Source organism: Neopsephotus bourkii, unplaced genomic scaffold, assembly GCF_033783945.1.
Source record: "Neopsephotus bourkii isolate Nb327-2 ecotype Australia unplaced genomic scaffold, CSIRO-AGI_Nbou_v1 NB_1572, whole genome shotgun sequence".
Classification (NCBI taxonomy): domain Eukaryota; kingdom Metazoa; phylum Chordata; class Aves; order Psittaciformes; family Psittacidae; genus Neopsephotus; species Neopsephotus bourkii.
The window spans coordinates 1,953,496-2,074,812 of record NW_026902048.1 but is presented as its reverse complement, the minus strand read 5'-3'; the positions used below and the strand labels follow the sequence as shown (position 1 = coordinate 2,074,812).

Here is a 121,317-nt window from a genome sequence, read left to right as displayed (position 1 = left end):
AAGCACAACCAAGGCCAGGATCTGCTCCTGCTCCTCCTGGAAAGCAGTGGGAAGCATCCTCACCAAGTGCCACCGCCAGCAGTGCTGTCTGGGCTGCCCTTAACACCTTCATGTGGACTCTCTGGTGTCTACAAAACGTGGAGCTCACTCTGCAGTCATCCCCTTGGTGGTGAGCAGCACCAGAACCTTGTTCCTCTGGCCAGATGCCAGTAAGCTACAGGAAGATAAGTTGGTACCATAGTGACTGCTTCCCTTCTGTGAAAACTGGGTAGAAACTGGTCAGTAGGTTCAAAAGTTACAAGGAAGCAGGGGAAAGAGCACAAGTATACATGCCATCCTATTGCACAAGCCTGGCTTCAGCTGGGTAAAAAATGTGCTTAGCAAACCCTCTATTCCCTTGCTGGGAAGGGGGCTGTTCCTCAAAGCAGGCTCCAAGACAGGTTTAACTTCTAAAAATATGCTATAGAGAAAGGCACTTTCTTCCTCTCACAGTAAGAAAGCAAATCACACATCACATTCTGGCCTGAGACTGGTGTTGGTAAGGAAGTGTCTAGCACTATGTGCAACATGACTTAAAGAAAGGCAAAACATACATAGGATTTCATATTTGCCTGACTGCTTTCAGTTCAATGGCTAGTCATGGGTTACTGGATTAAAGAGACTGTGTTATATGTAATCTGAAATAGAAAATGCAGGTCCTAGGTTCCATCCAGTGATCCCACAGAACTCAGTCTGCAACTGAAAAAGAGCAGAAAGAGCTCTTCCTGTCCCAGGCTGCCAGAAGATTTACAACAGCATTGGCTGCTCTACTCTGATGACTAAGTGTTCTTGCTATTAAAAACGTGTGGTTTATCTTAAATATGAGTCACCATCAGTGAGGCTCTCCAAGATTTCCTCTTTCCAGCTGAAAAGTTAGCAAACTTGCAGGGACAGAAGATACCCACTGTGTTTAGGGGATGGAGATCCCTGTTTGGTTATGCTGTGCAAGTTCACATTACTTTGGAAAGCCAGTGCTTGATTTATTCCAGGAAACTCCATCACCAGGTCCTTCTAGCACCTTACCTCACAGCTAAGCAACCCACAGTATTCCTGTGACAACTGCAAATGGGATGCTACAAGGCATTAGCAATTTCTTTCTCAGCAGCAATCCTGCTGTCTGAGATCAATGTGAGGTGCTTCCAGCCATGTGTTTTCCATCCCCTCCTGGGTGTCACAGGCCCAGTCCCACCAGTTTCACTTCAGAGAGCAGCAGGAGGCTTTAGCCCTTGCATCTGCTGGGCAGTGTTAGTCCCCTCTGCCTGAGCCAGCCCAGCTTGGCAGTTCAGAGGTTGTAAAATACAATAGATGAGGAAAGAGCAAAGGAATCCTACCTTAGTGCAGCTTTACTAAAGATGAGATATAAAGCACATGTATTCACACCTACAGGGGGGAAAAAAAAGAAGAAAACGGTTAAATACTGCAAAATGCCATTTTTGAGAAGTTGTTACAGGAGGGGTGGCTGTCAGCAGCTTAACACATGGAATGGGGAAAGGGAAAAACCAAAGTTGGCTTGATTTGCAGCAAAAAAGGATTAAACCCTTCTATTTAGGAGTCTTCCAGGCCCAGGGGAATGTATTCTAGAACAGGATCTACAGAGGCACCTCCAGCACTGGGATTTCTTAATAGTAGATACATGGGGAAGGCGGGTGTATCTTTCCTTGTATGGGGAGGTGGATGAAACTGTTGCCTGAGATCCTTCTTGACTATACTGTTTCCACAGGGCACTGACAGAAGCCTCAGCAACAAGACTCATTGGTTAATCATAGAATCCCAGACTGGTTTGTGTTGGAAGGGACCTTAAAGCTCATCCTGTTCCAACCCCCTGCCATGGGCAGGGACACCTTCCACTAGAGCAGCTTGCTCCGAGCCCCTCTCCAGGTTTCTTGTAGCCCCTTTAGGCACTGGAGGTGCTCTAAGGTCTCCCTGGATCCTTTTCTTCTCCAGGCTGAACCAGCCCAGCTCCCTCAGCCTGCAAATAAGTAATATAAATGTAATAATAAAGCCCACAGGGTATTTAGGTCTTTAACCCTGTTTTCCCTCTCACTGGGGAGCTGGGAGATGACAAACACGGTACCCTGGAAATCCCCTGCAGACCCTGCTCACAGCTCCTCAGTCTGACCTGCTCTCCCCAGCTTTCTGCTCCAGGTTTCACTTCTCATCTCTCCCCACTTTCCCATCCCATGCCCCTCCTCTGCCAGAACAACCGACTCCTGGAAAGCTTGGCGCTGTGTTGATAGAAGCTGTCCATAAGTTTTAGTTGTGCTGCTGCCAAGAAAACCTCCTTCCTTGTCGCCCCCGTCGGATTCACAAGCCGGTTTCCACATCCCCATGGGGGATGAGTTTATGCTGCAGAACGTGGGCATTTTTCAAAGTCAGGAAATGAATTTTAAAAGTATTTGCTCAAAATAAATGAATGAATGGAATGAAAATGCTGGAAACCCAAGCTGGGCTTAGAACAACCTCAGGTTTTTGACTAAAACCACTATTGGTTCTTCTTTATAGCATCTTTCAGTATGAAGACCTGAAAGTGTTTTGTGGCTATGAATGAATTTTGCCTTGTAGCACAGCCAGGAAAGACAGTGGAGCTTCTCACCCTGCAGAATGAAGGCACAGACACAGAGCATTGAAGAACTGGGCTCCAAACCTATCCTCCTGCAGCAGACACATTCAGTTGGTGCAGTAGTGACATTTCGCAGCAAACATGAGATGACCTGATCATCAGTGACCTAAGGAAGAGCTCCTAAAAACAGTAAAGCAGAAAAAAGCACAGCCAATCCTGAGACTCTGCCCTTTGATGACTGCTAGCAGGGATGGGAATGGACGTCCAAATCCTGCTTTCTTTGGGTGATATGGCAGTGAAAGAACTGTTATCCTTCCTAGCCCATAAATGGGTGAGTCGTACTGTGCAAATCCTACAGATAGCTGTTAAATCTACCACATTGTTCATTTAAAGTAGGAAGTAAGAACCTGAAGTATTTTGAAGATGCTCTGAGGGGAAAGACAAAGCCAGCTGCAGCAGAGAATATAAAGGGGTTTAGTGGAGAAGAAGAGGTCAGAGGTGGGAAGAAGGCAAGACATGGGGAAGCAATGCTAAGTCCTAGCTCCATGCATGGGTAAGGATGTGACACCTATGCAACACAAACAGATCCAAACTCTCCTTCCCCTCAGAACTACACAGCAGAGTTATATCCAGAAAGTGGGATATCTGAAAGCTAGTTACTGGGATATCTGAAATCAATAGTATGCTAGAGTATCTCTAAAGGCCCAACAGAGATGCAAGCCAGCATGACTAACTGGGCGAGGACCTGTGCTAACAAAACAGCAAGTTCCTCTGCTATTTCATTCGCAACAAGAAGTCAATACTGGCAGAAGACTCGGGGTTTGTTTGGAGCACATCACCATGACAGCAAAGCTCTGCCCAGTTCTTCACGCATTGTACGACCGTGGTGAAGGGGAAATGAAGCTCAAATTAAAAACCGCGGCCAGATGTCATACAGGAGATCACACACAGGAGATAGAGATTTGAACCGACGCTCTCTGGTGACAGCTCCCAGCATGTGGATGATCGTCCTGTCCAACAACAGAGCCGGTGACCAGCCCTTTCTCTGGAGCAATGCTGAATTTTCAACAGCACGGGTTGAGTTTCTCAAGCCAGGCAAATGAATTCCACTTGCTTTTGACTGCCAAGAACTAATGAACATCTGAAAGGTCATCAGTTCAGACAATAGTGATGTATTCAAATGACAGGATGGCTCTCAGCTTAGCCACCACATTCAAGCCAGGCGGGTTCAAACCCACCCACCTCCAAGGGTGGAATCAGGACCTTCGGGAATTGCTGCTGAGAAATTCCTGGCACAATGTTTCCAGGCAAACCAGCACCCCCACACTGATAACACAGGCTCCAGATGTGGGGAAGTGTCCTGGTTTACACAAACGTACATAAAAAGCGTTGAGGAGTTTGACATCTCCAAGGGGGACAGTTTTGCTCCGCAACGTGAAAACACGATTTCAGCACTTCAGTTCATTTACAACATTTTAAGTTACCCAAAGAGTTTTTAAAGCATGAAATTACATATTCTGATGGAGTTTATGTGATTGCTTCCTCTCTGCTTACAGAAGTTGGAATTATTCTTTTTTTCCCTTGTTCTTGCTAAAGGAAGAGAAATCAAACCCTTAGGAGAATTCAAACCTCTTTCGGTCTGACCTAGGCAGACAGAGTAGGATTCCTGTGTGTTCCAAAACAGGGCCCAGGGTTCCAGCCTGGCTCCTCTGCTCCTCCAAGGAACTTTGTTCCATTCTCAGATGATCCAGTTTGTGGTCCATTTGTTTTGGCTCACACAGCAGTAGCTGCACAGGTACAGGGCTGGGTTTTAAATGAGTCTTGTCATTGCCCCAAGAGAAAATGCCATTTTCTCTGACAATCACAGTAAACTCTCAGTTATCAAAAGCAGTCCCTAGAACTCCTTTAAGGAGTCTGGTCTCCTTCCTGTGACAAGTTTGGATTCAAAAGTGTCATGTTCTGGTAAGCAGCTCGTTTAGAATGAAGAGTATTTTCAGCACTAAACAGGAGATGTAAATTCAGGGGCCTGCAGCCAAAGGCACCACTCTATAGAACAGAAAGAGCACAGGCTGTTCCCTACAGCTCTGCTCACTGCGACAGAGGCAGAGGGCAACCTCTGCAGCAGCCCCGTTCTGGTTAGACATCACCCCTCTGGACTATGAGCCATGTCAGCAGAATAGAAGGCATTTTTTGGCTTCTGAATCAGGACCCTTGGAGGACCCCTCCCATTCACCACAGTGAATAACAGCAAATTGAAATGCAGGCACTGCCTACCCTAGTTCCCTGGCATTTAGCAAGCACTTGCATCAGCTGATTATCACCAGTCATGCTCTACCCAAAGCTCCCAAATATTGCAACAGCCTTCTGTAGGGAAGAACACAGGATGGGCATACAACACCATTAATACCATGGGAATGAATAGCAACTGTGTTTGAAGATGCAATGTCCATAGACTGGATATGCACAAATGCACTGATGAGGGGAGCTGGTCGTTTGGGGTTTGGCCCCAATTTCTACATGTACAAACAGAGTTTAATGCATATTTCTTTTGCAGAGCAACTGGGCCCTCGCTGGAGTTGCTGTGGCTGTAACTCGCTGTGTTAGGAGCCATCTCCAGCAAGAAGGCACTGGAGCAGGAGGTAATTGAGGGTTGGCTCCCAGAGGGAATTTTCCCTTAAAAGGATAACTCCATTGTCATGATGAAACCAGCTTGCTTCCACTGCCCGCAGAGCTTTCTGCAGACACGGCTGCCAGAGCTGGAGGCGGTGGCGAGTATTAACAGCAGACAGCCAGGAGCAGTGGCTGCTCCTTAAATCCTACAGGAGCGCTGGCCTCTCTGAGCCATGTTCTCCTGGGAAGGGCAGCAGGATGTGCAGGCAGCCCCAGAGGGTCACTTCAGTGCTGTGTAACAAGAAGCCAGCTCCTACCATCTGCTCAAGGTAAAAGGAAACCTAACAAGTGAGGGATTGCACCCAGAGGAACCAGCCTCACATGGAGAGCTTGCACTGAAAATGAGCAGTGTTTTCAGAGGGGCAGGCAGGATGCCAGCTGAAAGCATGCCAAGGCCACGTAGGATTTTTTTCCAGTGAAGTATTTTCTTCACCATAAAATAACCAAACCCCCAATTCTTCATTTGAGAGTCTATGGAGCAATTCTGATCAAAGCTCTTTAGGTGGGATCAAGGAGAATGATGCAGAACCCTAGGGTGGTCTCTAGTCCAGCAGCACACTGCTGAGAAGGGAGAGACAGGTTTGAGGCCAAGTTTCCCTCTGGAAGACTTAAGAGCAGTGACTTGAACCTCAGCTTCCCACAACCCAGAGGAAACTGCCTTGATTCTAACACAGCCCCAAGCCCAAGACACCTCCTTGTCCTCCAGCCAGCCCACCCACCTGGAGCCTTGCACTGCGCTCTCCTGTGCAGTGCTGGAAGGGCTGCACTGTAGTTTTCACATGGAATAAGGCTGCGATGGGAAAGGCTGGGTTTGGCCCAGCTATAGTGCCAGGCACTGGTTTGCACCTCGCAGCTAAAGCCTCCCTGTGCAGATCTTGGGTGAGGTTTTCAAATCTGACTCATGCTCATGTGGTCCCTAACACAGAATAACCTACTCAATGTGCTGCAAAAGAAGGAACCAGGACCCGGTGTTTCCCTGCACCCTGAGGAGCAGACAAAATATGCACCAGTGAGCAACAGCCAGCTCTCAAGAGACTCCTGAGCTGGCAGTGCAACAAAGGCTTACACAAATAACACATCATCCCTTTCCTCTGAGGACTGGCAGCCTGCAGAACCCCAAGCAGCTCTAGTCCTTGTATTACAGTGGGATGGAAGCCCAGAGATGTGGTGGGGCAGATTTCTGGTCACCAACAAGCCATCATCGCTGGAAGCAGGATCTCCTAGCGCTGAGCACTGAACACCTTTAAAACCACCAGCAACTCCCTCCTAGATCTCAGGAGCTGCAGTAACTCTTCAGCCGTTCCCAGCTCTTCCTGGGCGTTGCTCCATCTGGTTCCAGGCCGTTGCTAGGCCTGTGAAGCATCCGCTTCATCCCGTTTTGGGAGCAATGCGAGCAGCCATGGAGACTCAGCACACTTCCCCTTCGCTTTAGGGGTAGAAAACCTTATTTTCTAATCAGTCTTCCTCTGCAGAGAGAAGTATTAAAAGCTGCAGCAGGGTAACTGTGTTAGTGCCGACAAACAGAAACTCATCCAGAGATTAACAGCAGAAAGCTGGAGAATTACAGGTGTCTACAGGCACAGACTGGTTGCCATTTGGCTCTCCTTTTCTATGAGTAACAGCATGAAAATGAGTCAGGCTCCATAACTGAGTCACAGCCAGTGAATATAAACTTCCTCTTCAGACCAGGAGAACCTGGGCAGGTGGAGGAAGAGCTCTGTGTATTCTGCCCTAGATAAACACTGCATGGTGCATCCATGGAGCTGTGCAAGTCCTGCTGCAGGGCCTGGGATCTGCAAGCCTGTCCCAAAGGAAGACGTTCTGGTGGAAGCATATGAGATAGATATATAGATATATATATATATAACACAACATCTGCCTTCTGTTTCCTGTGCTCTGTACAGAGTGTCTCTCTCTACAGATAACCCTGTCCTTAAAGAGAAAGCAGGGGTTGTGCTTTCCAAACGCTGCTGAGACCAGCTACAGTTTGAATCAGCTCATTCTATATCTGTGCTCAGATCATGTGCAATCACCACATCTCAGCATCATCTGCTACATGCTCAAGTGATGTGATGACACATCTGCCTGGGGTTGGTTGTTCCCTCATCCCTCCTTCTACCAGTACATTGCACTGCGGCCAGAAGCAAGCAGGCAAAGTGCTTTCTGCATTTATGTGTGCTCTCTGCACAAACAGAGCAGCGCTGACACGCAGCTGAGCTCCTCACCTCCTCTCCACTGATGTTATGATTTTCCATGTTGCTGCTTGTGCCCAGAAGCGAGGAGGCCCCTGGAACGCAGCAGCCCATTGTGGGAGCTGTTCCTGCGCTGATCACCAGCAGCAGACTTTAAAGGGAAGCCTGGTGGGCTGCAATAAAACAAAGGCCACAAAGCTATTTGACATCAGCACAGCTCCTCGTAGAGCACACGACTGTGGCTGCTGTCCCAGCCCCCTTCTCCTGCCTCTAGTTCCAAGACCATGAAATTACTCATTAGGTTTGGAACAAAACTCTTTCGGTGCACTTGCATGTGGCTGGAGGCAGAGACAGATGTTTTGGGCTCTGGAAGAGAATTGCTGAGAGAGAGAGAAATGAAACGCTTCCAAAGCTGCGCTGCTGCCTCCTAACAGTGTGCTTTCTTACTCCTGTTGCACTCCGTGGTTTCCCATGGGATCAAAGAAGAAGGGAACGATGGCATCACAGCCTGGTGACCCTTTGCTTCTTACTCCTGTTGCACTCCGTGGTTTCCCATGGGATCAAAGAAGAAGGGAGCGATGGCATCACAGCCTGGTGACCCTTTGCTTCCACTTTGCTGCTACTAAACGCTCAAACACAGGATTTTCTGGTCTGGATTTTGCACTGGGTCCTCCAGCACAGCGTAAGAGCAGCGCAGGGCTGTGCCTCTGGCTGCAGGTTTCAGCTTTTCAGGTTTGTGGTTGTAAGATCCTACATTTCAGCTGCACTTTTGTAATAAAAAAGCAGAGAAGGGATTGTCTTTAGGAGCCAGACAGCCCTCAGAGGCTCAGGAAGCAGAAGATCCTCCCTCTTTTTACACATGCAGGAAAGTGAGAATAAAAGCATTGCCTGGAGGCATGTCAGCAAGGGGATTAAGATTTACTGTCCGATTCTTGCTTGGTTTATACAATGCAGCCGTTGCCACTACCCATAAGCAAACACTTGCTCAGCATTCAAGGCAGGGAGGGCTGGGATCCCAGCTCCATCACTCCATTTCTCTTCTCAAATTCAAGAAAGAAGACTTTTCTGCCCTTCAGATCCTTCCCTGCTACACTTGCTTTTGTTCACACAGTGTTTTAAGAGCACACTAATCTTACAGTCCTGGGTTTGAAACACCAGCCTCCACTCTTCCAGTAAGGAATACAATTCAAAGCAAGGCCAGCCTGACCACTGTGAGACAGAGGCTGTCACATCAGCTCCTGGTCAAACCTAGGACTTGTGCATTAAGAGTTTGACCGCGATGGGCTCCTACAGACCTCCTTCAGCAAAGCACCAAAGAAACAACAAATGTGTGTGTCCCCCCACCAGTGACTTCTAAGATACCATTCAGGTACAAATGATACTGGACCTTTTTTTTGCTTCTCACATATTCCTGCAGGAGAGATGTGAGCCCAGCTCTCCAAACCTGGAAGGAGAATACACTGAGTTGGGAGATGTGATGAACTCGTGTCAATAAGCTCTATGCAGAGGCCAGGGATCAAGAGGAGTGACCTAATCATCAGGAACAGCCCTGGCCACAGTGCTAATCGTGTGTAAAGATTCGCTTTCAAAGCCACATAGAAGCTTAAGCCCATTTATCTTTCCAAGGGATTTAAAGGCCTATCAGCTTTGGGATGTGAGAGTGACAGGAGCGAGAATTCAAACGCACCAGCTGTAACTTCCAGTGCTGTTAACATGGATAAACAAGCCCATGCAGCAGCATCTTGTCAGGCAAGGCTCACTCCCTGACCCTCTCTGCCATTTCCTGGCTTCCTTGAGCCTTCTCCTTACAAACAAGCAAACAAACAAACAAACCCCTCAATTTCTCTAACATGTGATTTCCTCCCAATGCCATAATGCTGGATTACTCCTAAAGCAGAGCATCACTCTGTGATACAGGCTGCTTCCTGAGCTAGGAGCAAGAGCTCTGCTGGAATACCTCCTCCTGTGTTGTCTGAAACACTATACAGGATGAGCAGAATCTGGGAAGACAGGAAAAATGGAATTACAGGCTTGTGAAATGGACACTGACAAACCCCTGAAGTCTCCAGCTCCCTCCGCTGCATCTGTGTTTAATCCAGTCATCAGACAGTCTCTGTTTAACCAAATATTTGACTTCAGAATTGGGCCTGAATTGTTATTGGCAAAGCTTCCAAGCTCCACAGGTCCCTCTGACAAGCTGTTCCTTTGTGGAAGCCTTGCGAGGAGATGAATGCAGCCTTTGAGGAAAGTGCTGGATCCCTTCTCAGGCTTCCCGAGTGGGTTTGTGGAGTCCTGTCAGGTGTCCAGAGTTCCTGAAAGCTTCACGTATTGACTGTTAGGAGCTACAGGGCTGATGTTTGTGTGCATTGCTGGGATGTTCCCAGAGGAGTTTTGGCTTCGCAGCATGTCACAGCAACAGAGTTATCAAAGAAAGCCCCAAAAATAACTTAGTCTACAGGACAACTAAAAGCCTAACCCAGACAAAAAATAAATAAGACAGAGCCACACATGAAGCCATGCAGCCAGAGCTGTAACGCGTACTCCATTCTAATGGGACATACCTGGAAGCGTGGTTTGCAAACCGGTACACACCCTTAGTCCCTTCCATACCCACAGGGGGGACATAAAGCCCCTCAAACATACAGTTCCTCATGGCATCAATGGCAGCTCTGTGCCACAGTGCCTGAAGGACCTGGTTTAGGTGCAGAGCCCATGGTGGCTATCTCAGAACATGGTGCTGTTTGATACCCAGTCGTGTAAAAACAGTCCATAGGCACTGAAAGAGGAACGTGGCCATCCCCTTTCCCATGCAGGATTCAAGTGGCAATATTCACTGGCAGCATATGGAAGCCAGTCCTCCAGGGCTGGAGTTCCCTGAGCTTGCCTCCTGCACTGTAGGCAGCTCCAGTGAAGCAGAGCCTTGGCTTCCTGGACTACAGGCAGCTGCAGGCAGGAGGAGTCACCTTCCAGATTTGTTTCCAAAGGAAGATTAGAAATTAAAGTCCAATTTGTTAAACCTTTAGGTAAGCAACTGTTTCTGCATAAACATATGCTGGTTTGTGGGCTGTGTTACATGGCTAGCTGCAAATCTGACTGACTTTAAAATCACAGTGTACCCAACTGAACCAGAAAGCAAACAGAGGCACGTTTTAAGGTGGCATGGATTAAAAGAACCTGGCTCATGATTTTTCAATAGAGATTGGAAACAGTGATTACCCTAAACTAACACATAAAAATCGTGCTTGGAAGGTAAGAGCACAAACGCTACATCAGACAGCTTCACTTCCAAGTGAGAAAGAGCACGTAGCTGCCTTAGCTAAAATTATTCTTCAAGTGAAATAGAGTCAAAGACTTTTAACACTTTCTGAAAGATGGGGTCAATATCTGGAATATATTACAGAAAGAGCTCAAATTACCACCTCCCCCTGTCATTCGTTATGCTACAGTTAGTGGAAAAATCCAAGGTCTCTTTTAGGTCTGTTAGCTAGACAAGTGTTCAGCATCGCTAACAAATCCTTGCAGCACTCCGTGCTTAGTATCAGCAGAAAGTCCTCGTCCCTTCCATCCCTCAACACATACCTACTTAGTAAGGACAGAAGGAACTGCCTACATTGCTTTTTTCCTGCCTGCTGGAAACACTCAAGCCCACGAGCAGATGCAAATGTTCAGTGCATCTGTGCTCCTTCTCTCCTGAGGTCAGCATTAAGCACCAGAAGAGCTGTAAGTGATCAGTCCTGGCTGATTCAAGCTCTGGAGGAGGTGCAGACAATGACATTAACAGTGGCAGGTTAAATCCAGACAGCTTTCCATCCAAGGATCTCTTGCAGCATAACAAAAGCCTACCAAGAGCCCGAGGTCCCACCAAAGGCTGGGATGGATGTTCCATCCATACAAGCAGGGATTATTCTCTGCCCTATTCAGTGCTATTTCCCCACTCCCCAGGCTCTGGGGTACCCAGTGGGAAGGGCTCATCCCTTCTCAGTCATTCCTGCTGGAGCCACTCCAATTTGTCTAAAGGCACTTAAATATTCATTGCGAGAGCAGGGCTCTGTCTGGCCGGGCGCACAGGCTGCTCTCCAGGGAGAGGGGACACCTGCCTTCTCCACTCCCTGCTCCATCAATCCATTAATTATTTAAAATAACAGGAAAGAGCAAGAAAAACTCTCCCCACCAGACATGCTCCCAGCCTGCCATTTACGGTACTCTCTGGGGTCTTGTGGAGACCAGGGAATGCATCTCCCCTCCGGCAGAATCAAGGATGAAACCTAGCTTTCCCCTTCCCTCGGGGAGGATGCTCTACCCGCTGAGCTATTGTGCAAAAAGACGGGCTTCGCCTTTATCCAGACAGAGCTTATGTTTGCTTTTCCTATCGGGTGCGGGTGTCTTTTTTTAACTCAATTTGAATAACAGGAAAACAAAACATCAGATATAAAGCTCTGAAACCAGTAGCTACCCACAGACCCACACACAATCTGTGCAGGCTCAAGAGCTTAGGGTCTACCTCCCCATTTCACAGCCACGACCCTGCAGTGGGTCAGCTGCATCACTACAGTGCTTGGCTAGGGAGATCCTCAATAGAGGGCTTGAATGAGGTGGAACCCCCCAGCTCAGCCATGCTGCTCCCTGCCCTCAGAGCTCTGGTGCAGCAGTGCCCACAGAGAGATGTTTCTATCACATCAAAGCCGCACAGCCCCGAATCGGGGTGCCCGGGACAGGGGTGTCCCCAAAACTGACCTGAGCGCGGGGAACAGCCCCATCTGCACCCTGGGGTTCATGGCTCGCTGCAGCAAACGGTGGCAGATGAACAGCGCTGGCACCCTCATGTGGCCGCCGGGCCCGGAGTGTGCTCGCACTCAAACACCGAGCATGGAGGGTGCGAGACTCGGCCAGGGATCTGCTGAGGAGGAGAGAGGGGGCCATGACAAGGACAACGCCTCTAGGCCAGCACGGCGCAGGGAGGGAATACAGATCGGATGTCCCCTCTCCTACCCGGGGACCGGCAGCATCTGCTCCCATTTGGCTGCTGGAGAAACCAAAGTCCTGATGGAAGCTCATGGCTCCTGGTCCTCCCCATCCTGGCTTTGAGTGATGCGAGGAGTTAACCAATGTACAGGGGGGGGTTAGGGTTAAGCGGCTTGCTTAACAATGTTATTGCTTGTCCATACTCAACAAACATTTATCATGCTCATTATGCCGTGCTAGAACAGGATGGGAGGACAAGGATACTGATACGGGGAAGGAACAGTAACCTGGCTCCTGCTTTCTGGGCCCTGAAACGGGCTAAAACCAGCTTTGTGGTTTGGACAATGACCAAGTCACCAGGGAGCATGCACAACTATTAGAGTTAAAAAGTTTAAGCCGAGGAAGGCTCATTTACTTCATCTTGAGACCCTCACCCACGACCACCAAGAGTTACTGCGCAGGCGCAAAGGCCCTTTTAGCTCATTACACTATGAAGTGGGGATAGGACATGAATATGTATAGGTGCATTTTATAACCTAATGAATATGTATGATTTTAGAGAATGATTTAGGGGAGAGCCGAGGTTGTGGCCGCATGCCTTTGGAGGAGCGATCCCCCCTGCGCCTCAGTGCTGAATAAAGCATACCTGCTTTACAACTGTAACGAGTTGTGGGGCCTACCCGCCCACCGTGAGGAGCAGGTCCTTCCCTTCTCCTCACACCGCCCTCCAACGCGTTTGAGGGCCAAGGAATAGCGTTCACTGCTTCAACCCAAGATGTCGCCCAACGCCTCACCCCGATGCTGAGCGCAAGCACGCACAGGAGAGAAGATGGAAGGAGAACACTTGCGTGCCACACTCACCCTGGCAAACCAGATATGGGGAGAGGGCCCAGACCCACACCAGAGACCTTGCAGCGGCTGAACCGAAATGGCTGGGGCAGAAAACATGGCCTTTGCCTAGCTCCAGGGCTGATTTGCTGCCCGGACAGCCACTACCTGGCCCTTCCTGATAAGGCAGCAGCATCTCTCCAGCCTGAACATGGACGGCACTCACAGGACCAGCACCTGGGTTTGTGTTTTAGGGTTTTTTTTGGCTGTTTTGGACCTTTAATTTTCGTACTTTTTGCAACCTCGCTCATACCCCAGGAGAGGCAGGTACCAAACCAGGTTCTCCCCCCAACCTCAGCTCAGCTGCTGGTTCCTTCCTCCTCATGCTATCAAAATGGTAAAGAAAAGAAAAGACAAAACCAGACCCAGATGCTGAAACAGGAGAATTAACAAGAGAATTGAGCGTAGGGCGCTTTTAACCCTCTCCTGCACCCGCTGATGTGCCTGGGCTATGTGGTACCTGGGAGCATCTCATCCCCTTGAAGCACCCCGGGATGAACTTTGTTTTCAGGGCGAAGAAAGCAACAACCCAGCCCCGTATTTCCCACATAACGGAATTCCCTCTCCTTCTAAATCCGTCTGGAAAGAGAATTAAACCACCCGCAGCCTCCGAGCAGCAGCACTTCGGCGAGCCACGGGCGGCACCGTCGTGCAAGCCCCCTGCCCGAAATGGCGGTCGCTGCATTTCCCCCCTCAACTCCTCCCAAACCAGCCCGAAAACGCCGTGTTCGGGAGGAAAACACCGTGTTTGTGACGGAAAGACCGTGTTTGGGAGGAAAAGGCTGTGTTTTGGGGTTATTTCGCTTTAAATAACAGTTAAAAGGGCGCTGTGCCGTAGCGCTCGGCCCGCCCCGAGGCGGCGGGGCCGCTGCCATCAGCCCGCCCTGAGGCGGCGGGGCCGCGCTATGGGGGACGAGCTGGCGGCGGGGGACGATAGCCGTGAGTGGGGCCTCGGGGGCCGCGCCGGGAGCGGGGTTTGTGCGGGGGCAGAGGGCGGACCCAGCGCCGGCCTCCGTGGGGGCTGTGGGGCAGGGCCGAGGCGCTTTAAAAGCGGGTAAAACCCCATTGAGAAACAAAGCCCATTGCGGGAAAAGGGGTGCTTTAGCTTTAGAGCATCCTGTATCCCTAAGATGCTGCATGGAACGCCGGTAACCCTCGCTTCAACGTTCTGCCCCTCTTCATCGACCGGTGGCTGGCTGTCCTGGGTTGTCTTTCAGCCTCAGCAGGCAGTTCTTGCATGTTTCTTTGCACACCTTTCCTCTCCTTTGATACTTAAACCTCTTGCATAATGAACTGCCTGTGAGTTGGTGCACTGCACTGAGGGTAAATGGTTTAAATTGTTTTCCATGCTGTTTGGGATAACTGAATTCATATTCAGTGCTATGAGGTGTGAAATACCCTGGAATGTGAGCTGGGAAGAGAAGGAAAACTAAATACCTACTAAAACACTGCTGTTGGATGGGTGCATGGCATGATGAGGAGTGCACTTACACCTACAGGGCTGGCTTCACCAGTGTGGACACTAAGTGGGAAATTCAGACCATCAGAATGAGGAAAGAGTATTAAATCAAAGGGATGCTTGGCATCTCTTGGCAATGGTGATTGTAAAATGTAAGAACACATTTTGGTTACCTGGGGAGCAGGGATAGCATCACTGGCTTAACTGAAGCACAGGATTTACTCCACTGAACAGAGAGAAGCATTTGCAAGGATGTCATTTGTGTGTAGCCATTGGTGTTGATAATTAGCGGACAATCCACAGGCTTTTGCCATGTTCTCGTCTCAAGTGAAGGGTCCATGCAGTGTGGAAATGCAGTCCCATTAACATACCCGACCAGAGAGAACAAGTTCTCAATATACAGCACAGAAAATCCGGTTCCTGTAGAAATCAGTGTCCAAGTCCTACTGTTTTAACAGCAGGTCCAGCACTCTTGAATGATCACTATTAAGATTTGTGTTATTTGTGGTTTTTGTGAGCTAAAGGTTTTTGTTTGAAGGCAAGGAACAGAAATTTGAGGGTGAAGTTATACCTCTCTGAGTCTGTAATAGGGGTGCCTTTGTACTGTGCTCTCCAGAGAGAAATGGGGTAGTGCTATTTGAACAGCAAGCGTGTTTATCTCCTCAGTGTGGTGGGATGGGAACACTAGGATGCTTTGGTGCCTCCTGTATGGCATGTGGTTAATGTCTAGCCAATATGTTGATACAAGCTGCAGTTGCATTGAGCCCCTGCTACCCTCAAACTGCAGCCTGAGATATGCAGAAGAGAGCAAAGCCAGCTCTCCAGCGGGATGTGACTGGCTCAGGGTTTGACTCAAGCCCTTCTTGAATGGATTCCCCAATAGTGCAGAGACTGAGTCCAACAAAGACTGACACCAGCCTTGCCAAAATCCTCCTTGTCAGGCTGCGGCAGGCCCAGAGTCGCAGCCTTGCTCTTGTTTCTTGGCAGGAAGGTTTGTTCAATCAAGGAGAAGATTGCTGGGGCAAGGCCCAGCGTGGAGAGCTAACACTTAAATTGTGCCTAACTGCGCACGACAAATGCTGCCAGTCATGCTAAATTAGGTGCAGAACTGCCACGGTCTATTAAGAGATGCAACACTAATCACAGGCCAGGCTAGTGGTTTTGTGCTGCTTGGCTGGTGCAGGTTGCCTGAAGGGGAACAACAGGACCATGTGTAAAGGCCTCCTTGTAGAGCAGTGGGATGTAAGGGGAAGGATGGAGGAAAGGGTCTGTGTCTTTGCACCAGCTCTGGGCCTTGGTGCTTGCCCAGGGGACATGGCCTAATGGGTCAGAAGGTTTTTCAGCTGGAGCAGAGAAAGACACTGAATTAGAATTGAAGCTTGTAGGACTGGAAGAGCACAGGGTACTCAGGAGACAGTTAGAGAGGACAAATCCAGCAAATATGGCAATGTCTGTGGGGCTGGGATTCTTGCTGGAAGACTCTTTCTGCACTTGAAGGCCACTTGAGATAAAGGGGAGGTTTGTTGGGACATGCTTCCCTGTGCTCCTTGCCAGCACTGTTTTAATGCCCACTCTTCTGTCTCTGCTGCAGTGCTTCACTCAGAGAAGGAGTTCCATGATGCAGCGAAGCGTAATGACACGGCCAGGATGGAGGAGCTCATCAGGAGAGGGGTTGACATCAAAGCCAAAAACAACGTAAGTCCTTAGGTTTTCCACCTCTGAGCTGCAGGAAGTGGGGAAGGTGCATTTCAGAACTGCAGCTCCTTAACGGTGCTCTTCTCATTAGCCACTCAGTTGGTCAGAGCTGTAAAATACACCACCCAGTGCTGAATAGGGCCTGTGGCAACTGAGCAGTTTCACACAGCATTGTCATGCTGGCCAGACTGGAAAGTTGCAAGTGCTGAGGGAGGGTAATAATTTATGGTTCCCCATGGAACCTGTGTGCCAAATACACACAGTGAAAGGTTTTCATTTTGCCATCTCTGTTTGTTGAGGCTCTGCAACTAACTCAGTTCCTGGTGCAGGTCTCTCCTTATTGACCAGTAGGCACTTGGAAATAGAGGATTGCACCCATTCCTACTGTTTCAGTCAGTGGTCAGCAATGGTCTTCATTCCTGTGCTGTTGTTACAGTCCAGAACTGTAGTTTCTGGGTAGAAGATGACTAACACTTGTCTGCCTGACAAGAGAGGAAAGAGACACAGGGCTGTGTCCAAAGAAAGCCTTGCACAGTGTGAGAAGTTCTGGCTGCATAGATAGCAAAGGAGATTTTAGCCTTCAGGAAGGCTAGTGGATAAACATACACTCTGCATACCTCAGCCTCCCCTCTCTTCTTCCTTCCCTTACAGGCAGACCGGACTGCCCTGCACTGGGCTGCAGGAGCAGGGAACGTGGATGCTGTGCGACTGCTCCTGGACCACAATGTGCCGGTGGATGATGAAGACAATGTACAAAGGCTCCCTTATATGTCCTGCAGATGCATTCTGTGCTGGGGGAGCACCGGGTGGTGCTGGGCTGAAAGTTACAGACATCACCTTAGCCCTGGGTGGGTGGCACAAGGCACTGCAGTGCTTGGGAAGCTGTGGCAGGTGCAGTGCCTTTCTGGAGCAAGCCTTGTTTTCTGCTCTTTTTGGCCTTCTGCTTGCATGCACAGTGACCAGGAAGTAGGCTGGTAGAATCAGTGAGAATGATGGGGATGGTGGTAGCTGCAGATAGCGGCAGTGTCTCTTTTACTTTGCCCAGTTTGGAATGAATGCACTTCTGCTGTCTGCCTGGTTTGGCCACCTCCGTGTCCTGCAGATCCTTGTCAATGCTGGAGCCAAGATTAACTGTGTCAATAGGGTAAGAGACTCCCTATGTGCGTCCATCACACAGCTCGAGAGACTGATGCAGGGGGGAACAGGCTTATCTGTGAGCTAAGATGGTCATATGTGACAGCATCTGCTATGGGGACTGCCATCTCCACTTCTGCCTTATTCTTAAACCAGGATTAGTATTTGTAGCTTTAGGGGTATACGTGGCTTGTTCACCTCACATATGTGCAGTGGTGATGTGGAAGGTGTCATAGAAATGGGAAACAGGTTTAGTGTATCAGCAGTCTTTGTATTTTTAAGCAGACCTTGGTTGGGAAAAGGAGCATTAATACTTGAGTCATAACCTGCTGTCTGCAGCACAAGCTAGTTCAGCCCTAGAGGTGGAGGGAGGGAGGCATGGAATAGGTCGTTGCTACTGGGAACAGCTTGTTAAGATTGAGACTGTACCTCAGTTCTGGACTTGTTAAATGAATGGTCATTTATTCCTGTTCTCCTCTCCAGAATGGCAGGAACCTGCTCCACTGTGCTGCTCAGAAGGGACACATCCAGGTAATGGAGTTCATCACGGAGGACCTGGAGGATGTGTGTGTGGATAAGACAGACAAGGTAGGAAGGCTTTTCACACAAATGTAAACTAGAATAAAACTTAACAGAAGAATAATTTTTGAAGTGCAGCACTTTTTCCCACTGTGGACTGGATTATTGCCCAAGGAATTATTGTGCTGCTTACAGCAGATGCTCTAATCTTGTGCTTTCTCAGCCTTTCTTGGACTGTATTTCTTTGTTTCCTTGTTTCCAAAGTTGGACAGGACAGCATTTCACCTGGCTGCAGAGAATGGGCACCTGGAGGTGGTGGAGTTCCTAATTCGACTGGGTTGTTCTCGCAATGCCAAAGACAAGGTACGGGGATAAAACCACACACAAGGGAGGTAAATTCCATGGATTAGAGAATGTAAAAGTCAGGGAGCAGAACACCAAATGAGGCTTATGCAGGCAAACTGTCAGCAGTTGTTAACTGTGGTTGTGGTATGCCAGGGCTCTTCTTCCCTATCCACTTGCAAGCCATTTGCACCTCAGTCCACACTGGATTTCTCTCCAGTGCTTTTCAGATGAGATACACAGTAAGCCTGGTGGTCCATGCTCCAGTTGAGGTAGCTGCTGCCCCTAATAGAAGACTGCTTCAGGCTTGTGATACTGGTTACAACCTCCTTTTCAGTCATGCTAGACTGTGCTCTGTGCGAGGTTGTGGCATATGAACACTCAGTCCTGTTATACATATATGTATGAAGTGGTTATACTTTCAGGAAGAAAATACAGCATTGCATTTAGCTGCTAAAAACGGACACCTCTCTGTGCTCCAGAAGATTATAGATGTTGGAGTCGACCTTGACAAAAAGAACATGGTAAGTGTATTTAAATGAAATAAACCCCACAGCAGTTCTACCCTTTCCCTCCCTAGAAATACCCTCCTGCCACAATCAGGCTGAGCACTCAGTATTGACAGGAGAGGTCTAGAGGATAGCTTTTACCTAAAGTGTAGGTGTTCAAATGCAGGTCACAGTTGCACAGCACCAGTGAAAGGCAGCATCTTCCTTGGACCAATATCCAGTTCTAAAGTGTTGCCTTTTCTTCTGTATATGCTGACCTTATCACTCAATTTGATCTCTGTTTTTTTCCCTGACCCTTGTACATTCAAGCACCTAAATAGTCATCAAGTGTGCTTTAAACTAAACTTCACTACACTTTATAGTATTGACTTAGTCACTGAACATATGGACCTTCTGTTTGAGATCTCTTTTTGACAGATCTGCTTTGGAAAATTACATGGGTGGAACACAGTTAATGACTTAGATAGCAAATATTGGCTTAGTAACATTGTTATTTATTCCAGGGCACGCTCCCAATTGAGCTTATCAGCAGTTTTTTTAGTCTTATTTACTGTCTTTGAAAAGTATATTTGATTGTGACTTAGATCTGAAAGAAAGGGGACACCACCTTCTGTGGTAACTCTGGTAGCATTTGTTTTCCCTCAGATGAGCTGCCCTTTGTGCAAAGAGCAATAATCAAAGCAGATTAAACCTTCTGCTTGCTTCTGTTTTCATGTAAAGAAATGAGCTCTAGATCTCGGAAGGGAGAACGAGTGGTTGGGGGCCATGAGTTTCTGGGTCCTCCTGTGGCTGTCTCTGAGCTATTCCAAGAAAAGGGCTTGTCTTCATTGTCCATGTGAAATGCTCTTTTGTTTGCTAATGGGCTGAAAGAGAGAAAAGATGGGAACACGATGTTTGCCTTGTGGCCCATGGGCCAGCTGTCTCCAGTGGCATAAGGGCAGAGCAGTACTTGGCCATATCAGCTGCAGGTAACTGTGCCCTTTATCTTCCTAACAATACACTGGAGATCCGTGGCCCTCAGAACTGGTATTATAACATGTAACAGGTTCAGAAGACAGGGTAGAGACCTCACTCTGCTGCTGTCTGGTCCTTGTCTACAGAAATGCTGCTTGTCTCCTTTTTTGCCTTGTCCAGGAAGGACTTACAGCTCTGCACATGGCTGCTGAGGGGGGTCACAGTGACTGTGTGAAGCTGCTCTTGGAAGCTGGTGCTGATGTCAATGCTAAAACACAGGTTAGCTCCACAGAGGTGGTTCCATTTCCAAACACGAGTGTGTGGATTTTTGCCCAGATCTGTGGCCTTCCAAGTAGGGCACCCATTATTGAATGAGGCCACGTGGAGCCCAGCACTTCACAAACAGTGCAGATGGCTTTATACAAAGAGGGTGATGCTCCCTGGGACTGCTCTGGCTGTGGAGACAGTGTCTGTGAACTTCTTGGTATGGGGGCACGGGGCTCTTGGAGGAGAGAAGCGGAGAGATCTCTGTGGATAGTCTGTAACAACTGCAGCCCTGAGCAGAATCCCTGACTCACACCCATCTCTTTTGATGTGCCTCCCAGAAGAAGATGAACTGCCTTCATTACGCAGCACTGCATGGCTACGAGGAGACAGGCAGGATCCTTCTGGATGCAGGAATCCACACGGATGCTGTTAATCACGTAAGTCTGATTAATGCTCTCATCACTTACAAAAAGTCAAAGCCAACTTGTGGAGCTATTCAAGAGCACAAAGCAACTTCAGAAGGACCAGTGTGTCTGTGCTTACAGAGCAGTGCCCCCAGTCTTACCTCGAATCCAGGCTGGAATCTGTCTTGGAATAAGGCATGCTGGGCACAGCATGATCCTTTCATTGCCTGAGCTAAACTCTTCCTAAGCACAGGGTCTTCTTTCCACAGCAAAACGCATCAGCGACACACATTGCGGTGCTGCAGAACTTCCCAGCCATGGTGAAGCTTTTCATCGATGCGGAGTGTGACCTTGACATTGCAGATAATGTAAGACTGCAGCTCCTGTTCTTTGAAACGTGCACTAGTTCCATGGGGGAGTTGATCACCCTGGGGACAGGATTAAAGAAGAGTGCTTTAAAATGGGGAAAACCTGGAAGCGCAACTTAGGAAACACGAGAGCTGTGAAATGACTGAGTATTGCAGTGAGGTAACCAGTTGATGACATTCAACACCTAGGCTGTGCCATGTCCCTGGGACCTCTGCACAGCTCATTGCACAGTCAGTCATTCCTTAGTCTGAAATAGCATCAGGGAGGCCTCCTAGTGCTGGTGCAGACCAGTTCTGCTCAGCCTGAGGAACTCAACTCCAGTTTGAGGCAGGAGGGTGTTTAGCCCTCAGTTTAAACAGGCATAGAGGGGAAGGGAGGGCAGAGCTGACAGGGTTCTTGCAGCACTTCTTCCTGGTATTGTTCTGTCCTGTCCTTCCAGCCTCATACTTGTCCTCCTCTAAAACGTAGTCCTTTCACCCTCCTGCAGAGGCAGCAGACCCCTCTGCACATCGCTGCGGAGCACGGCAGGCAGGACGTGGCCGAGATGATTCTCATTGCAGGAGTCAATCTGAAGCTAACAGACAAGGTAAATGTCTCCATGGGTCAGATAGATTCCACGGGGTCAATACGGATGGTCTTTGCACTGTTGTAATTACTTTCAAGGGAGGTTAGTAATAATATCAAACTCTGGATATTTCCAGGGAGAAGGCCTTGAAACGCTGCTGAGCAAGTTATTTAGCATTCTAGTTAATTCAACAAAAGCGTTGTCTGAAAAGCAGGTATATGTTATAGCAAAAGGAATTCTAGAGGAATCGGGTAAGTTGTGTGCAGCCTGAAAGCGTGGTATGCATACAGAAAATGCTGAAGCAGGTTTGGGCAGCCTGTGGAACCACAGTGGGACTCAGCACAGGGAACATGTTCCCACTTTGCTGTGTGAAATTCGGTTTCTGCTCACATCTGAGGCTAGAACTGCTCTCCCTAGCATGCCTGAGGGCTGGGCTGGCTCACGTTCCTGTGTGCAGCATTCAAATCTTGTTCCTTTCTGCTATAAGCTTTCAGATACAGACACAAATCATCCCTGTGCGATCCCAAATCATATTCATGTTAAGGAGTGTAATTACAGTTTCATAGTCCCATCAACCTGTGCTTCTCCTAGGAGACTGTTTCTAATCATGTGTATGTGGAGCCTATAAAATTAATGAGTTTGTATAAGTCACTTGAGTTTCATGTGCCAGCAAACCTGCTGTGCGAAAGGCTATAAAACACCTCAGACTGTAGTGCTGAGCTGGTCCTTGGGCAGCTGCACCCATGTTGCTGGGGGCCTAAGAGCACCCTGCCATCCACTGAGGGATGCAGGATGCTTTCCCGACCAACAGAGAAGATGCTGTGGAGCCTGGAAAAAGACTCCTCTTGCCCTGAAGGCAGTAGCTCCAAGCTAGCTCACATCCACAGTGTGTACAGGTGGAGAGTAGGGGTTGTACATCCTCATTGCTCAACAGGCCGTGCTGCCTGCTACTACCGACTATGGCATGGGCATGGAGATTGTACCTCCTAAGCAAGCAAGGTCAAGGTCTTTCTTTTCTAGCTCATTTTCCCCCTTCTCATTTCAGCAAGGGAAGACATCTCTGGATGTTGCTGCTCGGGGCAATCACATCAACCTGGCAGACATGATTATCAAAGCCGATCGGTTTTACAAATGGGAAAAGGTGAGCAGCATACATACCATCTCCTGTGCTTCCCAGGGCAGATGTGGCTTTGTTCTCTCCATGGTACCAGCTGTCAGAAGAAATACAGGACATGCTGGGACAGCCTGACCTCTGCTTTCATCTCTTTACCTAAGAAAAGCATAAGTCCTTAACATGCCCACAACATCTACTTCAGGTTTTCCTTATTTAAAACAGCCCCTGTTGCTAAAAAAATCCAGGCTGTGCTGAAGGGAACAGGGGTTTTCAAAGATTCTTTGGCAGCTGTTCCCAAAGCCCTGCAGAAGGGATTGGAATACCATTAACTCCTTTTGCCCAGGAGGAGAAACTGGGAGGCTGGGAAATGAGAGGTACATCTGCAGTATCCTAGCCAAACCCTCTGTTCTGGCTTTGCAGGACAATCTGAACAGTGACTCTGACTCCTGGGTAGCAAAGCACTTGACCTTTAAGCAAGATCACAGGGTGGAAACACAGCACATCCGCTCAGTAATGTGGAGACTGGCTACCAAGTACCTCAGGCCTGGTGAATGGAAGAAGCTGGCACATTACTGGAAATTCACTGATGCCCACATTAGGGCCATCGAGCAGCAATGGACAGGTATAAAACACCACCCCGATATTTGCCCTCCTTCACTTGGTCTGTGATTCTAGGAGAGAAGTCTGCAATAATAGCAAAGCATGAATTTGTCTAGGAGTAAAGCACATGGGTTACCAGTTCATTACTCGCTCCTGAAGGCACTTGCCAGACCTGCGAGTTCTTCCTACAATTCCTATTCTATAGGACAGAAAAAATTTGGTAGTTTTATTTTTGTCTTTTAAGGAGCTGAACCAAACAGGCAGTGAAGTCCCATAGGATTTAAGAGATACGTTAGTAGAAACAGGTTCTGAGTTTCATAAACAGATCACAGCCGGTTTGGTTACTGTAGTTTGCAAGATGCAAGGATGGGGCTAAGCTATGATCTGCGGTAGAAAGCCTATACTGCCATGAGAGGTTGCCTGACAAGCCCAAGCTCATGCATAGCCACTCCATGAGTTTCACATGAATTAGCAATCACACCACAAGCAGGAATTCAGCTAAACTGTACTTTAGAGCCTTCTAGTAGGCTCCAGAGAGGAGGGGGGGATGAGGGGTGTCCAAACTCACCAGTTCAGAAATCCACTCTGGTCAAGGCCATGCACTGCAAGCACAGGATTTAACCTCTGGTTTCATCTTGCCAGGCACTAAAAGCTACAGGGAGCACGGCCACAGAATGTTGCTCATCTGGCTCCATGGTGTGATCACAGCGGGAGAAAATCCAGTCAAGGGATTATACGAAGGCCTTGTGGGGATTGGAAGAAGAGATTTAGCAGGTGCTATATAATGCTTTTGTCTTCCCTCAAATAATGCACACTGAGCACTACTTAATTCTGTGGTGACACAGCATATGCAGAGGAAAAACTAACACGAATTCACACAAGGTGAAAGCCACCCTGCCCCTTGCTACCCGTTGTTAACTAATGCATCCTGCCACAGCTTTGTATTTTCATAGAATGGTTTGGGTTGAAGGGACCTTAAAGCTCACCCAGCTCCAACCCCTGCCATGGGCAGGGACACCTTCCACTGGAGCAGCTTGCTCCAAGCCCCATCCAACCTGGCCTTGAACACTGCCAGGGGTGGGGCAGCCACAGCCTCTCTGGTCACCCTGTGCCAGCGCCTCAGCACCCTCACAGGGAAGAGCTTCCTAATATGTATTGTAAATCTCCCCTGTGGCACGTTAAAGCCATTCCCCTTGTCCTGTCCCTGCAAGCCCTTACAAAAAGCCCCTCTCCAGGTTTCCATGCAGCAGAACTTCCTCTCTTTTACAGAAAGCATTCGGAAAAAAGCAAACGCCGACTCTGCCTCTCCACGGAAGTGTGTAGCAATGTAGCACCAGGATGGTACCAGTGACTCCTTCGACAACTTGTCCTCAAGCTAGAGGAGAAACCCTTGCTGTGCTGGTGATCTGGAGGCAGCCACAACTTAAGGGCTTCTTGTCATCAACAGCTGGCACCACCATTGCTTCCTTCTCCGGAACAGGGAAGAAGGCATCAGCAAAGCCAATGGCCTGAAACTCCTCTTTACAGAGGAAGGAGAGTTTTGTTGGCTGCTGTAGCAGGAGCTCAGCGAGCCAGCCTCATTTCTCATACTGTGAGCATCAGGAACTGCTGTTCTACTATAACTGGTTTACATCTCATTTTTGTACATAAATTTTACTTGTGTGTTTGTAAGTTATTGAGGGCAAAGCCCTTGCTTTCAGGAGTGTTCTTTACTTACCTTGTTTTGGGAAGTGTCTGTCCCTTGTGTCCTAATATGTTCAGAATGTCCTTGTTAGGGCAGGAATTTAGAAGAGCCAAGGCTCCCACCTGGTCCTTCTGGAACCACGAGGGCTGTGATCTTTAACAGAAAATTTCAGAGATCATTAACATACACTGTTTACAGATGTACATTAACCTATACATACTGTTCATGAATCAACCAGGGAACTTCCTTAATCCATAGGTTACACTTTTCAAGCTGTAAGATAAGAATGATCATTGGTTATCTACACAGCCTCTGACGAGGACATAGTTTTCTTAAAAACTTATTTATCATGTAATACTTTGTATTTGTTTTTTACAGTGTTTCAAGGGTAAAATAATGTCTGTATTTCAATAAATCCAAGTTTTACCCTTATATTTGCAAGTTACATCCTAGTTATTAATTATTAAAACAACACTACATAATTCTTACTTAGAGCTAAACCAGCACAACCTGGTGTTCTTCATCCCTAGAGGTGTTCTTCATCCCTAGAGGTGGCTGTAGAGGCAAACCAGGACCAGGATAAGTTACAGAGCTGTTTCTCTTGTAGTGACAACAAGAGACCCTTACTGAAAGTGAAGTTTTATTGAAAACCATCTTTTAAACAGCAAGAAAGTTAAAAATTCAAGTGCTTTATTTCCAATAGAAACAAACTAACTTACAACACAACATACAAGGCAAATAAGTGATGGCAACCTTGTCACTTAAACCAAATATTCAACAAAAATATATGGTGGCTTCTAAGTACACAATTTGCATGTGGCAATATATACAGCTGAGTGAAGAGTATAAAAAGAAATGCTGCTCTGCTGAAGAACATGACAGTGAGGACTTTGGTAGCAAAAAGTGTCTTTTGTTTTTAAAACTGTAGTCTTCAAAGATGCTTCCTTCAATTCAAAGACTAAAAGTTAAACAGCTCTATCCCATTGGACTGCTGGAGGTTACTGTCCACAGGCAGATCACTGACTGATCCTGCTGGAGTCACACAGTGATAATCGGCTAACGCAGGGGAAAGGGCAGAGTGGGAACAGTTGCTCATACACAGGAAGACCACGGAACCATTTCCTCATTTTTCACCAGTGCTCCAAGACCTACTGCTCTTGTTCATTGCTGGAGTGAAGACTGATCTTCTGGACTTCCAGCTCTTCTGCACTGACCATAGAGGGATCGATGGCTGCGTACCGGGTACCATGGAACTGCAGCAAATGGATCTGTTGAACACAAAGTAATGCTGAAACAAGTGTAGAAGCACAAGGTTTTGGTAAAAACAAACAAACAAAAACATTTCTCCGAGTAATTATTGTGAGGATGAAGGCTTTTGAGTACAAGAGGACAGAGAAAATGGGCAAGAGATGAACCCCAAAGTCAGCCCCCCATGAATGTGACTACTTCCATCCCTGCATTCTGTGTCAGCAATCTGGGAGCAGAGCTCAGGCAAGCCAAGGGGGGAAAAACCAGGACAGAAAAGACATTTCCTATTGCTGTGCACAGCAGCAGATGTGGTTTGAATGCAGACACTCACTTGAATATACAGGTTGACCTCAGCACTCCTGCAGAGATAGGGGAAGTTGCCTCCTGTTTTGAGATGAGCTCTTCTGGCATTAGGATAAAGCTTATACATCTCTTCTTTTGCTTCAGTCGAAAGCGCGCTTTGGTCAAACACCTGCATAACAAGTCACAGCTGTTAGGTCCGAATCCCAGATTTTGATTATCAAGTCACACTGGCTATATGTCAAGTCACACTGCTCCTGGAAGCAATTCTCAGGTTCTCTCTGGAACAGTGTTAATGAAACAGAAAACAAAGGGAACACATCAGAAAGCAAATGCTGTGATACGTGAACGCATGGTTGTGTTATGGCACAGAACAGTTTGTAAGTTGACAAAGAAGAGTCCTGGCATTGCCCAGTCAGTAAAAGACTTGACTAAATATGAAGTTACGTGCTGCCAATACTTACTAAGTTGCTAAGAGAACGTCCAGACCCCACCTGGAGGGGAGGAATTGGTGTTTAAGAAAAACACACAAAAGGATGACACTGAGATTAACTTACGTCCATAATGGTTACAGGGATGTCCCGAATTTTATGAGGTTCTACATAGGAATTCTGGCAGTTGAGGGTAAGTCTTGAGGCGAGCTCGCTCTGGCCCAGGCTCTCCAGCTTGCAGTAAAGAGAAACACTGATTAACACCCTATTTCACTGCAGGAAGTTAATGCAGTATTAACAACAGAACCAAAGAGAAGTTAGTTTTACAGGAAAACAGTTAAAGATCATAGTCCCAACTTAGTATTACTCTGCACGAGACATGCTTAAAGTATGTTCCATTAGTTGCTCCTGCCTCCAGAGCATGGCCTATAGACATAGCCCAGCACCTTCTCCTCTGCCACCCCAGTTTAACTTCCTCTTTTGATCTCCATAAACAGAACCATAAAGGCAGATGGTTGCAGCATCAGGTAAAGTGCTGGGGCCGTGACAGTCATCACCTGCCCAAAATCCATCCCTTCCTCCTCCCTCCTGGGTAAGTAAATGAAGGAAGCAGCAGAAATATCCACAACCTCCTGCTAAGCAAATCTCCTACAGAGATGGACATCACAGCATGAGAGTACACAGGTACCTACCCTGTCCACCATGAAATCGATCCCATCGGCCATCTCAGGATCCAGAGGACCAGATGCAAAATTCCCAAGGACAATTTTTTTCAGCATAAAAGCAGGCATTAGCCAAAAGCTGAAACAGAAACAAGACGTAACAGCCTTCAAGCACTGAGGACCCCAATGGTGACATGCTTTGTTGTCAGTCCCCCCTTTCTTGGCACAGACTTTGCGCTTTAACTTCAAATGAAATCCTGAAGAAGCTTCAAGAACACAGAGAGGGAAAACCTGGCAGTGAGGTGCTTGAACTGCTTTGGGAAGCTGTTGGCCTTCCATTGCAGAAGTGTATTTTAAACATGGTGAATAACACTTCCCTCACTCTAAGTGGTTTTGCTAGAGAAGAGGCAGTTGTTAAATCTGACCACACATCCACAGAGGATCACAGAATGACTTGTCTGTCAGATTCCACGCTCCCAGTTGTGAACATTCCCATTCTCTTTATGCTGTGGCTTCAAAACTCACAAGTATTCCATCCCACACCTCCCTCACCAGGCTGGAGACAGGCTAGACACATGTCCAACCAGAGCAGCAGGACACTTCACCACAGACAGGTTAATGCCATGAATCTGATTGCTTGTCTCAGCCTTGCTTACCTGTTTGCTGTCCAGGTCTGATTGAAGATAGAAGTGTCGCTAAAGGAATTACACAGGATCAGAGACTGAACTCTGGGAGATTTGTGTGTGTATTCAGCAAACTTCTGAGCCAAAAAACCTCCCAGAGATGCTCCAAAAAGGTGAACCTGGTGCAAGGAAAAGAACCAAAATCAAACAGATCACTTGTGAAATATGTGACCTCTAAGCACAAGGTTTCATTGCAGAAATAAGCCACTGTAGTTTTACCCAGTCCTCATGACAATTTTGTTAAAGAATCCCTCTTCTATTCAACTTCTGGGTCTATGCATGATATAAATGTGATCAAGATTGAAAGGAAATGTTTCCAGACCACAGGCCCAATGTCTGTGTGCTAATCAAGCTTAAGAAAGAACGAAAAGGAACATATCACTCTGGCTTCAATAGCTGTTCCCCAGTCCAAGACACTTCGTTGTGGTATCCTGCACCACGTGAGCTTGGAAGGGTAACTTCCACAAGATCACATGGAAACCTAAAGTTACCCAATTCAACTTAACAGGCCTAGAACAGCAGCTGAATTTAGGCCAAGTACAACAATTTTCAAGGGTACTCACCTTCAAAAATAAACTAGTTCCAAATGTAAAGTTCCAACACAGCCTCTTTATTTCTAGGCTACGTTTTTGTGTCACGTGTTATACGCCTGCTCTTAAACGAGACTCTCAAATGTTAGGTTTTATTGCAACTCCACATCCATTTCCCCACCCCTAAGCACTCACTTTATCCAGCTGAAGGTGGTCCAGCAGTTTTCTGAACCCATCACAGAACTCCAGGTGATCCCAGTACACTGGATACTGCAACTAAAGTAACACACAGTTAGAAAAAGCCATCTCGGATCAGTACCTGTCAGCTGTCTCCTTGAAAGCCACACCAAATCTCACAATAAGGGTTTCATAATAGCAACCTTGCCTGTAGCATGAGGCTCAGGCTCTTCAGCAAGGTCCCTCCAGCCCAAGGGTGTGAACACCTCCCCTTTGCTTGAACTACAGTCCATGACAAGGTACCACAGAGCAACTTTGCTGGGGAAAGTGCAGCACTGCTTCATTCTGTAATCAGTGAGGAGAGGCTGGAATGATTCTGCAGTGTTTTTGTGGCATGTGAAGTTGGCAGGCACAGAAACTGTGAACTGCTGTTAGAGTGCTCCTGAAGCTGTTTAGCAGAAATACTGTTGTTCAAATCAATCATCTCAGTCCTGCTCAGGAGCTGACAAGCCACAACAGACCTGTCGGGATTTTAAGGAGCGACTTAGCAAGCTGGCCAAGACCCACCATCCCTAAGGAAAACATGGAAACCCTGAACTAACCCACATCTTTGCCTCGTGGCTAACAAAGATCCAGCTGGAGGCAAAGACGACTGGTGTCCAGGGCAGCAGACAAGGGAAAAACACACTGAAGTTAATAACACGTATGCACAAGGCTTTGGGTAAGTGCTGATGTGGACATACAGCAGATTTCAGCCTGGATCTGCTGCACACTCTGGAGTGCAACTCAACATCGTGTTCTTTGTGGATTCCCTTAATCAAAACTAAGTTCGCCTTCATTATCCAGCCTCTCACACAAGTACATTCACTCTGACACAGCACTGGGAATACTCACAGCGATAACTCTGTAGCCCCAGCCGGTCAGTGCCAAAATCTGCTGGAAAAACACATCTGCAGTTCCACTTACAGGAGGGAGGAATATGAGCGGGCAGCGAATGCTCCGAGGCCCAGCATCATACAGCGACCAGACTTTGCTGTCGTCATCGTCTACTATTATCTGGAAAGAGAGAGGCATGTGGAGGGGAGAAGAAACACACCAGAGACATGAGGCTCTTCAGCCAGCTTCCAGAACTGCTCCTACAAGATCTGTGCCATCCAGTAAATGTTGTAAGCCTCAAGACCCCTTCGAACAAGACCATCTTTTGCTCTTCCAGCTTTCTTCTCCAAGGCTATTTCTTAACTGGCACAACAAGGTTTGTGCAGATATAGCTGGAGCAAAACTGTGGCCATGCACTGCCAGACCACATGCGCATCTTGACATCAGCTGGATAATGAACACAGTGCCTTGGGAAAGGAACAGGAAAGGAGCCACTGTGCCACAGCCCAGGAGAGACCCAGGAGGTCAGTTCAAGGTATGGAGGGCAACAGCCATGGGCAGGCAGAGCCAGCACTGCCTTGGGGGCAGCTTTTTAAGCAACCATTGATGTTTGCATTCACTGGACATTACAGGTCTGGATACACACAAGCCTACTGAATTAAGCAGTAACTATCTATCTGAACTAGCTATCAGATGCAGTTACAGCTGGCTGCCAGACACTGAGATGCTCACAGCTCCCAAAGCAGCACTGCAAAGCTGACCTGGAAAGAAAAATGCTTCCATCATCTGGCAGCACCTTGGGAGCATCTGGAGTGCTCAGGACACACGGCTGGCTGAGGCAGAGTATTCACATGCAAGCTTAATGGATAGTTCCTCACACAGTGCCCATCTCGGGCACAAACTGTATCCTTACAAGTATCAGAATGAGGTAAAAGTCTCCTTTTCCAGCAGTGCTGGAGCCTGACTTGTTTTTATGGGGCCTGTTCCACCAGCAAACTGTTTTGTTTACTTAGGATGCTCTTTCAACACCCCACAACCCAGCCAAAGTGTGCAGCTCAAACCAGACCAACAAGCACAAGCCTCTGGGGAAAGCCTGTGTCACACAGGGGAATTCACCTCCACTGCATCAAGATTTTACAGCTTTTTGAAGAGTAACACACAAGCACAATTTGCTTTTCCATCCCAGCAGTTAAGCTGCTCAGGGAACCAGGGAACAGCGTATCACAAAGCTGATTTGCTTGACTAACAATCTGCTTGTACTGAAGCCGGTATTTCAGGCTCTGGGAGCATGTGAGACATCACATGATTTTGTTTTGTAAAGTCTCTATGGAAAAAAGCAAGATTGCAAGGCTTCCAGACCATTCAAAAATAAACCCTGCACAAAAGCCCTTCCATCCCCAAACAGCCCTTTGCACAGAAGTCCAGAGCTCCAGCTGTCAATCCATCAGTTACGTTGGATCTGGGCACCCGCTGGTGGCTACTGCAACGTTTACCTTTAGGAATACTCCTTGGAATCACAAACCCAAAGTTAGTTCATGTCCAAAGAGCTGAGGCTCAGAGATGTTTCTTTCAAGCCCAGACAATGAATCAATGGGTTTCAACAACGGTTTGATTTGATTTCTGGCCACGTACCGTGTGGTTTCATTCCAGATCCCAAGCCAGGCCAGCACTGTGCAGGCAGACAGCAGCATGGGTAACTGCTGAGCTGGGAGGTCACAGCCTTCTGGTTCTGGTTGATCAACCAGCATCACCCACAGTTTACATGAAGGGTAAAGTGTGCTCTGCATCAAAACAAGGGGCAGAACTTCCTGCTTGAGCTTAGCAGAGCCAGAGTGTCCCTTGCTGAAGGACTAAGACAGGAGCAGTGTATGCAAATAGTGCCTCAAAGGCAAAGCTAAAAACTCAGATTAAAACTGTTATTTTCTGTGTTGCACTTCCTATATCTGAGAAAAGCCGGAAGGGTGATGGAGCTGTGCATTTCCTGCTCCTGTCAGGAGGAACATCTCAGCCTGTTCTCAAACAACCTGCTCCAGCTCTGCTTCCTTAAGTTGATCTGACAGCAGTAACGTGCTTAGCAGCAATAATGATGGTCATCCCTTCCTCTGCTCTGCACATGCTTTGCCTGTATTTTGGGGCAGGGGGGGATAAATATTCCTAAAGACTGCTTTAGAGATCAATTACATCTTTGAGTTGTGCTTTGTTTCCCCTTCTCTCTCAAAAAACTCTCTCTCTCCATCTTCTTCACACCCCGCATGCGTCACTGTGCCATCATTAGACTGAACCACTCAGGAGGGGAGGGTATTCCCATCTGAAGGTCAGCAGCAGCTTCAGTTTACTCATGTCCCCATTTATGAAACCCCAGCAGCAGCTGAAGGCAGCAGCCCCTGGCAGTGAGCTGCGGTGTCACAGTCCCCATGGCAGCAGGAGCACGTTCTGCTGTAACCACAACCTCCAGCACCTTTCATTTACCAGACTGCACCCCAGAAAGCAGTGCCTTAGAGCATCCACATGCCTTTCCAATGGAATACTGTCCCCTGGGTCTGCTGACCCATTGCCTGAAGGGGACAGGATGGCACAAACAGACACAGGAGATCTGGAACTGGGCAGAAACAGAAAGAAGCTGGACAGCCAGAGCCTAGAGAGCATGCACAGTCCCAGCAATGCATCCTTCTCACTTACAGAAAACACAAACTGGCAAAAATGAATGAGAAACCCTGAACAGAAGATCCTACAGCCCCTCCATAAAAGTAGCTTTTTACAGAAAGCTACACACCACTCAGTGGAAATAATGCTGAGCACATGTAAGGATTGTTCCTCAGGTTTGGGACACAGTCCCTTTTGTGTGGCCCAACTGCAACCAACCTACTGTTGAAACAGGTAAAGCTGCTCTTGCCTCTGCTGCCAGCACCATCCTCATGTTCTCACAGCCCACACAGCCATCCAGATTAGGAAACTGAACAAGCTGGAGGTCATCTTAGCCCCAAAAACAAACTATAGAACACCCCCAAGCTACACAGGTCACTGAATCTCAATGACTGTGATGGCAGGAACAGAAGGCTGGTGTGTAAAGGTAAGACTGTCCTTCAGTTTGGCAGGATTCTGGCCTCCTGCTGCACGCTAGTCTGTAACTGCAGCTCCCACAAGCCCTATCTGCAACAGGTACGTGCAAGAGTTAGTCCAGCGCAGGAGCTACATATTAACGCTGGCACTCCATGAGCTCTGCCATTCAGCACATAGAGAGCAGAAGGTGGAGCACTGCTCACCTCAAACACCCTCCTGCGGTTAAGTGAAAGGGAGTGAAGAAATCCAAGTGAGAGGAGAAAGTGGTTGGAAAGTGTGATTAAGCAGAATACATCTAAAGGACACGCAGCGGAAGAAACCACATGGTATTTTCCACCATGGTTCAGGCACATTTCCACTCCCATGAGCAGGAAGAGCAGAGGTGGCTCTGGCAGCATGGCTGTGTCGTGACTGGGTCAGCTGCCCTGCCCTGGTGCTCCATGAGGGGCCTTGCATGTCATTCCCAGCACACCCTAGCTCCTCAGAGTCTCCTCCTTAAGCATGGCTGGAATCAGGATGCTGGGTATTGCTGCTGTGGCTCACAACTATGAGCTGCTGATCCCCACCACCACATGCAGAAGTGACCTCCTAGAAGCATGAGAAAGTGTAGGGCATGCTTTCATGCACTTACATGACACATGGGACAACAGGAGATAAACGAGGTCACCAGCACAGCTACAGCTGTTCTGCATTAACCAGTCTCACCCACCACAGCAAGAGGAGACATTTCACCACAAGACCATGGCAGCTGTACACACCTTCTTAAGAGGAACTGTGCTTCTGAACCAGTTGTAGTCAGGAGAGACCTTAATCTCTCCCATGATGTTTAGGAAACGCTCAGATTAGGTCAGCCTGAAAGGGAGAGACAAAGTTAGAAATTGATAAATCGATCCAACAGCTTTACCAGAGGCAGCACTCAAAAGCTGTGCCACATACATAAAGCATGTGCAGGGCAAGTTTGCTCTGATCTGTACTGCCTCTAACCCACACCAAGTTTATTTATCTTCAGTGCTCATCCCAAACCACGTAATTCTCCCAAGAGGCAGCCACCTGACTGCCCTAATGTACCAGCCTGATTGTGATGATGCTTTTGTAACAGCTGTAGAGGACAACTGTGTTGCAGGATATAAGTGGTTTAAAAACCTAAAACATGTTTTTGGCTTGGTTTTAATTTATGAAGCACTCCAAATGTATGTCTAATAAACATTTATACAGCTCTCACAACAGAATTAAGTTATTTCATGAACCCACTGCCTAAGCATTCAGACCATGTTCTTCCATCTCAATGTAACTGACCCAAGGGGGTCCCAGCTGATCTGAGGCTTAGCTTACAAGCAAGCCCTGAAGCTTTAATTCTAACCACACAGAAGTTGACTCTGGTCAGGAGTTACCAACAAAGATAACTTTGAAGCACACCAGTTAATACAGAACAAACAGATTCAGACACGGGTCCACACAGGAATGCCACCAATGCACTCTCTGAAGTCAGAATGTCCTAGAAGACCTAATGAGTGTCTTATGATACTCCATAAATTAGTAATACACACTTCTAGATTTAACTTCTTTTAAGGCAGTGAGGGGCCATTAGCTTCCATTTATACAAGAGATGGTATCAAACAGTTCCCAAGCCTGCAGACTCAATGGCTTTACCCTGAAAGCCAACTGCCTCAGGAGATTATTTTCATGCTTTCACACACAGCACTGGGCATAATAAAACAAAGAAACTTTTGCTCTTGTTACTTAACAGTTGCCAAGTATAAATTAATAGGTTTTGTTTCCAAATTCTTCATAAAATAAGACCTTGGTATGTTCTGTGAATCATTCCATTGCTCCCTGCAGGAAAGCTGTTGGTGCACAGGCTCAACCAGCGGATTGGGTTAACAGTTACTTACTATTTCCTCATCCTTCAGCCTTCATTTGCCCTTTGCCAAGCACAGAAAACATGAACTTTAAAGTGAAAGCACTTTCTAAATGTCAAGACAACACATACAGAACACGTGATACACCTCTCATGTCCCACAAGGGTTTGAGGTACCCTTGTTTCACTTTTGTGTAGCTTTGCTTTGATGCTTCTATCAACTGTTTTGTTCTTTGCCAATCTGGCAGCAGGTAAAATTACAGCAGAGATAAAAAAATACCTATTCCAACAACCTGCAGAGAAGGCACAAATGTGTTACAGACTAAAGGGGACAGCCTGTTATTACAGAAAGGGAAGTGCAGTCCAGACCAATTCCTTTCCATAACTACACCTCAAGTAGCTCTCAAAAAGCTACTCAGGCAAAATTAGGGCAGAAATAAATTATCATCAAATGCCTTAAAACAACATGTTCTCTTTGACCATCATACTGCAACAGGGCCAAGAAACACAAGTCACAGGCAGGGCCTCACTCTGCCAGGCACCACACAGACATGGAGGCACAGGAAAGGGAGGCCTCCTGCTTGTGATTCTGTTTGCCATAAAGGGTTGGCAAACTTCCTGCAACAATCACCTCTCTTTTTCCACCACCTCAGTCTTTCAGCACTGTTAAGCTAATCCTTGTGGGCTGGCATTTCAATTGAAAGCTGCCTATCACTAGACTAGGTAAGGAAAAGGCATGATGCAGATGGACTCAGGCTATGCTCACACCACAGCAAGAGGCCACCTGCAACATAGATTCCGAGCTTCCCATCTCACCTGTTACTGCTCATGGAAGCAAACCATTGGCTGATTCTTGTCCAGGTACATCTGTGCTCACCACTCTTGAGGACTGCCCCTCTTTTATAGCAAGAGTAAACAGTTTTTTCATTGATTATATAGAACTTTTACTGAACTTGATGTCCTGTTACTGATTCTATTTTCCCTTGGCACAGAAACACAGCATTAAGTTTGCCACAAAATAAATATTCACGCCAACAACAACCATGAGCTTTTCCAGTCACAGAGCTGAACTATGAACTCAAAACAGGGAATCAGCCACTGAAGGCAACTCAAATCAGAAAGACCCTGAGGCTGTTCATGTGCAGCCTCTGAAGACCCAAGTTTCATTTGCAATAAAACCAAGCAATCTGAAGAACTCTAACCTCTTAAAAACAATTCCTCTAAAGGAAGAATCACTGATGGATGCATTGACAGCACTTCATAACATTCTCCTTGTGAGTTATCCCCACTACACTGTGACATGTTCCATTTGTTATCGACTTAGAAAGACTGACTGTGGCACTAGAGACTAGCCCCCTGTTAGGGTGGGTTACATGAGCAAGCACTCGGTCATCTCCCCGTGCTGTGCCTGTGTGCGCCAGGGCCACTGTGCAGCTGCCCCCCCACTGCACTGACTGCGCAGCACCCACTCCTTTGGGCCAAGAGACCTGAATCAGCAACAGCAGCACTGAGAGCTGGCAGGAGCTGCAGGCAAGCACCAGGAGATGAAAGGGAAACACCAGGGCTACGGGCGCTTTACGAACACCAAATGCAGGCAACGGGGAAGAAGAGCTATGGATAACTGGGACATGGCAGCAGGACCTTCCCCTCTCCCTCAGTGCTGTCACCGTTAACAGAGCCCCAGTGTGCCTACCAACCCCAGCCTCGTACCCAGACAAAACGGGCTCACCCGCTTTGCAGGTAGAAAGGGGGCAAACCCTATTCGGTACTCCCAGCCCAGGCACAGTCTGAGGCAGCCCCTTACCTTTAGAGCCACTGCAAGGACATGAGTCTGCAGTGCAGAGCTTTGAGTCTCCTGCTGGGCCGAGTCCCGAATCCTCCCCTCGCTCCAAGCCCAGGGGTCGTGATATTCCCCTCCTCCCCTGCCTGAGACCTCCGCACAGTCCCCCGGCCCCTGGGGCCCAGGCTTGTGCAAGACTAAAGTTGTACCGGAGGGTGAGAGACAACCCCCCCACCCGCCTCCCCGGTCTCCTCAGAGCCCGACAGCCCTCCAGTGCTCCCCACCCCGGGGCTTTCAGTGCCCCCCCAGCCCCCCCTCTCTGGTCCGAGACCCTAGCCAGAAGGACAGGCCTACCCCCACAGCGACAACCCTTCCCCTCTTGCCGCTCGGCCCTCACCGGCTCGGCAGCGTCCGGGGCCGCCGCTCTCCTCCCGCTCCCCGCCGCACCCTAAGCGGGGGCTCACACCGCCGGTGGCCACTTCCGGGTGCTGCTCCCGCGCCGGACACGTGACGATAGGGAGGAGCGCAGGCAGGCGCCATTGCTACCGAGGCGGAAGTAAGCGGTTGCGGCGCCATCGCTACCGCGGCAGGAGTCACGTGCCCCCGCGGAGGGGCGGTGATTGGTCTGTGGGCGGGGAGGGCCGCTGCCGCCATTAGCGCCTGGCGGGTAGGAGCGTCCGAGGGGCGGTTCCTCACAGCGTTGTTTTAATATAGAAATAAAGGTGCGGAGCGCTCTGGTGGTGCTTTACTCTGCTCTGTTCTGCCTCTCTGCTTAGTGCAGCCGCCGCTGCCATCCAGCGGGAGAGAGCGTCATTTTGTTACGTATATATGAGAAATGCGAGTGATTGCAGTGAACTGGCATGTGTTCAAGGCGGGCTCTCACTCTTACAGGCGTTAATTCAGCTCCCTTGATGTCTCTATGCAGAGATATCTTAAAAATGACATTTGCTCTTTCCGCTGGGTGCAGCCGAGCAGCGGTGTGTTATTTGCTGTCAGCACGACCTAATGGTGTTTGCAGTAGGAGGGCTCCGATTAATTAAGGAGAGCAGCAGAAGATCCGTTCTGGTCTCTGAGTCATTCCTGTAAAGACCAGGTGAGATCAATTAGCTTCGATTAAGTGGGACGTGACAATTAGGAGCTGAAAGTGAGAAACAGACCTGTAAATACCTGCCAGTTGTAGGAGTGTTCTCCGTAAGATATAGCTACAAGATAGGCTTGATTAACTAATATGGAGATACATAAAGTACATGCAATAGATAATATATTTAATAATTATGACACTGATAAATTACAGCAATTACACTATTAATGAATACATTTAGTCTCACCTAGTATATGTAGACTATATAACATAGGTAGTGGAGTTCCCTGCCTGAAGATCACCCTGTAGCAAGGTGTCATTTCATCAGTCTCCTGAAACTGCTTCATTTTGCCTCAAGTTGTCAGCTGCTTTCTCAGTTTAATCTTGTTATAAAAAGCCTTTTTAAGGACAATTTCTGCGATCCTAGGGAAATATTTCCTTCGTCTTCGATTTAGGAAGAGGATCAAAAGCCGGCCTCGCCTGAGGTAACTGTCGTGTACTGAGGGAGGAGGGGGGTGCGCTGTTTCCCAGACTGCATTTCCCATGATGCATCGCGACGGAGCGCCCACCCGCCCTTTACTCCCGGACTACATCTCCCATGGTGCCCCGCGCGGCTGCGCAGCTGATATTGGCTAAGCGGCCCGCGCGCTGCCCGCCGGGAGCAGTAGTCCGCGCTGTGTGCGCGGTGACGGCGGGCGGCAGCGCGCTGCCGTCATTGAGGCGGCGCCGCGTGGAGGAGGGGGGTGTTTACGGCGCGGGTGGGGCTCGCAGCACCGCCGCCAGCGAGGCCTAGTCGGCGGCGGGGGGGGAGCGGGCCGGGCCCGCGGCCGCACCATGTCCGCCTGCCACAGCTGCGCCGCCGCCGCCCGCCTGCTGGGCTCCACGCTGCCTTCCGCGCGGAGAGGTAACCGCCGTCCCCCCCCGCCGCGGCCCGGCCTGGCGTTACAGCCGGCGGGGCTGGGCCCTCCGTCCCGGGGCCTCCCGGAGGTGGGCGGGGGGGTGCTTTCCGCTCCCCTGAGGGGCAGCCCCGTTCCCTCCGGCTGTCAGCGCTCCGCTCCCCTCACACCGCTGCTGCCGGGGGGAGCGGAGCCCGCTGAGTCGCTACCGGAGCGGTGTCAGCGGGGAGCGCCGCGCTCCGGAGGCGCTGGTGGGGGACGAGCCCGGCGGGGGAGCTCCGTGCTGCAGCGCGGCGATAAGGGCTTCAGCGGAGCCAGCCCCGGCCTGTTTGGTTTTTGTTTCTTTTCCTGTTAATCTTTCGCTGTTGTCACCCGGGTGGTGCGAGGGGACGGCCGGTGGCGCGTCAGGATGAAGGGCAGCGTTCCACGGTGTGAAGTTCTGGAAAACAATCCCCTGTTGAAACACCTTTTGGGAAATGTAATGCAGTAATAGAGTTTATTTCGACAGAAGCGATTGTCAGCAGCAGTCGCACGGCGTGTGTTACCCTGCAGTGCCAGTAGTGAGCTTAGCTCACTGAGTAAAAGCCTATCTTTTGCAGCCTAAACTTGAAACGTTTCTTACAACGATTTGGGCTCACATAGCAAACAGCAGTTATTTCCAACTCGGTGGAAGGGTGACACTTAACTGGAAGCTGAAGCAGAAGGGTGTTACTTTTCTCCTACTTTTGTCCTTTTTATGGTGTTCTTGTGGGTAGTGAGGGTTGACATGCCCTGTGCTGCTTGGGGAAAGGCAGACCACCCCCAAATTGTGCTGAAAGTCTATGCTGTTGCCACAAGATTCTAATTGTACCCTTAGCAGTAGCCTGACAAGTCAGAGATGATTTATTGCCTTCAAGAGGTGAGTTAACTCATTGCAGTTGAGTTGACATTTACATGTGTGACATCACCTGTGCAGAAAGGTTTAAACCAGTCAGTTCACCTCCAGGCTGTGTGGCCTCACGTAAACCCATTGAAATAATAAACTCCAAAGCAAGTAACATTCTGAATTCACTTATTTTTGAAGTTTGTGGGTTTTTTCCTTGCTAAAACTTAAGATTTAAAAGTGATGTGAAAGAACAAAGGAAACTAAAACAGATACAAAGGAATAACATTATTTATGCGTCAGCTTTCCATGAAAGTCCTTAAAAAATAATCTTATTTTGGTGCATTTTCATTGTAACAGATTATGCGTTCTGCTAGGTACTTTGCTGTTGCTGGTTGGTACAAGCTTGAGAGTATTCAGAGTGCATGGATCAGTAAGGTTGATGAAGTGTCTTGTGGGACAGAGAGACCTCTGTCACAGACTTCCTGTCACTTCCTTGGGCAATAGATTCTTCCAAGGTACTTGCAGCTTGGCCCAAAAGTCAGTATTTATTTCCTCAAGTATCAGTTAAAGGTTAATAAGGTGCAGACGAGCTTCCCATTTCTTAACACACTAATCTGAACACCCTGGATAAGTGCAACTGCTGCTACAACAACATTTAAGTGTCCTCTAAGTTTACTGTTTCAGATAACCACCCGAGACTGCTGGTGGTGTGTGAGCACATACTGTTGTGCTAGTGTCAGCTGTGGCATAGCTGAACGTTTCTCAGTGTCTGGATCATTCAGTGGAAGTTGCCAGGTGTTGGGCTGGAATGTTAATTTCTTCTGAAAAATCTGCCCCTGGCCTTATTTATGCCAGAAAGTCGCTGTGATAACTTCCTTAGTGCTTCATTCTTTAGTTGTACAATGAGATTTTGTCAAGGAAATACCACTCAAACCCTGTGATAACCACAGGGATGGGGTTTTCATGTTTAGCCATAAGCTGATGTAGCAATAACATGATTTCTTTTTCCCTTGTTTAGCCTATCTCCACCCTTTATAGAGCTCAGCACGTGAAGAAGAGTGAGTTTGTTCCCAGAAAGCTAAACTGTGAGAGTGAAGTGAATTTAGCAGCAACAAGAGCCTTGCAGTGTGGGTGTAACACTGCTGCCTGGCCTGGGTTTGCTGCCAGTGTCCTGTCAAGGGCTGGAGGTGAAGGCCCACAGCTGCGGTGTTTCTGATCAATAGACGGGCTCAGGCAGTAACCTGGCAGTTACAACTCGCTGCAGTTTTGTAGTCCATCCAGTACAGTTTTCAGTGCATTTCCTGTATCAGTGGTGCTCTCTGAATTAAAATTGGTGATTGTTAGTCCACGTGCAGTGCTTAGTGGTAAAATATTTGAGTTTCTGTGTTAGTGCTTCATCCTTTCAGCCTAAATCTCCCCGTATTGCAGAAAAGCCGTATGACATGAGGCTTTGCTCAGGGGAGGTGAAGTATTTTGGTTTTTCTATTTAAGGGGTCTTTTCTCAGTTCCCTTTAGAAGTGGTAAAACAAATCTCAATAAAGGAACCATCTATGAGGCCCCAAGAGAAGCAATTTATGCAGAACAGCTATCGCACTGTAAACATACACCACAGCTTATTCTCAGCTGACAAGTGCACTTGGCACATGTAGTCTGCGGATTCAGTTGAAAGAACACAACTGTGTGTGAAAGGGAGCCAATATTTTTAAGTTTACTGTGATATTTCAATAGCTTATCCTACGAAATGTGAAGTGCTTTGCTGTGTGGCAGTGCCACTGAGCAGAGGAATGCAGGATTGGAAAGCACTGTTATTCCTCCCTCATGCGTACAGACAAAAGCAGTGCTAGTACAGATTTTCCAAAGATTCCTTTTTTAGTTGTGTTTAAAATAAATGCAAATCATCTTCGAGGAATCTTAAGCTGTGTGTAAGTTAATAAACCAACACCAAATCTCATTTGACACGGTCCTCTTGGTTGTGACTTTGCAGAAGCCTGTGTGAGTTTTCCTTGCAAATTTATGCTCATCCGTAATGCTTTTCTTCGTTTCCTGTTACAGTAGCCAGGTGAATGTTCTTAAATCTCCTTTCAACTGAAATTCCAGCTCTTAGTTTTCATTGTTAACCTCTTCCAAAGCAAATGAACTGCAGTACGCTTGCCATTCTTAGTGGTTTTATTCTTGTTTTAGAAGAGTTTTTGGAGTTTTCTATAGGATTCTCTCATCTCTCTAACAGAAAATTCATGTATTATCAGCAGGTTTACAATTGTCATTGTTACTCTACAGCTCTTCTGTCAGCAAGTCACAAAGCTCTTGTCAAAACTAGAGAGCAAGGGAGAAATTTGCCACTTTAAATAGGAGAGGTGGGTTCCAGGCTCTTGTTTATCAGGATCATGAGAGATGTTGAAATCTGGAGCATGACATATGTTGATTCACATCATACCTAGTCATGAAATGTAATCCTACCCGCTGTTGCAAGAGGAGGAAGAGGCTGTTTAGTTGCTCAAAGAGTTTGTTGTTCATGTTGGCAAGAAGCTGTCCCAACAAAGTCAAGATTACGCTGAATTTACTTGTGCTGGTCTGTCAGCATGTGCCAAATATGATGCTTCCTTTCAGTTTTCCTCAGGACAGCTTCGTGTTGTCAAGTGGTACCTCAGACTCTTGGAAACTGGTTTTTAGTAGAGTTCACAAGGGAAAGCCAAATCCAGATGTGCAGTCCATGAGGCTGAGATACTTCACTGGTAACTTTTGTGTAATAAGGAGAAACTCGAAGGGGTCTCTTTGTATTTCAGTGGTTGAATGGTTTCACATTAAGTGCTGGTTGTTGGTTGTGTTTATCACTCTGAGGATCAGTTTTGTAACTGGGATGTTCCCTGTGTCATGAGACAATGGGGCTGTCAATTGTGTGACAGAGAAGATGGAATTAATTTGGGACATTTTGGGATCATTTTGGGACAATCCAGGCCAAACATCAGATGAACAGCTTCTAATAAGATGATCGTTAAGGTGGTGAAGAGAGTTTGTACTGAGTAACTGAAATTTGGATGTTCAGAGTTCAGTGCTGTTGCTGAAACCTTTGTGCTCTGTTTCATGTAAATAGATTCTGAGGTTTGATGGTATTGGGATTGGAACTGGAGGATTTTTAATGTTTAATTTTCATGTTTTCCTTTTATTTCAGGTATCACTTGTGGCCGTACACGCATCCCTGTTTTAGGAAAACTTGGGACTTTTGAAACTTGTTCCCTGAGACGAATCCCTCTTAGAAACTTTTCAGAAACACCAGCGTACTTTGCCTCAAAGGATGGTGCAAGCAAGGATGGTTCTGGAGATGGAAACAAGGTAGGCCCCACTCATTAGGTTTTTCAATAGCTTATATAAAATGAGTAAGGTTTTTCCATTCTTCCAGTTAGAATCTTGAAATTTTTCCTAACTCCTGATGTTTCTGGTCCTTCAAATTGCTACAGCTGACAGTGAAAAGAAATGATATTGTGAGTTTGTTAGTAGACAAACCTTATCCCTTCAAGCTTTTCCCAGTTTTATAAATCTCTTTTCCTAGTGTAAAGTGACACTGGAAAGCTTTGTAGTATGTTAGAAATCCACAACAGGTTTCAGGATATCAGGAAAGAGATCAGAATTACTTTCCTTCAAAAGCCTGCTGTTACCCAAGTACGCTTTTCAACGTGAGTACATTGGAAGATGTTGTTTTCAGCACTGATTTGGTAGTTACACAAAGCAAGACAAGTTTGGGAGCTTTATTCTAGTATTTCTTTATAATTAGTTAATAAACGGCTTCTTCAGATAAATGATTACCTGAGAATAAAATTGCTCTTTAGTCAGCAAGAAGATTTTGGAAGTCCACAGGAAATAACTTTGCCTTAGTGTGGCATGTTGTGACATCTCAGGAGCTGTCCAGATGGCACAGGTGTGTCCTGAAGCTTCAGATTAAAGTATTGTAACCAGTGAAGGAGGAAGATAAAGTTTAATAGTCTTTGCTTTTTGGGGAAGAGTTGCAAGGAGAAATGAGTAGGCAAGCAAGGCTTAAGAAAATGGGGAACTGCCTTAGAAAAGGGAAGAGAGATGTTTGCAGTTTCTTAAATACGATAGCTTTTATTATTTATCAAATTATGAAGGCATTCAATGGATATGGACTTAAACAATGTTAACCTTCAACACCATTAGGTATTGTAACAGAGAAAGACAAGTAGGGCTCTGGCAGGGAACTTTGCTTTAGAAGTGAAAAATAAAATATTTCCAAGCAATTTGAGAGGCTTGTTTTATATCTGCCAGTGTAGCTACAGCTGTCAAGGACACGTGAGGAGTTGTGGCTTCAGAAACCCTTAGAATCAACACAGTCGTGATAGTGAAATTACTCTTACCTATAAGTATGATTTATTTTCTTCTCAGGGGTTAGAATAAATTGCATTGAAATATACTGTTAAAACATTCTTAACACAGTTGAGCTTGTTACTATTCTAGTACCCATCAAGGTATGGGGTTCCTCTTCCATGGAGATCCAAAATTGGCATACCTGGGAAATGCAGATGTGTTAATGCTCAAAATGTATATATTGTGTTCTTAGTTTTCAAAGACAGTACCAAATGCTGGCAATAGTTATTTTGTCATCCAGCCGTTGCAGTATTCATATTACTGGATTCTGTAACATGCTGGTAACTGCCTCATGTAACAGCTCCACTGTCGGGGGCTAATTGTCTGGAAATCTGTTTCAGAAGTCTGTCAGTGAGGGCAGTGGTAAAAAGTCCAGCTCTGGAAACTCTGGGAAAGGAGGGAACCAGCTGCGGTGCCCGAAGTGTGGCGACTTGTGCACACACGTGGAGACCTTTGTGTGTAAGTTTTAATCAATACTTTATTAAATAGACACAGATATGAGTGTATTTGTGATCTAACATACTCTGATAGCTAACTGTTAACCTACCTAATTGTACAATGTCAAAACTTCCCTTATACTTTTGCCACATTGGTGTAACCGTATATTGTCTCTGTGGGTACATCTGTGTGATTTCCTGTGGTGTATGATGGACCAGAATGTGGTAGTGGAATTCGGACTGCAACTGAATAGGCAGTTTTAAAGTAGTTCATTATGTTTTATTTCGTGGAAGAGATGCTTACATAAACAGTACTGCTTTAACTACTGATATTTATTTCACACACATTTATAATATGTCTTCAGTTTAATAAATAATAAAACTTTAATCCCGCATGTACTTTAACCAAAGTGCTTATCCAACAGAGGAATTAGTGTATGACAGATGGCTTTGTAGAATGATCGTCCATGACAAAATCAGATCCATAATACATTCCAAATAGGAAGCTAGAAAGTCCAAATAGAAAACCCAAGCTGTGTCAGATTCCTGGTGTCCAGCAGCAGTAGCTACTTTTTCTGAAGTACAGTCCAAATTAATGCCAGTTATGCTTTAGGTTTAATCAGACTTGAAGACATTTTTCCTTATTTCAGTGCTGATGAGACCAGCTTAGAAAACAGTTGTCAAAAAGCAAATACCAAGTTAGTTGATGGGGCTCAAGGAGGAAGCAGCAAGTCATGATCAGACTTGTGCACGAAGAAGCTTAATATAGGGTCAGCAGAAACTTGTTCAATGCCAGTTAATGTGGCAGTGGGTGAAAATAATGAGCGGATGTGCTATTTTTTGCTGTTATTTGTATAAAATGCTATTTAAGAAAAAGGATCAAACATCATGAATCACGAGACAATTCTGTAATAACAGTATATTTATGTTAGATACAAGTATCAGTCCTCAGTCACTATTTTTTTTACCCAGAAACAATAAGCTTTTTTCTGTTTGTTTGAAACTGTAGGCAGTGAGGTTCTGAAAAACCTGGCAATAATTGATGGAGCCAGGAATAGAATCCTGTGTGGTGTTCAGTACGTTGGCCTCTCCCTGGACTAGGTGTGGTTGAGATCAGTGGAAGGATTTCTAACCTTGTTTACCTTCTTATCAGATGATTCATGAGTAGGCAGGAGGCATTTTGAAACTCTCTCACTTCTCTGATGTGTTTGCTCCCCTTGTTACCAGGGTTTGTGCTTTTATCTGGAAATACCATTAAACAGTCACAGTCTATCATTGGAAAGCAGAGATGTGATTTAATATGTTGTCGTTAAGCAAAATTCCTTGGGAAGAGGATTCATCTGTATTAACGTTATGGGAGAAAATGGCCTCTATATGCAGTCTCAAATTCACCAGTCCTGATACTGCAAAACCTGTAAGAACTTGGGACTGGAAACCCGCTTTACACTTGTAAAGAGTGTTGCAGCTGGTCAGATCTGTCAAGAGCTTGGAAGTAAAAATATGGGGAAGCTCCCTTTGAATAGCTGAATGTGTCTCCTCTTCTCCTTGCACGTTTTACTCTGAGGCTTAAAGATTCTACAGCCTTTAAATGAATCTGTTATTAACTAGCTCAAACTAAGCCCAGTGTCACCAGGTAATGGAGCAGAGCAGACTTCTGGTCATCTTAAGAGCAGTCCTCAGTTCTGTTAATTGGTAACTTAAATTAAACCAAAGATTGTAATTGCTCTGGTTTCTCAGAAATCCCTGGGAGTCATGGGTCTGTCTTCTGGTTTAGTCTCTTCATTTGAGCACGCTGCTTCCCTGCCAAACTGTAGAATATTAAAGCACTTGAGAACAGAAGAGCAAAGTTCTAATTATCTTAAAAACAATTAAAAAGAAGAAAGCAAAAACTAATAAGAGCAATGTCTGTCCCATTCTGCCCACAATGAATGGGTTGCAGCTTGTATTAAACATGCTGTAATTTTGATTTTTCAGGTAAGCCTTTGCTTAGTTAGGAAAAACGATGAAGTCTTTCAATTCTGGTTTGAATGACTGAACTGCAGAACCTTAAGTAAATGTCTAAAGCCAAAGGGAAATATTAGTTTGTTTCTCAATAGGGTTTTTCAGACATTTATTAAGAAGCAGGGGAACAAAACACTGACTAAAAGAGCCACATTTATTACTGAATTAATTGCCATTGAGTGGCAGTGGGACAGGCTGGTCAGTGGAGTTGGTTTTCAATGGGGCTTCCCTTTGTATTCACAAATCTTGCAGGAGGATTTGCTTGGTAATGGTTTTCCAGTAATTAACAGCTAAGGAGCAGTATGATGCAGACCAAAAGGAATTTTGCTGGGACACGCTTTCTCAGCAGTTCCTGTGTCGCTTTGTGTTGTGAGGCTCTGTAAAAAGAATTTTGTGATCACTGAAATAAGATGTGAGCCTCAGATGTGGAGTGAAATCCAATAGCTGTAAAGCTGATCAACATAAAAAGCTGTGCCTAAGCACTGATTTTACTGCCTCCACCTGACACCATCAGGTCAGCTCCCATCCTCCACAGCTGGATTTCCTTACTCTCTTTTTCCTGGTGTTTATTATAGAAGTTTAATAGCAGCCCGTTAGCTCAACAAGTGTTTTTAAGATTAATCCCCCAATTGTTTTGGCTTCCTGTATGTACTGTAAAAACTCAGCCTTTCTCTTTGGCAAGGTCAGCTCCTGCCGACTTCACAAATCTCTTTGCAAATGCAGTCTCTGTGTTAATGTTGCCCGAAGCAAAAATAACTCTTGACTTGCATTTTAGCACATGGTAAATATTTGCAGAGGACTTTATAACAGTGAGGTAATTTGACATGGATGCTCTTTGCTGTGCTTTTATGTTTGCTAAGAGAACGTGCCAGTATTTAAGAATAGCAGAGTTGTTTGCAGTTTTGAATGCTTGGTTTTAGGGAGGGAGCAGTACTTAAACTTGGTTTCCTTACACTTAGAGCAAACTTCCTATTTTTTTTCTTTTCCCCTGTTAAAACTCATTGATGCATATCTCCACACTGCTGTGTAGATGACAGAAACTGGCCAGTTACATGACTGTGTTTTGACAACCAAGTCTTATTCCCCAGGCTCTGCATACATCAATGTTTCTGTGTAACCATGGATGCTATGGACCTGGAAAGTCCAGAGGAGGCCATTGGGACGCTCCGAGGGCTGGGGCAGCTCTGCTCTGGAGCCAGGCTGAGAGAGCTGGGCTGGTTCAGCGTGGAGAAGAGAAGGCTGCTCCTGAAGGGGAGACCTCAGAGCAGCTCCAGTGCCTAAAGGGGCTGCAGGAAACCTGGAGAGGGCTTTGGACAAGGGCCTGTAGGGACAGGCCAAGGGGAATGGCTTGAACCTGCCCGAGGGGAGACTGAGCTGAGCTCTTAGGCAGAAGCACTTCCCTGTGAGGGTGCTGAGGCGCTGGCACAGGGTGCCCAGAGAAGCTGTGGCTGCCCCATCCCTGGCAATGCTCAAGGCCAGGCTGGACACAGGGGCTTGGAGCAAGCTGTTCCAGTGGAAGGGGTCCCTGCCCATGACAGGGGTTGGAACTGGGTGAGCTTTAAGGTCCTTTACAGTCCAAACCAATCTGGGATTCTATTGGTCTTGCTGAAAATTAGAAGATCTCTAATATGCTTCATTTGTGTTGTTTGGGGTGATTGATAAAAGTGTACTTAAAACATCATTCACTGAAAAAGTACTGTATAAAAGATGTACAATAGTATTCTTACAGCCTGCTCTTTATTTTGTATTTAGTTAACCATCCTTGTGGATCTTTAAGGGGCAAATTTCTTGTGGCTGTCAGATGACTGTAATACTGTCAGCTGCCTAATAAAGCTGACTTTTAGCATTGCATAAGGAAGGACAACAGCCTAATGGCATTGTGGTCACTAAGAGTATCAGAGGTGTTTTGAGTGACCATTCAGGGAGAGTCTAGGCTTTTTTTCCCCTACAGTACTGTTGCTAAATAACAATTATGTGAGCGGGGTGGGTGCAGGCAGGTGGTTCTGTACCCTGTTCCCATCAGGCAGATGACAGTAATTTGGGAGGATGCCAGAATTTTCCAGCCTTTAGACAGATTTTCTTTGGAGTAGAGTTAATAAAGCTGTGATGGTCATAGTATTATGTGCTATGTTCTTAAAAGAACGTGCTGGTCTTATTTACCCAGTCATAAGGTGTGAGGGGTTGAAAGAAACCCCTGTTTGCTGATGGCAGCTCTATGGGAGGCAACAACAAGTTATAAATAAGCAGTTTATTTATTGCTAGTGGCTGTTATTAAAATCAGCTGCTACTACACTGGTCAGGGCATTTGCTAAGAAGTTTTAATGATTTCAGAAGTGTTGAAGCAAGTTTTTCATGTTTTGTTACATTTACTTTAAGTCAGTCCTGTTGCATGTGATTTGTGTTTAATAGCACAGTAATATGGTCAGAAAAGATCTATTTTAAATGACAGATTTATTCTTCTCTACTGCTTATTTTCCATTATTTCAACTTTGCTTTTCCAAAGGATAACACAAGTAGCACAAGTTCTAGTTTGCAGGCTCTTGAAACCAGTCTCTGCAGGTAACATGTTTTCTTGAGGCAGAGTTCATGAAGTTAGTGGTAGTGGGAGAGTTCGGCTTTTGGGATTCAAAAGAAATTTGTTCTCTTCTTGGCAGTACAAATAAATAAGCAAAAGATCTTGTAAAACATCAAAGTCTGCTCATCTGTTGCATACCACAGCTGCCTCTGCTTGGGACGAGCCCTTTGTGTGGTCCTGCTGCGCTCTGTGTCTTGGGTTTAGATGACTCGAGCGTGCTGTGTTGTGTTCCACAGCCAGTGAGATGCAGAGTCAAGGAGCTGCTATATCTCTCCTTTCTTGAACCTGCTCTCTTTGAGACTGTGGATTGCTTCCCCACACTTTAGTTTACCCCAACCACATTTTTTTGCCTGTTAGTTTGAGAGTTAGGAACAACTCCTCATTAACTTTGCAGTGCTCCGAGTGGCAAAGTTTCCTTTTCCACATGTAGTGCTACTGAATAAGTATGAAATAGATGTTTGCTCTTTAATCCCTTGTTTGGTTGCTGCCCTGCATTGTGACTTTTTGAGCAAATTGTATTCCCTTTGTGTCAGATTTCATAGTCTAATGATTGCTTTTAAAGCTCTGAAGGTGAATGAAGGGGAAGTGTAAAAACACAGAGGTGGCTGTACTGTCTTACAGGTGCTTGTCCCATGTATGCCCAACTCGGGCAGTTTACTGAATGCTGTTTAAACAATTCCTCTTACTACTTTGGTTTACTTTCTCTGCAGCTTCCACCCGCTTTGTGAAGTGTGAAAAGTGTCACCATTTTTTCGTTGTACTGTCAGAGGCGGACACAAAGAAGAGCATCATTAAAGAACCTGAGTCAGCAGCAGAAGCTGTGAAATTGGCATTCCAGCAGAAGCCGCCGCCTCCACCGAAAAAGGTTTGGTTCTTAATGTCACTCCAGCGTTTCCTTGCATTGCTGCATGGTGGAATGTTTTGCTGCTTAATAGACATCAGGTGTATAATGGTTGGAGCAACAAACAATAAAGATGATTAGCTCAGGATTAAACCTTTCGGAGCTATGTGACCCAGCAGAGCACTGATAAAGGAAACAAGTAGATCCAATAGAAGCAGTTGGGCTTGTTTTTCCTCTGCCTTCATTTTGTGATGAAGTCCAGTACCTTCATTTTCTCTTTGTGACTCTGAGGCTAACCTCAACCCTCACCAACTGTAGTATCTTTTATTTGCTGCTCTTGGCATATTCTGTACCCTTATGATAGCAGCTTCCTTCTCTAGCTGTGGAACCTTGGATTTGGTCTGTTTCTGAGTGAGAACTGTGGCTGGTTAGCTTCTGGCCACGGCCCATCTTCAATCATTTGGTTTCCCTCTCCTGAGTAGTGAGGGAGCTTATTGTGTTTCTCACTTCTAGTGGACTGCAGTGGTTGCTGAAGCTGCCCATAGCTCCTGGGTAGGCTGCCCTTTCTGTTGCTCTTACAAATTTGGGTGAAAATGACAATGGCTTTAAGTATTAGTAGGGGAGAACTGAGAGACACAGTGTGATTGTGTAAGCTCCAGGGTTTTAAGTAAACTTAACAACAGGAATATATTTTAATTGTTGACTTTCTTAGTTCTGTGTGATTGGTTTAGGCCAGAGTCCATCTTTGGCACAGCAATACTGTTTTTTTCTGCTGCAAGGTGATGTAAAGTGTTACTAAGATTCAGTTATTTTTCAGATTTACAACTACCTCGACAAATACGTTGTTGGTCAGTGTTTTGCCAAGAAGGTGCTTTCGGTTGCTGTGTACAATCATTACAAGAGGATCTACAATAATATCCCAGCTAACCTGAGACAGCAAGCAGAAGTTGAAAAGCAGACTTCTTTAACACCAAGGGGTTTGTATGATGTTTGATATTTTTTCTGGTCAAATCAGCCTTACCATGTGAGGGCCCTCCCTTAAGAAACCTGAGAAGGGTTTTACTTTGCTGTTAGATATTCGGAAAGTGACATGATCTAAAGGAGCTTCTATTAAATCTAATTTTTACTACATGTGAACTTACGTGATTTATTTAAAGAGTAATCCAGAAGATCTGTGCTGCCATGGGTATTGCCTTCTGTATTAAATGCTTAGCTTTTTTACTGGCACGTGTTATTAGGTATTTAGCTTCATAAAGCAAGCTTCCTAAATTTTACCTTCTAATCTCATTTACTGCTTAACAGTAAATCTGCTGCTTAACCAGCAAGCCACAATGCAGATCATGAAGATACTATTTTGCATAGGTAATTTGATGAATAGCTGGGTTTCCAGCCTCACTTGGCTGCTGTTGGCAGCATCTATTGGTCACCATAGTATTGTTCCATATCTAGTAGATGTAGATGGAGTTACTCTTGGCAGTACTTTTGCTACTGAGTAAGAATGTAGCTATGTCGATCTTAATTTATTTTTAGAAGTAGGCTTAAGTTACTGTCTCTGATTCAAAGTGTACCTTGATCTTTTTAAGGTGTTTTATATTCTCTTACAAAACCCAGTATGCCGAGCAAACTGAAATCTGCTTTGCTTTTGAATTTATATAAAGAAGTGTTTTAACTGAGGAAGGAAGATGAGTAGCACTGTTCTGGTAATGGTAGGAGAGTAGTTGTGTACTTGGCACTGGGAAGTGCCTGACCCTCTACAGGGAAATAAAATGGTGCATAACCAAAGGGACTGGCAGAAAATGTTTGTAACAGTATTTTGAAATATGGGAGGTATTATGTTGTAAGACTCAGATCTGAGTGTGAGAGTTTAGAGAAGCCTTTTTAAGCAAAATTATATTACTGCATTTTTCCCCCTTATGTAAGTGGTTTTGAAACTAAAATCTAATCAGAGGCAGTAGATTGTTACTTGTTTAAGTAACAGAAAACTTGCTGTCATTTTAAAAGCAGGTTGGGGTTTGGGTTCATTTTGGCAGCAATAAAAAGTAATTAATGTGGGGATTTTGTGTTAGAAATGTGTTCATACATAGTGCTGAGATGTATTCAGAAGAGGGCAAGAGGTGGAGAATTTATAAGCTTTTATCAACTTATATTTATTACTGTTTTCATCCTCTCTCTTAGAGTTAGAGATCAGAAGACGGGAGGATGAGTACAGATTTACAAGTAAGTGAACTCTCTCCTCATGTCCTCCTCTGCAATATCTACTCTTTTCATGTTAATGCAGAATAGTCTTTAGTGACTGCTAGCTTGAAATGCTGGCTGGAATCCTGTTTGCTTTTCTTCTGCAAGTAAATGTAGTTGATGGCATTGAATGTGGCTTTAAAAGGGCTGACTGGGATTTGACTCCTTATCTAGTTCTGGGTGGAAAGCAGGTAAATTGTAAAAATGCCTTTTCTGAAGCTGGTTAAATAATTACCTGTTCTTAGAATTATTCTCAGTAGAGCAAAGTTGAGTTGAATTCTCTGAGATGTGATTATATTAGTAATACCACACAGAGTATCATGTAAGATAGATAATAAGGGAAGTTATGCAACTGCAGGGTATTTGCACTCTTAAAAGACACTGTCACCTTGAACCTCAGAATGCCCTCTTTTTTTGTCTGAGTGATGTCACTTGTGTTCATTTTCAGTCCACCAGAACGCTCACTGCCTATTGAACTTCTTAGCCCAGTGTAGATCAGTTTATAATCCCAGTTACACCTCTTCAAACCAGTTTGCTTGATCTTTTCTACCCTGCAAACCAATTGAAACTAGTGCTCTGAAAGAAGAAAACCCAGCTCAGTCTCCATATGCATGGGTAGGGCCAAAACCTTAATAACTGAAGTAAGACAACTCTTTTAAGTCTTGAGACTTGTGCCCTGCTTTTGTACTTGTCACAGTAAACCAGTTCTTGTACTTTTTCATCATAGAGTTCAACACTTTGGGTTCATTTCTTCCCATGTGTTCTAAAAAATACTAAAAACTATAGTTAAAATGAGTTAATTTGTGAGGACTGAAAATTTCTCTTGTTTTTACTGCAAGGCAATATTTTTAGATAATTCTTTTCATATATGCAAATATATTTGTACAGAAATACAGTTGAAACTCGTGTTTTTGTAATAATTGGGCCATGTTTCTGTTGCTGTCCTATCTGTTAACTTCTCTATAGCTAGAATTAGAGATTTGCAGAACTAAACAGAACCACCAAGCTTTTATTTTGCATTAAAGCTTCTGGTGGTGCTCACACAGTTCCCTTATTGTCCTCTTCAGAACTTCTGCAGATTGCTGGAATCAGTCCACACGGTAATGCTTTGGGAGCATCAATGCAGCAACAAATGAACCAGCAGATACCTCAGGAAAAACGGGGAGGAGAAGTCCTAGATTCACCCAATGATGACATAAAACTTGAAAAAAGTAATATTTTGCTGCTTGGACCAACTGGATCAGGTATTTTAGAGCTGTGTGGTTTTATAGGTCTCAATTTTTTTCCTTCAGTTGATTGTTATTGAACGATTTTCCTGTTTCTGTGATTATTCCAATTTGGTGTATAAGAAAGCTAAGCTATGGATTCCAAACTGGGGTTGATTTTGTGCTTTCATGCCATGGTACAAAGCTGAGCTAAATGGCCTTGAAAAGGAAGGAGCTCTATTCCTGTGGTTTTCCTTACTGCCTGGTTAAAAAGTGCAACTTTCACTGAGCTGTAATAAAATGCATTTTAAAGTTTCTGTGTTTAGATGGCAAGCTGAGATGCTGCAGTTAGAAAGTGGTGTTCTCCATCTCTGAGACAGATGAGTTGCAGGGGGGTTAAAAGAGAAGTGATAATTGTATGTTCATAAGAAGTGGGAGTGTTTGTGCTGAGGTGACAGCATTCTTGAGGCTATTTGGGAGAACATTCACTAAATAATACTTCAGTTCTGTTTCTCCCCAACTTTAAAGCAGGAACAGTTGGACTTTGCACTGTACCCTGAGTGTCTGCAAAGGACTACAGATTTATTTAATCTTTAATCTATGCAAGTACTTGTATTCTGGTTTGTTTTGTCTGATGATTTATTTGTGATACTGTGTGTGTTTCAAGCTACCTCAAACTTGTACTATTAGTTTAATTGAGAAATACAGCTTGCCAGTGTAAAAAACACTGTTTATGAAAACTAGCTGCCTTGGGAAATATTCTTGTATGAATATATGAGCATGCTGGCATCATTTAGAGTATCTAATAACAGTAATGATGACTCTATGGTAAATATTGGGGTTCGTGTGCTCTAGAGAAATGAGTAGTAGTTGTAACATAAAGGTCTTACTTATCAGGTAAAACCTTGCTGGCTCAGACTCTAGCTAAATGCCTAGATGTACCCTTTGCCATCTGTGATTGTACTACCTTGACCCAAGCTGGCTACGTTGGTGAAGACATTGAATCTGTCATTGCAAAACTCCTCCAAGATGCCAACTACAATGTAGAGAAAGCTCAGCAAGGTAACCTTTTGCAGTATGTTTTCTGAAGTTCATTCATAGGCTGTGTTAAACTCACTGAAGTGCTCTAATGAGACTGCCCATACTTCTGGAATTGGTGTTCCTGTTGCATGTACCTGAATTTTAAATCAGGAATAACAAACCTGAAGAGAGCGCTACGCATATCATGTAGCTTTTCTTCTTGTCCATAGTTGGACAAGATTGTGTACATTTTGTAGCCTACAATACAGAAGTAGAACAGACTGCTGCTGTCTTAAATCATGTTCTCCCTTCCCTATGTGTAAGTTCTTGCTTCTCTTAAAAAGTGGAGTCTTCCTTAAATCCATTTTCTGTAACTGCAGGAATTGTTTTTCTGGATGAAGTAGATAAGATTGGCAGCGTTCCTGGCATTCATCAGTTACGGGATGTTGGAGGAGAAGGTGTTCAACAAGTGAGTACTTCTGTGGAGTGATTTTCCTTTGTAAAGGAACAGCCCAGCAAGTCTGTATATCATTCTGTTTTATGTCTTATGGCATGGGGGTGTATAGAGTCACAGTTCTACAGTACCCTGATTATTAACCTTTTGAAACCCTCATCTTTACTCTTCATTCAAAATAAAACTCATGACTGCTTCATAGAAACATTTTAATCGAAAAACATCTTTGCGTCATTCAGATGGCAAAGTTGCATAATGTAGGCAAGAACAGAAAGCGTTTTGTTTCAACAAAACCCTTAAAGCAACTTACTGCTACGTACAGCTCAGAATGTGCATGGGAGTCACATTAAAGGAAGATTTTTGTCTATCTTGAGAGGGATCATATAGAAAAATGATTTCATTAGGCACTTGCTGTTACTATAAAGGCTTAAGGGATTAAAGAATGCAAGTACCTCTGTGAGTCAGCACAGGCTGGTGTGCTGCCTTATATGATGCTGCACAGTGGGATTTTTTCATTGCTTATGTCTTCTTTCCTCCTTAGGGCCTGTTAAAGTTACTTGAAGGCACAATAGTAAACGTTCCAGAAAAGAATTCTCGTAAACTACGTGGAGAAACGGTGCAGGTTGACACAACAAACATCCTCTTTGTTGCTTCTGGTGCTTTTAATGGTCTGGACAGAATTATCAGCAGGAGGAAGAATGAAAAAGTGAGTGCATCAGGCTGTATTTGAACTGAAAAGTTCCCATGTTAGTTACTGTTCACAGTAGAGACTCTTAAAGGTTGTGCTGTATTTATAAACCCACTGTGTTTATAGAGCGGGGGGTTTCCATCTGTTGGCTGGGTACCTGAGGTCAAGCCTAAGAAAGGTAGGCTCGAAGAACAAGCCTATTGTTAGTAGGCTTAAGTAGCTTGCAATGATCTCTGCTTCCAGAGAGAGATTTTTAGCATATGCAAATAGGGAGGGTGAAAGGCTGTTGGGGACCCACTTGCTGTCCCTACTTACCTGGTAAACTTATGCTGTTGCAATGTGCAGTGTTTCTTAAAGACAGAGTATGTGAAACAGTTGTAATAGGATTTCTTTCAGTTGGAGTATCCCAAGTAGGAAACTGAGAGAACCTTTGATATCCCTAGAAGAAAACTTTCACTGTTTATACTCATAGTTTGAGCAAATGGTGCTAAAAGCTGGCATCAGCTTAAAACACCTGGTCATGCAGTTCACTGTGTTCTGTATTCATGTCTGGGGACAGTTCTTGTGGCTGCAGCTTTCTGCCAAATGTGCACCCTGTTTCTAACAAGAGAGGTGACTGAAATCCACATTTTATGATAATTCAGGTAGCTTTTCATGCAAGCACTCTTGCATGCATTTGCTTAACGTCTGAAGAGCCCTTTTTAGCATCACTGGGATGCGTAAACTGATGAGGATACACTGATAACCTTGCTGTTAGGCTGGTGTCTTGATACTTTACTGAGGGGATTAAATGTTGTAAGAAACTGATTGTGCAAGGGGTGTAATTTTACTGTAAGTATTTTCTTGAGTCTGTATGTAATGACATAATCAGTCACTCCAGGGTTTTTTAATGCACATAGAAAGTGATTTAGTTACATTAAAAAACTATTATAATTCTATAAGAATAATATGTTTGTGTTGCAGTATCTAGGATTTGGCACGCCAGCTAACATGGGCAAAGGCAGAAGGGCTGCAGCAGCTGCTGATCTTGCTAATATAAGTGGGGAGTCTGATCCCCAGGAAGAAATAGAAGAGAAAGATCGCTTGCTGCGTCACGTGGAAGCCAGGGATCTCATCGAGTTTGGCATGATTCCTGAGTTTGTGGGACGTTTGCCCGTGGTGGTTCCTCTGCACAGCCTGGACGAGAAAACCCTTGTACGGATTCTTACTGAGCCACGAAATGCTGTGGTTCCTCAGTACCAGGCCCTGTTCAGCATGGATAAGGTTAAAAGTTTTTATCTGGGGACTCTTCAGTATTCTTGTTTATAAATACAGTGTTGAAGTGATCTAAAATAGCAGCTGAAATTTGCTTCTTCCTCCCCACTGTGGAAGAAAAAGTAAGCAAACTGGTTAAAACCTGACTGGCTTACAATGGGTAACTGTCCTTGTGGGGTGAGTAACGTGGAAGTAGTTGGAGCTGCACTTGATGTTCATGTTCAAATGAGCATCCGTGACCTTGCCTAGGAGGCATCGAAAGCCACTTCATTTAGTGTAGAGATAAAGGGGCATAGTAAATTCTGGTAACATTAGTCAAAACCAAAGAGCAGCTGAAGCTTAAACGTTGTTGTGGTCTGTAACAAGTAAATCACTGCTGTTATTTTCAGTAACACTTGCACTGTTGCACTCAACCCACTCTTGAGTTATAAATGAAACAAATCTGACATTTTTCTCTATGTAGTGTGAATTAAATGTAACTGAAGATGCATTGAAGGCTATAGCCAGACTGGCCCTGGAAAGAAAAACTGGTGCAAGAGGCCTTCGATCTATAATGGTGAGTAAATTTTCACGTTGAGTAAAGAAGCTACTTACGTTTTTGCACATGGACCTAAACATGACAGTTTTCAATCACAGCTTCACTTAGTTTTGGGTCCATGGGATGCAATAAATCCTGTCTTCCAAGAAAACTCTCTAGCTCTGAAAATCACTTCCTGACCATATTGTTATGTGGAAGAAATATTTGACAGGATATACACTAATGTTTTGCCCCTTCTATTTTCTTGTAGGAGAAGCTGTTACTGGAGCCCATGTTTGAAGTGCCCAATTCTGACATTGTCTGTGTGGAAGTTGACAAAGATGTTGTAGAAGGCAAAAAAGAGCCAGGATACATTAGGTAAAACCATAACAGATGTTTCAGAGCAGACGAGTTATACAGCTAGACAGTTATTCTGCTGTTTGCTGTAGGAACAAGCTTATAAACACACAACCTAAAAGGGATCCAAGTCTCTATATGCTGCACACAGCTGAACTAGTGCCTATTCTGTCTAGGGGCTTTGGGATAATTTGGGGTTGTATTGCATTAGGGTTTAAATAGAAATCTAAAAATAAACTTGCATATGAAGTTACTTTAAGCCTTTTGTGTGTGTGTGTATACCTGTAGAAATAGAAGTGAATTATAAGCATCATGAGTTAACAGTAAAAAGCTGAAGTTTAACTGTGACTCTACTGAAATTCCTGAAATGGAACTTTTTACTTTCACCTACTACTTTCTGTCACTGAGGCTGATTTTTGTGCAGGCTGCTGCAGTTTTCTTCTCCATTGCTTTTGCAATGAAGAAGAACGAAGAGCCACAAAGGCACATCTACTGATTTGCTGAGCTCTTAAAACAATTTAATGTTGTAAAGGCTATGCTCTGGTTAAGGTTGTGGTGGAGTGCTGAAAGCATGGGGAAAAATCTGGATTTAGGAATACAAAACTGTCTTGATTTTAGTGAACAAAGGATGGAGTTGAGAGGGAATGGGTCAGGTTAAAAACATAGGTCTGAAATTGAGGAACTCTGACTTGGTTTTTATCCCTGACCAGTTCTGGGGGGTAACTTCATCCACTGAATTACATGGTTTGTATTCCTCTGTGCTGAAGCTTGTGTCTCGAAGGGGATAGTTGGAGTGGAGAGTACCCTGCTTTTACAGATAATGATTACTTACACTGATGGCTGCTTTATGGGATTTTGTAGAGCACCACCATCATATTTGCTGGAAATACAAAATTTATTGATTAAATTAAATGACTCAACTGAATTCAACAGCTTGTGTGCTCTCAGTAATGAGAGTGTGTACTGGTAGTAATCTGCATAGCATCATTTTCAGCTCAGAAGGTTGTTCAGCAGGTAAATGCTCATCAGGGCAATTTTCACTGGGGTAGCATGTTGACCGTAAGCTACAGAAACTGTAAAGTATCTGATCAGTTCATTTTAATTATAGGGCTCCCACTAAAGATTCATCTGAGGAAGAATATGATTCTGGTGTGGAGGAAGAAGGTTGGCCTCGACAAGCAGATGCTGCAAACCATTAAATACTGTCAGAATGCTCGCCTGCATAAAGCACACTTGGTTATTTCTGGCTTCAGTCTGATACTAAAAGGCATTGGATCTATCTTGGATACGTGATGAGGAACTTTATTAGCTCAAGCAGATCGTGTATTTTATTGCAACATCACATTGATTTACCCGATGGACATTGTGTGGACTTGGATGGCATAATGTTCAAATATGAATTGTATATTACACTTGTTCAATTAAAATGTATAGCAAATCCAGCAGCACCTCGATCCATCGCTCTTCCTAGAAACTAAACCAGCAACGCCGGTGCTGCAGTAGTTAGATTTTACAATAATATTACTCTACAAACGTGGGAATCAAGATGGATAATTGGTGGAGGGTGAATAAACCATTAGCTCCTCACAGGGGCTTGCACTGGGGTCAGTGTTGGGTTGGAGCCGGGTGGGTGCTGGAGTGACTTGTTACAGCGGAAACACTGGGTGGAAAAACTGGGACACGCTTTGTGACGCTGCTGGGAGATCATGTTAAGATGTGACACTAGTTTGTTACAGTAATTGAAATGCAATAGCAAATAATTACCCTTCACCTCTCCATTAGGAGTACGTTTTCATCACCTGGAATACCGTGAAAGGAGGTGAAGTCAGAACTTGGTAATTCATTTTTCCAGAGGATTTCTAGGATGCGGTAAGCCATCTGAATTTGGACGAGAAGTCAACATCAGTTTTTAACTATTAATGTTCTAATATAGTACATTTTGTTTAACGTATTGGAACTATCATGCATCAGTTTTTTGGTGCACTTTGCCCAACCTCTATCTTATAATGTTAAGAGATGAAAGAAGTAAATGTATCATATTTTTGATGTAACCGGTAGTGATCGTTCACACGGCGCTTTTTAAGTTATCTGCTCCAATGCTGGTAGTGCTTCTTGTGGTTTTGTCTTTGATTTCTAGTCTGGTAGCAAAGCGATCCTCCCTCTTCTGTTCTACACCAAAATGAATCCAATCCTTTAGGAGAGTCTTTGTGGAAACACTAAAGGACCTGTATGTTTTGGGTTTGCTTTGGGAATTAGAATCGTTACTTGCATCTTTTTGTTCTTCAATGATACGTGGGCTTAGATTTTACTGCCCCTTTCTTTTAACATTTAAATTCATGCTATTTAAATGAAACTCTCACCATTCTTTTCAATCTAGTTGGATGTTTTAGGGCAGGAGAGGTTACCGTGGATGCATTGACCCTATTTCTGTTGATTTTTGTTATGTAAATTTAATGTGATAACTTGTGTTCTGACCTAGAAGCAGTGTGACATGCAGTTGTAGCCAGGTGCAGCAGATACTTCCCTTAGGATTTCGGGTTTTATTCAGGTAAAACGACCCACTAATGGTTCAGAAAAAGCTGCATTGAGAGTTGAGGATATTTATAGGAGCTTAGAGCCTTCACAATGGGAATCTGGGGTGAACTATCTGTACCTGCATCCTTACTTTCCTCCTTTTAGAGTGGAAAAAGTGCATATAACCGCTTTTAATTCTGACTCCTGTCATTCAGCTCCCTTTTTAAATGGATTAAAACCAAACCCCAGCCTTTTAGGTGAAACTGTTCAACAACTTAGTTTTGAAAGTTGTTTGGAATTATGTAAAACAAAACTTTTTAAGGAAACAAATCGCTCTGTAACTACAGTTTGTACTTCACCTCTGCCGTTTGAATAAAACCGAGCGAATACTCAAGCACCGGAGCGTTGTCATCCCTCACGTCAGCCCCAGAAGGTTTAAAGTTTAAGGGTATTTGGGGGTTTTAAGGCTTTTAAGTGATTCACAGATGAGAAAAAGGCTGTGGAGGGGGGGGACGCGGAGGGACGGGTCCTCCCCGCCGCCAGGCGGCGCTGCGCTGCGGGTGTAGCAGGTGGAGGCGGCAGCATGGCGCAGCCTTCTCCGTTCGGCGGGCGCTTCCCGCCGCCCTTCCGGGCCTTCCCGCCGCCCGTGGGGCCCTTCCCGCCGCCCGCCGCGGCCTTCCCCGGCCCCGCCGCCCGACCGGGGCCCTTCCTGCTGCCACCGCTGCCGCCGCCGGCCGGGCCCGAGGGCGAAGCGAGGCCGCGCTTCCCTCCGGCCGGCAGCCAGTTCTTCCCGGCGGCGCCGCCGTTCCCGCCGCGGCCGGTGGGTGAGGAGGAGGCGGCGCAGCGGCAGCAGGACGAACTATGGCTGTCGCAGTTCCTGGGCCGGCGCCAGGCCGCTCCCCCGCCGCCGCCCGCGGCCGCCAGCCCCAGCAGCGCCCGGGAGCTGGCGGTGGCGGCGCTGGGCCGGGTGGCGCGGCTGGCCGCGCTCTGCAGGGCCCTGCGGCAGCGGGAGGCCGAGGCCGACGAGGCGGGCTGGGCCCAGGTGCGGGAGGAGGCGGAGGCGGCGCGGCAGGAGCTGCGGGAGGTCGTGCGGCCCCTGAGGGAGCCCGGGTACCGGGAGGCGCTGCGGAGGAAGGTTGAGAGGGCGAGGAAGAGGAGGCAGCGGCTGCAGCGGAGGAAGCAGGAGGCCAGGGCGGCCAAGGAGGAGGAGAAGGCCCGGGCCGCAGAGCGGGAGGCCAAGATCGACCAGTGGAGAGCCAAGTGCATCCAGGAGGTGGAGGAGAAGAACCGGGTATGGCTCCGAGGGGGCTCATCCTCCTCCCCCAACTGTCCTCTGGCCTTACGGGGACTGCTGCGAGTCCCTCTGGGCTCCGGGCGCGGTGGTTGGAGCGGGGGGAGACCTGTTGGTCATGGGCTCACCGCAGGGCTGTGTCTGCCGGCCTCTGGATTTAGGTCTGCAGCTGGGTGCTGCATGGGTCCAGCGTGCTGAAGATGTGCGGTTTCCATGGCTTGTAGCCCTGTTTCTTCATTGAAAGCCTTGGGCTTTGCCACACTCTTGTTGTAGGCCTTCATAGTCAGAATTTAACTGGATTCTGAACTCTTGGTTGGGTGTGAAAGTCTGGTCCCAAGCCTGCCCTCACTGCTCACACAGTTTATGGTGGTCCGTACCATCCCTATAACCATAACCCTTGCCTGCTGGCTTCATGCTGCAAAGCTTGTTTGCAAGTGTTTCACTATTACCGGGAAGTAAAATGGCCTCAAAGGATTAAACCCCCCTCACTTTAGGCTTGCTGGGAAGTGCTGTTGGCACCTTTGTTTTGACTGATGGCTAAAGAGCTACCCCTGTGCTGGTGCTGGGTGGCACAGAGCAGCTCTCGGGAAAGGTTTTGTGTTCGGTCTGTGGCACATTAATGGTGTTCAGCTGCCAGGCTGTAGAATGAGGATGGTTTATGTCTATGGTTAGTGTTGTTCCTGACTTTGTGTGCTGAAAGGCTGGTTATCTGGCTTTGAGGATTCAATAGCCGTTTGGCCTGAATTTAGGAGTTGCTCAGTATTCTTTTGTTGTCTCTTAAAGTCTATCATGTTTTAGCTTTTTCATCAAAAGGCAAGGTTGGAGGGGTGATTTCACTTGTTTCACTTGCTATGGCTGCAAAGTCACTGGGATGATACTGTTATATCCAGTGATCTGTTTGAGAGTACCATTTCATTCTTGTCTGTGTGGGATGTTTGGGACATATCACACATCATGTCTGGTTTTCTTCTCTTTCACAGGAGCGAGAGCTTAAGGCTGCTGCAGACAGTGTCTTATCTGAAGTACGGAAGAAACAAGCAGACACCAAGAGGATGGTGGACATCCTGCGCGCATTGGAGAAGCTTCGGAAACTGAGGAAAGAGGCTGCTGCCAGGAAAGGTTAATGATGAGGTTTTTGCTAAGCTTCTAATTGCACACACAGGACATAAGCTGATGTGAGTGTCCTGTGCCAACTGGCAAGGTGCAGCTTGAAAAAGCTGTTCATTAGTGATTTTAGTTATGTTGTTATGCAAGAATAGTTGTGAACTGCTGAAACTTAAACAGGGCAAGTTTATGTATAAGGAAGAAGTTCTTTCCTGTCAGGGTGGTGAGGCACTGGAATGGGTGCCCAGGGAGGTTGTGAATGCTCCATCCCTGGCAGTGTTCAAGGCCAGGTTGGACAAAGCCTTGGGTGAGATGGTTCAGAGTGAGGTGTCCCTGCCCATGGCAGGGGGGTTGGAACTGGATGATCTCAAGGTGCTTTCCAACCCGAACTATTCTATGATTCTGTGAATTCAGTGGTTGTGTTCCTGTGTTTCCAAGCTCTTTCCCAGTAGAAGAATTATGCCAGTAAGATGGTTGTTAGCAAGGTTGGGCTCATGTTCCAGCTTCCTTCTCAAATCTGGTAAGAGAGCCGCTTCTGAATGTGGAAGTTCAAAATGAATTCTCTTTCTGTTCAGGTGTCTGTCCGCCCCCCTCGGCAGATGAAGCCTTTGAAACTCAGGTGGAGAGTCTCAAAACGTTGCTCAAGAATCGCACAGAGCTGTATGAAGCTGAGGAGAGAGCATTGAGAGTTATGCTGGAGGGAGAACAGGAAGAGGAAAGGAAGAGAGAGATGGAAAAGAAACAGAAGAAGGAAAGAGAAAAATTACTACAGCAGAAACTCGAAATGGATTCCAAGCTGTTTGGGGATCCAGGTAAATTCTGTCCAGCATGCTATACTTGACATGTTTTTTTCCCACTGCACCCCCACCCCATAGACACTGGGTTTAAAATGCAGGCAGAAAGGTAGTTAAAAAAGAAAGAAAGAAATCATCCACTGGAATAAAATACGGTCCAAGGAAAGGATGGGATAAACACAGTGTGCTGTTAACACATGTGGTGCTCCTCAGCATAGGCTGTGGTGTATTTCAAGACAATTTCATAATGCTTTGCAAGAAGAGGTTGTAGATTAAGCTAAAGTGAGACTAAACACAAGAGATTGAAGACTTCCAGCACCCAACAGATGCTTCAGTCTGGTGATTTGTTAAAGTGCGATTCCAGTAATCTGTAACGATTCAGTGGCCATATGTTCCCCTTGTTTAGAAGATGGAGACAGGAAAATACTGCTGGTTTACTTGCCTCTGACAGCTCTGGTGAGGAGACATGCAAAACATGTAACTAGTCCTTAACGTATTACACAGGGATTTCATTTAAAGTGGGAGCTGGGGAGTAGCAAATGAGCTGGCAAATCTGGGGCTTCCAGGACTTACTAGAATCAGTCTTTCTGGTTTAGTGAACAGTTCCTCTGTTTGTGTTTTAACAGCTGAATTTCCTCTAGCCCATCTACTGCAGCCCTTCCGAGACTATTACTTACAAGCTGAGCATTCTGTAGCAGCTCTAATCCAGATCAGGTAAAACCAAACCAAAATCTATTTTATTATGAAGGGTGGCAAGTTTTGTTTGTTAAGATTGTAAAATTTATGGTCCCATCCCTCCAGGTTGGAAGGGACTTGAGGATCATCTGGTCCAAGCTTTCTAGGCAAAGCGTGACCTCCACTAGATGTCCCAGCAGCCTGTCCAGCTGAGTCTTAAGTGTCCAACACTGGGGAGTCCACCACTTCCCTGGGGAGATTATTCCAACGGCTGGTTGTTCTCATGGCGCAAAACTTTCTTGTGTCCAGTTGGAATCTCCCCAGGAGTAACTTGTGCCCGTTACCCCATGTCTTTTCCATGTGACTCCATGTGAAAATGGAGTCTCCATCCTCTTTGTAGCCACCCTTTATAAATACTAGAACATGGGGATAAGGTCTCCCCTGAGCCTTCTTTTCTCTAGGCTGAGCACACCCAGCCTTTCCTCACATGGCAGGCTTCCCTGTCATGGAACAGTGTTCCATGTATTGATCCATACTGTGTGGGTATATGATAAATCTTATTACCAACCTCCTACCAGCCCTCCTCTGATCCAGTGCTCTCTCTGTTAAAGGCATGAATGGGATCAGTACTTGGTGCCAGCTGATCACCCTGAAGGAAGCAGCATCCCTCCAGGATGGGTTCTTCCGAGCCTCCCCACAAATGACACTTGGGCCACCGCTGTTCGATGACTCAGTAATAGATGATATTGGAGGAATGTTCCATTGTCATGGCACGTGCAGAGATGAGAGGGTCTGAAGAGGACGTGTCTCATCCTCTGTTTCAGTAGCTGGGTTCTGGAATGTCTTAAAGAATAGGAACTGGTTTTGCCACCTGACTCTGCTGGGAAATACCTGAGCAAGGCCAAAGCTGCTGGGCCTCTCGTGGTGTGGAATTACAATCCTGCTGCCAGTTTTTGCTAACGAATCTCAATAAAGAAACATTGCTGACAGGAGTATTTGTGCCAGTATTAACATCCTATTTTTAGTGGCTTTTATCTTTACAAGCCTAAGTCCAGATGATGGAATCTCCAGAAATAAAGACTTCAGGGGAAAAAAGAAATCATTAGAAAACATGTTTTTCTTCTTAAATAAAGCCTGTCAAGCTTCGCTGTCAAAACAGTTCCTGTATTTTTGTGTGTAGAAACCAACCCATTACAAGCTTAAACAAATGGTGAAGTACAAACAAGACAGGGCTTTTGAAGGTTGATTAAAGCAGTTGTTGACATTTTACTTTTGTGGACTAAAACTGGTACCACAGCATGGAAAGAATTCCTAGTCATGGTGAAATAGGTCAGAGAGCCATGTGAATATAGATGAATTCAGTGAACAAGCCTCCTGGAGAGCAAACAGTGAAATCTGGAGTCTAGCTCACAGTAATTGGTTTTGCCTATATGGCTATTCTTGTATAGGGACAGCTCATGTGTATAATATTTGATTTAAAAGTGCAGCTCTATTTTGTAAGTTGGGTTTTGTACAGAATAAATAGAGGAAAATGGAATTTATGTTTCCTTGTTCAAAGTGTTTTACCTCCAAGGGAGAGATCTGCTTTAGTACTCGGCATCAAATATGACTCCAGTGCTGGCAAATGGTTTGTGTGAAGGAACTTCTCCCTACAACAGGGTGACAGAGGCATCTGATTCCAAAGCCTTCCATGTCCTAGACAATTTGCAGGCTCTATAGGTTTGGGGCTTTGCTGGTCTATGCTTATTGTTGTGGCATTTTTCCAGAGCTGCAGTTGTTATTCTTGCTTAGGTCTAATATGTGGGCATGGATTTAATCTCTCCCTTACCTCTTTACATCACAACATTCATGGAGGAGGCAACATGCAGTTACCTAAATTCAATGCTTGGGCCATATGTATGTTGCTGATAGTTTTTTGGCATTGATTTCTGTTGATACAAGCACACAAACTATTTGGTTTTGATAGAGTTAGAATTAATCTGGGTGCAGAAGTTTGCAGTTCATGCTCTCGTGTATCACCAACCTACAGCACGACAACATCCAGCTGACAAGTCCTCGGGTGGCAGGGGTTCTGATTTGCCTGTCTGTTCATCCTCAAATCCCTAATGTCACCTCCAGCATCTCATTAATCCCAAACCTATGGCTGGGTCAGATCCTGGACCGTGTCACCTGATGGAAAAACAGCAGTTCAAGGAGTGTGAAAACAGTTGCAGAAGCAGCTCCTTCAGTTCAGGAAGCTCAGTGCCTGGATGATGCTCTGCTTAAACAGTTAGGCTCCTTATCCCAGCAGCGTGTCTGATGGGGCTAACCACTTAAGCTATGATAATCTTAAAACTGCCACAGTCAGATGCTTGCCTGCCACTGCAAGATGTAAGGAACTGAGCAGCAGATAAGCCAGCAGTAGAGGAGCAGCCCTGTTCTCCTGCCTGCAAGGAGAGCTCCATGACTTCAGCTGGAGGTAAGATAACTTCCTATTGCTAATACAAACAGGACTTGGAAACACCAGTGGATGGTGTGTGTTTAGATGTAACACAAACTTCCTGTGGTTTGTTCTACGTATTTGCTCTTGCCTAGTGACGTCTGCATTCAAATGTTTCATATTTTTAGTGAGGAAGATGTTGAAACCACAGATGGAAGAGGAATGTTGGAAATCTTAACTCGTAAAATCCATACAGACAGGGTATTCTTAAAAACCCCTTGTATATTCTGATGTATGATTCAGATCTGTTCAGTTTGATCTATTTTAACTATTTTCAAGTTGTAAAAACTATTACAGCACAGTCAAATAGAGGGGTTGGCTCTGAGTTTCTGAGACTCTTTGTTTGTTTGCCAGCCCGTGTCTTTGACGTGAAGGTGAGCAGGGCTGGCGTGGAGCACCTGAAGTCAGAACCTTCACAGGAGCTGCTTTATGCTGTAAGTTGGTGCTTGTGACTGACCCTCTTTTACTCTTGTCTAGTGCTGTGTTCATTGTCATCACTCCACACCTTAGGGTACTTCTGGTTTTGATATACAGTGGTTTTGGGAATTAACACTTGTAGGAGCTTTTCCTAAGGCACAGTATTTATGCAGTGAAAATCAATGAGATATGGTACCGTAACCTCTCTATCATGGCTTCAGACACATTCAGTACCCATCCCCATCCCTTAAAGTGGCATTTAAACCCAAGTAAAGCCATTCCAGGTGACGGACAATGAGATATTCCCTTTCCTTCACACCTTTGTGCCACACAGGTTTTAGGAGGAGCTGATTCACAGTGTGAACTGTAAGGAGGGGCTGCTCCTCTTGCAGGCAGGGGCTGCACAGCCATGCAGAGGAGCTGGAGCAAGCTGGAGGACAGTGGCTTTACTTACAGAGGTTTCCATCATTGTCTTTGTCAGTGCTGACGTGGATTGTAACTTACCCTGAGCCCTCTTAGGCTGGGGAGCAGATGGCCTGGCTCGGGGCAGGCTCACAGCACGTTGCCTGTGTCGCATGTGAGCAGCAGCACATGTGTGGGAGCCACAAAGCATGTTAAGGGGGGCTCTGCCTGCACACAGCCCTGGGTATTAAAGGCTCCTGGCGTAAGCAGCTGAATGCCAACTCTTGTAACTCTGATAAGAGCAACTGACTCGCACTGAGCAATTGTGCATGTTGCTGTTTGTGGTCTGGAAGCTGTTTGTTAGTCCTTTGCTAGCATAAGAAACTACTTTGAATGCCATTTCCCATGGTAGACCTTTGTTTTTGCAGTCAACAGGCAGCTTTTCCTCCCTTTCATATATTCATCTGCTTCTTTTCTATCCTCCTTGTCATAGAAGCCAATTGGTGAAACAATTGAAAACAACTGGTAAAAGCACTTAAGAGCCATCTCACCAAGTATTGAGTGTGTGTCTTGGGGATGACTGCTGAGACTTTGGGGTGAGCAGGCACAGGCAGCAGGTACCAGGACTCAGTGGAAGGGTGACCAGCTCTTGCCAGTACATAAAGGAAATCATTTTGCATGCTGTCATTGCTGGGAAGCTGGGGACTCAAAGTTTCATGCAGCAACTAATGGCTTTGTACTAAATTGAGACATTTATATAGAGCTAATGACTTCCTGCAGTAATATTTTCCATGCCACCACTTGCAGCTGATCAGAAATGTTTCTCTTTAGTGATCTAAAAAATTCACCACATTTACAATGAATAGATGGTTCTTAAAAGCTGATTGGGCTTTTACAATGGCTTCTTTGATACCCCCCTGACCCTGGAGCTTGCCTGTGCCCCAGCCTCCTGGCCTGGCTCAGGGTAAGATGCTGTGGCACTGTGGGGATGCCTTCACGCCAGCTCCCTGGGCTGGTCTGTGTGACAGCTTAGGAGCACGTGGCCATGTGTGTGAGCTCCATAAGCAAGGGTGTGTTCAGGTCACACAGACAAAGGAAACCTGCGGGCTGTCCTGTGTCCTCCTTGGCTGGGGTTTCTGCTTCTGCAACTGGGAAAAGTGCTCGGTCTGTCCCCAGCTTGGGAAAGGGACCATGAGATGGGCACTGGAGCGAGAGGCAGGAGGAATGGAAAGCACTGGTGGAAAACACTAAGGATCTCTTCCAAAGGAAGCTGAAAGTTGGTCAGGTCCTGCTGGCTCAAGCTCAGAATAGCAAAGGGTAGTTCAGACAGATCTTCCCAGTATCAGTAATGAAAGGCATTACACAGCACGGTTTTTACTCAGGTGGCAGCATCTTTAAGGGCTGTTTTATCATTGTCACTTGACACAGCTCACCCTTCTCTCCTTCCACCCAACTTAAAAGGCACGACCAGCACCTTCTGCAGTTGTGTTTCACCCCTTCCTCCAGCAGACAGTAGTCAGGCGGCAGTGATGAGCTACCTGGATGAGGTTCCCTTCCGCAAGGCCTGCAGCCTCGACGGGGACTCAGGGGGAGAAATCACTTTAATCACTGCTCCGGCCATCGAGGTCCCCGACTGCACCGACATCCTCATGAGCACCATGGTGAGTGGCCCCTGCTTGCCTCTGTGCCCAGATCTGCTCCTGGAGGGATGCTCAAAGGGATGCCAGTGGTGGTTTCCTTTCCTTGTGAAAGGAGGGAATCCTCTCCTCCTAATTGAGGTTCTGGTTTGCAGCAGGAGAGGGAGGAGGTGAGGATCGTTTGTGCTGGGTGGGAGTGAGGAAGGGGTTGGTTTGGGGTTGTTTTTTCTTAATCACATCCAAGCAGAAGGATCCCATTTATTAATAATATGTATTGAATATTTATTAATAAATATGACAGATACAAGCAGGCAACACTACCTGAGCTGCAGCATAGAATCACAGAATGGCTTGGGTTGGAAGGGACCTGAATGCTCATCTAGTTCCAGCCCCATCCTACAGGCAGGGACACCTTCCACTGGACCCATCCTATGGCACTTTGTGATCTTCCACATTGCTGAGTCCTAAACTGCTTTTGAATCTATGCCTGCTGCTGTAACAATATTGTGAGTGTTTAGCCTGAAGTAGTGTCACCCGTAGATGGGGTCAGTGCACTTCACGTGGGAAGGTGATCTGGATGATCCCAAACAGCCTCTGCTCATCCCTGGTGATGGGTGAACCAGTGGTAAACCTCTGGTAAACCTGGCTTTTCCCTACCTCAGTCTTGCTCATCCCTCCCTCCAAAATGACACATCCCAAATCCACAGGATGTGTTTAACATGAAGAGCCACCATGCTGTTCATTTTAATCAGCTTTTCCAAAGGGAATTTCCATGCACACGCTTTTTGCCACCTGCGTAAAGGCAGGTGATGATCTGCATCCCCATGGCCCATACACCATTCCATCTTACCCTGGGAAACCTCCAGCCCCGGGTGTTTGCCTGGTTGGTGCTGGTGTGATCACACTGGTGGCCTGGGCTGATCCTTCTGGAAGCATGTGGTGGTGTTTTCCTTGGGGAGGCTGGTTTGGATCCACAGCTAACAAGTGGCAGGGAGCAGTAAAAACAGCATTCCTGGGCTGTGAATGTACTTGCCTGCCCCTCCGGAGGAGACCTTGTTTGGAGAGCTCTGGGAGAGGCCAGGCTTGTTTGTCCCAGGAAAACCCTCTGATTTCAGTCTCAAACTCATATTTTAAGCTGGACTATGTGGACATGACAGCTCTGTCTGGGGACCAGCCGAGCCCCTGGCGCCATCGGAGATGCCCATGGCTTATCCTGCCTCTGCTCAAGGTGGCAGCTCCGGCCTTGCTGACTCCTGAGCCCCTGTGGTTGAGGTGGCTCTGTCAGGTGCCATGGGTGAGGTATACACATGAGCTCTGCCACTGTCCTTTAGCCTGTGGCTGGATGTGGTGCCCTTGCAGCTGTCTGACATCAGGATGCTCACATCTGTCTGCACCGTCTCCCTTTCCACAGTAGATGAATGACACAAAACCACCTCCAAGCATAAACTACTTGGTTCATGAAATCACTTCCAGGTACAGCTCAAAATAGTAATAACCTTGTAGCCAGACTCTTTTCAAGTATAAAATCGGGGATTCCCTGTAGCGATGAAGCTGGTGCTGCCCAAACCTATAGTCCCAGTGCTCAAGGAGCCAGTATGGGAAGGACGCAGCCCTTCAGGTTCCCTGGAGAAGGGCATGGGTTGCTCTGTCTGCCCGGTCTGCTCTCAGATGCCCTCACCACCCTCTTCTTGCTCTCCCCAGTATGACTTCTCGCTGGAAAGAAAAGTGCTTTACTGGGTCGAGGTGGCCTCTCAGCAGCAAACCTCCCGCCATCGGGTCACCTCTGAAGTCATCCCCACGGCTCCCCCGTGCTGGCTGCTGCTGGTGGACCCTGCTGACCGCTATGGTGGGAGAGCACGGGACGGGCCCGTGCGGCGCAGCATCAGCCTGAGCGCTGCTGACAGCAGCCATGGGCCTGCCAAGGGCAGAGGTGCCTTGACCGACACTGAGAGTGAGACCTGGTGCTCGGAGGAGGATGGGTACTCGGAGGATGATGAGTACTCCTCGACCTCCTGGGAAGAGAGCGACAAGGATGAGAAGAATTCCAGGAGGAGAAATGCTGGGAGAAGTGGGGCTCCACATCCTGGCTTTTACCAGACCAGACCAAAGACATCACCTGGTTTGCTGGAGCCCTCACCGGAGAGCAGCATCCACAGCACAGCCAGCGCGGTCCTGAGCAAGCAGAAGAGACCCATGGTGATCTTTAACAACATGAAGAATGAGCTGGAAGCGGCCAGGAGGAAGCTGGCTGCTTTGGTGCACCCTTTGAACAGAGCTGCTGTGCCACAGCCCCTGCCCCAGCATCCCCACACCAGCCGCGGCGTCAGGTTCAGGCCAGCCCTGGATGCGTCCCAGCCGGGGACCCTGGTGCCATCACCACCCATCACCATGCCGATCCCCCCCATCAAACGGCATAAACCCACAGTGCCGGTGAGGGGTTGTCTTCTGGTGCCCTTTGCTTGCTGCTTACACAGGAGGGAGGTGGAGGGCATCAAATTGCTCCCGTTTGCTGGGGTTTGGGCAGCAAAATGGAACTGAAATGGGGTTTGGGAACACTGAATCCATGAGAAATTGCTGGCAAGTTTTCATAAGAAGTGAAGGAAAGGGGTTTTTTCCCCCGGGTTTAAAGGGAAGGTTTCTGGGAGCACGTTTACTTGCTCTGTCCTAACCAAAATGCCCCTGGTTTTCCCAACGAGCAAGGTGTCTTATTTGATTTTCATGTGGAGCACTAAATAATACGAAGCTCAGTGAGGTTCCACATGCATCATGCTGGATGCTAAAGCCTTAACCCCAGCAAGCACATGTGTGTGCAGTGTCATTTCTGTAGATGGCTTTGTAACAGAGACTGAATCTTATCTGATAAACATCAAGGGCATAAATGGGGTGTTGGGAGCATCCTCCTACCTGGGCTGCTGCATTGCCTGTCTGCAGGCAGTGCTACCCCTTCCTTGTCCATCAAGGACAAGCGTGGCTTTTGTTGCTGGAGAGATGAGCAGGATTCCCAGGGAAAGGAAGTTGCTTTTTCTTGCTTTCTCCCATGAACCCTCTCAAGTGCTGTTTTCTCTGATCTGTATCTGTAGCTGAGCCTGGATTTAATTAAATCCAGTCTCCTTTGATGCCCAAGGGGGTTTGTTCCATGTATGGGAATTTTCCTCTTCTGGAGAGAACAAGGTAACTGCTGCCATTCAGAAGCATTGCTTCAGCCTGGGTTTCTTAATGAACTTCCATGAGCTGGAGCCAGAAGACCATGTGCTGTGTTTTCTCTTGCAGTCCCTCAGCCCCTACGCCTGCCTCCCCCCTGCCTCTGCGCCTGCACGACCCCTCAGCTCCTGCACATCCCAGCCGGATCCGGCCGCTGACCTGCTCTCAGCACTGAGCCAAGAGGAGCGAGACCTCATTGAGCCCGTGATAGCCTTGGGCTACCCCACCCACAAAGCCATCCTCACCCTCCAGAAGACTGGAAGGCAAAGCTTAAGTCAGGTTGGTGGAGCTGGCAGGAAGCAGAACGCTTTGGGAAGGAAACCCCTGGTTTTCATGGGGAAGGGATGGCGGTACCGCTTGGGGCTGGATGCTGACAGCCTTGGGTTTCCCACTTTGGTATTCTCCTCAGCTGGCAGGGTTTGCCATGGGATCACACATTTGCACTTGTGCTGTAACAAAAGGAGTTGCCCTCAGCTTTTCAGCAGCGTTATCTGCTCAATCTGCTGCGTGGAGCCTCGTGTCCTTTTGAAGTGCAGGTTTTGCCTCTGTATATGGAAACGTGTTGCACATAGTTTTTTCCCAGCTGTTAGATCCGTGTGATTATTGCCATGGCTCATCCTGTCAGCGGGATTGTGGGAATACCGCTGGGATTTCTCTGGGCTCTCTCCAAAACACAAGTTCTCTGCGTTGGAGCAAACCAGGGACTCCATGCAGGCATCGAGGCTGGGTCCTGGAGCTCTTTTCTTAAGGAACGTTCTATAATAACCTGGAATTTATTGTCCATAGTTAACACACAACCTCTTCCTACCCCTGCTATCCAAGTCCATCAGTGTGCAGCATCCCGATTCAAAGGTCTCTGCTTGTCCAGTGGTCCAGGTGGGCTTGGAGCATCCATGTCACGAGGGATGCCACTGGCTTGGCAGGTTCGGGGCTGGACCTGCCCATCCCAGTGGAGCTTTTAATAGGGCTTAATTATCCAAGTAGCTCTTGCAGAGAGAGAAGGGGCTTGGTCACAGCTTAGCAAGAGGGAAGTCCACCTGCTTGTCATGCCAGGGAGCAGGAGCAGAGGTGTGAGCAGGCACAGCACCGAGCAACCATCTCATGCTTCCCATTCTCCAGGGATCTGCCTGTGCTGTGTGGGCCAGCTCTAACCCATCTGGTTGATGCATGAAGCTGCTCTGTGATTGAGTCACTCTGCAGCTTCTGGCTCCTTCCTGAGTCAGCTCCGGCTCGACCAGGCCCTCACTGGTGTTTTAGGTGATGGTTGCTGCAAGCTGAGGAGGGAAGGGAATCTTTATTTCTTCAATGCATGAAGGTTTCATCCAGGGAGAGGGAGATGGGCAGAGCCGTGCAAAGGGATCTTGTAGCAACTGCTGGCTTCAGTAGCAAGAATCAGTGCATCTTAGTTAGGATGGAAATAGGCAGTCTGCTCCCTTCTGTACAAACACCGGGACTCCCATTCCTTGGAGAAGAGATAAATGCACCGAAATACAAGGTCTGCCTTATAGCCTGTACCTTCTTCACCATCAGTTCCCATCTTTCCCATTTATGCCCAATAGAGTCAAGATAAAGTGTAAAGCCGAGCCCTTCATGTGTCTCTTACAAGTGACAGCTACCAAACTAGGCTAAACCTTCCTGGGAGATGTTTCAGCTCAAGTCAAAAACAAGAGCTGTGGGCATCCTGGGCTGCATCAAAAGGAGCGTGACCAGCAGGTCAAAGGAGGGGATCCTGCCCCTTTACTCTGCTCTCGTGAGACCTCACCTGGGGCATTGTGTGCAGTTCTGGTGTCCTCAACATACAAAGGACATGGAACTGTTGGAACAAGTCCAGAGGAGGCCATGAGGATGATCAGGGGACTGGAGCACCTCCCATATGAAGACAGACTGAGAAAGTTGGGGGTGTTCAGCCTGGAGAAGAGAAGGCTGCGTGGAGACCTCAGAGCAGCCTTCCAGTATCTGAAGGGGGCCTATAGGGATGCTGGGGAGGGACTCTTCATTAGAGACTGCAGTGACAGGACAAGGGGTAATGGGTTAAAACTTAACCAGGGGAAGTTCAGATTGGATATAAGGAGGAAATTCTTTCCTGTGAGGGTGGTGAGGCACTGGAATGGGTGCCCAGGGAGGTTGTGAATGCTCCATCCCTGGCAGTGTTCAAGGCCAGGTTGCACGAAGCCTTGGGTGAGATGGTTTAGAGCGAGGTGTCCCTGCCCATGGCAGGGGGGTTGGAACTGGATGATCTTAAGGTCCTTTCCAACCCGAATTATTCTGTGATTCTTCATTGCTTGTTGGTGTCAGGCAGGGTTTCAGTGTGTGACGATGACAGCTTCAATCATTAAGTAGCACCAGATGGTAGCCCAGAACTGCTCAGTTCTGTTGCAGTATCAAGCTGGCAGAGCCCACCCTGGTGAAGAAGGCAGGTCTGCTGCCTAAAAGAGGCAATGCCTTCTCAGCCTTGGTGGAAGAACCTCTCTAAAAGGCTCAAGGAGCTGCCCCAACACACCAGGGGTTCATCATCTGGGATGCTGGGGCCAAGAGCTAAACCAAAAGTGCATCACAGGGGTGCCTGAATGTCTGAGTGTTCTAAGGAGCCTCTTTGAGAGCTACAAGGGGAGAAGGAGCTTCGAGAGGTTAGTGGTGCTTCCTCTTCCCCAGTGAGGGATGGGGCTGGTTCCAGACCCAGGGGTTAGCAGGTCATAGTGTTTAAAGCCTGGTTTTGTTTAGTCCTGAGGAGATACATATAGATACATATATATATAATGATAAAAGTCATGGAGCTGACAACAGCACCAGTTTCATGCTGGGTTTGAACAGGCTGCCAGCACTGTCTGTGCTCTGCCATGAGCGTGGCAAGTGGCTGTCCCTGCTGCAGTATGGCAATACAATGCAGCAGTGGTCTGGGTTTGTAGTTAGCAGGGTAACAAGGAAAGCAGAACCAGGTTAGGAATGCCATGAGGAGAGATTACCTTGATTTTGAGTTAAAAAGCTGCTCCTTAAGGCTGATGTTTCTTAAACTCCTGGCTCTGCTGCTCAGCCAAACCAGATCCACTCAGCATCTGAGGGACTTTTTGGCTTTTTCATATGTTTTATGGTCTTTTACTGAATCTTCCTCCTTGGCTATGCAGTGCTGGGGAGGGTGAGGTCTGTGCTGGTGGATCTGGGGAGATATGAATCAGCTTCTCCTTGCATTAAGACAGCACGGCTTCAGGGAGACCCAAGGGATGTTTTTATTCCCCCTGCTCTCGTATAGCTCATTTATTATTGTCTGTTCCATATGGTTTTGGACACTGAATGATTTTCGTGGTATTTAAAAGATACTGCTGGGAATAGTGCTGTCAGCACTCCAAGAACAGCGAGGAAAGCCAAAAATAACTGTTTGCTTTCAGTAATGACACACATGGGTCTCCCCTGGGGTGGGTTTTGTGCTTGGACCCTGGAGTGAACCCCTCGGCTGCCTGACCCATGGTGCATCAAAGGGATGCGGGGTTGGCTGAGGGCAGGCATCTCACAGGGACAGGTTCTGCTTCACCCTGCAGCCTGAGGCCATCGCTTTGTACCTCAGATGGGCCAGGTGTTTGGTTTGCTCCTCATCCTCCCTCCTGTTCCACCCTGGGAGAGGGGATGGACTGGGATGCTGTCTTCTCCCTGCTGACAGGGCCACACAGGCAGGATGGTGGCTCAGGTCCTCCCCATGAGTGTGCCCCGGGGAGGTTACAAGGTGGGCTCCTGAATGCAGTCGCTCCCTGCATCCACAAGGTTGGATTAACCTCACTTGTCTTCTTCTGCAGTTCCTGAGCTACCTGAGCGCCTGTGACCGGCTGCTGAAGCAGGGCTACGAGGAAGGGCAGGTGGAGGAGGCCATGGAAATGTTCCAGTACTCAGAGAAGAAGGTCAGAGTGGGGCAGCCCACCCCATTCATTCCTTTGTGCTGTGTGCTCCGGGCTCGCTTTTCCAGCGGGCTGCAAGCTCCTCTCCACCTCCACTGTCCCTCACACAGGCTCTGGGCAGGTCAGACCCATTGCCCTGCACCCGCAGCAGAGCCCCAGTGCAGCATCACCACAAGGGATCCCCAGGGAAGGACACAGGACACTCATTTCATTGCTCTTTTCCGTGCATCCTCTCACCCCACTGTGCAAGCATGATGCTCACTCAACCCCCAAGCAGAGAATCCCTCACTCTGAGCCCACCAGCACCCACGCTTGCACCCTCCCTGCTCCCCTTTTGCATTCACCCCCCAAAGAGAACCACCCTGGTGGCACAGCAGGGGTTGTCTTCATCATCAGGCTCCTCCTGGGGGTAATGAAGGGCCAGGAGGGGTAGAACTGCTTTGAAACAGGGGCTGGTGGTGACTGACAGGATGCTGATGGCACATAGGATCGCAATCACTGCTCTCTAGGGCACCTGGGGCTCGGTGTCAGGCAGGGGGTTATTTATTGAGGACATGGCTCTGGGTGATGTTGTGGTGCTGGGGCCCAGCTTGAGCAAGGGGGGAGCAGGAAAGATGAATTCCAGCTTGTGTTCCCTGCCTTTACCCGTCTCTCTAGCACAGACAAACACTTGCATGGAATTTCTGTTAAACCTTGCAAGGAATAAGCGAAGCCAGAGCCTGACTTCAGTAACTATTTCTGATTTCAAGAGCTGATGTAAAGGCACATTTTTAAACACTAGCAGTGGTATGTGTGCCCTCAGCCTGCTCTCAGTGTGCCCTTCACTGGTAATACAACCCAGCCAGACCGCATGGCTGCAGCCTCGTCACCCAGCCCTGTTTCAGCTCTTAACTATGGTAAATCCAGCCTTAAACCCCATGATAGCATCTCTCCTTCTCTTCCTCCTTCCTCCAGGCAGCTGAATTCTTGCGTCTGTTATCTCAGTTCAATGATATGGGTTTCCAGCAAAATGAAATCAAAGAAGTTCTTCTGCTTTGTGGGAATCAGAGGGAGAAGGCGTTGGAAGAGCTCGTGATGAAAGCCCAGTGACCTGCACCCTGGATCCCAGCCACAGCTCCCCTCAGTCTGGACCACGTAAGGACTCGGGTGGGTCAGCACACGTTTACCCTCCTGCTGCTCCATCCCACCCCAGCTCATGGGCACCAAAGCACTGGCTGGTGTCCAGTCCTGGTTTATGGACGTCCACCATAAGCGTGTGTGTCACTGCACTAAAGCAAAGGCTTTCTAACAGGAGTGCTTATCTCTTCACCCACACATCTCCCCCCGTGATCATCTCAGCTCTTCAGATCAGATGCAATAAGATCCAAACTGCCTTTGCCTTAGGTTTTGCAAAACCCAAAGCTCAGTTTTCTTCCTCCACCGGGGATGATGGGTGTCGTGTTTTCAACTGCAGTTCAATGTGGGTGCTTGAAAGGTTCTATAAACCAACAGAAGATGCAGCTCTCATAAAACCAGGGCTCCTGAAGAAGCGTTTGTTGGTCCTGGCTTGGCAAGAGTCTCATCCAACTTAGCTGTGGTTTGATATTGTAATTGATACCCAGTCTGATCACATCAGCTTCTCTTTTAAACCAAGAACTTGAGAAAAAGACACAATTCAATGAGTATACAGAAAGAAACCAGGCTGCCCTTGCTCTAGAAATACAGGAAGTTTCTCCAGCATGATGAGAAATGGCTTAGACAAGGGTTTGTGCTCAGGGAATTCCATAAAGTCAGAACAGAGAGACTGGGAACAGCTCGGCTGCCCTCGTGCTCTGCGGGAATCAGGAAAATTCAGGGATGCTTCCCTGATGCAGGCTCCAAATGAAGTTAAACACGAATGTCAGGATCAGGAAATCTGGATTCCCAAGGGAATTCCTGTATGCAGCTGAAGGATGGAAAACGGAAGATTCGGGTCACCTCATGGGATGTGTCTCTTGGCTTGGCACTGGAACAGTGGGCAGTGTTTTGACATTAAAGTAGATTGCTTTCCTGTGAATTAGATAGAGATGTAATAGCTTCGAGTAAAGATGGTTGGAGGGGTTCTTCTTGTGTCTCCTATGGGAATGCCAGCTGGCACATCCAAGTAGGGAAACCCTGAAGTAGTTGCATTAGTGCCATTTTTCCATTGTACCCTTCCAAACAACCTCCCAGCCCTCGAGCTGAAACACCGTGTCCCCTCTCCCTGTGTCTCAAGGTAGGTGCAAGCACCAGCAGGAGGGCACAGGCCTCCAGGGCTGCCTCCATCCGAGCCTGGATGCATACTGAGCCCTGTCCATACCCAGGGATGCTTTATACCTGCTCTTCTTTCATGGCATTGAAAAGGAGAATGTGGCACCTTGGATGACCAAGGGAGACACTCGTTATGGAGCTCCCAGCCCTGTTTTTCCTCCAGCTTTCCCTGGGTTATACAAGCTTTTATTTTTGATATGGCCCTTATAAGGCAAGTCCATTCTAAAGCAGCTTTTCCTTACGTTCATCCTTGCCAAGATGGTGTCACCTTAAAAGAGGAACTTGCAAAAGGTTAAACTGTGATTAAAGACATCACTTTGCCTCGAACTGAGATCTTTGGTGGAGTAAACACCATGCAGACTGAAAGGGGAAGATAATGGTGCTGTGGTGGTGCCAGTAATGTGTGATGTTGAGGGCTAGATTCCAACAACACAAGGCACACTTGCAGTTGTGCCCACTCACTGTGCAGCGGCTGAGCAGCTTTCCTTAGGCATTTGCTTGGTCCTGGCTCGTTTTTATCCCCTGCTTGCAGAGGTAAGGACCGTATCTTTTTGCTCCCTAGAACCACATTGTGCTGCTTTCTATGTCGTGGTTTGGATTAATGGATCCAACAGCTCATGGGAGCATCCATGCTGGACTCAACAGTGCCTGCCAAGACCTGCTCTTTGTGCAGGTGCTACACTTACAGCCTTCTGTTGGCAAATACCTCTGTAAACCCCTGCCCTGGCACAGCAAACAGTGTGGAGGTGGGGGGTTTCTCATCACTTGGTGCTGCTGGAGCGATGCTGGCCTGGCCCAGTGGCAGAGGGCAAACGGGGACAAGGTGCATCAATGGGTTTCACCCTGGACATGGGCACGAGCTGGGGTTTTCCTCTTTGGTTTGGTTTGTGGCGGTGTTGTGGGGTTTGTCCTCAACTGAGGGAACTGCTCTGAAAGGGCTGGGAACTCGGCAAGGGCCGGAGCAGAGGCATTGAGGCATCCCAGCTGCTGTTCCCAACCGCTCCGTCTCTGCTGGGATGGCACAGGCAGCCCAAAGCCTGCCTCATGGATGGGAAACCAGCTGAGCCATGGGCTGGGTTTGCTGCTGCCCTGGTCCCCATGGGTCTGTCAGCAGTGCTGTGGTTGTAGAAGGGGGGGTTCTGTGTCCTCCAGCCATCCCCAGAGCTGGTGCTGAGGACTGGGCAGTGGTACCTCATGGGAACTCTGGCATCGCTATGCAATGCTGGTGCTCTCCTCTCCTTCCCTTTTAGCATCCTCTGCATTTCCAAGGTTTCCTGTGTCCTCAAAAGACTGTGTCTGGGTTCAAAGCGAGCACCAGCACTTGCCCCAGCCACCCCATTGTGTCTGTGTTGGGGCTCCAGACGAGCCTGGAGGAGCCGAGGGGGGGGTAACGGACTTTGGGTCCCCCCAAACCCTTCCATGTGTTAAGCACCGGTGCCTAGGAACCCTTTCCTTCACTTCCCCCTCTCTGCTCCTCCTCCCAGGACCCCGCTGTGCCCGGGAGCAGCCGTGGAGCCCTCCCCAGGGAGCAGGGGCTGTGTGGGAACCGTGCTCCCACGTAGGGCTCTCAAACAGCTGAAAAAGCACTCAGAGGGCAGGAGCGGGCCCTGACGTGGGTCCCGTCAGGAGGAGTTTCCTTTGGAAATAGGGGCAGAAAAACCCCAAACCCAGCAGTAACGGCAAGCACAGGGGGGGTTAATAGCCTTCCTTTTAATGCCAGGGTAGAATGGATGATTTCCCATGGGAGCAGAGGAGGTGGGATGCTGCTCACCTTCAGGATGCGGTCACAATAAATAAACCCCGTGTCTGCATCTCTCTGCTATCCATCCTCTGCAGAAGCCGTGAAGCCCTGCACGTGGTCAGCTCATGAGCCCACGTCTGATAGGACTTCATACACAGCCCATGCAGGGCAGGCAGCAGCTGCCTGCAGCCCCTTTCCCTCTGATAGGGTCTAGCATCACCTCTGAGGTCCATCATGAAGCATCCCTGGATCTGGAGCCCAGGGTGGGGAGCAGAGCGGAGGCCACGTGCAAGGAGAGCATCCCAATGTGGGACGGGGGCTCACCTACGTCGCGATCTTGTGGTCGCGCCTCGGCAGCCGCAGGAGGAAGGTCTGCAGGGAGCCGCTGCGTGGGAAACCTGCCCGCTCCTTCTTCAACTTCCAGGTCCCCTCTTCCACGGAGTAGAGGAGCGTCAGCATCTTGTTGACGGTGTAGATGGTGTCACCCTTGATGACAGCGGTGAAGAGGGCGCCTTTGTTGTTCATGAACTGCCCGGGCAGCGCGGTCCATTGCCGCGACGTCAGGTTGAAGCAGTCGATGACACAGCGCAGGAAGTCATCCGAGGGACCGTTGCGCATCACGTAGAGGTTGTCACGGTGGGCCACCATGCAGTGCCCGTAGCTCTGCTGCCGCTTGAGCTCCGTGATGGGAAGCCACGCGTCTTGCTGGGTCTGGTACTCATAGATGATGGTGGTGTCCAGCGGCTTCCACAAGCAAACGAAGATCTGCCCCATGGCTTGGGCACAGGGCGCTGCTGAGCTGGGCTGCGGCAGGTCAGAGACGAACGTCCACGTGCTGGAGGCCAGGTCGTACCTCTCCACGGACTTGAGTGAGATCTTCTCGTACTCCCCACCGATGGCATAGAGGAAGCCCTCATGCGCCACCAGCCTGGCATCATAGCGCAGCTGATGGGGACTGGGGAACTCGCTCCATGTGTTGGTGTCAGCATCGTAGCAGAAGCTGCTCTCCACCACCTGCTTGCTGGCCCCGTACACACCACCCACGATGTAGATCTTGTTATCCATGGTCGCCATGCCGGCTAGGAACGTGCTGGCGCTCAGCGGCAGGCAGGAGAGGGTCCGCCACGTGTTGGTCTCCTCATCCAGGTAGCAGAGGGTCCTGGAGAGGTCCTCTAAGAACTCGAAGGTGGGTGTATGGGCTCCCACTGCCACAAAGGTGCTGGGCAGGAGGGATTCCACATAGGCCAGCAGGTCGGCAGGGAGGCAGTCCAGGTACTCCTCCAGCTCGGCGTAGCTGTCCCTGATGTAGAGCGCGGCGCGGTGGAAGAGGTCCAGGAGGCCGAATATGGCAGCGGCTTGGAAGAGCAGGATGCAGTTGTCGGAGTTGATGGAGTTGATCAAGAACTTGGCCAAGGGCTTCACCTGCAGGAAGGCGGCGCACTCGACCGCCTGGAAGGTCTCCTCGCTGCCGAGGACGGGCCGCTCGCCCGCCAGCACCCGCAGCATGGTGAAGAACCCGGCCGCGCTCAGCTCCCCCAGCCCGATCTCCTCCTGCGTGCTCTCCCTCATGCCCGAGCGGAACAGGGCTCGGAAGTACTCACTGCTCTCCACCAGCAGCGCCTTCTCCACGCAGAACGCCTGCTCCTCCACCCGGATCCGCACGTGCTGCGGGGGCCCTGCCTCCGAGCCTTCCTCCTCCGGGGTCATCCTCGCCCAGGCCTGGTGGGGTAGCCCCCTCCTGCCTCCTCTGATGCCTTTGCTGCCTGCCCGGTGGCCACCACGCCGCTGCCCTGGAATATAAATACCTTCAGCTAAAGATAGCCGAGCTCGTGACCGGGGCCTTGCACTGGCATCCACCGTGCTCAGCTGCACAGCAGGGCTCTGGTGTCACCGGACAGCCCAGGACACGGCCGGGATGCCCGGCTCTATCCTGGCTCATCCCATGGACCGATGCCCAGCAGCGCTGGCAGAGCAGGGTTTTGAGCTCCCTGCTCTCAGCATCCTCCTTGTGATGCTCTAAAGGGGAGCCATAAACCAGCCTGTGCTTCATGTGGGGATCTGGAATGGGTACGGGTTGTTCAGCCTGGAGAAGAGAAGGCTCCTGAAGGGGAGACCTTAGAGCAGCTCCAGTGCCTAAAGGGGCTGCAGGAAACCTGGAGAGGGGCTTTGGACAAGGGCCTGTAGGGACAGGCCAAGGGGAATGGCTTGGACCTGCCCGAGGGGAGACTGAGCTGAGCTCTTAGGCAGAAGCTCTTCCCTGTGAGGGTGCTGAGGCGCTGGCACAGGGTGCCCAGAGAAGCTGTGGCTGCCCCATCCCTGGCAGTGCTCAAGGCCAGGTTGGACACAGGGGCTTGGAGCAAGCTGCTCCAGTGGAAGGGGTCCCTGCCCGTGGCAGGGGTTGGAACTGGATGAGCTTTAAGGTCCCTTCCAACCCAAACCATTCCATGCTTCTATGAGCTTATGGTGAGGAAAATGAAACACAGAAACTCCTCCTCACCAAACCCAGTCCGGCTGCAGGCAGAGCCGACCCCTGTGGCTCACACAGCCCTCGACAGTGAATACAAGTGTTATTTGTGGCTCATCACTCATTTATGTGCTATTCACAGCTTTCCCTGGCTGGAAACCCCAATTCCACCCCTGCCATGGGATGCTGAGGAGGGCCAGCAGCAGGGCTCACCCAGGGAGCTGCCTCCCAGTCCCCCCATCACCACCTATAGCCAGTGCTTAGTTCTGATGCATCATTTCAGCCCTGCTGAAGGTTTATTGCTCAGCTCCTCATTCCAGCAGCCGGGAGCTCCTGGAGCACTGTGTGGTATCAAAGCCATTGCCCCCTGTCTGGCTCCAGCAGGTTCCCCAAATACCTCAGTTTAGGGGAGAAGATGAGAGCTTTGCACTTGTGTTACCATCACTGATCCTTAATGGTACCCAGCTTAAAGGACCACATTTAGCTCCAGTTGCCTTTAAGCATCCTTGACCTGTCCAAAGGGAGTTTAGGGCTCCCCAGAGGGGCTCTGCCTCCCACAGAGGAGTGATCCCCATGGTCCTCATCCCGGGCCTTGCAGGGACTTCCACACTCCCAGACTATTTTGGGAGGGTTTAAAAATACCCTGCCTGCATTAACGGGCAATAATCCCAATGGAGCAGCAGCCCCGCATGGCCACGGGGCTGCCTTTACCCCCTGGCCCCGGATACAGCCCCCCTTGAGGCCGGTGTGGGGGCCTTATCCTGCATCCCGGCTGCTGAGTCCCATCCCAAATGGCTGTGATCACCATGACAACGCTGACTTCAGCCTCCACCACCTCCTCAGGCTCGGAGCCCACTGGGTGCCGGCTGATGGCTTGGTGCGGGCAGCGGTGAGTACTCCCCATGCTCCCCTTTTCCCCTCGGGATTGCACCTTTTGGGTGGAAAAAGGGTTCCCCCCCCCCCGCCAGCAGCAGGAGGTGCACCCCAAGGAGCCATGCATGCGGTGGGCAGGGGGATGCAGGGGGAGCACCGCTCCTGTGCTGCTGCTCTGCCTGCGGGAGGTGTCATGAGTGCACCGGCCTCAGCCGGGGAGCCGGGACCGGGCTTTGTGTTGCTGGGGGCACGGCAGGAGGTGCTGGAGGCGGTGGAGCGCAGGGGCACAGCGGGGTGGCCGGGCCGTGCGGGCGCTGACTGGAGGGAGCCACGATGGGAGCCCCGGGGCCCGTCCGCGGGTGCCGGGCAGCCCCGCGTCCATGGGCGCCGGCGCGGAGCATTCCTTACAAGGAGCTTGGCTGGAGCCCGAGCGGGGGGAGCCGCGCTCGCCTCCTCCCGCCTCATTCATCCGCTCCGGGCGCTGCTGCTCCCCAGGCCCCCCGAGAGGGAGCAGGGCTTTAAGGTGGGAGCCCGCGTTTCTTCTCTCTCGCTGGGGGGACGGGCGGGCAGAGGGCTGCGGGGTCCCTCGCTTCGCTGGGGAGGGGGGAGCGGGGATGCTGGTGCCGGCCGCTGCGGCTGCAGGATGCGGATGGAGGAGAGGGGATCCCCCCTCCCCGGTCTCCCACCCATTGGGAGGTCCCCACCGGGGATGGCAGCGGGTGCCCCACGTCCCCGTCTCCCCTCCATGTCTCTCCCACAGGACTGAGGATGTCCTCGGTGTTCGGCAAACCCCGAGCCGGCGGCGAGCGGCCGCCCCAGAGCCCCCTCGGCGAGTGCAACGTGGCCATCCTGGGGTGCCGCGGGGCGGGCAAGTCAGGTGAGGCGGGCGCCCCGATGCCACGGGGATGGGCGGGCATCAGGGTGGTGCTGGGGTGCCGGTGCCATGGTGGGGGGGACACCGGCCTCACTCCGCGTCTTTCACCTCCTGCAGCTCTGACCGTGAAGTTTCTAACCAAGAGGTTCATAAGTGAATACGATCCGAACCTGGGTAAGACGCTTCCTCCGCGGGTGTTGCCCCTCCATGAGCTCCCAGGGAGCATCCTTCCCATTGCCTGCGCTTCCCACGAATGTGGCACTGAAGGAGAAGAAAAAGCAGCGCCCAAAGTTACATGAAAAACAACAGAAGGGCTGGATGTGACCCAAACCGCCTGTACAAACAATGTCCATCACCCCAAAGACTGGCAGCACCCCTTGGGGAGCCTCCTGCTCGCTCCTGGGGTGCCAGGCAGGGAAGGGCTGGGACAAGGGGCTGCAGAGCGAGTGGCCCCAGGGGCTGCGCTCTGCAATGAGCAGTTCTGGGCTTTATTTTCCACTCGTTTGAGTAATTAATCCCTATTTTCCTAGGCCGGACTCCAGGGCGTGGGGAAGAACCAGGAATGATTTATCAGGGACATTAGGGAGATATGGAGCTTGTCCAGGATCCAGCTCCAGCTCCACATAACTCAGTGACTCTTAGGAAAGAAGGACAGATCCTTTCCTCCTCGGACCTGTTTTAGGAATGTAGTTTCATCTTCCCACATAAAAACCTTTGTGAAACGTATCCGTTAGGACCAGCCGGGAGATGGCATCTTCCTCCCAGGGGAATGGCTCAGCGGCTCTGCCCGCCCTCCTTCCAAAGGAAAGGGGTGCTGCTTTTGCCTGATTTATTGGGAAACAGCCCCAGTGTCAAGCCCCAGACTCGCTTTATCTCGCTGGGTCGTGGCATTTAGATAAGGGCTGAGGCCTGGGTGCAGTGATGGCTGCACCGGGCTCCTTCCCTTCCTCCTTATCCCATAGGAGCCCACACTTGCAGCATACAGGGAGATATAACTGTTCCTAGCCAGGCTTCCCAGCAGCATCACCACCAGTCCCCCAAAGTAATGCTGTCTTAGGAAGGAGTCAGGTGGGAGGTGTCAGATGCTGAGGTTTTTCCCTGGTGTCCCAAGCATCCCAGGGCTTTGCTTGGCTTTGGAGCAGATCGGATACCCCAGCGCATCCTCACAACCAGCCTTCTCCTTGCAGAGGACACCTACACCTCGGAGGAGGTGGTGGACCAGCAGCCTGTGCTGCTGAAGGTGATGGACACGGCTGACGAGGTGAGACCCCGGGGCAGTGCTGGTGCCAGATGCCTGCTGTGACCATGGCTCAGCCGCTCCTCTGATTCCTCCCAGGATGGCCCTGGGAACTGCGAGCGCTACCTGTGCTGGGCCAGCGCCTTCCTCGTGGTGTACAGCATCGACGACAGGAAGAGCTTCGAGGGCTGCCAGCGCTACCTGGAGGTCCTGGCCCTGCATGCAAAGGGATGCCAGAGCCGCTGTCCTGTGCTCCTGCTGGGCAACAAGCTGGACATGGAGGAGTACAGGTACTGGGCATGGGGCAAGGCTGTCCTTTCCCGGTGGGAAGAGCTCACAGATTCATCCCCCATCCCTCCAGCTGGGATGCAGTATCCAAATCTGATTTCTATTGTGGGTATTTCCACCCCCCATCGGTATGTGCCTGTCCTCCCACATCTCCGAGGCTCTTGCCTGGGGGATGATGTGTTTATCTTGAGCCCGTTGGTATTTTCAGTGGGATGGTTTTTGGCTCCTTGGTTGGGCAGAGTCACCATCCCCAGGCAGGGCTTGAGCCTGCTCCAGCTCCTCGCTCCCCTCTGGATGTGCCCTTTCCCTGGGGCCCTTCCTCACCCATCCCGCTGCCAGCACTGCACGTCCCCAGCGTGTTTTCCTGGCCTTTTGTGCTGTTCCGGGGCTGTGCTGAATGCTGGTCCCACAGATCCTTGAGTCACGTACGCTGCTGACCCCCCCTGTGCTCCCAGCATGGAGGCTTCCCTGTCCCCACAGCACAGCCTGTTTCCTCCCTGCTTCCCAGTGCCATCACATCCCTGGCACGCATCCCTGGCGTGGGAGGTTGCATGATTCCCCAGGGACCTTTGGGAAAGGCAAAACAATGTGGGACCCATGTTCCCTACTTGTCCCAGGAGCCGAGCCTGGTGCTCACCAGGAAGCAGGGTCCATCACTCCCCACCTGCATCCCTTTGTGCTGGTTGCATCCCCTCGGGATGCTGCAGCCATCCCCTCGCTCTCACCAGGCAGGTGCCCGCCGCCGAAGGGCTGTCCCTGGCGCGCCGGTTCGGGTGCCTGTACTACGAGGTGTCTGCGTGCCAGGACTTCGCAGGGGTGCAGCGCGTGTTCCACGAGGCCGTGCGCGAGGTGCGGCGCCGGGCGCAGTGGAACCTGCCCGTGCGGCCGCTCTTCATCACCGAGGAGCGGCCGTGCCTGCCCGTGGCCACACCGGTGGCACTGCCCGCCCGGCACGGCCTGGCCAGCTGCACCTTCAACACCCTCTCCACCGTCAGCTACAAGGAGATCCCCTCGGTGGCACAGGCCAAGCTGGTCACTGTCAAGTCATCGCGGGCGCAGAGCAAGAGGAAGGCTCCCACGCTCACCCTGCTGAAGGGATTCAAGATATTTTAGGAGGCGTCCCTGCTGCAGAGGGGATGGGGAGACACTCTGTTCTCCTGGCTCTGGATGGACCAAGGCTATCCATGATGGACTGATGGGCTGCTGGCACGCAGGGCAAAGCCTGTGCTGGTGATCTGGTGAGCAGGCGGCGCGCTGAAAGCCTGAAATCAGTCGTGGCATCACCCTGCCTGCCCCTACCCTGGCTCCTGACCCCTCTGGCTGGGTGCTGCCGCTGTGTGTGCATCCGGTCCTGCCAACGGCACCAGGGACCAGCCTGGCTTTCAGGGTGGATCCAGGCAGTTCCCGGAGCAGCCAGAGCTATGGGCAAACTGGGACGGTGAGGGCTGTCCCCAGGGACCCCCAGCCAGCTCAGAGCACAGTGATAGGAGCCCAGGAAGGGGGAATCAGTCACTAATGAAGCACGGGGGCACACACCTTGCTCCTCTCCCGGTGCCCTCACCGAGCAATAAGAGGAATTGGGGTATTTTTAATCCATGGTGCAGATACTGTTTAAGCCAGCTAAAGGCCTCAGGTGTCCCAAAATCAGTTCCCATGCATCAAATAAGCCATACCAAAATAGCTGGGTTTTAATCCACTCTTTACACCATAGCGTTCCTTTTCAAAGGCTTTGCAAGGAGAGATGCTTCACTGACGAGGACGCGCTCCAAAAGCCTTTGTTTAAAAGACTGATGTGTTTAAAACATGTCTTAAATTATTTCATGGCTTCTACATGTGCCCAGTGAAGGGCACAAAGTGAATCCCAAACCAGACCAGGCTCTGCCTGTGCCCGAGCCAGGACCAAGGGCTGTGTGCTCAGCTTCATTTGCTGTGTCAGGTTAAACGTTCCGCTTCTCCCTGGAGCTGCAGTTACTCTGCAGAGTAACACATCACATGTATATTTGTACATATAGCATATATATATATATATATCTGACCTTACTGATAGACATTCAATATGGGGTTTCAATCAACCACTTTGGAAAGTATTTTAATAAAGATTATTTCTGGAAAGAACAAAAGTGCCTCCGTGTCCATGTGGCTGTTTTCCTGACGGGACAGGGCAGTGTGTCCCCTGGCTGACGGTGTATTCCCACACCTCCGGCCCTTTGTCCCGCTCAGCTCCAGCCTGGGTGCAACAGGGGATGAAGGCAGCACGCAGTAGAGGAGGCTGGAGGCACTGAGAGCAGCAGGTAAAGACCAGCTAGCCAATAGCTGAACTGGGGAGGCCCAGGTTTGCAAGTCCAGAGCCACTTGTGCTGGTGCAGCTCTGCTGCTGCTTTTTATTCTTGTTTGTTTCTGCAGGCTAAACTGTGTTTTTAAACTTCCATCGCTATGAATCAAGACATTCTGATACATTCCTTAGGGCCTGAATGGTTGGACTAAAGCTGCTGTTACAGAGCATCTTCAGACTTCTCTGTGTACAGAGACGTGACGGTCCCATCCTTCCACTGCACCACGACTTCTCCTGATCTCTGATCCTGGGGCACTGGATCCTCCTTCCGCAGCTCAGTCGCGCTGCATTCCTCCACAGGGACCAGGGCTTGCTTGGCTTCCAGCTCTGCCTGCTGAGCTGTCTGCCCTGCTGTGCTGCACATGTGGCTCTTCCTTTTCCTGCAGGGAAGGGGTAGAAAGGAACCACGGAGTGAAGCAGCAAGCCCAGCAGACATCTGGGGTAAGTATCTATCTGCAGAGATGGATGGCTCCATCCAGCTCTTCACACCTTGGCTTTGGGAACACAGCAGCTGCTTGTGGGAAAACCAGCTGCATTGTGTTAAGAGGTCTGTGGTGTTTGAGTTGTGGGTTTACAGTTGGAGAACACACAGCAAACCACAGTGAGGCAGCAACAGCCAGTAAACCATCATTAAACAAGCGTGGCAGCCGTGGGACATCAGTTCTTTGTCTCTCATTGGAAATTGAAGCTGACTCAGAGGTAAGTTCCCTTGCTGTAGACAACAGTGAGTTGCTCCTCAGCTGCGGGACTGTTGTGCAGCAGTACAGCCCAGGGGTACATTATGGGAATGCAGATGACAAGACTAGGGAGTACTGCTCCAGAGCACCTCACACCATGCATTTAATGTTCCTTCCCTCCCAGCAGCCTGGTTGGGCTGAGCAGAACTGTCCCAGGCACTTTACTGCTGAGGATCCGTGGCCTGGAGAAGGGGCTCGTTCCAAGCAACACACAAGGAGAACAGGGAGTCAGGCAAGGTTTTACAGCAAAGCTCAGTTCAAAGGGAGTTTGTCTTTGCTCTTCTCCCCATCACTCACGGCTTGTCCTGCCCTGCTCTGCCAACCCCTGTCTGCTGGGGGGATTCAGCACTCCACCACACCAAAAGACACCCAAATTTTCCTGTCTTACCTGTTCCGTGTAACATTAAGGGCCAGAAGGACAAGACCCAAAATCATGGCCACAAAGGAAAGCGCAAGGACGGAGTAATTCCATGTTGATGCTGGGGAAAAGCAGAGAGGCAGCGTTAGCATGCACAGAGCAGTGTGACCTGCAGAGCCCAGCCAGGCCTTTTCCAAGGATAGCCAAGCTCAGAGCACCATGGCTTGGCTGCAGGATGAGGGCAGAGAAGCTTGTGTCAAACTCAGCACCCAGAATGGAGCACCCGGGTCACGTTTTTGGGGATAACCTCAGGCAACTCTCCCCCCCTGGGCTTACACAACTGCTTTGTGCCACTCACAGTCCCCACCTCCAGCTCTGTACCTCTCATGCTCCCCACATCTGCCACACATGGCTTCAGCCATAGCCCAGTCTGGGAGCAAGGCTGGAAGCTGCAGTGTCCCACCAAGAGCACTGCTAGAAGGGCCCCTCTGCTCTTCAGGTTTTCTCGCCACCACACACCTGGGTGGATAGATTTTGCCTTTGAACGTAGGCCGGGGTGTTCAGCCCTGATGGCAGCAGATGCCCTGTCCTTGATTTTTGTGGCTTTGAAGTTGATCCTCATGGCACTGACCTGCTCGTATCAACCTGCTCCCTCTACCCTGCCAAAATCACTGGTCATCCCAGACCTTTGCCCTCTTGCAAACTGTGCCTGGAAAGAGGTTGAACCTCACTCTCGGAGGAGACACTATCTCAGCAAAGCCTCATGCCTGTCTTTACCCATGCTTCTTCTGGAGGTGAGCCTGAGGGTTTATATATCTGGGGTAAATCATATCCTCAGGTAATTCCCTTTGGCATGTCCGTTAGGAGGAGGGTTGACAACCAAGGACTGTCTATTTCAACCCTAAACTCAGGAATGTCAATGGGACTTACGGTCTTCTGTGCGGAAGAACCAGAGCAGCTCCTCCAGCTCCTCTTGACCTATACCCAGTGCAAGGGTCACATGTGCTGTGTGATCATACATGTCTGTGCTGGCAAGGGCTGTGGGGACATCCATGTCCTGCTCTGCGTTGGCTGTGGGGGAAAAGAGCAGAAAGATACAATGGTTGTACACTGCAGTACTTCAGGCTAGAAATGGCCTTCCCTTGGCTCCCAGGGTTGCCCAGCACATCTCTCCAAGCAGGCAGAACACAGCCAGGAGGGCACAACCTTATCTCATGCACTGAGAAGTGGAGAAGGTTCTGCATTACAGTTCAGCATACGTGCCCTGCTTCACCCACACCATTATCCACCAAGATAAGACTCTACCTTGCAGCAGGAAAAATGGGATTATCCAGAAAAGCTTCATATTTGTATGTGTGCTGGGATGGATCACGCCTTCACCAGTGTTTCTTCAGTGAGCAGATCTCTGGAAAAGAAAAAGAGGTGAGGGGTAAGGTAACCTCTACTAGCTCCCACCATACAGTGCCACTGGTTTTATTAGTGGGAGCTCTGAAAGTTACACAGGTTATTACTCAGAGGTACTGGAGACAGCAGGCCAGCATGTTTCTCCTCTAACGTCTACATCAGATGAAAGGAGACTAAACCACAAGTAGAGATGATCTTTTAAATGACTCTGTGCTCATGCTGATTCCCCTCTTTGCTCCAGCTCTGTATTCAGACCTGATGCACCCCTGCAGCTGTGGCATCTGTTTTCTCCAGTGAATGTGAGTCTGAGCTGCCAGGACAGGGTGCAGATATCCTGGGAGCCACTGAGGTGAGAGCAGAGTGGGTCTGCTGCCTGGGTTTGGGCCCCTTGCCTAGCTGACACCATGCAGATGTGAGCTCAGCTGCTGTATGCCAGCCCCTCCCCAACTAACCTCCCTTTTCTCTCCTTGCTTCCCTGCCACAGTCCTTAGAGAATACACTTCATGGATAGCGACTATCTGCTGCCAATCCAGGGATGGCAGAATAAGGGTGTGGAGGAGCTGGTGGGCTCAGCTCCCAGAGGAGGAAAAGCCAGCATGTCATTGAGGCAAAGGTATCTCACATCCCTCAGAGAAGCAGAAAGCTCTTCCTTGACCTTTAGTCCCTCATCTGTCAGTGGCATCAATCTAGCTTTTATGGCATCTTGCCCAACTTCAGCTTCCTTTGGAGGGACCTGACCTGAGCAGAGGGTTGCCCTCTGTGCACTGCTAGTCTGAAATGGGTGACTGGCTCTCCCCAGTGCTCCACCACCGCTCACTGGCCTCACCTGAACCATCACCCACTCACAGGTGAATGACACCACAACACACGTGTGCCTCTCAGACATGCTGTCCTCATAGATCATTAATTACTATATGAAAGCTAAGACTTTTACAACTGATACTCTCAACTTTTACCTGCCTTCGTAGTGTGGCACTGTCTGAAACTCTTCCTTGCAAATCACTCCCGAGCATGTTCCACTGTGCCAGGCGTGTCAACAACACTGCTGCTGACTCCTCAGGGAGGCGTTTGTCCTGTCGGTTATAGACCTAATGATTGCTACTATTTCCACCCCCCCCCAGTGTCTTCACAATTCAAAGTTCACATTTTATAGCCAAACAGGCATGCAGGCTTGCTCCCTGCTGCCACAAAACCACCTGTGAGCAATTCTTTGAGGACTCTCAAATACATGGTCCACTTTGTATTTCAAAAAACACAGGTAAAGCTGCTCCCTGCAGTTAGCTGTGCCAATTACCTTGCTGTCCAAGTAACCTTTAGCTTATTTACTCCTTTCAGTCCTCAGAAAGGAGGAAATAAAGTTATGGAGCCAATGAAATCAAGTTACAAGTCTACTACACCCTAATAAGAAGGTGCCACTCAAATGTGCTAAATCTTGCTATGCAAAGGTCCTGTCTGATCATTTGCTGCAACAGGAATATTTGACATGCATGTTGCTGATTTTCCCCTAAGGTGTTTCATAACTTGCAGGCCACCTCCTGGTGTCCACACTAAAGCTGGCATGCACAGCAGGGATGCTACACAGCTGCTAGAGGTACTTCTCGACTTCATAAAGTAGTGACTGCCAGATCTCCCACAGAATGGAGCTTCTCAGGTACAATACAGTAGCAGAATGGTTACTTGTTGTGCATTAACAGGAAATTTAGGTAAAAGACTTTAAGAGACCCTCCTGTTATTTTAAAGATCTTAAACATCTGCATAAAAATGACCAAACTAGTTTGGAAGTTTCATTCATCAAAGCTACAAAGCAAAGTGTTCTTGGGCCATTTTATCTACCCCAGTGGAGAGCCTGAGCAGGATCCGGAATTCTGCCTGCACCTCCAGGTTCCCCAGTGCAGAAAGAGCAAGTCCCAACAGATTTTACATCTTTCAGCCTGAAACAAAGATTTTTAAGGCCATCTCCTCCAGCTTCCACCATACAGTGGCTCTGCCCCACTGCTCACATTCTGGTGTGGAAGACCACTGCTCCACCAAACAAGCTGAGACTGTGGGTGATGTCTTCTCCATTGCTTCCCTGCCTGCATATCTTAGCAGTCACTCTGGCTGCTGTTGAATGGGGGTGACCCCTAGATCCAGGTCTTTGACAACTCTAAGCTGTAGACTTTGGTCTTTTAGACCTCTGAAGACACCTAAGACCCTTCTGAGGTTGCTTCCCAGCTTGGGTACAGCACGGGAAGTGCAAATGAGAGAAAACTTGTACATTTTATGCTTTTATGGAAGGAAATAGATAGAACTAAGACCCAGCACCTCTCAAAGAAACACTTTTCCTGTGGTATTTTGAGTTTATATTGCACCTGAACAATTTTGTAATTTCTTTTTTGCACATGGGATTTTCACATCAAAAGCTGCAAAATTTGTGTGCTGCGTGTACTTCAGGAACAAAGAGTCACTCACAAATGCCAGCTGTTCAAAACCAGGATCTGTGGACTTTGGTGGCATCCAACAGAATCTCAAGAAAATACATTAAAATAGCAAATGTCTGCTTTTTGCTCTACAGATTAATCCCAGCACTTAAATCATGCTCTAAAGGCTGGCATAACACACACGTCACCAGTTGCACGTGGATTCCTTCCAGCCAGAGCACGCTACATGGTGCTGTGGAGCTACCATGTGCGTTGTATATTGGTTTTTATCAGGTCTAATGCTCATGGTTCTTACCAAGCCGGTTGCTCTCACTCTACAAATGAGAAGTCTTGGGATACTTATTATATTGATATGAGTAAAGATGGAGGAAAAATGTCTTCTGTGAAGATGACAATGTGCCTCTGGACTCCCTACTCAATACTCACTACACAATAAAGGACAACGCACTTGTAACACCCCAGTCCTTGTAAAATAGTCTCCTCTTGTCATCCAGACTCTTTTTCTGGAGGTTATCTTATCTTATACTGACTGTGTTAAAATGCATCAGTTATTCCAAAGTCATTATAAAAGTGGGATGACCTGCCTTTGGGGTTCATAAAGGATATACAATAGCACACCATGGAGATACAAATGGATGGGTTGGTTTATAAAGGCATATTAAGAACTAAGTTTAATTACAGAACACAAGAGAAATGTTTAATATTTAAAATACCAGAGCAAGAAGGCAATCTGTACTAACTTTTAACCTTTGTAAAGTCAAAAGTTAAAGAACAAACCTGAGTTATAGGAAATATTTTCGTCTGACTGCTTTCCAGGCTGCCTATATGCAGGAGTTATCCCAGCCTGCTTCTCACTTGCCATTCAGTCTCTCCTTCAACAAGTTATGCAGCCTTTGCTTAAAATGTGCACAGATTTCTAACTGAAATAAATAAAGAAGCCTTTCTTTACAGATAGCTATAAATTAACCCTGCAGCAGGAATGTCCGTTCATCTCCGCTAACTCACCAGAAACACGCTGTTCCAGCAGAGAGGAAGCCACATTTCTTCTTTAAGCCCTGCTGTCTGAAGATGTCTCCTCCAAGCAGCCTTCAGTGCCTCAGCACGGCGACAAGGTTGCCTTTCCTCCTACTCTTGGTATGCTAGGAGCTGTGATTCATTCTGCTCCTGAGTCATGTCTGAAGGCCAGTCCAACAGGTGAGGTTCACTCCAGCCCCTGGAAAAAACACACCTCTTTAGTGGGTCCATTTACATGAGGTGAATGACCTTTTCCCAAAGAATGAACCATAGGAACTTCCAGCTTATTTGCTCAAGCTATTGGCCTAATCAGTATTAAGAGAGCATGCTGAGTAGAATGACACTCAGTAATAAGTTACTCTGTGGTTAAAATAAATGATAACGTTCACTCTGCCTGGCTCTGTCCTCGTTGCGTAAAGGAAGCATGTCCTGATAAAGCCCTTTTTCTGTCTTTAGTGAATGGTCATTCTGAGGCTCCCAGAGCATCCCACAAGAGTGACTGACTTTGCAAGCAAAGCACCCACTGGACATTCTGCCATCCCTGTTTTGCAGGTACTGGAAACAACTGGCTAAGTCAACAGCCTGCTAAAAGGCTTTAGAGTGTCACAAGGCTTTTTGAGCCAGCCACACTGGGGAAGGAGGATTCCTTCTCCCTGAACTATTTGATCCATGGCTGGAGCTGCATACTGCAGAGCAAGCTAGATACCTCTCAGTGACAGGCTTGGAGCACACAGCCAGCACTGGTTAGCTAAGGCTAATCGGAGATGGGCACGGTATCCTTATGTTTGTCAAGTTCTTGGTATTTTACAGCTTGAAATAAAGCATCTTTGGCACTGAAGCCATGTTCCAGGGTGATTAATCCTTTGAATCCCATCTCACATCTAATTCAGAGCTTCCTCTGGCTGCTCCTGTGAAGTTTCACTCAGCAGACACACACACACTCCCCAGAGAGAGATGTTTTACTGTTCAGTGTCAGCCTGGCAGCGACGGAATAGGAGCTAACACTCAGATATGCATCCTCCAGGAAACAAGAGCTCTTCTCTGCTGGGGGAGGCAGGTCAAGCTGGGACATCACACCATGCTGTGAATCGGGCTGTCCTTCCTCCTCATTTCAAGTTGGATCATTTAAAAAGTGCCACCGCTTCAGTGAATGCTTCTCTAAGTGTCCTTGTGACTAAGTGCCAGGGATGGGGTACAGTGACGGCCTCACAAGCTACAAACCCAAACCCTCTGGCGCACTGCCTTTGAGAAGGGTGTAAAGAAAATGCCTGGCCCCTGAAGTGTAGTCTCTGAGTAAAGGGATGGAGATGCTACACATGGTGAAGAGATGACTGTAAGATGAGGGTGACTGCAAAGCCCCCAAAGGTCCCTTTTCAATTTCCTACACGGCTTGATTTTTGTATCTGTATTTCAAAAACAAAAATGGAAAGTTTCTCCAGCTGCTGTGTGGAAGCTGGACATGTACATAACTGTATGGGTTACATACAGCTGATATAACCCACACTGCCCTAAACTGAAGCCTCTGAAACCAGGTGGAGAAACCTAACCAGGGTGACAGAGTGCCTGCAGCCCCTGGGACATGAGGCACCTCGCAGCTCCGCAGTGGCTTTTTGGGTCCTGTCCTGCCTTTGGGCTGTTTGCAGAAGAGGGGTCCGTGTGAGAAACCACTACATAAACCCAGTTTCCCACTGACTAGAGTTGTGCCTTGCACCCAGTAATCCTTTCCTTCTCCAGAGGAACACAAACACACTCAGGACAATCTCTTCAGTAACGGCTGTGAGTGCTTTATTTCGTTATTTCCCCTGACAACGCTGGCACTCTTTCATGGGAGATATCTCTTTACTTCTTGGAGACACTTTCAGTGTCTTTGGCTAGGAAGCAAAGTGGAGATAGGACGTTGATTGGTGTTCTGCTTCCTCCTTGGATTTGTCTTCACTACGCTTAGGAAGCACTTCTCTGACCTTGGCATTTTAGTTTTGCTTATCTCTTTTGATCCCTTCTGTGTCTTTGACCTGAAATGCCTGGTTACAGAATAACTAAACATGCAGGGTTGTGGGGAGTTTTTTTCTCTCCATGTACAAAAGCAGAGTTCAAACGCAGCAGGGAAGCAAGATCTGTGAGCTTTATGGTTTTCTTTTGTGAATCAGATTGTTGCTTTCATTCTGTTGAAAAAAATACGCTGAAATTAAGCTTCAGGCAAAAATTCATGTGTCCAAGGCACAGTACTAAATAATAGCTATCATCTGTTCGAACAGTCACATCAGAGCATTGAATACTTGGGAGCAAATATACTGGAGTGAATTTAAGTCCACTTCATAAATGCGACATTAACTATTTCATGTGTAAATCTGGCAAAAACTCAGCACAGTTTCAGTATTTCCAGGAGTTTAATCCTGCCAGAACTGGGAATCCTTCTGCAGGGCTTCAGTCCCCTGGTGAGCAGCAGAAGCTCCACACTTGGTGTCCATGTGCCACTGACACATTCAATGCCTCGCAGGCCAGGATCGGATACCTGGAAACTGACAGTGAGCAGCAGCTGGATGCCAGGTTCAAATTCCCAGCTTTTGGATGGTATTCAGGCCATACAAACATGCATGATATATCCCTGGCCTTTCTGATGCACTGGTTTCACCCAAGACCTCAGCCAGCTGGTATTCACCAGCACCACACAGGACATCTCCTTCCAACTCAACCAGCAACTGTGCTGCCTGCTTCAAGAAACCATGGGTATGGTGCAGCATCTGAGATATGAAGTGCTCAATGAGATATTAGGTCCTCAACATACAAAGGACATGGAACTGTTGGAACAAGTCCAGAGGAGGGCACGAGGATGATCAGGGGACTGGAGCACCTCCTGTATGGAGACAGGCTGAGAAAGTTGGGGCTGTTCAGTCTGGAGAAGAGAAGCTGCGTGGAGACCTCAGAGCAGCCTTCCAGTATCTGAAGGGGGCCTTTAGGGATGCTGGGGATGGACTCTTCATTAGGGACTGTAGTGATAGGACAAGGGGTAATGGGTTAAAACTTAAAGAGGGGAAGTTTAGATTGGATATAAGGAGGAAATTCTTTACTGTTAGGGTGGTGAGGCACTGGAATGGGTTGCCCAGGGAGGTTGTGAATGCTCCATCCCTGGCAGTGTTCAAGGCCAGGTTGAATGAAGCCTTGGGTGAGATGGTTTAGTGTGAGGTGTCCCTGCCCATGGCAGAGGGTTGGAGCTGGATGATCTTAAGGTCCTTTCCAACCCGAACTATTCTGTGATTGTATGAAATCACACACTGTGTGGAACGCTGCTTTCTCTTTCGGGGCCTGATGCCGGTAAGTGCCTGTAAGCACCCAGTGATTGTGCAATGACTAATTGTTCCTGGTTTACCAGCTCCGCAGTATCTGTGATAAGACACTGCGTGCCTTTCTCCCAGCTCTGCTTTCCACATGAACCGTGCTGGTTGCTTCAGCCTCTTCTCAAGCAGAACCCATTCCTTTATCCTTGCTACCTGCCTGTTTATATTTGACTATACCCTTCCATCTATGCACCTCAGGACGTGCTGTCTGGAACTGAGCGGTGTCCTGTATATGGTTAAAGTGAGGATTTCCATGGGGTTCCACATGCAGTAGCGAATGAAGTTTTCTGGAGCAATTGATTTTTACATCCTGATACTGGGCTAGGAAACACCCAGGTTTTGCTAGCGTACCCTCTGTTTCTCAAGGTGCAGAATAGGCACCTCATTCAGGAGATCCTGACTCGTTTTCTGTTACCTGTAACAGCACTTTCTCATTTCTCCTTTCTTTCTACCACTGGAAGCAGAGGCACCTTCTATATCTGAGAGAAGGAATCCCTAATGATGAGCAAAACACATGCAAAAGGGAATGAATGGCACAGTGCTGCTGAACAGGGCAGATTTGCCTTTCCAGAGTGAGATTCCCCTCCTGTACCCGTCTGACTTCAACTGTCATCCAGTTCCCAAGTAATTTATGTGTTTTCCCTGAAACTGTTCCCAGATTTCATGTTTTACAAATTCCCACTGTCGAAGGCCATAGGATACAGGGAGATTTAGATGCGTAGGGCATTTGTGTATGTAATTTACATGAAACCGACAGCGACACAACCCATCTTCCCATGGGTGGGAAGAATGTTCTTAAGAGTGATAAAATACTTTTATACTTATGTTATGGAAGAAGGCAGTTCTTTTAAGTGGTTATTCTGACCCCACAGTTTACAAGAAAACATTCTTGAAGTTACAATCACTGTTAAAACAAAGCAGTCCAGAGGCGGACACACAAATGAGCTTGAGTGGGAGCCAGCGGAGCCTCAGCGCCTGCGGTGTCAACACCCCTGCCTGCCCTTATCTCCGCACTGAGGCGGAGCGGCCAATTCACGGTCAGGAGGGACAAGGCTGCGGGTCCACCACCGCGGGGAACGCTCTCCCGGGCAGCGCTGACACCACGCAGAGACAGAAACCAGCGCTGGAACTCGAACTCGGGCTGTGAGACCGGCTAAAGCGCTGCCCGCCTCCCAGGCACCGCCTTCCTCCCAGGCACCGCCCCGCGCCAAGATGGCGCCGCCGCCTCAGTCTCAGGGGGGGCGGTCCCGTCCCGCCCCGCCCCGCCCCGCCCCGAGGCGGGCTCCGCGCGCCTGTGTGCGTCATCGCCCTGCGCCGGAAGCGCCGCCATGCGGGGCCGGCTGCTGCGCGCCTGGCGGGAGGGGGTGAAGGCGGCGCGCGGGGCGGCGGGGCGCGCGGCGGGGCTGCCGCCATGGCGGGTGCTGTTCTTCGGCACCGACCGCTTCGCCGTCACCGCGCTGCGGGCCCTGCAGGCGGCCAGGTACTGTGGGCTGGGAGATAGGGGGTCCTGTCGGGGGATGAGCTGGGGTCGGCGTGAGGCAGGGATCGTGGGTTGGGCAGCGGTTGGTAGGGGACATGAAGAGAAGGGGCCTTACGTTGGGACAGGAGCGTTGGCGTCGTGAGTGGGTTGATGGAGAGGGATCACAAGGGGGACAGGAGTACGTGGATTGGTTTTTGGATTGAAAGGAGGAAACCACGGGTGGTGAGGGGCTTGGGGCCAGCGAAGGGGGTCTGGGGACCAAGTAGGGGATAGGGTTGTAGGAGGAGGTCCTAGGAGGCCACAGCGAGGGGTGGAGGTGACCCAGCGTTTGCCTCTCCCTTGCTCTGCCTGCATGAGCCCTTCAGTGCCTTGCCCTCCCCAGGGAGCCCAGCGAGGGCTCGCTCGTGTCCCGGCTGGAGGTGGTGACCCTGCCCTCACGCCTGCCCGTGGACCTGCCTGTGAGGAGCTGCGCCCGGGAGCTCCAGCTGCCTGTGCATGAGTGGCCCCACACCGGCCCTGCGGGGCAGTTTGATGTGGGTGTGGTGGCATCGTTTGGGCGTCTTCTGAGCGAGGACCTTATTCTGCAGTTCCCATAGTACGTGAGTTGACAGGACAGCCCTTGCTGCTCCGTTAGTTAGGGTTTGATTCAGCACCTGTGATTTGTAGCAGATGAGGTCGGCTTCTTCCCTGGTTTAATCTACTTAGCTTGAGCCCTACTTCTGTCGTTGTCATGTTCACTGTTAACATGTTGATGGAGGCCTATGCAAATGTTCAGTGTAATATGTTTACTTTTATCCCTTTCATCTCTCTGCATTCACTAAGAAACTGAAGGTTATGTAGTGTGAGTTTTCCTTTAAGTGTATATTTAAACCGATAGCACTTCAAAAGTTCTCAGCAAATAATTCTTCAAGCATTTTTCAGTATAATAAATGTCCCATACCCATTTACATGTGCTTCAGGTACTGTTCCTATTCTAACTTAAAACATTTTAATTCAGTGGCGTGCTCAATGTCCATCCCAGCTGCCTCCCTCGATGGCGTGGTCCTGCACCCATAATCCACACAGTGCTTCATGGTGATAAAGTGACCGGGGTGACAATTATGGAAATAAGACCAAAAAGGTAGGTTAGATGTGCTTCCCAAAAGCTTCTGTTGCTTCTCAGGACTTCAAAGCATCACCACTTCAATCACCATTTAAATCATTCTGTAGTCACAAATTTTTTTTTTATGTGTGTTAATATTAGAAGGTGAAACACTTAAACTTTCATCTGACCGTGTGAGACTTGACATAGAGACAGTATTTCAGTGAATGTGTAATTTGTACTCCAGACTCTAGGCCTGTTCTCTAATTTCTAGCATTGTTACAGGCAGCAGAGTGAGAGCAGTCAGTCACACAGCTAGATGGATAGGCTTGGTATGATGTGATGGGAAAGATCTGGTTTCCAGAGCTCAGAGTCACCTGTAACATCCTGTGAGACAGAAGACAAGCAGTTCCCTGTCTTGAGATGAGAGAGAGATTACGTGGTTTAGCTGCAGCACAAAGTCTGGCTTAAAAGGCTTGTGAAAACACATTATCACAGTTAACCTTTCTTAGATGCTTGTCTCATAATAGACCTCAGGAAAGCTTGAAACTATTTTCTTCTGAATACTTCAGGTCGTTTCTTTTGAGATGTTCTGCTTCTGAACTATAAATTGTGTGTTCATATCAAACTCAGCTTGCTGAGGTGAATCTTGCTTGCCAAGATATATCTGATACCCATTTCCCTGGGTTGTTTTGTGAACTAAATGTTGTTTGATAATGTGTGACAAACAAAGTTTTAGAGGGGGGATAAAAAAGAGTACTTAGTAACTGAGTTAACATAATGAACATGGAGTTTAGAACTGCTGGTTGAGTTATAGTTTCTTCTCCAGTATGCTTGTATGGTTTTTGCCTCACAGGTTTGATGTAGGTCCAATTATTAAGCAAGAAGAGTTTGCTGTTCCTCCCCGCTGTACTGCAAAGGAGCTGGAAGTGGTATTATCAAAGATGGGTGCAAACATGGTAAAGTCATGCAAGCTCAAGCTAGTGTCAGTTCTCATCAGCACCTTCCTTTCAACATGTGTAAAAGTCATTCTTAATCTTGCTCTGAACTGACTGCAGCTGTTAAGAGGAGAGTGATCTGAAACTTGGTGTTTGTGAGCACTTTGGCTTGCTGAGAGAAAAGCTGCATGGTGTGTGATACACTGTCAGTGTTCATCCTGTGCCTTGCTCGTATGCATGTTCTGTGAAGAACTCAATGACTTTGTATAGAAATGGTGCAGTTTTGTCTTTCATTTAAGTGAATATCTGCTTTTTTGTCCCCGTAATCCCAGATTTTGTCCTGTTCTGGATTTAATATCAGAGAGGAGATCAGCCATAAAATAATACTGGAGGTGGGGTGTTAATTGTGATTCAGTGGGGAGGATGCCTTTAGTGTGTTTCTGTGTATGATACAAGCCTTCTGAATAGACCGATCCAGTTGTCTGAAAGGTCACATGAAAGTTCCACTGAAGAAAAATTAAGTACTATTAATAAGTGTACTGTTCTCAGCTTTGCTAATGCTCTGTACAAAATCTGATTTTACAGCTGATATCAGTTCTGAGAAACCTGCCTGAAAGTTTGAAAAATAAAAAAGAACAACCAGAAGAAGGTGTAACATTTGGTAGGTACAAATCATGTTTAATGCAACTTGTTCATTTTGTCTTTTATAAGCTGGAAGACTAAGTTTCTTCCTCTGGTGCTGGGTTATATTTTGTTTAGATACCTTTCTCAATATTGTCTCTCCGTTGCCTTCTCCGGCTTAAACAAGTTGTACAGAGGGCAAAAAGCTTGAGATTTCTTCTTCAGACTTCCTGCATTAATCTTTTATTCCAGTTGTCCATTACAATATCAAAATCCTGAGTGATGTTACAAAATCTGAGTTTATTCTTGACAGTTGTAACACAGAAGCGTTAAGCTGTGCTTCTAAATATATGTTACCAGTTTGCATTACAATGGATAAATAAGAGGACAACTGAGAATAAAGTATAAATAATCAAAAGGAGGGTTTTAGGGAACCTTTTCTCCAGTTGTTGTTTAAGGTGCCTATGGCTAGAGGTAAATTTACCATTGGTTAGGGTAAAGTTGGGTTTAAAACAGGATAAAATGGTACAGCTATTTGTTTGCAAAAAGATGCAAAACAAAATATGAAGTCTTCTGTTTTTTTTTTCTCTCTAGCTCCTAAAATATCTATAGCTAAGAGCTGTGTAAGATGGGAAGAGCAAACGGCTGCACAAGTAATTCAACTATATCGTGCAATAGGAAGCATGGTAAGACAGTAGAATTTTTTTTAATCCTCTTCTGTCATCTAGCATGTGTGAGTTTGGTGTGGGTATTTTAACTAATGACTAAGCTCAAGTTCAGTTATTTTAGCCTTTTAAACCCATCATATGTTTTAAAATCCCAGCATAGTTTAGCATTAGAAGTAGAATTAGTGTAGCGTAGAGTTTTCATAGACTTGATTCCAAGTATGAAACCAGCCCAGAGTTTTGTATTGATTCCTCAGCTCTGAGATTTCTACTGATACATTTGAGAGGGTTCCAGAACTCTATCATGACATCGTTGTATGACAGTAAACAGTGCAGACAGTCTTGGTAAACAGTTGTAGCTAGATGCATTACTAATTACTGCATATACTAATGATTTGCTTGTCAGTGAGATATGGGAGAACAAGGAGAACTGGATATAAGGAAAGTCTCTTATCTGGACATAGATCTAAATTTTTCCACTAGTGTCACAGGTAACTAAAAGACTAGACAGCTGCCTGGACATCATGAAAGTATTCTCAGTGTGTCATCTGCTTCTGTTTCCAGTTTCCTTTGCAGACACTGTGGAAGGGAACTACAGTTAAACTTCTGGATTTTGTGGAAGTGGATGACATCCCTGGCTTTGCTGGTATGTAGTTTGAAATTAATTTAAGTTACATTTTCCTGTCTTTTCAGATACTGACTTGGAGATCATATGCAGTTGTACTAAACAATAGCTTTGAGTACTGCTTTCTGAAACTCCAGTAGAGCAAAGTCAGTATCATGTATGCTCAGAGTGCAGTAAGTTTCTGTGCCCAAAGATGAGCAGAAAATGGATTTTAAGGACATTCCTGCTTTGTGATGTTGAGTAAGCAGCAGGTATAGCCGTGTGAATCCTGAGATTTGGAGGATTTTAAACCTCTAATTAGTTAGGAGAGCCTCTTCTAACAGCATTGTCTGGGGATCTCTCACAAGGACCGTTTCTGGATCAGATAGGGAGCAGTGCCAGAATGACTGTTCTGGTTCTCCCATGCTCATTTGGATATAATTTGCTGAAAAATATTTCTGAGCAAAGCAGTGACTCAAGATGGTTATTGTGCTTCAAAGAGACACAAGTATTTCAAACCTTTTGTACTTGGTGCTAAAAAAATGCAAGTCAATCTTGCTTTGCTTTTAGATCAAACATTAAATGACTGTGGAGCTGTTCCTGGTTCACTTCTATACCATAAAGCATCCCAAACACTGATAGCTCGTTGCAAGGTAGGTTCTTCCCATTTGTTTTATATTCACTGCCCTAAGGATGGACTTTTTAGTATTTATGTGTTACACAATTTTTATCTTAATTGTCCATTGTTACTCACTGAGCTAGTTTAGATTAGCATGAGTTGTCTTATTTGGTATCTTGGAGAACTTCTAATTTCCACTAACAGGCAAGAATTTGACTTGCAATGTAAATTTGATGACATTAAATAAAATGTATGCTGCAAGTCACCCTAGTGAGAACTAAAGAGAATTTAAAATCATGGAAGAAGCTTGCTGCCATTTGTTTGTTTTTACTTTTAGGAAGGCTGGGTTGGAATCAAAGGAGTCATATTAAAGAAGAAGCTTACAGCAGTTGACTTCTACAATGGATATATGCACTCTTGGTTCCAGCAGAAGTCAAGAGCAGTTCATCAGGAATGCAGATTTCAAACACTCAAACTTAGCACGACAAAAAAGACTCTAAAAGAGAGGAAAATGTTGTCACAGAATATTAAACAATAGATGTATTTTAAAATGTGGGTGATGATGTCTGTAAGTTAATAGTAATATAAAATATTTCAGTGCCTACCTATAATGTTCAGCTTAGTTGAACTTTAAGTTTTCCTCCCAGAGTGTTTGATCTTGCTGTCATCTGCATTTTTTCATTGTGGGCCCCTGAAGATACTTAAAGAAAGAGAATCTCTGTGAGTGTTGAAGTTAGTGCATAAATCCCTGTTTCTGCTGTTGAGAATAAATTTATTTTTATACAAGGTTTTCATTTCTCTTTGAGGGCTTTCTTCAGGTGCAAGTTGTGCACAGTTAACTTCAGTCTTGCAATACTAAAATCCTGTGCTGCTCTGGAATTCAGTTCAGTGCTTAATGAGACTCTTAGATTATCTAATTTGATTTTCTTGCCTTGGTACCCTTGCACTGAGATGAATAACTTAAGCCTTAATTGGGAACATCTAGAGAATTTTTTACTGTCCATGATAGTTTTCTTGTTTTAATCTTTTTCATTTTGTTTCTAAAAACTTACAATTCACCTTCTCAGTAGATTATTTTCTTTGGTATATTTAGCTTTTCTGATCGATTACTTATGTTTCCTACCAAATGGTATCATTTGCTATCTCTTCCTTCTCTTTTTCATAGCCTAGAAAATACATCCCAGTTAATATTTGTGTGCCATCCATCCATGAAAATTTATGTCTACTGTCAGATAGGAGAGGTGTTTACCTGAAAAGAAGTTGTTAATCTAATCCAAGCTTTTCCTCCACCTGCCTTTGGTTAATGGCATGTATAAGAAGGAGCATTTCATGTGAAGAATCCCTGAACTCTCAGAAGTAATGTAGCACTGCGAGGATAACAGCAGAACAAAGACTGGCCACGTCCTGGGGGTCTGCTCACTTATTCTTGCTTTTCCTGAATATTACTGGAGGAAAAGCTTTTTTTGGAGCTGTTCAGACTTGGGAGCATCCAGCTCTGGAACCCCAGGCGTAAGAAGGATCTGGAGCTAAGTCCAGTGGAGACCATGGAGATGGTGCAAGGGCTGGAGCAGCTCTGCTCTGGAGACAGGCTTGAGAGAGCTGGGCTGGTTCGGCCTGGAAAGGAAAAGGCTTCTTAAAGGGAGAACTTAGAGCAGCTCCAGTGCCTAAAGGGGCTGCAGGAAACCTGGAGAGGGGCTTTTGATAAGGGCCTGTATAGACAGGACAAGGGGCAATGGCTTTAACTTAGCCATGTCTGGAACTGAAAGCTGAAGTCAGGTGTTGAATTCATGGGAACTTGATGTGCTGGAGTGTGACTCACTGGATGAAAGCAAGCAAAAGCTCCATAAAAATGTGCTTTATTACATGGGTTAAAATGTTTCTGAAGAAGCGTCTGTGAAAGCAGATGCTGCAGTATTTTCCTTTAATTGCCATTGGTCCAACAATTCATCTGCCTCTGACAGGTCTTCCAGAACACACGATCCTCCCAAGAAATCCAAGCCTATGAATCATAGTCAAAACATGGAAACAACAGCAAGGTGGAAGTTGGGCTCCTGTGGAGAGTTCCATTTGTCTCTGCACACTCAAGGATGGAGCTTGTGCTGCAGAAGTTATAAACCTGACAAGTTAGTTTCCAAGCAAATGATGTATTTTTTGTGGTTTGCTCCCAGCTACCACTTGCATATAAAAGCTGTGAAGTCATTTTGCCTTTACTCTGTTCAGATGAAAGGTTAGTTACCACCTTATGCCAATGGAAGGGATGGTGGGTGGGTGGGTTTTGTGTGTGTATGGTGGATTTGGGGGTTTTCTGGGTTCTGTACACCACTGGCTCAGCTGTATGGCTGCTTGCCTTGTGTTTTACCCACTGAAGCTTCTGGGAATTTTTCACCAGTTAAAGAGCACTCGTAGGCATCACTGGGATTCAAATATTCAGTGTTTGCAGAGGGTAAGAACGTTTTCTGTACCCTCTCTTCCCCATAGACAGTGAGGTTTTTGACACTAAGCTGCATGGTAGGGGTCTGTCCTTGGGCATAGGTTGTATCAGAAGTTGAATTAGCAGAAAAATGAGTATACAAAAAAACCCACAACCCACCCACACCACAATTTATATATTTATATATATATATATTTATAATACAGACAATTTAAGCACAAATGATAATATCATGGACTTAGGAGAAATATTGTAATTATCTGTTAGCATGGGTGGACCAACTTTTCTGATGTCGAGGTCCCCAGGCACTGGAAAACGAATTCTGGTTTGTTATGACCAGAGTAAGATGATCAGTGAGATGTGACCCCACAGAAAAAAAATACACTATTGAAAATTCAGGCAATTTAAGGTTAAAAGTTTTTAGATGACCAAACTGTTAAATTAACCTTTTAGTTCCTAAGAATGACTCAGGGAAAATTCTTTGACAGTTCTTTAACTCCTTGCTTATTTGAACCTGCTCTGCTATCATAAAGGTGATAGCAAAGAGTTTTGTGTCTACCCTTTGCACCTCCAAAACAACATGGAGCAAACATGCTGGCTGTTATTAATGCTCCTAGTTGGAATATGAGCTTCCATCCAGCAGTGTCTGCATTAGATATTGGCATCGGAGAGAACCTGTAGGGAATTTGTACGCTCTCGCTGCCAGTTTTACATCGTGCCTCATGTGAGAAATGTTGCTGTTAGTCATTGCTGGCAGGTGCTAATTTCAGTTCTAACTAAAGCATAAAGCAACAGGGGAGAGCTTCCCTGTGTCTTTGGTGGAGTTTGAGGTGGGATGTGCTCAGAAACCCTGTAGATGGTGCTCACTGCATCTCTTTTAGGGGAAAACCAAGGTCAGCTGGACAGAACATCGAGAAAATCTGGTACAGAATGTCTTCAGTTAGTTGTTTAATACCAAGTAATGTTTAAACCATATTGTAGCCGGGATACCTATACTTGTAACTTAATCTTTTGATCAGTACAATTTCCTTTGAGGCTTCTTAGAATTGCTTTCTATGCAAGAAGTCAGAGGAGATTAAACAGTTCTTGCTTAACAGTTAATGTCCTCGCTCTGAATATGCACAACTTCACCCCAGTTGTTTTGTGGAAGAAAAAAGGGTAAGATTAATTTATTTTTTATGGAGGAAATCTTTGGCATGCTATTTTTGGCCTGCTAGAGAAGCTTTAAAGGGAATTGGAGTTCCCCAGGCAGCTGTTAGCCAAAATGTCTCTTTGGAAACTTTGCTCTCACCTAGCTCTGTAGGGATTTAACTCAGTTAAGTAATGAAAATCTGATTGTTTTTGCAGAACAGACAAAACAAAAATGGGGCATTCACTGATGAGGTGTGGAATAGCATGTCAGGGTTGACTCTAGAACATAGACATGGTGATTCAATCCCCAGTACCACTGCTGAGGTCAAGTACAGCCCCCTTAGCAATTGGAAAGTGATAATACCAAAATAAAGCAGTTCTCCTTTTGCCATGAGAGGCAAAGTAGTGGAGGTATTCATAGACCAGCATCCACTACAGCTCAGTTTAAGATCACTGAAGCCAAATTACTGGTAGAACTGCAAAGCATTTGGGCACCAGAAGGGTTCTGGTGTTGGATAGAGATGATTTTATCTTGGATTTCAAATAAATGTTGGAATGATATTTCTTAGGATGCTGGCGACTCGCTGTTAGGTGCATCTGTTTCATGATCTGAAAGCTCACTGCTCCCCCTGCTTCCTAGGAAACCTCTTTATTTCAGATATCTGCTGAATAAATTGCAAATAAACCCAAAGTGTAAGTGATTCATCACAGGAGTACTGGGGGCTTTTAAATAGTTGATTGCAAAATCCCTGGGTAATTTGAAGGCTGAGTCTAGTCCTTTTGTTTATCCTAACTCCTGACAGCCTGATAGCTTCTGGGAAGCAATTTTTTTTGCCTTTCTTAAAAGCAGGAGGAGGGATAGGTCACCAGATTTATCTGAGGCTTGGAAACTGAATGACCTTAATGGACGATGCTTTGCCATGAGCCACAAACCTGCCGATGTTTAGGAGCCAGGTCTCCTGCTTCAGCCTGTTTCTCAAGGTTGGTGGTCCAAAGGCTGAAGTGGAGGAAGGAGGTGAGTGGAAGCCTTCAAGCATTCCTGCAGCTGATGCTCGCTTTTGATATGTGGGGGTGTGGGTTAGGTTTCAGGTTGCAGAAAGGACATGGCTGTCCGCTGACCATAAACACAAGCTGGGGAAGTCAGATCTGACACTGCACTATAGCATGAAACTTGTGTGTGAGTGGTGGATGCCAGGACCTTTAGCTTTTCTCCTATCTAAACTTTCTTCATGTATTTGATGTGGTGGCTCATCAGTAATGATAAAGTGTTAGCACTGAGTGGTGGTTGTTGGGCCAAGGTTGTTTTCTGTTGATAGTGTTTAAGCACCCGTGTTTGAAAGCTCTTTACCCTGCTCTTTATCCAGTGTGCTCTGCCAGCAGGCTACTCATGAGAGCTCGGGGACCCAGGGAGTGCAGAGCGAGTTTGTTCCTCCAAGTCAGAATTAAGCTGCAGTGGGGGACAGTTTGGGGAAACTTGGAGAGCTTTTTGCTGTTTCGGGCTGTAGAGCTCTGACCATTTCATTGCTGTCAAACAGACATTTCTCCCCGAAAGGAAGAGCCCTATGGTCTGCTGTGTTTGACTCTGGCGAGCCCACATGCACCACAGGGATCACATCCTGAGCCTGCTTTCATCCATCTATCTCCTGGGTTGGTCTGTAGAAGTCATTTGCGTTACTTCACTCTCAAAGTGATGAAACTAAGTTTGGGATTTGGCTGGCTGGCTGCAGAGGAGGAGGGGAGCAGAGGGAAGAGACATTTCTCTCTGAGTCTGCAGTGCAAGCCAAGCGCTCTGTGGGAAGGTCCAAGCTGATGCTCCCCACTGGCTGCCTTGGCCCCAGCTCGTGCCAAGCCCTTGCAGCAGACTAGACACAAAAGAAAACACAGAGTCTAAATTCATTGGTATGAAGAGCATGTGCCAAAGTATTCCACAGCTCTTCCTTTTCTGCTTCTTTTTGATAACTGTCGATTTGCATCAAAACATGCATTATTAAGGTGGGCTTTTTGACCTTTTTACGCATGATTTTGGCTGCCTAGCTGCTCAGTCCTGCACAGCTCTGCCTTTAATGCTTGGGATGCCCTGTGTCAGACCTGAGAACCTGTTCTGAAGCTTGCTAAATACTATTGAAAGATTTCCCGTGCCCTCAATGGGCTTGCAGGCAAGACAGCATAGACCTAGAACTGGCTTCATACCCATAGGATGGCGTTGGGTAGGAAAGGGAAATCCACGCTTGAGCATGTTCTTGAGCTCCAGTTTTCATGCAGCAGCACTGCCCACCTGTCTGTGATCCCTCTTTGTGGAAATGGTGTTGGAGGCTTGCCTGCACCCCAAAAATTTATTGCTAGTGTTGGGATGTAAACACAGGATGTCTTGTGTGCTGCTGAGGTGCTTGATTCTGCTCCAAAAGTAGTGGGAGGTTGATAGGGCAACTTAATCAGTCACTTGAGGATGGATCAATGTCTGCCTGACCCCTTTTGTGGCCATCTGTACCTTCAGCTAAGAGCAGTTTCATGTCCAGCAGCATCGTGCTCACTGCTGCTCAATGTGGAGGGAAGCTTATCTTGTTCTTGTCTCTGCACTGCCCAGCCCTGCTTTACATTGCCTGGTTTCCTATGCTCCTCAAAGCTCGGTGTCCTAGCCCGCTTTTCTCCCTGTCTTGTCCCACTCTGGGGGCCCTGCTGCTGGCTCATCCCTTGCCCAGACCTGCTGCTCTGCTTCTCAGCACTGTTTCTCGCTCTGTATTTCAATCTGGACGCATATTCCTTGACTGCAGCACACCATGGCCAAGGCCTGGACCCTGGGGGATCACCAGCTACCCACCAAACCCCTCACCCATACTCAGGGTCGGCCTTTCACTGATAAAGCCATGACCTGTTCATGAACAGAAAGGTTCTGCAGGTTATTCTTTGGTTGTGGCCAGGCATTTCAAACACAAAAGGAACACAGCATTGTCAAAGTTATAAAATGACTCTTTTTATTAACCTACCCTATCATTAAAGCATGGATTTTCTTGTCAAATACTGCAAGAAGCAAGAGAAAACTCGTTTTATCCATGTTGAGCCTACAAATCCTCATGGCTTCTCCGTGCTGTTGAGCATGTGGGTTCTTAGAAATGCAGCTGCCGGCAGTTTAGCTGGAATACAGTCATTCTGAAATAAGCTAGAAATAAATAAAATACTTACATTTCAAGTACAAAACCTCGCAGTTGAATTCAGTATGAGGAAATCAGTTTATTCCTTTTCATGTTACCAACTACTGTACAGGTACTTGGGCTGGCAAAGTCTGCAGATGCAGAACAGAAGGGTGTTTTATGTACATGACTTAATTGAATCGTGTTTAGTCTTCCCTTTAGGCTATCATACGAAGCTGTTTAATGTCAGGCAGAAAGAAGATTTTTATGGATGCATTTAATAAGACACAAACTCACTACAGCTACTGGCCCCCAGTTTTTGCCTTATGTCTTTCTGGTGGAGGAAAAAAGTGCACCTTCATTATGTCTCAAAAATAATGACACCTACCAGCTTTGGGTTCTGTTGTTAGCAGGTAGGTTTTACTTTCAAATTATACTTCATCAAGTGTGAACAACTTTACCGAGGCTCCTTTGCAGCTCTAGTATCCAGAAGGACGTTGACCTCTCATCGGGATCCTCCTCTGTGGGATCTGGCGGCTTGCCGGCTGCCTTCGGTACGCAGGGCTCTCCCCTGGCAGAACCAGTATGGACTGCTGGCCCGAGTTCCTCTGAGACTCGAAGATGCTTTGCTCTGCCGCGCTCCTCTCCGAACAGGTAAAAGTCAACCCCACACCAACATCACTCTTCATGGTTCGGGAGGTGCCATCAGATGAGCCATCGAAACACCTACCCAAGGCGATTTCCTTGGCGATCCTCGGGTCTTGGTCGGTGACGGTGTAGATGCCATAGTTGTGTCCCAGTGGGTCAAGAGGAGCCAGCATGGTGTACTCGCTAGTGTCATTGTTGGTAGCCATGGGGAGGTGGTTCACCAGGTACTCGTGGAGCATGCTGTTGACACTCTCCCTGCGGCAGCTGCCTTGAGGCACCACTTTGACCAGCGTGCGGTCCACACGGTCCTGGTCGAAGAGCATGCCGCTGCACTTGAACTCCAGGCACGCTGCCGACACATCCCGCTGCTCCGAGCTCCGAATGCTGCGGACGTCCCTGATGCCATAGAGCTTCCCAATGGTACGTGGGTGCGTCCCACCCATGTTCCGAGATCTTATGTTCACCTCTTGGGGTCCATTTATTTTTACCTTAATGTAGCAGGCTCTAAATTCCATAGGCTTGGGCCACCACGCCAGGTAGTCATCGGTCCAGCTCATGAGGTCGTCTTCACTAAAGGGAACAGTGTTGTAGTCATACCTGTCTCCCTCTATCCTGTAAAACCTGAAGTGAGGAGCGTTGTGTGGAGCTTCCTCACATTCTCTTAGGTTTTCATAGGCATAAATAGGGCCGTTGTTCTCCTCTGGGGAATTAGGGCTTGGCTTGGCCATGTTAATGCTGAAGGCTGTTTTCTTGGTGTTGGAGTCTTCGTGGTCTGTTCTTCTGTAGTTGAGCTTGTTGAGATACGGCTGTGGGACCCCAACAGCATTAGGGTTGAGTTTGGGAGCAGAGGGGACAGCTTCAAGCTCTTCACCCCCCATGCTTGCCAAGATATAAGCTGCATAGGCCTCGGGGTTCTGCTCGTCACAGAAGGCAGGCACGCAGGCACCATTGGGACCAGTGACCACGCTGTCGAAACGGCCCCATGCTCTGGGGTTGGAGGAGAACCCTGGTTCTGGCTCTGTGTTTATAATAGAAATCACAACACCTTGGATCTGCTCACTTTGCAGGAACCTCTCACTTCTGTAGGCTCGGACTTTGACATAGCACCGTCTGCTCTCTGGGACATCCAGGTTAAACAGTCGCCTTTCTTTGATCTCCATGTTCCCAATCAAAAATGTTCTCTCCTCCCTTTTGTGCCGTCTGCTTTTCTCCAGGTTGAAGTCCCCTTCTTCCTCCCATAATCCTGTCTCTGGGTTCAGGGACCAAAGCTTCATCTCTTGCAGGTGCTCTGGCATCTTCACCTGAGCAGCATCCAAATGAACTTTCACCTCCTCTGCATTAAGGGACTCGGTGCCCTTTTCATCAGTGAAGTCCACAGAAAACATGCCATAGGTGCGGAGTGGAAATACATCTCCTTCCTCATCTACAAAGTTCAGGTCACTTTGTGTCACAGGAGCTGCTGAGATGTTTCTTGGGTCCAGAAATGTCACGCTGGCTTTCACTTTGCCTCTGTAGGCTTCTCCGTTTTTCCTATAAAATGCATTGGGTGGAATCTCTAATTCGGCAATCGGATCATCTTCTTCCATTTCTCCCAAAGAGATCACGTTGGTTTCAGTGGATTCCAGTGTAACAGGGGGCTTCTTTCTTAGCAGCTTGATCTCATGAAACACAGCACCTCCGTTTTCCTTGAAGGGCAGAACCTTTGTTGTGTTCACAAACTTCTGCAGCCGGTCAACAAAAGTTAGAACCAGTCTCTCCGTGTCTGCTGGGACATGGACCGAGAAGGTTCCCTTGTAGCCGGTCATGCTCACTCTCTTGTTGCCCATGTAGATGTGGCCAAACCTCAGTGGCTCTCCATTATCTGCTGCTGTGGCTCTGCCTCGAACTGTTATTTTGGTCTCAGTGCATTTTTTGCAGCCACATTCTACAACAACTTTAGTGGGGAGCGTGTACCCATCACAGGAGATGTCTCTGGTTTCCATCTTGGACACTCCGCAGCAATAGGCAACGTTGTCCTTACACCGGAGCCCCTTATCCAGCTTCCCAGCACAGGTCTTTGCTGGGCACTTGCCGACATCATAGTAGAAGGTGTTTGTTGCTTTTTGGAAGCAGTCATGAGGAAGTCGGATGAGGTGGCTTTGGGGTTGGGAGTCGCAGGCTGCCTCTTGTCTCCCTGTTGAATAGGATTTTTTAATGAGCAGCACGAAAGAATTGTGGTCATTGCTTTGTGGTCTGAAACCCTCAGAGTTAAATGTTTCCAATAATATTGAGGGTTTCGGAGCCACAAACCAGATGTTTTTGCAGCATTTTGGTTAGGTAGATTCATCTGGCCTCCATTTTCGTAAAGCAGGTGCTCAGCTTTCACTTTAGGTACCTGATTAAGAGCAGTGCTGTTTGCATCCAGCTCCTTCTTACCCACCACTGCCATCCAACCCACCCTCCGCTGTTCTGCAGCTGCCTGGCTTGTTGGCTAGGGAGAAACTAAATGCGTCCCAAGGTTTAGGGAAAAGCCCCTAAGCAAACAAATATTCACATCAGGCAGCAAATACAGTGATAAATCTGCTGAAACCAGCAGATTGAGCTTGGCAGGTCACCTGCAATGCAGAGCTCCAGCTTGTAGAGAGCATCCGGTTCCCAGCCAGCTCACGCAAGCTTATCTGCTAGCGGATGCATGAATTTGGCCCCAAGTATTTTTCTTGGGACTTTTCTTTCCCACAGGTACCACAATTCCTGGTTTCTGCCTCCCCAGCTGCTTGGAGAGCATCACGCCCATTTTATCTTACCTATGACAGCAAGCTTGGCAGGCTGAGACTTCGCTGACCCCCCGGCACTGCTGGCCTTGCAGAAATACTCTCCTGAATGGTGCCTGTTCAGGTTCTTCAGAATCAGGTTGTTTTTGTATTTGTATAAAGATGGATCCAGCAGGGAGCCATTGTGGTACCTGCCAGGAACAGGCAGTTAAGGGGACAGAGCCATGGCCTTAATCCTGCTGTGTGGATGTTGCCAAGGCCTCTTGCCTCAGTTTCCCCGTTTGTAATCTGGCGAGGTGGCTTCACCTAAAAGTTATTCCCCTTCCCCTGGCAGTACTGAGATGTGGCTGCTGGACAGTTGGCAGACAGGAGAACTGCCAGTCCTGCCTGCTGAGGGTTTTCCAGCTCTTATTTGTGTGTTTTAGCACTGAGTCCCTCAGCAGATGACATTACAGCCCCTCTGAGATACACCAGTTCTGCACATCTCAAGGACACCATCATTTGCAGCAGTTTGTTCTCATCGTATTTAGCTGGTTTATAGCTAGAACCCCACCTTTATGGGGATGGTAAGGAGTTACAAATTGAATCCATGGGACAGATAGGACTTCTGCCTGATCAGACTGGACTTTCTTACCAGAGGTAGCGGTCAGGAGCCGGGCTCCCAACGGCATCACAGCAGAGCGACACACTCTGTCCCACTCTCCTGGCTTTGTCCTCAGGGCTTCTGAAAACATAGGGTTTGCCTGCAAGGGAGGAAAAGGCCATCTCATTACTCTTCCCCTCCTAAAACTGGAGTTTATCTCTTACTGCTGTGTAAAACCTCATTGCGGCTACCTGATCGCTGCAGCTGCACTTGGATCGCCAGGTTTCTCCTGTTGCTCTCAGGCACGGTGACGGTTGCTGTTGCGTATTTGGCTTTCTTTATTTTAAGGGTGTTTTTGCCATCAGGACAGATCCCCGGGATCCTAAACATGCCCCTGTCATCGGCTGTTGTCAACAGCTTAAGTTTCTGGGCTTGCAGGTAGACCCGGGCATCGGCAGCAGGCGACCCATCCTCAAGAGAAACCTTCCCATGAAGGGTCGCATCCTCGCACATGCAGGCATCGCAGTCAGCATTGACACGGCCCATGGGGCAGGTGATGTTGCAGGCTGGAGGAGAAACAGGCAGGTCAGAAAGTGGCCCCAAGTGCTCATAACACTCATGGCACGTTCTCGTGTCTGCTTTTAATTTAGATGCAATAAGGCAGATACTGCATAAGGAATAAATTGGATCCAAAACATATTTTTACTGATTATCAACAGCTGTGCCTTAGAAACACTGGGACCATGTGATTCTGAACCTGACAATTAGTAGAAAGCAGACACGTGGATATAATTACAGCTAGGAACTGTATTTACCTTCCCCAAAGGGCTGGATTTCAGGAAAATCTGAATCCAGATCAGCATGTGAGCTCTTAGCTTAACCCTGGCGAAATTACAAATCCAAATATCTTAAACTTTACAGGTTTCAGTTACCAACTCGTGCCCAAAAGTCATGATTTTGGTCTGTCTTAAAGGCTGTTTGCCCTTATTCAATGGTATCCTGGCTTGGGGAGGACTAACATAGGTAAATGCCAAATGAGCATTACCCAATGGGTTTAACAAATGGTCTCCCAAACAGTGGTTCCAAAACATTTTCGTTACCTATAGCGATTAATCCCAAATAATAATCTATCTTTTCTCATAGGCTATTTTAAGAATTATTTGTCTAAAGGAGGATTATAAGAATAATATAACGAATTACAAGCCCCTTATGCAGGAGCTGTGGCAATTCAATATTCCCAACTTTTCTCCTTCCTGGAGATTACATGGATGCAGCTGCCACTTTGAGAGCTGCTGTTATAACAAGCTTAATGAGATCTTTCCTGCATCCCTGGGATCTTTATGGGTCTCTGATGATTTCCCATATCTGTATCCCCCCCTTATCTTGCCATTTGGCTATAAACTCCCTGCGCTCTGCTCCAGCCCTGCTCGGGAAGGCACCAGCATCACAAAATTCTCTCAAGGGAAAGGAAGACGTAAAATGAGATTGAAGGGAATGCAACGCCTACGAGGTGGTGAGATCAGGACATCACCCCCTGCCCGTAAGTGAGGTTATAGGAGCACCTGAGCAAACATGTCCAATGCAGAGCCGCCCTTCCTCAGTTGCTTCATTACAGTGCACGCCCCAGCGGCGCTCAGCTAGGCAGGATCTGGTACGCTTCTGCACACCGGTTTGGCCACACTTTGCTGAGCACTCGCTCCATTTCGACCATGGAGACAAAAACCTTTTTGAGTCTGGCACCAGTGGACCTTAAATGATATCAGTGGTGTGTTAGAGACGCACATTAGACATACATCTGCCTGAAAATGAGTAGCTGTTTTCTTAGCAGCTTCAGTAGAGCTCAGACTATGCATTCGGATATTATGCAGCACATGGATTAAACAAACTTAAAGCATGTTCAGGGAGCTGGGAAATAAAGCATGAGGAGGCGTCTGAAAGCTTCTGACTTAATTCCCTGCAGGCTACTGCATTCGGGCTGATTAAGATAAACTGGAGGGGAGCAAAGTGCACGCAGCTCATGCTTAGTGTTGAATAACTTTGGCTTAAAGGAAATCAAACGCACATTGTCATTTAAATGCTGTCTGAGGGGCCACACTCGCCTGCGTTTCAAATGTGGTTAAAGAAAAACAAACCAAAGCAAAAAAAAAAGAGTAAAATTGCTTGTATGTTGAATGTCTTTAACCATACTTCAACATATGTTCCCTATAGGGGAAGCGTGTGTCCTATTGTGAGCACTTTTACTGCGTGCAAAACAGAAGCCTAAGATGCTACCGAGCAGGCTGAGCATGTAGGAGACAGGTGATCTGTAAAACAGAAAACAGTCTGTAAAACATACTGAGGGTTTAATATGGGGTTGGATTTTAAAAGGAATTTCTTTCACCAGCTCTAGATGGTATTAATTTAGATGGTATGATATAGATGGTATTAGGTGACTTTGAATGGATGAGATCCACTCCAAGTCTGTGGTTTGGGTTTCTTTTTAAATGACAGTGTTCTAATAATGTTTATAAGGATTTGCTCATGACTAAAGTTTCTAACAACAAGGTTTCTTGAAGATAAGTGCTGTGTCATTTCCCACACCTACTGTTCCACCCCATTTGGAATGAACCAGGTTGGGTTCATTCCTAGAAAGACCGAAAATGAACCCCTGCCTTACAAAAGCAGGTGGCTGGGGAAGGCTATTTAAATGAGAGCAGCCAGGGAGCGTCATGTCTGGGTTGGAGTGAGCTCTTGGCTTAGATGGGCAAGATTTTAATCTGTTGGCATCTCCGGTTCAGCATCCCGAGTGGTGCATCCATAGACCTTACTCAGCAGTTTGGGGGATGCAGGAGGAGGTGGGCTTGGGGATGTGGTAGAACATGGATAAATGTCTGTCTGTGTTTCCCCAAGCAGAAATCTAACATGCAAGAGATTAAAGTGGGGTTGCAGTGAGATCCTGAGCTTGTTTGGGGTCACTGAAAGGGCTGGTGATGGTGAGAAAGGAGGGGAGGCTTGCGGGAGGAAAACAGCATCATATGGCTTTGGGTAGGACCTCGAAAAAGCAGAAAGCAGAGGATGGGGAGAAGCCGAGGGTCAGAGCACTGGTGGGGATGTGGGGAGGGACCCGTGGCACTGGCCAGCAGCACATACTGCGTCTGGTGTAGGTGAAGATCGGGTCTGCCCGGCGAGAGCTGCTCCTCGTACCTGTGGGCAGAGGATGCACGGGGTGGTTCAAGCAGGGTTTGCCCATTCCTTGGCTGAGCAGCAGTCCCTGCACCGAGCCTGGCTGCTCAACCCAACCAGGACCCCCTCTGCTGAGAGCAAAACCTGAGTTTACAGCTCACTGCTGCCAAGGGCAGGAGCTTTAGTTTCCAATTGCATTGGTCAGAATCTCAGTATGTTGCTTTATTTCTCCCTAGGGACGCAGGAGTCAGCCCCTGCTCTGCAAGCCTCAGCATCACTGCCTTGTGCCATCCACTTGGAGGGGAAAACGATCTTCCTGGAAGTTTTCTTTAAAAGACCAAGTGAAGAAAACCTCTCTCTGAGCGTCCATGTTTTTGTGCTTTGATTCTCCCCAGCAGGTAAGAGAGCTGTTGGGAATGGGACAGAAAGCTGGGAAAGTCCCTTAATCCCTCAGCTATGGTGTCAGCACGTCCAGCACTTACAGTGCCTGCTGGAATCTAAATCCTGAGCCCGGGGCAGTAAAGGTTAAAGGGTTGTGATGTCTCCTTGGGGTTAAGGAGCAGACTGGGCTCTACAGGTAGTTAATACCCCACAGGCTTTCATTCTATATGGTGTCACCAACTGCATGGGGACAGGCTGGGAAGGGGAAGGGCAAGTCAGAGCATGTTCTTGCCCATCCCTGGGCTCTCCTCGCCCTCCCAGCCCGCGCGTGCTTCCCGCGGGAGCCGGGGCTGTGGTCATGCACTTGACCTTCACTTTTCCAGGAGAGGAGCCAACAGCGTGTGTCAGCGATAGCTAGAACCCTACAGGAGGTCGCGGATGGTTAGCATTTATTCCATTGCTTAAATGTCCTCATCTACCCAAATAATAGTGTTTGGCTGTAAATTGAGGCTGAAAAAACCCTAATACGTGTGCAAACACCCCTTGTCCTGATGAGGGAAAGCCACCCCAGCTGGGAACAACTTACTCTCCAAGCTGAGCATTACCAGCGGGCTGAAGGTTTTCTGTCCTATCTGGATCCTGCCAAGGGCTGGTTTCAGAAGCCTTTGACCTAAGGGTTAATGAATGAGAGATTAAATTGGATTAACAATAAATTAATTAGACTCAAGGGATTGGGCACGCTTAGGATCAGTTTTTCAGCTTTCCCTTTGGGTTGTGGCTGGGGAGAGCCGCAGGTTAGAGCTCCTGTGGGATGCAGGGCAGGAGATGCCAAATGAAGGGTGTGATGGAGATGTCCCACGGCATCGCTGCACCTCAGGTATGATGCAAATTTGCCATTTCCCTTAGCACCCAAGGAAAGCTTTTTTGTGCTTTCTGTGGTGGAGCAGCTCAGATCAAATCATCTTCTTGGTTTTGGAGATCTAAAGTACACCCTGCCGCTCCCTGTGTGGGGAGAAATGAGCCCAAAGTGGATGAGGCTGGTTGTTGCTATGGGACATAGACTGGTTTCTGCACTTGCTGGCAGGCTGTGTGCCCAAGGGGAGCTGGTGGTTGTGGCTGGTGGACCCATCCCACGTTAACTAGGGAGATAAGCCTGAAGCTGACCAGCAGTGGCTCTGAACTCCTGGGGTCTCAGCAAGAGCTTCTGGGCACCTCCCCAGCCACAGATTGGCTCTCCCTGTTTTAACCCAGGTGTCTGGCCAGAGCACTTCAGGGCAAAATTCCTCTATAGCCCTGAAAGACAAACCCAAGGAGCCTACAAACACGTTCCCTCACTAGACCACCGGCGCAGAGGGGCAGGTTGCTTATCACTCAGTGCTATGGTATGTGCAACCCTGCAGAGCCAGCAGACAGATTCTGCTGCTCCTGAGCATCTTCTCCTGGAGAAGAGCCACAGTGATGCTTCCCAAGGGCTTGGCTTGGAGGCTGGGTTTGTTGCATGCTCGGGTGATGGATAAGGCACTGGCCAGGGTGGGTCTGCTCAGAGCAGAGGGGAGCTGGAGTGCAGGCTCAGCCAGGGATGGTCCCAGCATGGGGGCTTATCCATGGTTAACCAGAGGCTGCCTGCCTCTCAGACAGGCTTTGCCCATGCTCTGCGGGCTGGGTGGGTGCCAGCCCTCATCTGGAAGTCCTTTGGCCAGGCAAACACTGCAGTGACCCAGAGCAGCAGCCGGCATTGATGTCGGGCCCGTGTCTGCTGGCTCAGCAGCCGCCGACAGACGTGCCTTCACACTGGTGTGCCCGCGGGCAGGGACAGCGCAGAGACGGGATAGAAAGGAGTAACCTTCACCTAGAACGGATGTGGCTCCCAGGAGGAGGAGGAGGATCCATTCCTTCACAGTGACCATGGTCTCCAGAGGTGACTGGGGCTCCTTGGAGTACCCTCAGTCGTGCCAGCCCTGCAGAGACAAACCCAGCTGTGTCGAGGCTCACCCAGGGTCCTGCTGCTTTCAGGGAGCATCTCCAAGGCTGAATCAGCCCAAAACTGGAGCTGCTCATTCCCCCTCCAACCTATCCACAGCAGCTTCCCAAGGGGGGAGCAGAAGGGGCTTCTCCACATCTGCAGTGGCATCCCTTCTGCTTCTCACTGTCACATCTGAGCCCAAATGTATTCTGCAGAGCGCTGCTTTGTAATGACGTCTCCTTAAAGTGCCTTTTAACAGCTTAAATACTTCTGCAGGGATGCTCTTGCAGCCCATGTGGCTCCATGGGCCCCCGCTCTGCTCCCCACGTGAGCAGAGACATCATGCCCCCATCCCTCTGCCTGCACACTGGGCTTAGTGTGAGGACAGCATCGTATCCCAGTGTGTTCCAGGAGCGTGGGGAGGGGGAAGGCTCCCAAGTGCTTCTGAAAGTGGAAAATCCCATGCACAAGCCAAGTCTTTCCTGCCAATGTGAGCAAGGAGCTTTTCTGCACACAGATGAGGGACTGAGGCTCTGTGTTGCTCTCCCCCAGCTCAGCCACTTCAGATTTTGCTATAAGCAAGTCCCTTAGCCCTGCGGCACCAAGCATTTGGCTATTTAATCCCTGAAGGTACCCACGGAGCTGGTGTTATCAGATGCTTTATTTTATGCACCCAAAATTAATGAGCCTGGCACAGTGAAATGTTGCCCCAGCCTTTCAGTGCCTCAGTTTACCCATAAAACAAGGCTGACAAAGAGCAGCCGGCAGCGAGAGCACCCTGTCATTAGTAAGCAGTTTTAACCTTCCCCAGCGACACCAGGGAATGCGGGACTAGGAACTACTTTGATTATGGCTCAGCAAATCCCAGTCAAGCAAAAATAACAAGCAACACATGAGCCGTGTTTTGTGGGCTCACGGCGGGGTTGTGAACTCGCAGCCAGACAATAACCAGGAAAAATTAATCCAGCCTGAAAGCCTGTTTCCCACTCGGCAGCTATTTTGGGAGCTGGCTGTGACTTGTTCAGTGCTGGGTTTGGGATGGGATACATCCCTCTGGCCCAGGGACATGTGATGCTGGGAAAGGGGGGGTTCCAGCAGCCGGATCCTGGTGGGAGGGAGCGTTGAGCATTGTATCCCCTTTCTGGCAGGGAAGCCGGTGTGGGACAGAGCCACAAGAAATCAAACAGCCCCTTATGAGCAAAGCACTATTGTAACCCCCCAACATCCCACTCCGGCATCCCCATTAACCCTGCCCCAAACCCCTTAGCTGCATGAGGAAGAGAGAAGCAGGACATGGGCAACCACCTCCCCATCAAAGTTTCCCAGCCCGCAACCTCTGCACCTTCATCTGCCCATCAATTAATACCCACCTCACCCTCAATCACAGCTGCTCTTAATTCCACAGCCTTAATAGCACAGCAATATTACATAACCATGAGCTGCCACGAAGGGGAAAAACTGAGCAGAGTTGGGGTTTATTTGCTCTTAGTACAAAACCCATAAAACCCCCATTAAGGAGCGTCTTATCCTCTCCCCAAGGAACCACAAACGGAGCTGCGGTCCCTGGAGCGAGGCGAGGGTTTGACCGCTGTGGCATAGGGGATTTGCAGCCTGTTGGGAAGGAGAAGAGAGAGTTGCTGCTTACCAAGCCCTGCCGTGCACCGCCGCCGAGCCGGGCTGCGAGCGAGCCTCCCGCAGCCGAGGCAGCGAGGCGCTTATATAGCCCGGCGTGTAGCTTAGGGGATGGCAGCGAGCCACCGGCCGCCGAGCACAAACAGACCGGCCGAGAGAGGAAACCACAGGCTGAATAATCCCTTAACGAGGTGATGGTAAACACAAACCCTGGGTGAAACTGCAGCCCCGGGGGCTGGCGGCGATGCCGCGGTGTGGCAGGGTGCTGCGGTGTGGGTACCGCGGCCCAGCACAAGAGCATCGCTGTTAGGGGCTCACCTTGGGGCTGGATCCAAATTAGGTGCTGCTGAGTGTTGAAGATGAAAATAGAGAGTACAGCGTGTAGTGAAAAGAGTTTTGGGGATGCTTTTTTGGCTCCTGCTT

The 121,317-nt window shown here is 47.9% G+C and overlaps 10 protein-coding genes and 3 long non-coding RNA genes across 24 annotated transcripts; 8 read left to right on the top strand and 5 right to left on the bottom strand.

Moving 5' to 3' along the window:
- The first annotated feature begins 13,263 nt into the window (after positions 1–13,263).
- On the top strand, positions 13,264–25,356 carry ANKDD1A (ankyrin repeat and death domain containing 1A). Of its 5 annotated transcripts, none has more exons than XM_061371215.1 (15): positions 13,264–13,492; positions 16,362–16,465; positions 17,117–17,215; positions 17,511–17,609; positions 18,083–18,187; positions 18,383–18,481; positions 18,886–18,984; positions 20,104–20,202; positions 20,532–20,627; positions 20,864–20,962; positions 21,451–21,549; positions 22,574–22,669; positions 23,063–23,264; positions 23,885–24,016; positions 24,512–25,356. In XM_061371215.1, exons 1-15 carry the CDS (start codon positions 13,300–13,302, stop codon positions 24,571–24,573), a joined length of 1,683 nt encoding a protein of 560 aa, XP_061227199.1. In that variant the 5' UTR covers positions 13,264–13,299; the 3' UTR covers positions 24,574–25,356. The 5 variants fall into 5 exon arrangements, with proteins under 5 accessions (XP_061227199.1, XP_061227198.1, XP_061227200.1 ...); XM_061371214.1 differs by having other exon boundaries at positions 20,529–20,627; XM_061371217.1 differs by lacking the exon at positions 13,264–13,492 and adding an exon at positions 14,130–14,250 and having other exon boundaries at positions 20,529–20,627.
- LOC133221947 (uncharacterized) lies at positions 19,414–25,088 on the bottom strand. The gene is made up of 3 exons (XR_009728120.1): positions 24,960–25,088; positions 23,811–23,985; positions 19,414–19,832 (listed from the first exon to the last, which is right to left on the bottom strand). It is a non-coding gene; the product is annotated as an uncharacterized LOC133221947 (long non-coding RNA).
- Positions 25,357–25,553: 197 nt separating the features above from the next.
- Positions 25,554–37,020, bottom strand: SPG21 (SPG21 abhydrolase domain containing, maspardin). Its single transcript, XM_061371213.1, has 9 exons — positions 36,929–37,020; positions 33,652–33,745; positions 29,852–30,013; positions 28,976–29,056; positions 28,224–28,369; positions 27,598–27,706; positions 27,032–27,139; positions 26,506–26,646; positions 25,554–26,194 (listed from the first exon to the last, which is right to left on the bottom strand). The coding sequence occupies exons 2-9, from the start codon at positions 33,712–33,714 to the stop codon at positions 26,075–26,077; spliced, it is 930 nt and encodes a 309-aa protein (XP_061227197.1). The 5' UTR covers positions 33,715–33,745; positions 36,929–37,020; the 3' UTR covers positions 25,554–26,074.
- A 1,315-nt stretch (positions 37,021–38,335) lies between these two features.
- On the top strand, positions 38,336–60,242 carry CLPX (caseinolytic mitochondrial matrix peptidase chaperone subunit X). 2 transcript variants are annotated; one of them, XM_061371209.1, is made up of 14 exons: positions 38,336–38,516; positions 42,543–42,703; positions 44,092–44,209; positions 49,474–49,628; positions 50,422–50,581; positions 51,780–51,821; positions 52,907–53,083; positions 53,942–54,106; positions 54,445–54,533; positions 55,060–55,224; positions 56,170–56,469; positions 56,924–57,016; positions 57,249–57,355; positions 58,443–60,242. In XM_061371209.1, exons 1-14 carry the CDS (start codon positions 38,447–38,449, stop codon positions 58,531–58,533), a joined length of 1,893 nt encoding a protein of 630 aa, XP_061227193.1. In that variant the 5' UTR covers positions 38,336–38,446; the 3' UTR covers positions 58,534–60,242. The 2 variants fall into 2 exon arrangements, with proteins under 2 accessions (XP_061227193.1, XP_061227194.1); XM_061371210.1 differs by lacking the exon at positions 51,780–51,821.
- Positions 60,243–60,416: 174 nt separating this feature from the next.
- Positions 60,417–65,253, top strand: PDCD7 (programmed cell death 7). Its single transcript, XM_061371212.1, has 5 exons — positions 60,417–61,139; positions 62,120–62,258; positions 62,819–63,055; positions 63,664–63,751; positions 64,324–65,253. The coding sequence occupies exons 1-5, from the start codon at positions 60,432–60,434 to the stop codon at positions 64,439–64,441; spliced, it is 1,290 nt and encodes a 429-aa protein (XP_061227196.1). The 5' UTR covers positions 60,417–60,431; the 3' UTR covers positions 64,442–65,253.
- A 2,354-nt stretch (positions 65,254–67,607) lies between these two features.
- Positions 67,608–76,911, top strand: UBAP1L (ubiquitin associated protein 1 like). The gene is made up of 6 exons (XM_061371208.1): positions 67,608–67,627; positions 68,517–68,671; positions 70,349–71,077; positions 71,918–72,127; positions 75,634–75,735; positions 76,687–76,911. The coding sequence occupies exons 2-6, from the start codon at positions 68,540–68,542 to the stop codon at positions 76,819–76,821; spliced, it is 1,308 nt and encodes a 435-aa protein (XP_061227192.1). The 5' UTR covers positions 67,608–67,627; positions 68,517–68,539; the 3' UTR covers positions 76,822–76,911.
- Positions 76,912–80,012: 3,101 nt separating this feature from the next.
- KBTBD13 (kelch repeat and BTB domain containing 13) lies at positions 80,013–81,471 on the bottom strand. The gene has a single exon (XM_061371095.1). The coding sequence runs from the start codon at positions 81,446–81,448 to the stop codon at positions 80,066–80,068; it is 1,383 nt and encodes a 460-aa protein (XP_061227079.1). The 5' UTR covers positions 81,449–81,471; the 3' UTR covers positions 80,013–80,065.
- An 812-nt stretch (positions 81,472–82,283) lies between these two features.
- RASL12 (RAS like family 12) lies at positions 82,284–87,502 on the top strand. 2 transcript variants are annotated; one of them, XM_061371204.1, is made up of 6 exons: positions 82,284–83,094; positions 83,839–83,955; positions 84,070–84,126; positions 85,140–85,213; positions 85,289–85,479; positions 86,206–87,502. In XM_061371204.1, exons 2-6 carry the CDS (start codon positions 83,847–83,849, stop codon positions 86,588–86,590), a joined length of 816 nt encoding a protein of 271 aa, XP_061227188.1. In that variant the 5' UTR covers positions 82,284–83,094; positions 83,839–83,846; the 3' UTR covers positions 86,591–87,502. The 2 variants fall into 2 exon arrangements, with proteins under 2 accessions (XP_061227188.1, XP_061227187.1); XM_061371203.1 differs by lacking the exon at positions 82,284–83,094 and adding an exon at positions 83,586–83,601.
- A 37-nt stretch (positions 87,503–87,539) lies between these two features.
- Positions 87,540–93,870, bottom strand: SLC51B (SLC51 subunit beta). Of its 2 annotated transcripts, XM_061371205.1 has the most exons (5): positions 93,734–93,870; positions 90,210–90,309; positions 89,835–89,975; positions 88,935–89,025; positions 87,540–88,189 (listed from the first exon to the last, which is right to left on the bottom strand). In XM_061371205.1, exons 2-5 carry the CDS (start codon positions 90,247–90,249, stop codon positions 87,970–87,972), a joined length of 492 nt encoding a protein of 163 aa, XP_061227189.1. In that variant the 5' UTR covers positions 90,250–90,309; positions 93,734–93,870; the 3' UTR covers positions 87,540–87,969. The 2 variants fall into 2 exon arrangements, with proteins under 2 accessions (XP_061227189.1, XP_061227190.1); XM_061371206.1 differs by lacking the exon at positions 90,210–90,309 and having other exon boundaries at positions 93,734–93,846.
- LOC133221939 (uncharacterized) lies at positions 88,111–95,109 on the top strand. The gene is made up of 4 exons (XR_009728117.1): positions 88,111–88,250; positions 90,793–90,921; positions 91,644–93,922; positions 94,199–95,109. It is a non-coding gene; the product is annotated as an uncharacterized LOC133221939 (long non-coding RNA).
- A 3,261-nt stretch (positions 95,110–98,370) lies between these two features.
- MTFMT (mitochondrial methionyl-tRNA formyltransferase) lies at positions 98,371–103,707 on the top strand. The gene is made up of 9 exons (XM_061371201.1): positions 98,371–98,557; positions 98,940–99,152; positions 99,555–99,677; positions 100,495–100,597; positions 101,162–101,237; positions 101,792–101,883; positions 102,427–102,508; positions 103,037–103,119; positions 103,423–103,707. The coding sequence occupies exons 1-9, from the start codon at positions 98,406–98,408 to the stop codon at positions 103,621–103,623; spliced, it is 1,125 nt and encodes a 374-aa protein (XP_061227185.1). The 5' UTR covers positions 98,371–98,405; the 3' UTR covers positions 103,624–103,707.
- An 80-nt stretch (positions 103,708–103,787) lies between these two features.
- On the top strand, positions 103,788–118,012 carry LOC133221938 (uncharacterized). 5 transcript variants are annotated; one of them, XR_009728114.1, is made up of 6 exons: positions 103,788–103,805; positions 105,047–105,208; positions 107,495–107,662; positions 110,253–110,429; positions 114,195–114,341; positions 117,155–118,012. It is a non-coding gene; the product is annotated as an uncharacterized LOC133221938 (long non-coding RNA). The 5 variants fall into 5 exon arrangements; XR_009728113.1 differs by lacking the exon at positions 103,788–103,805 and having other exon boundaries at positions 104,749–105,208; positions 117,155–117,495; positions 117,683–118,012; XR_009728116.1 differs by lacking the exon at positions 103,788–103,805 and having other exon boundaries at positions 104,749–105,208; positions 117,317–118,012.
- CILP (cartilage intermediate layer protein) lies at positions 109,603–120,905 on the bottom strand. Its single transcript, XM_061371191.1, is given in 9 exon segments — positions 109,603–110,342; positions 110,345–112,596; positions 113,207–113,364; positions 113,808–113,916; positions 114,008–114,322; positions 115,319–115,504; positions 116,886–116,939; positions 117,886–117,969; positions 119,149–120,905. Coding segments are annotated over 9 exon segments (3,342 nt in total). The 5' UTR covers positions 119,207–120,905; the 3' UTR covers positions 109,603–110,216.
- Between the last annotated feature and the right edge of the window lie 412 nt (positions 120,906–121,317).

Excerpts from the sequence above, each read along its gene's own strand:
- SLC51B (XM_061371205.1), bottom strand. The coding sequence starts at position 90,249 with ATGAAGCTTTTCTGGATAATCCCATTTTTCCTGCTGCAAG. Across the intron at positions 89,976-90,209 it reads CCCATTTTTCCTGCTGCAAG|CCAACGCAGAGCAGGACATG; the intron begins GTAGAGTCTTAT and ends TTTCCCCCACAG. Across the intron at positions 89,026-89,834 it reads GTTCTTCCGCACAGAAGACC|CATCAACATGGAATTACTCC; the intron begins GTAAGTCCCATT and ends GCTTTTCCCCAG.
- KBTBD13 (XM_061371095.1), bottom strand. The coding sequence starts at position 81,448 with ATGACCCCGGAGGAGGAAGGCTCGGAGGCAGGGCCCCCGCAGCACGTG.
- SPG21 (XM_061371213.1), bottom strand. The coding sequence starts at position 33,714 with ATGGGAGAGATTAAGGTCTCTCCTGACTACAACTGGTTCAGAAGCACA. Across the intron at positions 27,140-27,597 it reads TCGATTTCATGGTGGACAGG|CTGGAGAGCCTGGGCCAGAG; the intron begins GTAGGTACCTGT and ends CTTTACTGCAAG. Across the intron at positions 26,195-26,505 it reads AGGTCAACCTGTATATTCAA|ATCCATTTGCTGCAGTTCCA; the intron begins GTGAGTGTCTGC and ends TGTGTTCAACAG.
- UBAP1L (XM_061371208.1), top strand. The coding sequence starts at position 68,540 with ATGAGCTACCTGGATGAGGTTCCCTTCCGCAAGGCCTGCAGCCTCGAC. Across the intron at positions 68,672-70,348 it reads ACATCCTCATGAGCACCATG|TATGACTTCTCGCTGGAAAG; the intron begins GTGAGTGGCCCC and ends TGCTCTCCCCAG. Across the intron at positions 75,736-76,686 it reads TCCAGTACTCAGAGAAGAAG|GCAGCTGAATTCTTGCGTCT; the intron begins GTCAGAGTGGGG and ends TCCTTCCTCCAG.
- ANKDD1A (XM_061371214.1), top strand. The coding sequence starts at position 13,300 with ATGGGGAGAGGGCCCAGACCCACACCAGAGACCTTGCAGCGGCTGAAC. Across the intron at positions 13,493-16,361 it reads CTCACAGGACCAGCACCTGG|TGCTTCACTCAGAGAAGGAG; the intron begins GTTTGTGTTTTA and ends TCTCTGCTGCAG. Across the intron at positions 18,985-20,103 it reads ACCTTGACAAAAAGAACATG|GAAGGACTTACAGCTCTGCA; the intron begins GTAAGTGTATTT and ends TGCCTTGTCCAG.
- CLPX (XM_061371209.1), top strand. The coding sequence starts at position 38,447 with ATGTCCGCCTGCCACAGCTGCGCCGCCGCCGCCCGCCTGCTGGGCTCC. Across the intron at positions 38,517-42,542 it reads GCTGCCTTCCGCGCGGAGAG|GTATCACTTGTGGCCGTACA; the intron begins GTAACCGCCGTC and ends CTTTTATTTCAG. Across the intron at positions 57,017-57,248 it reads GAGGCCTTCGATCTATAATG|GAGAAGCTGTTACTGGAGCC; the intron begins GTGAGTAAATTT and ends ATTTTCTTGTAG.
- RASL12 (XM_061371204.1), top strand. The coding sequence starts at position 83,847 with ATGTCCTCGGTGTTCGGCAAACCCCGAGCCGGCGGCGAGCGGCCGCCC. Across the intron at positions 83,956-84,069 it reads CCGCGGGGCGGGCAAGTCAG|CTCTGACCGTGAAGTTTCTA; the intron begins GTGAGGCGGGCG and ends CACCTCCTGCAG. Across the intron at positions 85,214-85,288 it reads TGATGGACACGGCTGACGAG|GATGGCCCTGGGAACTGCGA; the intron begins GTGAGACCCCGG and ends GATTCCTCCCAG.
- MTFMT (XM_061371201.1), top strand. The coding sequence starts at position 98,406 with ATGCGGGGCCGGCTGCTGCGCGCCTGGCGGGAGGGGGTGAAGGCGGCG. Across the intron at positions 99,153-99,554 it reads CTTATTCTGCAGTTCCCATA|TGGCGTGCTCAATGTCCATC; the intron begins GTACGTGAGTTG and ends ATTTTAATTCAG. Across the intron at positions 99,678-100,494 it reads ATGGAAATAAGACCAAAAAG|GTTTGATGTAGGTCCAATTA; the intron begins GTAGGTTAGATG and ends TTTGCCTCACAG.
- PDCD7 (XM_061371212.1), top strand. The coding sequence starts at position 60,432 with ATGGCGCAGCCTTCTCCGTTCGGCGGGCGCTTCCCGCCGCCCTTCCGG. Across the intron at positions 62,259-62,818 it reads AGAGGCTGCTGCCAGGAAAG|GTGTCTGTCCGCCCCCCTCG; the intron begins GTTAATGATGAG and ends CTTTCTGTTCAG. Across the intron at positions 63,056-63,663 it reads CAAGCTGTTTGGGGATCCAG|CTGAATTTCCTCTAGCCCAT; the intron begins GTAAATTCTGTC and ends GTGTTTTAACAG.